We start from the raw sequence: 134,999 nt of genomic DNA on the forward strand, positions 1-134,999 counted from the left end.
ACAACTCAACAACAAAATAACAAATAGCCCAATCAAAAAATGGGCAGAGGATATGAACAGACGTTTTTCCAAAGAAGATCTATAGATGGCCAACAGGTCCATGAAAAGATGTTCAACATCACTAATGATTAGGGAAATGCAAATCAAAACTACAATGAGATATCACCTACATCAGTCAGAATGGATATAATTACTAAGACAAACAACAACAAATGTTGGAGGTGATGTGGAGAAAAGGGAACCCTCATGTATTGCTGATCGGAATGCAAGCTGTTGCAGCCACTATGGAACACAGTGTGGACATTTCTCAAAAAAATAAAAATAGAAACACCATATGACCCAGCTATCCCACTACTGGATATTTAGCCAAAGAACTTGAAATCAACAATTCAAAGAGACTTATGCACCCCTATGTTCATTGCAGCATTATTCACAATAGCCAAGATGTGGAAGCTACCCAAGTGCACATCAACAGATGAATGGATAAAGGAGACGTGATATATGTATACAATGGAATACTAATAAGCCATAAAAAAGACAAAGACAAAATTCTCTCATTTACAACAACAAGGATGGACCTTGAGGTTATCATGTTAAGTGAAATAAGCCAGACAGGGAAAGACAAACATCACACAATTTCACTTATATATGGAATATAAACAAACACATGGACAAAAAGAACAGATTATTGGTTAACAGAGGAGAAAGAGATTGGTGGAGGTGGGGGAGAGGAGAAAAAGAGCACATATTTTTAGGTGATACTTTCAGTTGGTAATGGGAATATTTTCCAGCTTCAGCAAGGAGTGCTTTCTCAGAATTTCTCCCACTAACATGGTGTCATGTATGGAAATTTAAAAAAGAAAGAAAATGTATATTCTCTTTTTTGGCCATAGGGGGCTTGTATCAAGCCTATTTATAGTCCTCAGATTTTCGCTATGTGTAAATTTGGTATTTAGATATTCTTTTCCCATGAAGAACGTGTGATTGAGTCAGATGGTCAAAACTTGGTGTATTACATAATCAGTCATAAATTTCCCATTGGCACCTGCCAGCTGATAAGCACTGACCCTGAAACCAGTGGGGACAGCAGGAGCACATTATTTAGAGCAAGAAAACAGGAAGCCCTTGTTCTGCCCATCAGTGCCTAATTCTACATCTATGGCAGTGGCGTTGGGGGTGCTTTGTCCCAGCCAGTGGAGGCCAGAGGTCTGGAAGTACCTACCATCTCCAAATACAAGTGGAGTGAAAGAATTGAAAGGGACTCTAACCTCCTGACTAAGAAAAAATGCTGGGGACCAAAGTTGGAAGAAATATTCTCCTCAGAGTTAAGATAAGCAGAGTCTCCAACACGGAAAATTACTCTGTTACAGAAACAGCAAATTGATATGGAAGCAAAACTTAATCAACAGTATTGCAGTAATTTGGGGCTGGAAATATTAAGTTCCTGCTTTAAGTAGTCTTCCCCATAAAGTATATGGAAGAGGGTTAAAATGGAGAAATATTAAATCATTAAATGTTGCAATAAGAAAGAGGGATTTTTAATTTTTTTAAAAAATATATAGATAATACTTATTCTTAATCCTTATTTGTAGCGTTCACTAATGAGCTAAGTTTGTCCATGCAAGGGCTCCCATAGTGTCTTAGAGAAAATGATAATTTGAATAAAGTTATCTTAGTTTCTATAATACAGAATTGCCTTTGTCTTCATAAAATTTACCCCACACCCACAAATGTATATTTCTACAAAGCAAATTAGTATTTCTTAAAGATGAGAAAATAAGTAGAACATGTCCAGATGATGTTAAAAATGCATGATTTGCTGAAAAAGTCTATTCAGAGGAATTATGGAAAATAAAATAAGACACATAAAAATCAATAAATAAGGAATTAGAACATTTTCTTGAGGTAATATCAGATCATTAAGACTGTTTCTTCTTCTAAGACATCCATGCAATCTGACTAGATCTGGGAAATGAAGAGTGTGTGAAATTATATTCCATGAAGATAATAAAGGAAACTCTGGTCTACCATGTAAAAATGTTTTTGGAAAAACACACCAAATTAATTGCAAACAGGAGTACTTAACCAGCAATGTAGATGTAAAGAGGGAAAGGAGCTATTCCCACAGGGAAGAAGTTACTATTTCCTCTGTAAAGGACACTTGCTCTTTAAAAAGCAAATTAGTGGCCAGTGCAGTGGCTTATTGTTTGGGTTCACATGCTCCACTTTGGAAGCCCACCGATCCTGGTTTGGGATGCTTGGCATGGACCTACACCTCACTCATAAAGCCATGCTGTGGCAGTGTGCCACATACAAAGTGGAGGAGGATTGGTAAAGATGTTAGCCCAAGGACAATCTTCCTCAAGCAAAAAGAGGAAGATTGACAACAGGTGTTAGCTCAGGGCCAGTCTTCTTCACAAAAAAAAAGCAAATTAAGTAATTTTTTAAAAATGGTGTAGATTCTAAATCATTTAATATTTGAAAATATAAAACATCATCGAGAAAGAAGTGACTTGAGCAAAATTGAAAAAGTTAAATATTGTCGACGAAAATAATCCATATCCAATCTATAAATGAAAATTTGGGTGAGTTTATTCTGAGCTTAAATCTGAGGATTATAACCCGGGAGAGTCTTTCCACAAAGGAACAGAGCACTCCAAAGAGGTGGGGGGGGGGGTATACAGGGTCGTTATATACCCTCAAAGAGGATGTTTCACATATGATTGGAATGTCCCTTATACAATAGTCGCGAGACTACTCTGTTGGCACAGCGATTGATGGAAATAGCAGGTAGGTCTTCTGTCTTGGTGAACACAGCAGGGTGGCAGTCTGTTGTCTCCAGCTGGGTGGTCACAGGTGAGCTGGGAGGTGAGTGCAGCAATCAGTTCCTAGCCTAAGGAAAAATGTTAATGTCGGGAAGTTGCATCTTTATCTCAAGGGCCTTTGTTCTGGCCATAGGAAATGTCTAAGCAGATATGCAATGCGTGCTCAATAGCCAGTCAGGCCCTTTTGGAGGAAAAAAAAAAAAGGCCGAATTAGGTTTATACCACATGGCTTCCTCATATACTCCTATATATCCTATTGCTTGCCATTTTTATTTGTCAATATGAACTATTGATATGTTGATATTCTGTTTCAATTCAAGATGATTTTTGAAATTTCAGGATGAAGATTCAATAAATAATATAAATTGGAATCTTAAGTATATGTTGGTTGAAAATGCATTCATTATTTAAGACAGCATCTGTATATTTCTGACTTTCTGAATTAAAAAATTAAATTAAATAATATGTTTGAAGTATTTAAAATATATACATTCCTAAGGTCTATTGTTAACAATTATAATAGTGCAAAAATTATTCATTTTAGGAGCTAACATATTAATAAAATATAATCAACAAATGATATATTACATTCAAATTAATTAAACATGTTTTGCTACATTGATAATAAAGTAAATGTTGCCTTTATAAATAAAAGAATTTCTATGAGAAGGACTATCCTTTTATTAGGGACTCTCGTTTTATTGGGGAAAAATGAAGCATTAATATCATCCAAATTGTAATTTCCTGGAAAAAATATGTGGTGCTACTTTTTGGCTCATATGCTGTTATTGTTTATACTGTCCAATCAAATCAGCTTATAAACATGGCAGGATTTGGACACAAAATCTGACTATATTTGCTAAAGTTTTTTAATGCTGATTTTACTTTTCCCTAGAAACATTTAGTTTGTGCTCAAAATAAAGCAATATGCCTGTAGGGGAGCAGAATTTGCCCGCTCAGGATATGTCTCCTTGTATGAAGATTATTTTGGGCTGTTTATTTTTCAAAAACTGCAGACACATGGGAGAAACTTTTAGAACCAAGTAGAAGTTACCCTTTGTAAGAGATATTTACATTTTTAAGGGAAATCTCCATTTGTAAAGGTGTCTGTTTCTCTGTGCTGGGAAGAAGGGGGTGACCTTATCTCTAGAAACTATCATCAATGAGGAAGTCAAGGTCTTAAATCTGCATGATAACTGATGCGGGGTCGGTGAGCCCAGGTGAGCCGAGGAGTGGAAAGAAAGATTTCTTAGACTCTCAAGATCTGGCAGTAGTGCTGTTTTATTTAGAGAATAGTGTGGAATAGCATGGGGACAGGACCCATGGGCAGTCAGAGCTTCTGCTGCCGCCGCTTCTGCTGCCCCCGCTGGCATGGGGACAGGACCCATGGGCAGGCAGAGCTGGTGTGTGGGGACAAGACCCACAGGCAGTCAGAGCTCCTGCTGCTGCCCCTGCTGGCATGGGGACAGGACCCATGGGCAGGCAGAGCTGGTGTGTGGGGACAAGACCTACGGGCAGTCAGAGCTCCTGCTGCTGCCGCATGGGGACAGGACCCATGGGCAGTCAGAGCTGGTGCGTGGGGACAGGACCCACGGGCAGTCAGAGCTCCTGCTGCTGCCGCATGGGGACAGGACCCACGGGCAGTCAGAGCTGGTGCGTGGGGACAGGACCCACGGGCAGTCAGAGCTCCTGCTGCTGCCGCATGGGGACGGGACCCATGGGCAGTCAGAGCTGGTGCGTGGGGACAGGACCCACGGGCAGTCAGAGCTCCTGCTGCTCCCCCAAGTTGAGGGTTAGGGCTAATTTTATAAGGCATGGGTACGTGACTTATTTTTACTGGAAAAAAAGAAAAGATGATGTAAAAAGTCATTAAATGATTTCAGTGCAGATGGGGTCTGGTTATTGTGCGGTCATATAACTTTAGATACAAATCTGGCCATATAGATCGGCATGTAGGTGAGGATGCCCTGGGCTTCGCTCCCTGGGGAGGTCCTAATTCATACCATAAAAAAAAGTCCACTGGGTCGTATAGTTTGGCATGTAGGCCAGGTCACCTTGGGCTTCTCTAGCTGGGGCAGCCTTAATCCACATCAATAACCTTACTCTTGTTAACTGTGCTTTTTCTGATAATCTCCTGTAACTGATTCCCTACACCTCCAACATGCTCCTTTGTCTTTAGCTGAAGATAGTATTTATGGTGAGGATCTTGGCCATTCTGGCAAGTTTCTCAGTTTTCCTGGGTTTCTGCCATGTATACATGTTATAAAGCTTTGTTTTATTTTCTTCTGTTATTCTGTCTCATGTCAATTTAATTCTTGAACCAGCCAGAAGGACCAAGAGGGTAGATGAATTGTCTTCCTCCCCTACAATGCCTAAATATTATTAGGATTAAAATAGCTAAATGCCAGAAGTTGTGTTTTTTAAGCAATAAAATACCTTTTAATCCAAGGAATTAGAATGAGAATTACTGGAACCTCACTACCCTGAAAATTAATGATTTGTCTTTTATTTTCTCATTGTATTTTTAATTAACCTCTCTCACTTCATAGAAAATAACCAATTCTAATAATTTCATGTTTTAATTTAATTCAGAATCATATACAGAGTAAAATATTAGGGGAGAGCCTTGTGCTATATTCTTTATAAAATGAATTATGGGATGTAATGCCAAGGGTAGAAAAGATATGCATGCAAATATTCAGCTGAACACTGTGTTAGGTCTTATAGGCCAGACATTATATTATTGACTAGATTGATAGGGAAAAAAATTCATGGAAGTTGGTCAATTGATAATTGAGTTGGGGTTTTGACTGGAATAGCTCATCTGTGTTCTCCCTTCTCACACTGTGAATGTTACTACTTACAAATGTATGTTCCTTACCCATCACACAAGAGGGGACAAATAAAAACTAGAACGCCAGCCTTATGGCAAGGAAAGCATTTTTGTTTCTGATGTTATCAGCTGGGAGATGAGAGTAAACCCTCAAATTTCTCTCATTTCATCTCATCTCCCTGAAAGTGTCAGAAAGCAATTAAGAAATTATAAAGGCCAAAGCTCATGTCCCAATCCAATTATAAAAGTGGAAAATGCAGCAAAAAAATGTGAGTCCACAGAGAGAAAGTAATTTGACAATTACAGAAACCAACTTCACTATAATGATGAAATTTGTTCTCTTGGGCTTTTCTGATATTCTCAAATTCAACTGGTTTCTTTTTGGGATGTTCTTAGTCATCTATATGATTATCCTATTGGGAAATGGCATCATAATTCTAGCAACAAGAGTAGAGTCTAGTCTTCAGACCCCCATGTATTTTTTCCTTAGCAATTTTTCTTTCCTAGAAATCTGTTTTCTATCTGTCACAATTCCCAGAATGCTCATGGACTTTTGTAACCAGAAAGGAGCTATTTCTATTTTTGCCTGTGCTACGCAAATGTTCTCCTTCCTTGTGCTGGGAATCACCATGTGTTTCCTTTTGGCCATGATGGCCTATGACCACTATGTGGCCATTTGTAACCCTTTGGACTATCCTCTAGTCATGAACTACAAGGTCTGTGTCTAGCTGGTGGGTGCCTCCTGGGTCAGTGGAATTCCAGTGCAGGTAGGGACAACATGCCAGATTTTCTCTCTAGCCTTTTGTAGTTCCAATCAAATCAACCACTTCTTCTGTGACATCCCACCATTACTGAAGCTGGTTTGTGGAGACATCTTTGTGAATGAGCTGGTGACCTACATATTTGCTGTATTGCTTGTCTCCATTCCTTTTATGTTGATACTTGGGTGCTATAGTAGAATTATCTCTACTAACTTGAAATTGCCATCAAGCACAGGACAGACCAAAACATTTTCAACCTGCTCTTCCCACCTCATTATTCTGTGGGTCAGGCACTATCACCTATTTAAAACCTAAATCCAATCACTGTGAAGAAACAGACAGACTGCTTTCTGTTTTCCATGCTGTTTTGATCCCTATGTTCAATCCTATGATATACGCTCTGTGGAACAAAGATGTCAAAGAGGCATTGAGAAAATTTCTTCTCAGATTTTCAGCATTGTGAGACATTTGAACTAATAAGTTACTGTTTTATATATTTAACTTGCATGCAGATTTAACTGAAATCTACTTTTCACTATGGTCCTAAATTTTTAAATAAGTTAGTGATGTAATTTCGTTTAGTAGGCCTTTATTTTCTGAGTTCTCAGAAACAATTGTGTTCATTTACTTAGCAGTTTTACTTTTAAAGATAAGTTTCCTCTTCACTGTAGACTAATAAATAGAGATGATGCAATATATAGTATGTTTTTATAATTGAAATCATATTTTTTATTCTTTTGATGATGGCTTTCTAGATATTATCTTCACATACTCTGTTAAAGAAACAAAAGGTCCTTAAAATATATATGCGTCCTGAAAGCAAACCTTTTAAGATTTTTATACCACCCAGAACATAATAGGTATCTTAGGTCATGTGTTAACTTGTTGGCCCTTGGTCAAGAATTCTACTAAGGCCCAGTGGCAGGCCAAGAGCTTGCTCTCAAGTAAAAGACTATTTATTCACAGAGAACGACAGGGCCATAGATATTTACTTATAGAGACCTGTCAAATGCTCTAAACAGCATCCCTATCTGCCACTGATACCTCAGGTATCATTGGATGTACTGGAACAAATGGCTCACGTGACAGGATAGCTTATACAGTTGCCTGGAGCTGTTGAAGAGTCTTCTCTTGTTCTGGACCCCACTCAAAACTAGAAGCTTTGGATCACTTGGCAAAGAGACCAGAGTAACACACCTAAATAAGGAATATGTTGCCTCCAAAATCTAAACAGGCCCACTAGGTATTGTGCCTCTTTCTTTTTTCTAGTAGATACTAGATGCAGAAGCTTATTTTCACTTCACTTTAGAAGATATATCTCAACATATCCCACATCAATGGACCTCTGGAAATTTCACTGAGATAGAAGGCCCTTGGAATTTAGTTGGATTTATTTTCCACCCTATGGTGGAGAAATATCATACCAACAACTAGAGTTGTTGCTATCTCTTTCTCACTATGTCCAATCAGCATGATGTCATCTATGTTATGGACAAGTATTAATCTTTTGTGGAAAGGAAAGGATCAAGAACTCTGCAAACTAAATTATGACACACAGTTAGAGAGTTATACACCCCCAAGGGGAGAGAGTGAAGGTGTATTCCTGGCCTTACCAGCTGAAAGCAAACTGCTTCTTGTGAGCCTTATGGGCAAGTTTGGAGATACAGATCAGTAGCTGCATAACAGGTACCAGGGCATGTGTTAGTTTGCTCAAGCAGTGAAACCACACCTGGAACATCAGGTGCAATTGAAGTCACCCCTAGGTTAAGTTTACAATAATCCACTGTCATTCTTTAACATCCATCTTCTGCACAAGTCAAATAGAAGAGTTGAATGTTAACATGGTTGGAATCATCACCTCTGTATCTGTTAAGTCCTTTTTGGTGGCACTAATCTCTGTAAGCTCTCCAGGAATGAGGTACTGCTTTTGATTTGCTATTTTTCTAAGTAAAGTAAGTTCTAATGGCTTCTATTTATACTTTCTCACCATAATAGCCCCAACTCCACAGGTCAGGGAACCAATCTAGGGATTCTGCCAACTGCTAAGTATATCTATTCAAATTATGCATTCTGGAACTAGAAGACTAACCACAGGATGGGTTTGGGGACACACGGGGCTCACTATGAGATGGACCTAAGCTAAAACTTTATTGAGCATTTGACCTCAATAAGGCTCTACTCTGACTAGAGGGCCACAGTGACATTTTGTGTCTCATGGAATTAGTGTCAGTTCACATCGTCCAGTAGTCTGGGAAAACTATGATCATTTCCTTTTCTCCTGTGCAGTTACCGTGGTATAAGTCCATTAGTCCCTTCAGGGAAGGCTGGGAGAAAGATTAACAGCATAAACTTTGGGTAGTGTTCTGGGTCCTTCCTTAAGGGGACCCAAGTCCCTTTCATTCAAGGAGTTCTGGGTCTGTAAACTCTCTCAAGTCTGGGAATTGACTGAGGGGCTGTGACTATCTTAATGATTTTAATTAGACTTTGGTTCACTTGATCTGAATCCTTTTTGCTTATACAGATCAAGTAAGAATTTAATGGACTTCCTATCTATTTCGCTTCTAGGAAAGCCATGATTAGCTAGTCAACACTAGAGGTCTGTGTAAAACATTAGACTATTCTGATTGCTGCTTTGATTCTGCTGTCCGTTACCACAATTGTGCCCACCTTGCCTTTGGTGATCGAATGCTACCAGTTGGCCCCTGACACCCCAGGATCAATTATTACCATTGCATTTATATTTCCCTATCCAGTGGCTACAGTTCTCATTGTAAGTTTTGGCCCATAGAGAAGACAAAAGAGGGAGTTCTTCTGGAATGCGGGATCTTCCCTGACAAATTTATTTCTTACATTGCTGGCAAAAGTTATGTCTTCTGGATCCTCTCAGTGTGGGTGAGTAGGTCTTAAATGACAGATCTACTCTAAACATCTAATCTTCTAAGACTTTGAATCCCTTTCCTTTCAATAAATCAAGTCAGACTGGTATTACCAACTTGCTCACTATGGGCCACCGTTTGCTCAGTGGTTCAGCTAACTATTCAAACAAACTCTTAGAGTCCTTTCTAACTCCCTAATCTGCCAAATGAAATGCAGAATCTCTGCTTAGTAGACCCATATTAATAAATTTGGCCTGATCCAACGTTATGTTTCTTCCATCATTATCCCACACCCTTTATCTACACATATTCTCCAAATTTCTGTCTGTATAAAGTAGAAAATTCAAGTACTTTTAGAATGTAGTGTACCTCCTCTTGGGTCACATTTCATACCTCACCTTTAGGGGCCTGTTGTGACTTGTGTATAATTATAGATCTAGATGCAAGGAGGGATGTTGGAGATGGGTCCAGATGAGAATTAGCATTATACTGCATGATAACTGCCCCAGGAGAAGCTATAACATTTTCCTTAGGCAATGTAAGATTAATCTGCTCAGATGAGAATGGTAAAGATACTTCTAATGGCCAAATAGAACCGTCAAAATTTAAGAGATCAATATCAACAGCTGTATTAGGGTCTTGTTGCAAGTTCATATTCCAATTTTCAGAATCTCATTTTTTCCCCCAACTAATGCCCTCACTTTAGCAGTAGACACTCTGCAAGGCTTAATAATTTTGGGTTGTGTTTCCAGCAATCTCAGCTCTGTACCTACAGGAGATAGGGGCAGACATAGAAACTTTAAAGTCATTTATGTGGCTCTCATGTTGGGAATTTGAAATTCTGAGCCTATGCTTTTCTTACCCCTCTTTGTCCAATGATATTAGGAACAACAAGCCAATCTTGTTATACTTGTTAGTTTTATAAAAATGTTTGAAAGTATAACTTAGTTGATCATCCAGACACTTGCTTCTCATAAACATTTTATTAGGAGTATACAATGGTAATATTTTGAATATCTCTATTGTCAGATCATACCACAGACTAACAGTATTCTCTTTACTGCTGGAAATAAAGTCATTAAGGTCTTTAAGTGACACTAATGCTTAGATAGCTAATTCCAGAAACTTCAGAACCAATAAGGAAAATTCGTCTTTAAAATTTTGATTCTCCAGAACCATTCTCAATACCAAAGTTTGCATCAGGCAGGGTTCTCCAGAGAAACAGAACCAATAAGTTATACACACACACATATATATATATATATATAAAAAGAGAGGGAGTGAGATTTATTATAAAGAATTTCCTTACAGAATTATGGAGGATGACAAACTCAAAATTTATAGGATGAGCTTGAAGGCTAGAGACCCAGGAGAGACAATGTTTCAGTTGGAGTCCAAAGCACTCTTCTGTAGAACCAGGAAGAGCTGATGTTACAGATGATGCCTGAAGTCAGTACCCTGGAAATTTCTCTCTTGCACAGGGGAGGCTGGTCCTTGTTTTATTCAGGCCTTCAGTTTATTGGATAAGGGTCACTCACATTGTGGAGGGCAATCTATTTCACACAAAGTATACCAATTTAAATTTTAATCTCGTCAAAAACACCATCACAGAAACACTCATAATAATAATGGACCAAATATTTGAGTACTCTATAGCCCACCCAATTTGACTTAAAAATTAACCATCACAGATGAAAGCGAAAAGCAAACCAACCAACAAAGAAAATGTGCTACACTCTTCAGAATCATTGATTTAAAAAAGCAAAGTAGAAACATATTAAGGAATTCAGGAAGAAATATGTATCATATACTGAAGGAATAACATCAATATTACTGCAGAGACCAGAAGAAATGAGACACACCAGGAGATCACGGAGGGATGTATTTAAAGTAGTGAAAAATAATAACTGTCACTTCAGAATTTCATACCCACTGAAATCTTTGAAATATCTTTCCAATATATAGGTAAAGACTTTGCAAGGAAAATAAAAATGCACAAACTCACACAAACACAGACGTGCAAGTGAACACTCACAGGCACACAAAATGAAATAATATAGCCAGCTAGCTCGTGCTTCAGCAATTTTCTATGCAGAAGGAGTAGAACAGAAGAAAACATGGGCCTAGACAAAGAAATAAAAAACATCAAAAACGTAAGAATGAAGGTAAATATAAAAATGATTGAGTTTGTAATTTTATTTGCTTCAAAAAATAAGTGACTGAAGCAAAACTATGCTGGTGAATTGTAAATTTAATACAGAAAAGTAAAATTTATGACAAAATAGAAGAAACATGGCTAATTTTGATTTGCCAGTGATTTGTTGAGAATTTTTACATCTGTATTCATAAGAGTTAACAGGTCATTTACCATTTTTTTCCCCTACACAAGTGTCTTTGTCTGGTTTTGGCATCAGCATCACAGAATGAGTTGATAAGTGTTTCCACTTCTGCTATTTCCAGAAGAAGTTATGAAATGAAAGATTGGTAGTGATTGTTCTTTAAATGGTGGAATTCAGCAGTGAAATCATCTACGCCTGGGCCCACTCCTCAGTCTCCTCAGTACCCACCCAAGATAATTGAAAGCATATGTTCACTTAAACACTTGTACAAAAAAGATCATAAGCGTTATGATTAACAGCCAAAGAGTGAAAACAACCCAAGTGTCCATCAACTGATGAATGGATAAACAAAAAAGATATAACCCCACAAAGGAATACTGTTGGGCAATAAAAGGAAGTCACATAATCATGGATATTACAACATGGAAGAACCTCAAAACCATATTTCTGGAGCTGACCCTGTGGCAGAGTGGTTAAGTTCATGCACTCTACTTCAGAGGCCCAGGGTTTCACCGGTTCGGGTCCTGGGCGTGGACATGGCACTGCTCATCAGGTCATGTTGAGGCCACATGTCACAACTAGAAGGACTCACAAGTAAATAAAATATACAACTATACTCTGTGGGGATTTGGGGAGAAAAAGCAGAAAAGAAAAAGATTGCCAACATTGTTAGCTCAGGTGCCTATCTTAAAAAAAAACAAAAAAGACCAAGCTATTAAAAAAATATATATATTTCTAAGTTAAGTAAATTAGATGTGAAAGACCACACAATGTATGATATGATTATGTTAAATGTCCAGAATAGGCAAACATATAGAGACAGAAAGTGTGTTAGTGGTTCCTACATTTGGGGGTGTATAAGAATGCAGAATGAATGACTGCTAGCCAGTGCAAGCTCTCATTTTGGAGTGATGAAAATGAACAACGCTTTAAACATACCAAAAATTATATCTTAATACTTAGATGTCTCTAAAAATCAGTTGCATTTGATAAGGAAAATATAAGATCATGTGAAACAAACAAACAAACACAAAGTGGATAGAACCCATAAAAACACAACAGTAAGAGAAACAGACGATAGGAGGAATAATATATAGACAAAGAAAATAGAACATGCATATGAATTGATCCTACAAACAAGAAAATTTAGCCAAAGCAACAGCAGAAATATCACAAGCTATGATTAAGACTTTTTCTGAATTGAAAGAAGATTTGAAACTTCCTATTGAAAGAGTAAATTATGTTCTATGTCAGCAAAGAATGATCAGTACTAAATTATATATATTAAAGTCAGTATTTCCTGTACAGAATCCAGATCAAAAAACTCTGCTGCTTTTAAGGACTAGGAAGCTAAGTTGATCATATATCTTTCAAAAGCCATACTTCGTGCCCACATAAAATGGAATCAAGAAAGCTAAAAAAAAACAACGAAAATGAATATAAGATTAAAGGCAGCAAAACCAAAATTTAACTGTTAATTACTAATGTCAATATTTCTGATAGTGGGAAACCAAGAGGCTGTATCTAAAAAAGAACAATGAGGATAATAGAAATGTGATTTTTAAATGTATTTTTATGTGTATGTATGACTGTGTATACATGCTTATATACACCTCTGTGTGTGTATGACACATTTTAATATGCACATTATGACAAAGCTAAGAGTAAATATATATTTAGCAATAATTAAAAATGCACCTAACATCCCTTAAAAAGGAAGACATTCCGTACAGTTCTTTAAATCCAAATATATTGTGAAATGTTTCAGAAAGGTAAAAATAAAATCTCAAGCAAAGACATAATTACGTAATACTCATGAAAAGAAAGCATTGGCTCTAATGTTAATATCAAGAAATACAGAATGTAGGAAATAGCATCAAAATACATTAAAAATGGATATGTTGTAATGATAGACTGTAATTCACAATGAAGACTTGGCATTGAGTGCTATTTATGCAAAAAATATTGTCACAACAAATATCTTAAATCAGGAAATTTCTCACGTGGGACATGCAAAGACAGACATGGAAGTATTTTAACATTAGGAAAACCTAATACACCTCTATTATATAGTTTTAGTCAACAAAACATTAATGACGACGTAACAGAATTACTACGAGGAAAGAAGATTGTTTTTATAGAAAAGTATGTATTAAATGCTGATCATAAGAAAAACGGATTCTCTTTCTTTTCAAGAATATGTTGCAACATTTGGGGAAAATGACAATATTTGCAAAAGATAAGGTCTAAATACAGAAAATAACATAAATTGCATTCTGTTTTGAAATAATTTTTTTTACAAAAAGTTCTCAAATTAGTCCATATAGCCATTGAAAAATAATTAAACCACTCCTAATCCATAGAGAAATAAGGAAAAAGTGAGAAATATCGATAATGAATGTGTGAGAGAGTAAAATGTGTGGGATGCCACTGACATGGTGTCACTGGGAAATCCACGTAAAAATCCTAAAGTTAGAAAAAAATAGCAAAATAGACCAATGGAAAGATAAGGAAAAATTTAAAAAGGAAAATCAACCAGGAATTCTAAAACATCCCAAGTATCTAAATGCAAAATGCTATCTCTGTTTCACCTACATCTCTAAGGTGAATTAAATAAACTGTTTTTGACAGTACACTATGTAAATTATTCACTCATTAAGGGAATATTTATTGAGCAGTAATATGTGTCAGACATGGTCCAGATTAAGGAAAATAGATTAGACAATTAATTAAATATAAATTAAATGCATACTATGTAAAATAATGATAAGCACAATGGGAAAATTTAAGGAAGATGGAATATGAGGAGATACAACGAGGATGAATTGCGATTATAATTAGTCAATGAGACTATAATTAGTCAATGAGATCCTTACTAACAAGAGACGTTTAAAGGAAACAATCATGGGAATAGCAGTGTGCAGAGAGTTCCAAACATGAGGAATGAAATGCAGAAATATTGTGGGGGGAATTTAATGTGGTAAGAGATACTTTGTATATGTAATGCTGAGGTGTTATTTAAACTTAATAATCCCATTTTAGGGAAGTATACTAAAGTTGCACTCTGTTTTCTGGGAGACTGTTCTGTTGATACTACATGGGTTTTTACAAAATATAAGAACAATAATAACAATGATGGTGAAAGAAAGTAAGGAAGAAAAGGACAGTACCACTTATAATAAACTTTAAAAAGACACTTCTTGCAATGCAAATAGGGTCTGTTGGAAACACTGCTGAACATGTGCATAGCAAAGACTCTCTTTTGTACCTTTTTCTTGGGTCTGGACTACGAGGGGTAGGTGGCATCTTCAAAGGCATCACAGAGGGGTAGGTGTCAAAAAAAAAAACAGAACCCAAGTTGAGTCAGGATCAGTCCTGTAGGAAAAGTCAATCTGCCAGCCAGTTGCACCTTATTCTCTGATGTGCTTGTCTTTTGTTTTCTTGATAAGTATAATCTTGCTAAATGCTAATGCTTAGTCTCTTATTCTACGAGGAAATAAAGAATGGGTCTAATGTTCATGCTGTGCATGAAATAATGAAATAATAAAAGGGGAAGAAATGCACACTCACAAACAACAAGGTAATGGACACCAGGAATTTAAACACATTCTCTGTTGTCCTTGAACCACAGGCTGGGGCTAGATTGCTGCCAATGCATAGATCTGAGGATGGAGCCCAGTGCTTTGAACTGGAATCAGATGCCAATGACCCCATAGAGAGTGGATTGGGATTATGTGAACTGTGGTTTTGGTATCGCGTAGGTGGTATTTGCTCAAGGTAGGCAGATGTAAAGTTATATATGATTGCATCTATGGGAGCATGTCCAATTTCAGTTACATGGAGATGAAAGATAATACCTATAATTTCATGTAAAGGTTAAATACATATACACCTGTGTGTGTGTGTAAATAAACCAGTATTTGTATGTTGGAATCTTAACCCCTAGTACCTCAGAATGTAACTGTACTTGAAGACCGAGTCTTTGAGGAGGTAATTATCTTAAAATTAGTGATTTACAGTGGGCCTTAATCCAATATGACTGTTGACCTTATAAAGAGGAGGACATCAGGATATGAACATTCAGAGAGAAAGGATCATGTGAAGACATAAGGAGAAGATGGTCATGTGAAAGGCAGAGAGAGAGAGGATTTGGAAGAAATCAACCCAGTGAACACCTTGATCTAAAAGTCTAGCATCCAGAAGAGTGAGAAAATAAATTTCTGTTCTTTTAGCAATCTAATCTTTGGTATTCTGTTATGGCAGCCCCAGCAAAATAGTACAACGTGCATCAGCATCTATAGGTAAATATGTGTGAACATACATTTGAGTGTATGTGGGGGACACATATATATATACATGTATATATATGTATATACAAACTTAGAAGCAAATGAATGGCAGTTTTCTGCATGTGTAAAGACTGCATAGATATAGGGTTGATTATGATCTTTATTTAAAAATGTCTGAGAAAAACAGAAATGAACTACAAAACTTAAAAAAAAACACCCAACACTGTAATCATGACTTTTTGATATGGAGACAATGAACAATGAACATTAATCTTAATTGGTATCAATTTAATGTTTACTGTGAAGAGTATATTTTATTGGTAAACCAGTGTTTTCCAAACACTCTTTTTACTGCCTCTTTTACATCTTTGTTCCTTAAACTGTAGATGATGGGATTCAGCATGGGAATGGCAATGCTGTAAAAAACTGACGCTATCATGTCCCGGTCCAAAGAGTAGCTGGAACTTGGTCTCACATACATGGAAAAGATCGTTCCATAATAAAGTGACACTCCTGTTAGGTGAGAGCCATATGTAGAAAAGACTTTTCGTCTCCCTTCAGCAGAATGCATCCTCAGAATGGCCAACAGAATGAAACCATAGGAGACCAGGACAATCAGGATAGTGACTATCTCAATAATGCCCGTAAAGTAGAAGACTAGGTGATAGTTTTTGGTCGTGTCAGAACAAGAAATGGCGAGGACAGGAGGGATGTCACAAAAAAAATGTCTAATTTCATTAGATGCGCAGAAAGACAGGGTAAATGCAGCCCCCGTGTGCACTGAAGCGTTCAAAATTCCACAAAGATAGGAGACAATCATGAGTGGCCCATAGACCCTGGGTGACATGTTAACTGAATACAGCAGAGGGTTGTAGATTGCTACATAGCGATCATATGCCATTGCAGCCAGGAGACAGCATTCTGTGGTCCCAAAAGTAACATAGAAAAACATCTGTGCTGCACATCCAAGAAATGAAATAGTTTTATTCTCTGACAGGAAATTGATCAACATTTTCGGGGTGACAACTGAAGAATAGCAGGCATCCAAGAATGATAACACACTCAGAAAATAGTACATAGGGTTGTGGAGTCGGGAATCCCCAATGACCAATACAACCAGTCCCAAATTTCCTATCAGAGTGAAAAGATAGATTGCTAGAAATAGGAAAAATAGGAAGAGTTGTACCTCAAAATCACCTATGAAGCCCAACAACACAAACACGGTAACTTCACTCACATTCTTCACTTGGATCGTGTATAAATCTACATATAATGGCAACCCTGGCATTCCGATTTTTATTTGTATGTCCTAAATGAAATATTTTTGGAAATATAACCCACCCAATTATATCCTTATGTTTCCTTCCGAGAAGGGCATATTGGAATCCTTGGCAGTGAAGGAATAGGCAGTGATGAATTAGTTGGGCCCAAGTGGGTGTGTTACACTGTATAAAGTAAAGAAATTATTCCATTCAGTTGTTTTGTAAATCTGTCATGTTAAAAAAAGACAATTTACTTGGTTTAAAATTTAATTTATTTTCTGATTAATTTCCTCCCTCCTGTCTTCATATTACATATCTTAAAATTCATAAAGAAAAATGAGTATACAAATTTTCAAGTCCAAAATTATTATTATAGAAAGTACTACACATATGAGTACTAATCCTAAATTCTCTACAGCGTGCATGAAATGCCTTTCCTTACTGTTTACAATTGTTAAATGGGAGCAAATACACTTACTTCATAAGATTGTGTTGTGATAAATTATAAACTCAATGTGAAAATTATTTAAATCTTAAAATAGTCCCAAAGGGATAGAAAATAAAATAAATTAGACTTACTTTTCCACTTGTTGTAGGAAGCAGCTTTTCTCAGCCAAAGCATTTGATATCTTTTCTATTTTCCCATTTCATTAGGGCTTCTATATCAGTGGGGAACAGAACAATAGATGTTATTCTGGAGGTAGATGCAACTTGTTTGCAAACAAAAGTAGAACATTGTTCTTTTGTTTTTCAGTTTTATTTCTTTGAAACACATAACACTAAGTTGTCATATTTTTCCTCCAAAATTTATTATACTATTAATATTTTTCAAATTTTAACCAAATACCAATATAAAATTATTCTCTTTATATATACTCCTTATCTGTGCAAAGTCCTTGGGTGTATTTTCAGGACATATTTCTGTCAAAATCATTCATGGCCATTCTTATAATATATTATTGTTTTTTAAGTTTTCTAAAATTCCTATAAAATAAATAGCACCTAATACTAGATAACATATTGTTTATAGAAGCTATTGCTAACAGAATAAAATCATCATATTTAAACCATAATATTGTATTTTATTTCTAGAATATTTCTTTATGCCGTCAGGCTGTTTCTCTTTAAGTAGAGTATAAAGAAATGAAAATGCATAATAAAAAAAGGTTAAAGAGTCACCTGTATCTGGACTGAAAGCCTCCATCACTGAAATATAGTTAAATATTGTGTCTCTTACATTTAGGAGCAAGATTTCAGCATGGTGACTTATGTGTTTCCTTCATCTTGTCATAGAACAAAATGTATTAAAAGGAGTGTAAAATCTTCCATGCACAGGATCTACACATGATTTATATTCCTAACATGAAACACACCACGTTGTTGTCATATTGAGATGACCATAAAGCAAGAAGAGAATAAGCAAACTATCATTATAAGGAAAGTAAGGCTGCATGTCTCAATTTCCCAGGAGGTCCTCCCAGTTTTATGTGACATTTTCATAACACACATAAAAATAGCTTTTTTAAGACTGGGATTATGAACAAAGACACTCATTTAATCCTTACAGAATTCTAGAGTAAAAAAATGTAGTTAAGCTAAATATTAGAATCTACGTTAATTCATATAACTCATTATTCATGGTAACTCACACACCTGACTGAATTATAATAAATTCTAGTTTAGTTTGAATGGTTATATTAATAAAATAACTTATAAATCTTCAATTAATAACATAAAAATATTGATGTATAGTTTAGGTATAACAAAAAATACATTTATGTTTACGGATTTCCTCATTTTCTCTCTTTATTCCCCCATCTCTCCCTCTCTCTCTTTGTCTATCTGTCCCTCTCTCTCTCTTTCAAAAATATATGGATTACATACAAAAATATTTATTAAATTGAGTCAGGCACCGAACAAAAACTGGGCAGACAGGAAGAAGGACAGCAAAAACACATAACATTATGCAAGCAAATTATAAAAGCGGCACCGATAGGTGGTCTACTAAAGGAATCCACTATAAAATACATGTTAACAGACGTACACAGGGAAATTTCAGCTACATTACTATTCAAACCTTAACTTATGTGCTCAAGACCAGACAATTGGGAAAGATTTCATTTTGACACTAAAACCCTGCAATAAATTCTCCGATTTAGCACCTATTGACAGGTGCTTGGAAAAGCAACTTTGTTCTTCCAAACCAAGCAATAACTAAGATCACCCAAATTTTCAAACATATCTTGGACACTACATATACATGGTGTGATTTCAGAGTGCTTATTTATGAGATGCATTGAAATATGTTTTACTAAATTAAAGTGTTGGTTCTATGTGAAGAGTGTATATAAATGAAATAACACATTCAAACTTTAACTACAAGAAAACAAATAGGGAGCTGAAAATCAATTTTTCATCTAAGCATAGAGCAGTGAACTGGCTCCAAACAGAAGCTAAGTATTTCTTAAGTTAGCCGTAGATATACTTGTTATATAGCACTTAATATATATTAAAATACAATTATCATAATATTAAGCCCAGTGAATCTCAATATTAAATGTTATCAGGTACTTTAAAAATGCATCTCTGTTATAATGTTCTGACTTTGGGTATGTCAGTGAAATAATAGTATGTTTTTGTAAGTTCCCCTGATAATTTGGTCCATAGTAAATTTTTCATAACCCTTGATGTCTCTGATCTTATCTGTAGGGCAAGAAGGTGGTTTATGAATGGAGACATATTTTATTTCCAATCCAATTATCCACTTCATTGTTAGAAATTGAGGAAGGGTAGAAAAAAAGTGTGAACTTTATTTACTTCATCTAAGGTGTTCTTCAAACCGGCATTTCTGTCAACTAATATTTTAGGAAATTGGAACTGATTCTGTTTACATTTAGCTGTTTTCACTTTAAGAGACAGAGGCTAGAAAGACCAAAATATAGATCCCAAATTTTTAACAAAACATGTTCATTCTTGGAAACTCAAGTCAGTTCCTCAACCCTGATGAGAACAGTACTACAGGCACTAAGCTTGAGAAGAATGAAAGCTAAAAGAGCAGCTACTGCATATTGTTAAGTGGCTACTAGAGGGTAGACATTCTGTGTACATTATCTCGTGGAATCTACACAGCAACCTGCAAGCTAAATCATTCAATGTCCATTTGTAGCTGAGAAAACCAAGGACAAGCAAGACCTTTAGGTTGACTAACTTCACACAATAAATCTTTAGTAGAGCCAGGATTCAACGCAGGGTTTCTCTGTTGCCACATTAGTCTATTTCTGCTTGATCATACTGCAGACTCATCATGACATACCACAATTCTGGAACTGTTATCGCCTAGAAATAATGCAAAAAACATTCTCCAGTATTTGAATTATTTTATAAAGTATCATCTTAAGTACCACGATATTAAAACAAAACAAAATAAAAACTTGAAGTAGTTTGTGGATCAATTAGGTAAATAATAAAATACATTTAAAATTCATTTATATCTTTCAATGAGAAAAAAAATTATGATCCCTCAATGGCATATACCCAATGGCTTGTTGATAGATAATTTTCTCCCCATTTAATATTTTTTTGTAAATTTTCAATATAGTCATTCATTTCTACTACCCTTTTTCTGACTATAATCTTCCATCAAAAAAATTAAAGGAAATTTCTAATTTAGAGCTCTATTGACCTAAATATTTTGGGAGTCTTTCCTTTTTGCTCTTTTATGTTCCCTGGAGTTCCCTGATTCAATTTTAATTCAATCCTGAGCTAACTAGAAATGTTTATCTCAGATTCCAATATTAAAACTTAGAATATTATTTATATTCAAAGTCATAGCTTTTAAAATATTTTTTAACTGATAAAAATAATTCCCTCTTACCTGTGGAAATGAACTGCTCACTCAGTTAAGGTGTGCTATGAATCTTAAGCATTTGGACTCTTCTAGAGGTTCTCAAGCTCTTCTTGAAGTTCACCGGGATGCTCCAAAGAGGAAATACACTAATTGTCTTCTGGGACAGAAAAGTAACAAGATGATTTCATTTCTTTTCCCATGGTAAACAAGTGACTGGTTCTGGAGCCATGAACTACATAATAAAAAACATTTACATGAATGCACTTTGGCCTCTGGTATGTAATGAACCCTCAGTGGAAAAGGAATATTCACAGGACTGGAAAAGACATCTAATGATACACGTCATAGTCCTAGCTCTGATACTAAATAGCCATGTGTCATTAGATTTATAACTTAAATTCTCTGAAATCCAGTCTCCTCTTGCTGGGAAAATAAACTGTTTACTTCTCTCAAAATCCTGTAAATATGTACATAATGAAATAGTATGAAAGCATAACCTATGACAGAATTCACAATCATTTAAGAAAGATTACTATAACATTTAAAGTACCACACTTCTAAGTGTTATAAAAGATACAACTAAGCTCATTGAGAGCATAATAGAGGAGATAAGATATGAATATATGAATAGGAAATATTGACAAGGTGAAGAAATAATATACAGATAACTGTAAAATTCAATGTAAAAGAACATTGGATATTAGCAATCTGGAGAAGATAAAAGTCAGGCTTTTCGAGTCATAGAGTGTTATCTTTTCTTGGGGATTCCACATACTAATCTATAGATTGGTATCAGGCAATGTACTTAAAGAATTTTTTAAAAAATTGTGAAAAATACATAGATGCCTGAGCCCTAAATGAAGAGATTCTAAATTAGTAGTTAGGGAATATTGGTCATGGAATATGAACAGTAAGAAAAATATAAAAAGGAAGAAGAAAGAACAAAAGGAAGGAAGAAAAGAAGGGAGGGAGGGAGGAAGGAAAGAAAGAAAAACATTCGTAGATAGCCCAATTGTGGAAAAAAGTATACAGCAATTAAATGCAATCTCAAATGATCTGTATATTCAAAGTAACCTTAATTAAAATTAAAGCATTTTTTCAGAAATTGATAAGGTTATTCTACAATTTCTATGAAAAGGCAAAAGGACTAAGGTAGTCAAAATAGTTATGAAAAAGAAGGATAATGTTGAAGGACACATATAATTTTATTTCAAGATTGGCCACCAACCTATAATAATCAAGAGAGTATAGCATTGATGAAAAGGTAGCCATCTAAACTTATGGAACAGAATACAGTTTTTAGAAATAAATTGACACAATATATGCAATGGATTTTTCACAAAGTTGCTAAGGGAAATGTATGGATAAAGGATAGTCTTTATTTTAAAAAAATGCTTTTGAATATATAGAATAGCCTTATGCCACAAAAAAAGAGACGTTGACTCATTCTTTGCACTATATATAATCCTTCTCTCAAAATGAATCTTAAACCTTATCACAAAACCTAATGCTATAACATTTCTAGAAATAACATAAGGCAACATTTGTGTGACCGTGTTTTACTCATAAATTTTCATATAAAACACAAAATGCATGAACCATAGAAGACAAATTGATAATATGTTATTTGTCACAATTAAATCTTCTGCTTTGTGAAAGACACTGCTGAGTGAATGAAGAAAATAGCCGCAGACTTTTACCAAATATTTGCTAAACAGCTATCCAATAAAGAACATGTGTCCAGAATATAGAAAGAACTCTAAAAACTCAATAATATGAAAACAAAAATAAAAGATAAACAATAAAATAATGCACATAAACTTGAACAGATACTTCATCAGAGAAGATACACAGATGGCAAGTCTGTGCGTGAAAAAACAGTTTAATACCATTTGAAATTAGGGAAATACCCTTTAAAACCATGCTGTGATGTCATGCATCTATTAGATTGACTAGAATTTTTAAAGTATGACAATAAACGAAAAAAGAAAGTGCTCACAAGGATCCAAAGCAACCGGAGATCTCATCCATTAGTGGTAGGCAACAAAATGTTCCAACCACTTTAGACAACAGTCTGACAGTTTCCTGTGAAGTGAAACAAACTCTGACCATATGACCCATCAATCTCACTCTCAGTTATTTACCAAAGATAGGAGAAAACATATGTTCATACAATTACCAATATGCCAGTGTTTGTAACAGCTTTTATCCCTATATTCGAAAACTGGAAATAATCCAAATGTCCATTAACTCGTGAATGGATAAACTAACTTTGAACATCCATCATCTTTACTCATTCGTGAGCCTGTTGTTTTATGATGGACTTTCTGATATATTCATGGTGGTTATGTTGCCAATAAGAAACTAATTCTTCATCAGATCTCATATTTAGCAGACTAGTCTACTGTCCCCAAAAATTCACTGGTGATTAGGGACTGCATTACTTAAAAATGAAGTATGTCTTGTTTAATAATTGATATCCCAAAACTATTTCCCTGAAAGTCATTATAAATATCCTTGTTCCTTTCTCACTTTATTTAACTAGCTTGGTATGTTCTTCTTTTCTTTTTCTGTTCAAAAAATCATCAGCTAATAAAGAGTAATGCATGGTAAGTCTTTGAAGAATAATTTCTGAATGCCTCTGCCTTATATTTTAAGAAATTTTATCCATTGATGCTGCCTCTTTCCGATTTAAAAATTAACCTTTGATTAATCTAAGGACAGATTAATAATAGAGCCTTCATAAAAAGATATTGCATGGGATTTGAGGTTTAGTAATGAATCTTTTAAGTGTTTCCACCCGCTAAAATTCTAAACTAGCAAAGGTAGATATAACCCTCAGGAGAAATTGGAACTAGTTATCTGAACACAGTCAGGATTGCTTTTGCATCTCTGCGTTCTACCTGTTATCTTGATTCTCTGTTTGTGGAAAAGGTTTGACTATGTGGCAGGATCAAAATAGTGACATCCCTAGAGTTTCATATGTTATTCTTTGCTAATGCAAATAATATGAACGCATCCTTGCTTTTTCAGAGAAATAATATAATGTGGATTTAACTATTTTTGCCTCAATATGGAATCACCTATTCCCCAAGATTTCTTGACTGAACTATTAATTCTTTTGGTGGAGAATATTAATAGAAATTAAAATCAAGATGCTTGGGACATTAATTGCATTATTTTGCCAAGTCTTCCTGGTTGACAATGATGACACTTGAAAAGAGAGAATTATTATAGTGCCTAAACAAACAGACAGCAGGAAGTTACCATTAAGAAAATCCAGGTTTTTTTTCCTTCAGATGGTTCCCATTAAAATAGTGGCAACTCATTTGAATCTATTTTCTATCAAATTGGATTGGTAAATGATTAATTAAACTTTTTGTTTTAAACCTATCTCTCCTTTAACAATACTTGTTAAAACTACTTATTTTTGGCATAGCCTTAATCTTTCCAGCTGGTTCTTTTATTGTCAAAGTAGATATCATGTCATCAGTAATATTATCTTAAAAAACATGTATACAAATGAATTAAGGTAATAATTTCAAAGCAGAGAATGTTAAATGAGGGTTACTGATGATCAGATTGTTATATATGGTGCCAATCTAGAGGAATAATGGAAAAAAAAATACGAAGAGAGTTGGCTTTGTAACAATTATGGAATGCATTTTTTCCAGTTTTCCATTGTGGCATAAAAAATTACTCCAGAACTTTTTAGCTTAGAATAACATGGCTTTATTGTATTTCATAAATATATGGGTCAGGAATTCAGACAAGACATAGCTGGGTGATTGCTCTGTTTCATGTGGCATTGACTGTGGTACTCTGGGGTATTCAGATGGTGACCAGCCTAAACTGGAATGTATAAAATGGTTTCACTTTTCTATATGATGTGATTACAATTACACATTAGAGAGACAACAGTCAAGTTTTGTGTAACTTTTGTTGTATTGGGGAAAATAGTTAAAATGAGAAAATATGTTAAGAATATTTAGTATAAAATAATGAAATAAATCAAATACAATCATGTGAATGAAATTGGATTTGCAATATTTGGGTGATGTTTAATTTAGTTTGAGTAATCAGAGATTAAAATATATTTTCCCATCATAACTGACACTAAGCGTACCTCATTTATCTCCCCGATAAGACTCTCACCTAGAGAACAGAATTTTACATATCATTAAGTGAAAAAAAAGAAGAGAGGTCAGCCTTGTGGTGTAGTGGTTAATCCGTGTGCTCTGCTTCAGCAGCCCAGGGTCCACAGGTTTGGATCCCAGGGGCAGACGGAGCACCTCTCGTCAAGCCACATCATGGTGGCATCCACATAAAATAGAGGAAGATTGGCAGAGATGTTAACTCAGTGACAATCTTCTTCATGCAAAAAGAGGAAGATTGGCAGCAGATGTAAGCTTAGGGCCAATCTTCCTCACAAAACAAAAGAAGAAAAATAAAATAAGTGCAGATCAAGAAGAGGAGAAAAAAAAGAGAGTAAAAATTCTACACTTATTGTTATTGACAGATGATATAAATGTATGCACATAGCGAAAATATTCAAGAATCTACAAAGAAATTAGTAAAGTTTATAAATAAGTTTAATATGTTTGCTGAATACAGAAGGTAAACAAAAATCAACTTATTTCTATGTAAAAGAAGCAAACACAAGTTGGTATTAAAAGTACTAACCCAACTATCGCCTGGCATAAATGGGCACACAAATTCTTATTTACATTAGGGTATTTTTTCTCAACATTGTATTTTATGGCATCAGAAGATTTCTTTATTTATGTGTAATACTACACTATGCCAATTATGAGGTTTTAGAAGTCCTTTTCAGTAAAGCTACTTCTTGGATGTGCATCCGCAGTAGCTCAGTCCTGGCTGGCCTGTCATTCCCTTGCTGTGCTCTGTCACATCTGGCTCCCATGTGAAGCTTCTCTCACCACCAGCTCCTCAGTGGCCTTCCATGTTTTCTGGCACATGGCTCCTGATACTTTGTAAGTAGCTTTCCTGATCACTCTCTGTTATCATGTTACTACAGGTGTTTTCACCCTTGGAAATATTTTCTCTTCATAATCATAAACCTTTAGAATTCACTATTTACCAAATAACAAGAAGTGAATCCTACTTTTGACGTGAGGAACTGGCTCCAAGTCAAGATTTTTAAACAATTTATATGTTGAAAATAATTGTCTTTCCCAGAATTGAAGTTTAGAAGACACATTATTTTCTTGGCATTTTTTCCACTACCTCAGTTGGTAAATTAAAGTATTTTATTTTATCCTACATGAAGTCTGGTAGTGTTTCCACTTAGTGGTTTCTCACTGGAAATGAATTTGAGGAAAGATTACAAAATGCTGCATTAATAAAATGAATTTTCCCTTTATTCATATTAATATCAGTTCAAAAATTAATTTTTAAACTAAGTATAAATCTACTGTAAAATCTGACAGCTAGCTCTCAGGTTGCTCTGGTGCCTGTGAAGAAATCAATAAAATCAAAGATTTATAGGTTAAAATATTGTTAGACATCTGGGCATTTATTACTGTTACGCAGGCACTACCTTGAATATGGATTCAAGAATTTATTAGAGAAGAACATAAGAAAAACCTGATCAGGACAGTGTGATGGGAGCTCAGTCTACTAGAAACAAAGGATCAGTATGGAGCGTTCACAACAGGGTATGAATTGTATGTGCATCAATTTTGGATCCTCTCAAATGACATTGCTCAGCACTCTATTCATGTCTGAGAAGATGTGCTATGCTCTCTATTCCGTGGAGAACCTGAAGAGAAGGTATTCTGGGAGTGAGAGCTATCTAGGAAAAATAAATTAAAACAAATCATAGAGTGCCAAAGTGACAACTTTAATTGGAAATTTAAATCTGTCTAGTTAAAAAGATCCTGTGAGGTAGAGATAACTATGTTTTACTTAAGGAACACTTTATTTTTGGAAACAAGAGAATATTTTAAAGATAAGTTAATGTCTTTGATGAAATAAGTCATTTTACCTAAAGTAATGTAAATATTTAAACCTTATTCAGAGAAAAAAAAATAAGCATCATCCCAAATAAGAATGGTAAATATGAATTATTTTATACTGTTATAAGGTTTAGTTCAACATTTTTTAATTTTAAAATTTAATATTTAATACATACTAGCAAACATCACAGTAAAGTAGCTCCTAAATAGTTTTGATTTAATCAAACACAATTTATATTTAATAATGCTATTAAATCACTTTGAATTACTGACAACTTAAATCTCTGATATATTTTTTGTAGGTAGGGTAAATAGTAATAGAGATAAACTTGATTTTGAGGCAAGACTAGATAACAAATAAGCCGTCTTTTTAAACTTTATTTTTGATGATATTTTAATAAGAGACAAAATCAAACAAACCAATTAATAAAATTACAACATTTGAGGAATCCAACGAATACTATTTTTAAAGAAAAAGAAATGTTTTAAAAATTAAAGAAATATAAAATAATGAAAGAATTTTCAGATTACTATCGTTTTTTAAATTAATTACAGGGTTGAAGTTACTAATTAACATAACAGAAGTAAGTAGAGTAGAGATGATGATATGATAAATATCCAACTGATTTAGAATATTGTCACGCACTTGCATTTTTCCACAGAACAGAGCCTTGAGTTTAAAAATAGCAATATTAGAACATTAAGTTGTATTTTCCTTGATTAACAAGTACTTAAACATTTAGAAGAAAGAAGAATGTAGATAATTCTGTGAGAGCACAGAGAGTAAATATTCACTCTTTCTACTTTGCTCCTTGTTGAGAATAATACACACAAATCTTTCATGTTTCATGTCATATATTGATAATTTCAGTGTCAAAAAGTTCAGTTTGTACAACTAGAAATTATATTTTATTTAGCACTGGAAGTCATTATATTCAAGTAACCAGAGTAAAATTACTTAAATGCTGCCATTCTTAAAAGAGATCATAAATATTGCTTGTTTTTGTTCTCTCTTGTATTAATTCTTTCCTCCCTTTTAAGAGTGATGATTTCATTTAAACAGTGTCTATGCTTTAGCTCACTGCAGAATCAAATACTGAGCACAATATTAGGTGTATGGCAATTTTGTTGGATCTACATTGATCCGGAGGGGGAATATATTTGCAGCCCTTACCTCTCAGATAATTTTGTGTTAGTAGACGAAAAGGCAAACAAAAGGAATTGGCCAAATTGCAACACTATTGCCTGAACAATGATGCATACTATAGGTAGTAGAGACCAGAGAGTAAAGATAATAGTACAAAAAACAATATTCGCAGAGAAATCATAGAAAATATGTAGCTTGAGAGTTGAAGAGCTTGAAAATTTTAACATTTAATAATTGCTTTAAAATCTCACTCTATTTTGATAATAATGTAATACAAAGAAAAAATTACAGAGTATCTTTTCAATATGTGTAGAACTCTGAGTAAAATTCAGAATATAACAATTTTTAATTATACCAATAGTAACTAGGACTTATATAGACTTATACAAATGCCAGGGCTTCTTCAAGTTGTTTTACATATATTAAAATATTTAATTTACATAAAACACTGAGGTTTTGGAGCACCAGCTGGCTCACTTTTAGCTGAGAGAATTGTGGTACTAGAGATTGAGTGGGACCACTCAACTAGCAGGTGGTGGGACAATAATTCTATTCCATCCATCTGGGGAGGATTGTGCTCCTTACCCATGACTTTAGACCAGTGCTAAACTTGGCGGACAATGTCTAATCTCACAATGATGGAGAGATGAAAGACAGGCTGGCACTGGTGGTCAGCCAAGAGATGCCTAGGGAGACATATATAGGAGGCACTCACACAAAGATCTGAACAAGAGCAGGATCAGCCCTGAGCAGGAGTGAGTGCCTCTTAAATTTTGCTCTCTAAGAGTCTCACTTTCCTCACTCCAGTCCTGGCCCTGATGAAAGAGGAGAAGGGAAAAAAGTGATTACTAACAAGGGGACTCAATAACTCTAGTAAATACTATTTTGCTAGGCAAGTGCTATACCCTGGAGAGTACAGACTAAGAACATAATTATAGTTATATAATCCTTACTAATAAGTAACCAGTTTAAATTTCCTAGGTGATAATGTTGTCAATATTATCTCATTCAATTCTCACAAATTAGGAAGTCAAATTAGTAGTTTATATAATTGCTTAATGTCACATGAATAATAAATCAAGGAATGTAATTTAAATCTTGGACAAAGAAAAAAGGCACTGGCTTGCAATCACAAACCCATGTGCAATCGCTCAAATTATCCACCTTGAGGGAGTCTTAATATCCTTATCTCTAAAGAACAGGGAGGTTAGAAACAGTTACTGAAAGTTAGTTTTGGAGGACCAAAGATAGTCGAGGTCCAAACAGCTCACAGGGTAAAACAAAACAGCCACACACTCCCTCTGCCCACACACCTGCACACAGGTAATGAACACACTCCAGTGTGTCCCTACTTTCCAGGATTAATCCCATTAAATGTTTCTATCTGAATCAATGTCCTCAAATTAATTCTTCTGAATAAAACCATCTTATGTTTTCTATTTAGTATCCTACCAAAAGATATCTCTTTAACTGTAATGCTAACTGATAATAACAGTTCTAACACTTTTTAACTGTTTAATAATATGAACTGAATAATAGAGACATTTATGCTCAAGATGAAATGATGAGACAAAAATGAAGGATTGAAATAGGTACTGGAAAATGTATGTGAAAACACTTTATGATAAAGTGCAAATGAATGAGAAAATGCATACAAAAGTACAATGGGATTGTCAAGAATTGCAGTTAATTAAATGAAAGATCCTATGACAAAGCTCTGGGTCTGTCTCCACAGCTGCCAATGTTCCAGAGCTTGCACTGAGTAGGGTGTACTTTGTTTATCCTGGGCTGCATTCAAAAAGTGTAATGGAATACACCCAAAGAAAATATCAGGGGAGTTTTTACATTGATAACCCATAGGATCTAAACAGGAAAACTAAGAAATACATAAACAACAACATTCTTAAATTAGAAACAATCAATATGGACATTCTGAGACAATTTGAAGAACAAGCAATGTCACATAAGTAAAGCAAAAAGCACATGCTGAATTTCCCTTTCCGTAGATGAGACACCAAGGAAAACCACCAGAAGAAATTCTAACTGAGTTGATGGAATTTGTTCTCTTGGACTTTGCTGATGTTCCCCATTTCCAGTGGTTTCTATCGGATAGTTGTTAGTCATTTAAATCATTATCCTGATGGCAATAGCACTGTAATTTAAATAACCAAGCTGAATACTGCTCTTCAGAGCCCCATGTAATTTTTCCTTGCCCATTTTTCCTTCTCGGAGATCTGCCATGTATCAATGATGTGCCCCAAATCTCGGAACCCAAATAGAACAGATTTTTTAGTCTAGTCAAATCTTTGAGTCTCTGGGATAGATTTACTAGGCATACTTTCAGAAATCATATAATCTATGAAATTCCTTCACCTTTGTCTTCATTAATTGAATAATCAATAGATTAAGAAACATTTATCAAACATCTACTTCACATTTTGAAAAGATAAATAAAAACCCTTGCATTATGATGTCTGATGACAATGAAGTTTATTTTATTCTGATAGATAAATGCACCGAAAATGGTTTCAAATATAACACATGCAAAAATAGTAAGAGCTATAGCTGTGTCATGTGAAAGGGAGGCATACCATGTACTTGTAAAACGTTTCGTGGAAGAACTAAGAAATTAGAAAAAAGTACCATTCAAAATTTGGTGGTGGTATACCACTGAGAAAATGTGATATAAATGTTTCTGCCTTAGGATTCTGTTTGTTAATATGAGGAGTCAAATGGACTAATTTTGCTCTGCACACAAACAAATGAAAAATAAAAAACATATAAACCTCAAACACATCAATTTCATTCAAATTCAAATCTAGTCTTAGATTGTTGATGTTTTTAGAATTTAGTATTTGTTCCCTATTAGACCACAGTTGTGTTCTTTAAGTCGAGGATATAAAATGCTGGAAATTAATGGAGAATAGAACTCTTATGTTGTAATTCCCCTAAATCCCTTTAGTCTATAGAATTACAAAACTGGCCAAAAAAGAAAAATGGTTAATTTCACTAGTTTCAAAGTGGAAAGATCAAAAAAAAAAAAAACCCAGCAGATATAAATCCCTCAATGGTAGAATGTGTTTGGGATTTTCTGATATTCCCAATCTCCAAGTGGTTCTTTCTGTGACATTTTTCTTTGTCTATATGATAATTCTGATGGGAAATGGCATCATTATTCTCACAACCGGGGTTGACCAGGCTCTACAGAATCTCATGTATTTTTTCCTCAGTCTTTCTTCTCCATGGAAGTCTGTTATGTATCTTTCACTCATCCTAGAATGCTTATACACTGTTGGGGCCAGAAAAAAAACCTTTCTTTGTTTGCCTGTGCAAAACAAATGAGTTTCGCCCTTATGCTTGGAAACAGAGTGCCTTCTTCTTACAGTGATGACCTATGACTGTTACATGGCCATTGTATCCCTCTGTCTTATCCTCTAGTCACAAACCACAAGGTCTGTGTCCCCCTGGTGGCTGCCTCATAGATCACTGGAATTCCAACCCAGATAGGGCAGACATGCCAGACTTTTTCTCTTTTTATAGATCCAATCAAATTAATCATGTCTCCTGTGACGTCCTACTAATACTCAAGCTGGCCTGGGGGGACAATTTTCTGAATGAGATGTTGGTCTTTACAGTTGCTGTGCTGTTTGTTATGATCCCTTTTCTACTAAGTTCCTACAAAGATCATCTCCACCATCCTGAAGTTGCCATTGGCAGCAGGACTGGCCAAAGCCTTCTCTACCTGTTCATCTCACATCATAGTTGTGTCTTTATTCTTTGGATCTGGAATAATTACATATTTATGACCCAAGAACAACCTTGAAGAACAGACAAGTTTCTCTCTCTCTCATTGTGACTCTAATGCCTAATCCTAAAACATACACTCTATGAAAGTAGAATGCCATGATGACTTTGAGAAAATTGTTTCCTTAATTTTTACCACATTAGCTGCTGATTTGAACTCATTGTTTGTTTTCGTATTTAATCCTGTCATTGTGTAATTGGAAATTAATGTTTGGTTTGCTTATCTACTTTACTATAAACTATCTTTACTCATTCCTGAGCTTATTGTTTTATTCTGGACTTTCTGCTATCAGAATTATACCCATAGGGTTGTCTTGCTGATAAGAAATTAAGTAGCCAGCCAATCTCATATTCAGTGTATTAGTCTATTTCTGCCACACATTTACAGGTGATTTGGGACGTTTTATGGGAAGATGCAGCATCTTTTATCTAGCAATTGATATTATATACTTTTTTCTGCCTATAGACAGTGTTTTTGATATTTTCCCCTTTATGTAACTGTCATTTGCTTCTTTCTTTTCATAAGTTTATTAGAATCTTACATATTATTAATTAAAAAATGATAAGTAGGGGTAGGATATGAAAAGAAGGATAGGAAACAGGAGAGGAAGTGTCCCTCCACTCACTATTTCATACAGGATACAGCACATGTAGGTGTCAATAAGGAAGAGAAGGGTGTTGTAATGTGGGCTGATAAACATAATTAAGTGAAAAAATATCTTTATCCAATTGAGGCCAAGAAAAGGATTCTCTCTTACAGTTTTTATTCAACATTAGAGTAATCTCTGCAATGAAAAATAAGAAAAAAATATAGGTATGAGAATTGGAAAGGTAGATATAAATGTAATTATTGGCAGATGACATATATGTATATAAAATAAATATTCCAGATTCTACAATGAAAGTATTAGAGTTAATAAATAAGTTCAATGTGTGTGTTGGATAGAGTTAATAAACAAAATCAGTTTATTTCCATATAAAAGATGCCCATGTAAGTGGACATTAAATATACCATGAAAATGGGATCAAATAGATCAAATACTTATGAGTAATTTTAATAAAAATGTATAAGCCCATCCAAAATATTTTGAAGAAAATTTAAGATAAGTAAACGAATTGCTATAACACGTTCATGTATCAGAACACTCAATGTTGAAAAAATATCAATTTTCCCCAACGTGAACCACAAGTTCAATGAAATAGAATAAAATTCCATATGTGTGTGTGGGGATGGCTGTGCATGTATGTGTAACTTAAGAGGCTGATTCTAAAATTGTTGTGGACATGATGACAGCCAATAAGGGCCAAGGCACTCTTGAAGAAGAATAAAGTGAAAGAGTCTACTCTATTGGACGCCATGACTTACTGTAATGCTGCAGAATTGAGACAGTGAGATATCATTCAGAAATCAATAGAGAGACCAGTGACACATAACAGAGATCCTGACACATATCTAGCGTGTGTACACACTAGAACATGTAAAAGATAGTATTGAAGAATATTGTAGAAAATATGATCTTTTCATAAATTGGACAAATGTAATTAGAAATATAGAAGTATAGAAAAGATTAGAAGACAGGAACTTGACTGTTACTTCACAACATTTAAAAAAGAATAATTCCACGTAGTTCCTAAACCTAAATGAGAAATGCAATATAAGCAAGGTTTAAAGGATAACGTGTATTTTCTTCATGGCTTTGAAATGGAAAAAAAATAATAAATTATTAGGCATACTGGAAAACATTGCTAGGTTGAACTGCATTGATTAGGATGTGTTCATCATCAAAGAAGCCATTCAGAGTAAAAATTTCTCAACATAAATTATTTATATATACTATATTTTAATATATGCTCCAAATAAAAAACACAGAAAACTTAGAAGAAAAATTGACAAAAAACACATGCAAGAATTTTGCAAATAAGATAATCCAAATGACCAGAAAACAGCAACAAACAAATAAGTCATTAGTAACCGGTAAAAATTTAAAGAGTAACCAAATGAGATCTGTGATACACACATAAAAATAATGAAAAGTTAAAAAAAACAAAGCTGACCATAGAAAGCATGTGGAAATTGTGGAGGTATGGGGACTCTCATTGCATGCTGTTATGCAAATTGTATCCCATTTTAGAAAACAGACTGCTCTCATGTAAAGAATTTTGCTTCTAGGTTCCTAAGTATGTACCCAACAGAATTACATGCCTGTGTATGCTAGGGGACACCTCCAAGAATATTCATCTAGCATCATTCATAACAGCAAACATTTATCTTATTAGAATGGTAAATGATTGTGATAATTTCCTATAAAGGAAAATAAAAGAATGATCAAAATGAATAAAACACAATTATATACAACATGAATGAAGCATACTCTTGAGCAAAATAAGCCATAAACATATTACACGTGCCCTTTAGATAAGATTAAAAGACAATATTTAGGGAAATCTGCTGATTTAATGACTCTTACTGGTTTTCTACAGCTGATTTGAGCATTGGTTACAGGGATGTTTGCTTTATAATGATTCGCATAGCTGACAATTCATAAATTTTTCTGTTGGGAGTAGGATTTAAATCAAACAAAATTATGCTTGGAAAATATGGAAAGAAATACATCGAAATGTTCACCCATGAGAGTTTTGTTGTTTTAGTTTTTCCTCTCTTGTCTAAATTTTATTTAGTAAATATTTCATGCTTATAATGCAACAAACACCTAATGCTCTTTATTCTTTTAATATCATGCATCTATTTTAGTCTGAAACCAAATCAGTCAAACCAATTGCTTTTTCCTCAAAACAAAGAATGTCAACCAAAATATCCATGATCCAACATGCGTGATACTACCAAACTGTTGTGGATAAATGAATGAAACCTTCTATAAACGGACATACTTAAAAAACAAGCTGCATCTAATTTCCAACATTTAAAACAACAAAGAAATAATTTCTGTTTCTGGTTGTGAGGTACCGGGTCACAACAAGTCACTTTTCCTGCTGAAACCACTACACGATTTTGGATAAATTATAAAGCTGCTATTTTTGGAGCCATCATATAGCTATGGAAGAAAAAAGAAGAGATGACAATATCAAAATTAAGGTTTATTAAGTCAGAGAGAGTCAGCCCACCTGATCATTCACATTTGGTGGGCTTATAATGTTTTGCAGGTGCAAACAATGCTGCCAAATGAAAAACTGCATAAATTCATATGTGTGCATGTTTCATTGTTTCAAGGAATAAATATAACTGTGATATTGGTCAATGCTTATTTCCTCTCCACAGGGCCTCTGCCACTTGCACTCTCACAATCAGTGTACAAAATGTGTTTTCCCAAGAGACTGCATAGAAAATGTCAGATTGTGTTTTGTAAATTAAATCTCTGTGCAGTTTAAATTTCATTCATTTTATCATGATCAAAGTTGAATATCTTCACATATGTTTAAAGGATTATTTCCCTGCCTTCTTGTGAAATCTTTATCTGTCCCATTTTTCTATTTTTAATAAAATTACAATCTTTAGGGAAACAAAGGGTCATTTACTAAAAGAAAAATACATATTTTGTAAAGTTAAAGACATAAAATAATGAAAGTGAGTTTCCAGTTCAATATTGTTTTTAGAATAAATTTCAGGGTTTAAGTAGCTAATTTATATTAACTGTACAAACATAGCTGAAGCTTAGGTCGAGAGGTCAATAGTGACTAACATCTAACTGATTTGGCATGTTGTTACAGGTTCTGTTAATCATTTGGATTTTCCTAGATAATTGTTAGTTGAATTTAAAATGGAACTATTAGATCATTAAGTATTATTTCCCTAGATTAATAAGTATTTAAACATTTAAAAGAAAGAAGAGTAATATAGATAATTTTGTGACAGCACAGAGTAAATATTTGCTCTTTCTACTTAGTTTTCTGGTTGAGAAAAAATATACAAATCTTATGGATTTCATGTTATACATTGATAATTTAATCAGCAGAAGTTGAATTTGTAGAATTGTAAATTACATTTTATTTAGCACTGGACATTATTTTATTTAATTGGGTGAATTTATTTATATTAAATAAGACATATTTCACCAATTTGGTAGGCTATCTTTATTAAATGATAAATTTGCATTTGTATTTGAGCCCTTTTCTGGAATTTCTATTGTATGACATCAGAAGATCTCTTTATACATGCACAATACATGCACAATTCTACACTGGGAAAATTATGAGGTTTTAGAACTCCTTTTCATCATAGCTTCATCTTTGATGTGCATCGCAGTAGGTCAGGCCTGTCTGACCTCCCACTCCCTTGCTGTACTCTGTCTCACCTGGTCCCCTGTCAAGCTTTTCTCACCACTGCCCCTCACTGGCCTTCCGTGATTTCTGGCACATGGCTTCTGGTACTTTGTAATTAACTTTTCCAATCACTGTCTGTTATCATAGTACTAGAGGAGTTCCCTCTCTTGTAAATATTTTCTATTCATAATTATAAAACATTTGACATCACTATTTACTCATTAATAGGCAGCAACATCTTATTTTTGTCATGAGAAATTGGCTCCAAGCCAAAATCCTTAAATCTAAGTGTTGAAAAAAATTGTCTTTCCCAGAATTGAAGCCTAGGATACACAGGCTATTTGCTTGGCATCTTTCACATTATGTCAGCTAGACTTATTGCAGATTCTCATTTTACTTTATTGTGAGTAAAGTTTGAGGGTATTCACACCTTAAACATGGAAAATAAAATTAGGAAAAGATGCTGATGTGATGCAAAAGAAAGGAAAATTTTCCCCTTATTAAAATTAATTTTGGGTTAATTTTTTAACATTTTGAACTATGTGTAATACATTCAAGAGCTAAATCTCAGGTGGCCATGAAGAAACCAAAAACACATTAGCTTTGTACATAAAAATATTTGCCATCAGTATACTTATTACAACTATTACACAGACCATCCTCTAATTAGGGATCAAGGGACCTGTTATAGAGGAGAGTATAAGAAAACCAAACTCAAGAGCTCAGCATAAAAGGAACAGAGGCTTCATATGGAGCATTCATAAGAGATAACGTAAGAATTGGATTGTGTCAATTTTAGATGGTCTCAAATAGTCTTTCTCAGCAAAATATCTGTACATGTCTAAGAAATAAACTGTGCTATCCATGGTAGAGTGAAAAATTATTCCCTAGATTTATTCAATTTTTTATTTGCTATCCATTATCAGCTAATATAACTGAGGCTGACTGGAAAGAATCTTATGACAGTTTATAAAAACAGTCATCTGCCTGTTCATATAATTCTTTGACTAGCCATATTGCCAGCTAGAGCTCCATACATTTTTTAAAGTGAAGACCAATAAATTATTCTCATGTTTCTTGCTATTTTCTGATTTTTACATTACTCCATTTTTCTGTGTAGAAACGTTTACTGACTTTTGGCCACCAAATATATGAAGGATCCAATATATGCCTCGGTGACCCATTTGCTAAAGATTTAGATTCTCTGTTATGTTGAAAAAAAGTGGCATCAATATGCACATCATCAAAAAATATACATTTAATGAGAAAGGCAACATGCACATTCCTGTCCAGCCTCATTTGGATGAGTGTCATTACATGTAGAAGATTGCCTCTGCACAGGGCAATTTACACACTGTTTCCTTAACAATAGTAACACTTTTGGCATAATGTCCCTCTAAAGATAACACTTTTGAAAACTAAGCATAGTTATCTATAATATGGAAAACATGTGGTAGTGATAATATTTCATAAAAACTTATTTTATCAAAGAACTTTATGACATATGAGAAACACGTGTCCTTAGAGGATATATAAAATATTTTAACAAAGTAACTTTAAGCCACAAAATAGTATGTGGCCTGTTAATAATTTATTGTATCTCAATTATATTGAGAAGAACCTGATAATTTGAGGCCAATTAACCAGGACAGGGTTCCACTGTTCCACAATCGAAGAGCCAGGGCCAGAGATTGTAAATTCGGTTTTAACGGGCTGGAACACTTTCCAATAAATATTGCCTTCCCAGAGATGGAAATGCATCAGAGATGGTGAAACTTAGGAAGAAAAATGGAGTAAATAATGTAATTATTTTCCAAAAACTCCATGTGTTAAATTCAATACAAGGTATTAGTTTAAAATTAATTTAAATTTTCACTGAGGGTATGTGGTGAAATAGGCAGATTTACTTATTTTGACACAGTAATAGAGAAAGTATGTTGTGGTGATTACAAACGTGGACCCTGGAGCCAGACTGCCTGGGTTTAAGTACAGCTCTGCAACTTAATACTTGTAGGACATTGGCAACAGCTCAGCAGCTCTATGGTTTCCTTTTCTGATATCTAAGTTGCATATTACAGGAACACTTGTATGCAAGGTAATGATGAGGATTAAATGAGCTATTACATGTAAAGTATTTTGAAGAGGGCTCTTCAAATAGCAAAAATCCAATAAATATTAGCTATTATTATTCAGCCATTGAGACAAGCTTGATCTTCACTAGACACTATTTATTATTTTTTTATCAACCAGGATTCACTTTTTGCTCTAAAGAAAGGGTTAATTGGAAAAAGAAAACATCATTGAGCTACTAGTCAACTCTTTGGAGCTCTCTTTTCCTGAAATACATGTGTCATCCTCCTTAGAAAATAGCAACTTTCATTGAGTTACAGTCCATCCATAGGTGTCTACAAACATGAGAGACAAGATTGTCAATTGAGCTAAGAGTGGAACAATGGCCACTGTTGTGAAGGTGAGGGGAAGATAAAGTTATATCCAGTGGTTAGCAAGGAAATGGTGGATGAAAATCTTTCTTTGTTGTGCCATCATCTCTTTTGGTAATTATGAAGAATGACTATTAAAAAATAAGCACCAAAGAAATAGGCTTATCTTTAGAGATGATGCTTAAATAGGCCTTGGGTCTGAGCCATGGGGAACAAACACGTCTTTGCTGAAGTTGTTTTCTGCTAACCCCCTTATTTCCAATCACAGAATGAAGAAATCAATATTTACCAGTAATGACCTTCCAAGGATGTTATATGCTTCTAGACTGAAAGAAATTTGCAGGATTCAAAACTGAAAAATGAAAGCCAAATGGAAGAATGAAAGGTGAAACGAATACAAGAAACAAAAAATTAAGAGAAGTCCAAAGAGAAGCTAAATAATCTGTTCTTCTATGCAACTGGCAGATGAGAATGAAAATGGAGATCTTCGATAGAGTTCAGCAAACTTATATATTCCCTCAGTAAGCTCTCTATATGGAGCCCTAGTCACTACTTTTGTAAATTTGTTTTCTATTCCCGTAAAGCCAACCCACTAATACCACTTCAGTCTTTTTATTTCTGTTGGTAACTGTTGATACCAAGGTATTAACATAGGATAAAACAAATAATATAATATACAAATTGAGTCAGCTTGAATTTACGTCTAAGACTACTCAACTTTTAGAAAGAAATAATAGATAAAGAGAATTGTGTTTATATTTAGATTCTGAATCAGAGTCCAGAAACGCTGAGGATTGTTTTAAGAATATCGTGTGTTATATGTGCTTTCTTGCTGTTGCTGTTGTTTTGGTTGGAAATACCTTGAGGACTTGAAAATCATTATCCTAGGTAAGATTTATTCTAAAAACATCAGTTTCTTATGTGAAAAATAAGTGAGTATAAGAAAATGATTATGTGAAATCCTATGCAGCTTTAATATCCTAGGATTATGTTAAGAACACTTACCAGATCAGTAACTTCTTTTCATTCAGTTTCTTGCTACACTGTCGTCAGCATCAGTTCATTTTTCACTGAAAAAATCAACTTTGGCAGTTAAAAGATTAAAAAATAGACCCATTGCAACATTTGCTATAATTCATTTGGGAAGACATTTTGTGTTCATAGAATAAATCTGTGCCTCCCTTATGAAGGCTATGGTTCCTTAGAACAATGCAAGACCTTTTATATTTTGCTTTGAGACTATTGAGATAAACTTTCCAATCTCAAGTCAGATCCTAAGAACACACACACTAATATCCAAATCCCAGTGGGAAAAGATATGTGAGCAATTAAACAGTTCTACTGAAGACTTGATTAAACAAAAAATGAAAGGATGCAATGTGTTTTTCTACATCCTGAGAATGTCTCGAAGAAAAATGTTTTTTGGTTCTCAAAATAGTAGATCATTTTATATAAGATTGGATTATGATATTTGCTATCAAATTTGACTTAACCAGCTCAAAGCAAGTTATCAAACAACTATCAAAATGTTCTATGTGACAGCATGATGGGGTAGAGTGGAAAGAAGCAAAAATGTGTCTATCTAGCTAAGGAGATTTAAAGGATATTGAAAGTAAACATGTAGATGGATGAATGAAGTTAATGACTCTGATATGTGCTATATGTGCATTTATGTTCAAAAGGAATTCTGGCCACCCAAGGCCAGAATCTTCATTCAATAAATACATTTATTCTATGAATATATTGTGCCAGGCAGTGTTCTAAGTACAAAGCAGAGAGAAGGAGGATAATCTTAACACGACATTAAGAATTTTGTCAATTATTGTGGCTGCCCCAATGGTGTAGGGGTTAAGTTTACGTGCTTTGCTTCAGCAGCCTGGGGTTCATGGGCTCAGATCCCAGGCATGGACCTACACAGAGCTCATCAATCCTTGCTGTGGCATTGTCCCACATACAAAATAGAGGAGGATTGGCACAAATGCTAGCTTAGCAACAATCTTCTACACCAAAAAAAGAGAAAAAAATTAATTTTGTCAATTATAGAATAGTGAGTGAGAGGCAGTGGAGGAAACATCATAAGCAATTATATGGAGGTTGGAAAGCCCATGGCATGACTGGAGACTTGGAAATGAGTTTTACAGAGAATGCATTGCCTACTAATGAAAGATAATACTCAAAAAATATATATCTTGGCAAACAGAGATATAAGCACTTTTGACCTTCTATCTCTGCCTAGAGGATTAACCTCAGCAGAAAGAAACTCTTTTTTCCAATAATTCCAGAAAATCTCATTAGGTCATTAGTTTAATGGTGTCCACCAAGAAACCAATCACGTGTCTTTTGATGACTGGTCATGAACACTTCCCCATAATCCCATTAGGTGCAAAGACAGAGACTCACTAAGAATAGGTAAGGTTGGATTCTCACCAGAAAATTGAGATGTCATTAGTAAGAGAATGAGAAAAAACATGTCAACCCCTATAGTTTAAAAGTAAGGGAGTGACCGGATTATATATATAAAACAAAACCCCTCAAATAAATACAGAAGAAACTTTTATGTGGCTGCTTTTCAGACATGTTTGAGGAGCACTCAGTGCAGTTCAATTATTCCCAGACAACTGGCAGCATTGCTTATGAAGTAACATCGGGAGGAAAAGAAAAGTCTGAAATTTCCAGATTTTGTGAAAGTGAATGTAAAGATGATGTCATTTTGCTAATAAAGTGAAACACTCTTTAGATAGGAAAAATGTGTCTATATCCTAGTAGGACATGGAGACTAATAGTTATCCATGCTAAAGTGAGAGTAAACTCTTTGTCTCTGAAGCCCTAAAATCCAAGGTCTCTGAAAGGGAGATTGTAGAATCTGGAGAGAGTTCAAATTATCAACTTGGTTAAAGGTGAGCACCTGGGTAGCTGAAAAGGCTTCTTAAACATGGAAAAGTTTGATGTTGAAGGTTCCTCTGAAGAGACTAGAGCTCTAGTATATTGATGATCTGTAGTTCAGTGACTCCCAACTCATGTGATTTTGCCCTCTATGGGAGATTTGAAAATGTCTAGAGACATTTTTTGCCTGTCACGAATGTGGGGAGGGGTGGTCCTGACATCTAATGGGTAGAGGTCAGGGATGCTGCTAAACATCCCATAATGCACACGAGAGAAATGCACAGCCTAGAATTGTCTGGCCCAAAATATTGACAGTGCTAAGGTTGGGGAACCCTGTTCTAGTTGGAGGACCAAAGTTGATGGATGTTTATCTTACCTTCATCTTAAAATGCAAAGTCTCATGGGTGATACAGGAAATCTCACTCCATTTAAAACATTTGAAAACAAATGGAGAACCATGTTTTAATCATAAGCACAGTATAACTCCATTAGTTTAGTATTTATTTATTTATTTAAATTAATGATGAGTAGCTGTCCTCCCCATGGGTACTAGGATATTTCTAAATGATCTTTACCCTCAAAGATTTATTTTTAAGAGACATTAATGAAAGTACATTTTATGGGACAGGTCCTTGCAGTTTTATTATTATGCTTAAGTCCAATGATAACTCTTTGAGGCTGGCAGTTTATTGCCAGTTTATATTTGAGAGACTTGAATTTAAGCAAGTTTAAGTATCTTCCTCAAAATCACTCATCTGGATCTGAACCTGGAACCAGAGTTTTAACCTCAAATCAAGTTTTCTTCCTGTTTCAAAAAGCAATAAGGACCTATATTACATTAGTGACTCCAGCAAAAAGATAAACAATGGCAAATATGAAATGGAATCTTAAGAAACTAAAAAAAAAAAAACAAATGAAGTGTTAATATTGTAGGAGCACAGGAAAGGTAAATTATGATTTGGCCTTTAAAAGATGGGTGTGTTAAGCTTGAGAATGGACACTTACATGGACCAGGTTCTAATGCCTGGAAATTGAAAATGTCAGCTTATTTGGAGAAAGGTTGCTTGCAAATGTGATACATTATCGAAAGCGATTGACACATGAAGCATGCTTGACTGTCCCCTGTGTAGAACATAACGTGAGGAAAAATAGATGTGTTTTAATACTCATAGGTGTAAGTATCCAAAACAGGAATATATAAGGCTTTAGAAAATAATTACTAGTTAATTTTACTTTATCAAAAATTATAAAACTTAATTGTGTTCATGTTCTGAAATATAACTAAAGATTACACATGTGATAATTATGAACTCAAGAAATTTAGGTGGTAGCATGTAATCAACTCCTCATGTAACATATATTAATCTCACTGATTTCATGCATTATACAAAGAAAGGTCTAGCAAAATGAAAAAATGTTTTTTGCCATCCTACAGTTACTAATAAAAAGTGAAGCATCTGAAATAACTTCTACAATTAGAGTGAATTTGTATAAAAATATGAGCATATATTGTTATATAAAGAAAGGATATTCTGTATACTTAATCATATCCATATTTAAAACACCAGTTTAGTACTTTAATGATCATTCCTATTTTTGACTCCATAGGTCAAATATCAAAGTAAATAATAATTTATGTTTTTTAATGAAGATATCTATTGAACTGCCTTTTTCTACAGGTGAGCACACAGAAACCTGAAAAAGCCATGACTTGCCCAATGACATATGGCTATTGGATCATCAACCTACTATTAGAACCCAGATTCTTAAATTCCCAGTCACGTACCCATATCTCTATGCTAGGCTTTGATATACACTACAAATTGAGATATTCACATTTTTATTTTGTAAGGATCATATTTTTACATGTTTTTGCTAATCTTTTGACCATTTTAAAGACAATCTTCGTACTATAAAACTATGGATACTAGTCCAATCAATGTGTTGAGGGCCATGGAGCTGTTCTGAGGATCTGCATCAAGATGAAATGTAGAGAATGACAGTTAGAGATACATCCTTGTTCAGGAATGAGTAAATTAAGTACCCTCAAACATTGAAAAAGACTCTGCCCTTTGCTAGACTCTTTTCTCTTCTTTCTGTAAGGTTGCTAGAGTATTCATTGTTTTCCCATTACCAGTCAAGAAAATAGATGAGAGGTAAGATGTCTCCACACTCTAAAGACCTTTGTGATAAAGGAGTTCTTACTACAGAGAGAATGGTGGGATTTACCAAACTGGTTATGAGGTAAAACCCTCAGTTAAATTTGAATCTCAAATAGGTAACAAGTATTCACTATAAGTATGTCTGAAATATTGCACAGATATACTCATCCTAAAAAGTTATTCATTGCTTATCTGAAGTTCAAATTAAATTTGGCATTATGTATTTTTGTGTGCTAAATCTTGCAACCCTATATCCAGAAGAACTCAGAATGCTATGGTGACGGACACATCCCAGTTTTCCTGGAACTTTCCTGTTTCTAATGCTGTAAATCAAGCATACGAGGAATTCCCTCAATTATAATTCTTTATAAAGATATGTTTTTCTCAGACTGTCATTTCTGGTAAGGTCATCTCTCTTTCTTCAACTCTAGAATTAGATGGCTCCAAATGTTGCAGCGCTAAGTCAGAGGCCCCATATAACATCAAAAATTCTCAATGGCCCTATGTGTTCAGATATCTAAGGGTTTAAAGATTAATCAGAGGCAGTGTTTTCCAGTCAGTTATCACTATCATAAAACTATTTATTAATTTCCATTTTCAAGGTTTCTCAGCCTTGTCACTACTGATATTTTGTCCTGGGATATTTTTTTTTTTTTATGGGGAGCTGGCCTCTGCATTGTACCATGTGTAGTAACACTTCTGGCTTCTATCCACTAGATGACAGTTTCACCCTCATCCCTAGTCCCTCCACTGTGATAATCCACAATGTTCCAGACATTGTCAAATGTTCCCTTGCAGGGGGAGGGGATATATAATCACCTATAATTGACAACTCTTGCCTTATCTCCTTGATCCTGGTAAATTTTCACATTTCTTCTCTTTGAATTCAACTTAAAACTAATGTGTGAATTAAATATCATGGTTCCTTGTCTCCCAAATGATGTTATTATATGGATTAAACAATTTATATTTTCTTTGAATCTGGGATGTGTGGTATTTAAAACCTTCTTCTTTATCATTTCTTCCCTTTTTTTTTCTTTTTTCCCTCATGAGTCAGTATACTTTTTGCATGCTCTAAATCTTATTTAGAGTAAGTCCTGTTTACTATATTTCTCCAGAAGTGTCATTTTATTCCTTTCAATTCAATTCTTTAAAAATACCTTCCTATTCTCCCTTGCAAAACTCTTCCAAAAAATCACAGAAACCCACTGACATATACTTGAAAACTCTCTAGGCCCTTCTAATTCTCCCACCCCCAGGAAACAGTTGTTCTAGACACTGCTATTACGGAACTCAGCTAAGTCAGGCCCTCTATACAAAACTCTTTAGAAAGAAGGCACTTCCTGTTTTAGATACTTAATGTTTAATTGTGGCTGAAAAGTTTCCCTAAATGATTTTTCCATGAAAAACTGACTGAACCTAAGGCAGCTTCTACATACTTTACATGAAAAAGAAATATCCATATTATCTCTGAGCTACAAACCAATCTGCTGGTGGACTAGGGAGCCTCTCTCCTGCCTCTGGAGAGCTGGTCTGAGAAAGATGCCAAGACTCATATCTATTCCCACTCCCTGTCCCACCAGGGCCCTAGAAAAAGTTGCTTGCCTTATTCTCCAGATGACTTAAAACAAGCAATTAAAATTACTGATTGTTTTCTGATGTAACTCTGGTTTCTTGGCAAATCTGAAGAAAAACAACAGCAGCTTTAGAAACATTTGATATAAAGGTTAACTGAAAGTTTAAATGACTTCTCATGCTCCGTGATCATTCTCGTAGTTTCCCCAAATTTTTGTATAACAAGCCATAGCAGAAGTTATCTTTTTTATTTACTTAATAAATATTTTTCTCTTTTGTAGTACATTATTTCATTATTTTTAAAATTTATTTTTGAGGTATAATTGACAAATAAAACCAACATGTATTTAAGGAATACAACCTGATGTTCTGATATACATATACATTGTGAAATAATCACCACATCAAGCTAATTAACATATCCATCACTTCAAATAACTATTTTCTTTCTTTCTTTTTTTGATGAGAATATCTAAGTTCTACCTCTTAGCAAGTTTCAAGTTGTTAAATTTAGTCACATTGCTGTACATTAGATCTTCAGAATTGATCCTGCTTGCATAACTGAAGCTTCATATCCCTTGACCAAGATCTCTCTATTTCGCCCTCTTCAGCCACTGACAACCTCCATTGTACTTTCTGCTTCTATGAGTTTGACTGTTTTAGATTGCACAATGTGAGATTATTCAGTATGTGTCTTTCAAGAAATATTTCTTATGTATCTACTATGTCCCTGATTTCTGTAAGGCTTAACTGCCCCAGGTTACACTAATCACACAGAGGGAGTGGGAAGAGCCTGTTGAGGTCCCTCAGCTACTTTGTTATGATCCTGCTATTGTGATTAGGAGCAGAGCATCAACTCATACATATTGTTGATAGGACTACAAATGGGAATTCAATATTTCATTTTCCCCAGAAGAAGCCACATCTGACTAAAACTAGTATATTAGGGTTTCTAAAGTTATTGTAAACATCCTGGATAACTGATAAACAAATATATATTGTTAACAGCATGCTATTATCTTTCTTCTAATTTATCATAAAACTTTAATCTAGAACTCTGCAGTCCCTTAAAATACCACATTTCCACAAAATTCTTGATTCTGTCCTCTCTATAAAACCGTTGGCATTTCTTTAGATCATATTTTTGGTACTTCACCCTTATACTTTTCAATAGCCTCCAAATTGGTCTTTAAGCCTATATATTCACCCTCATAGCTGTCTGCCACACTGCTGCTAAAATAACTCTTTTCAAAGGAAATCAATTAATATTTATATATTCGTCTGAACATCCATAAAATATGTCTGTAATTATGTTAGGCATTTTTCACCTTTTGGAGAGAAAGGAAGAAGTGCCTCATGGGAATATATCACTTATTCCAAAAATAAATACATTAAATAAGTGTGAAATAAATTAAGTGAAAGCTATAATGAGCAAATCGTTCCCCAGATTGTAAATCTGGGTGAATCATAGTCACTTATAAGTGCATCTTCAAGTGCCTAAAATTTCCCCCCTTGGTTTTCTCTACTAGACTTTTCCTTGTCAACTTTCTGTACAAATTTTTGTCTCCATAAACATCTCTATATATCACTCTCTATCTCTATCTATCATCTATCTTTTTACCTATCTATCTATCTATATGCTGTTTTGCATATCTGCACATTTATAGAATTTCTCATCAATCTAGATACCCTTAAGTTCCCACTTATCCCATTCATCCACAAAGCACTGCTGGGTCACGAACCTTTCCAGGAAACCTTTTCTAACTTCTCCAGACAAAAGTTAATATTCTTTAAAAGTCAATTTCTGTGAATCATCCTTTAATTATTGCTTGGGCCACAGTGTGATGTAGTTATCAGTCTCTATATTTACACTGCATTCTCTTCAGCTAAAGCGTGGGTTCCTGGATATCACAAACAATCTCTCTTTCACTTGTGTATCCTCCGCACATATTTCTATGTCTACCCAAGAGTAGATGCATACATATATAAGTAGTATTGAAGCAGAACCCTTGGCTTTATTTTCTTCATCTGAAATATTTGAGATAACTCTGATACTCTTCACATCAGGAGTAAGAATGTGTTCACCATTCAAGTCCATGTATTAATTGTTGCTGCCAAACCTGTATCTTAATTTTATCTTCTAGTCTTCTGATCCTTCTTCTATACTATACCTACCTTCAGCCTGTAGTGTAATGATCAAGTAGTCATAGAGTGGAAAACCTTGATTTAGCTATGAAAATTAAATTTAAAATATATGATGGAATATGGGCTCAATTGTTTCATTTTGTTTTGTTTTTCCTGCCAGAATTCTAGAGAAAATCATTGGTATTTGAATCCATACTATGTTCCATCTTTTGTAAAGATATATTTTCACTTATTAGCAACGTCTCTGAAGTTGGATGTGTCTTACAATTAATGGTAAAGAAATAATTGTCTCATAGTTGAATAAGTAAAGAGTCTTTCTTGGACATACATTTAGTGATGGTGAATTTTATAATACTTGGACTATGAAATGATAATGGACATAAAGAAGGAGCGCATGGTGAAACATTCCAGTGGTAGCATTCTTGAGAAACCTGGTAACAGTGTCCTAATTTATCCAATTGGCATAATCATGGATATGTTACAACTAATTTGAAATAAAATGTGATTTATTCCTGTCAAAGTCCTGTTTTTCAAAAATAAATGCTATGGATGAAATTGAGGCCACAGAATCCAGTGTATTTGTCTAAAAACTTAGATAGTGACATAGCAAAACATGCAGTAGGATAACATGTAGTGTTTTTGCTGTTATTTGTCTGTTTCTTTGTTTACTTTTCATATGCCTCTGCAAAATATCATTCCTTGGTGACCTAAAAACTAAAAAAGAAAAAACAAATAAGTGCTTATATTGATGTTGTTAACTTTAAAAGTGTAAAGCATGTTCTGCTGTATTCCAACAATATCCTGAACAAGCTCTAATTTCTATATTTTCAAAAATGATTCTACTTAGAATGCATATACCATCACAGTGATTTTAAAAGAATTAAACCAGTGGGTAGATTGGAAGAAAACTTCAGAATATGGGTCATTTTAACCTTTAAAATTGGCTCCCCAGCTCATAACTTGGTTATTTGCTGAAGAGTTTAACTCAATTTTTAAAAAATTTCTGAACATTACTTTTTGCTGGTTATTGATTATTCTTCACAAATCAATTTAATCTGGTAAGAGTAAATAGTCATATGATTGAGTTAATTTTCTTCTCAGAGTGTGAATATTAAATAAATCAACAGTTATATCAAAACATTTGCAAGAAATGCTGCAACTCCTTCCCCATTAAATGTGATGTTTAATTTTTGTTGTTGTTTATAAACATCCTCCCCTCGCTGAGGATTATTGTGTCCAGTTAGAGGCACAATGTAGTTGTGAACTGCTGCCGAGACCAGCTAGGCAGCCAGCTGAAGGGGCGGGCGGAATGAATATACAGAACACGTCTATATAATAGACACAACACACTCTATATTATTTAATGAGGCAGGGGACCATCAGCCTCTAGGACTGAGGTGACATCCCTCTGATCACCGAGTATTTATTTGCAAGCCAAGAAGTACAAGCATAGCAGTAATTCATGCCAGCAGGAATATGCAAGTCAAAGCTCAGCAGTTCTAATCTTGGCCCTTTCCATGTACCCCGGCCCTACACAAGGCCATTCTCTGAGGGAGTATCCTGGGAACAAAGTGGCAAGTTATGCAGATGGTGTTCCATTCCTGCAAGGGCCCAGCATTCTTAAGCCCCTTGCCTTCATGCTTGATAAGAGACTACCTTCTGGCCTTTGATTCCAAACCACAAACAATCTAACACAGTAATTTATGAGAATCAGCAAGTTGCATATTTCTCAGTCACCCATTTTGTAATTTGTTCTTGCTAAGCTTAAAGCCTTGCAATAATGTTGCTATGCTCTCCTGCAACAGTGAACGTGTATTAATATGGCATTGGCTAATAGAAGAGAGGTAGTATATGTTACAGTCTTGCATATTACCAATGGATGTTGCAGAGAAAATTTTGTATTTTGAATGCTAAAAAGCATTATAAAATAATATATCCTTTACTCTTTATGAAAGAAGATGGAGAAGGGACTGTGGGATACTATACAGGGTCTGGCAGAAAGATCAATGTTAAGAAGATAATTTATTAAATAAATTAATATATGTTAATGAGGAAGAAAAAGATTCTCAATAGATGGTACTATAAACATTACCATATAGTTTGGGAAGAGGAGCTGGACGATTACTTTGTAACCCTTCATTCATTCATTCAGCAAACATACACAAAATAAATAAAAACCAATACATTTAATACTCATTAGAATTTAAGTTAAAAACTCATTCAAATATGAGAGAAAATATAGAATGGAGTGGGATTTATTTTCACTGGATTAATTTTTAAGCTGCAAAAGTTGAATATAAGTACATTAAAAATGTAAACTACATATCAAAAAACATGCCTAATACATAAAAATAAGTGGCATCACCAATTTGTGATATTTGGCAATTACCCTCAGAAATTAATGTCTTTAATATATAAAATGTTTTGTAAATTATTATGAAAAACCTTAACACACAGTGGAAGCAAGAGCAAAGTGAACAAAAACCTCACAGAAAACAGTTTAAAAATCATTGACATTAAATGCTTCCATTTTTCAACTTCCTTGTGTTTTTTTCTCCTCTGTCCTTAATTTTTAGGTTGACACAGAAATAAAGTTACCTCTTGGATAAAATCAGCATTAGAATGTGTTCTAAGTCTTATTTTATATAAATATATATTATTATAGAGAAAATGTTTCTTTATATACTTGTCTTGCTGTTTTATGTCCTTTGATTACATCATTTTATTAGACCCAAGACGTAAAATAGAGAAGAGGTAGCAGCAAGACACCAGCTCCACACAGAGCTTCCAGGATATGGTGACCATGACAGCAGTGGGCTAGAGATGGCCACAAAAAGGTCATAAGCCATTACAGCTAGCAGGATGACCTCACTTACCAGACATGTGCAAAACAAGTAGAATTGCACAGCACATTCCAGGAAATAAATAGTTTTGTCTTCTTTTAATATGTTAACTAACATCATTGGCACAATGATGGTGGAGTAACAGAAATCCACAAAGAACAAGTGGCTGAGGAAAAAGTATTTGGGGGTGTTGAAGTCAAGAGTTGACCTAAATCAGTGCAATCATGCCCAATTTGCCCAAAACCACGACTTCATAGATGAGAAGAAACACTAGGAAGAGGAAAATCCTCAATTTCGGGGTATCTGCTAAGCCAAGGAGAATGAACTCTGCCACAGCAGTGCTGTTCCTCTTGCCCATGTCCCCATTTTATTGGTATTGGGGAAAAATATGAATAGTTATTCTCCATTATATTTAATCTTCACAACATCTAAAACACATAAATATTTTATTGTAATGATTTTTTTTAAGGCAATGTAAAAACTTGCCTGAATTCTCAGAAAACATAAGGTTTAAGGAGTGGAATGGGGAAGGAAGGTGTGATTTTTTAAATAAGGGAAGGATACATTCAAGGCCATTGACACATGGAATATACCCACAGCGGGTGAGAACACTCTCATTTAGCCTCTCTGTCCTGACCTTGGTAGATATATACGTGACTGTAGAGGCACTGATTGGTTATTCCAGGAGGAAAGCGCATCTGGACTAACACTCAACACAGTCGGGTATCTTCTTGCTTCTTCAAATTATTTCAAAGAGGCCAAGGATATGTGCATTAGGAAATCTCAGTTTGAAAACAAATAATTATTCAGATGATATGGTTCTCTCTTCAGCATCCAGTAAAAGTGAGTTATTTGTCTATTTATGAATTCAAAGGCGTACATAATTGTAAAAATCTTTTCCTGTTTTCTAGTCTAAAGATGAAAAATCAGGTTGTTGATCTCTTATAGAGCAGCGGTTCTTTTACAGGAGTTCTCGTGATCCTCATGGACATCAGGCAATGTCTGGAGACATTTTTGGTTGTCACAATAAGGAGGAGTACTACTGACATCTAGCGGGTAGATGGGATGCTGCTAAATACTCTATGATGCACATGACAGTCTCCCCTCCTTCAGGCACACACACATACCAATGGCACATGCAAACAATGAAATTTTATCTCGTCCAAAATGTGAAAAATATCAAGGTTGAGAAGCCTGCTATGGAGAGACATTTCAAAGTGTTTTGCACAAGGCCAAAATAATGCCTGTCCTTTATTCTTCAGATGTAGTTCCAATGTCTGTGCCCCCAAATGAGTAGTCCTGAGGGCCACTTACTGCCACTCTCAGCATCAGAGTGACTGTCAGGAGAATCTCCATGAAGTCTTTACCAGATTCCATGGATGCAATTAGTATGAGAGAGGAGGAAGAGAGAAAGAGAGAGAAATCAAGCATTCTTCCCAATTTGTTTATATTCTTCTTCCTCTTACACTAATACTGTTACCAGATACTTGGTTCTTCCGAATAAATTGTTCTCATTTCTCATTGAACTTGTTTTTCAATACAGAAAGGGACAATATTTTCATAAAGGAGTCCTCAAAACATGGCATTTCTTAAAACGCTCTTTAGTTAAGAGAAGGCTAAATACAGACTTAAAAATACGTCGAACGCAACTGCGCTCATTTATAATTCCTCCTTCTCTTACACAAGGCTATAATAAACTACCCTGCTAAGAAAAAAAAAAAAAAAACAAGCTTCCAGATCCCAGGAAATATCATTAATGTCCATTCCCAAAAACCAGAGTACAGTCCAACTAACCAACCTGTAGGATAAAAATTGCTTCCCCTGTTTTTGAAGATGCTATGATGGAAAATGACTTAGGCTTTATGTTTTGTGTGTGTGTGTATCTCAGGGGCCTATTCTCCTTAAGCTTCCCAAAATAATCACTGATCACTGTGGGACATCAACATGATGTCAAGAAAACAACACCAACTTGGGACTCAAACAATGACTTCTATCAGATATAAAGAGGGGGAAATGCTATCCCAACTTGGTACACATTATTATAATTCAACATGATTCCTTGCAGAGTTCATGATGAATTGCAGAGCACAGAATGCTGCATCCAAGCATTGCTCTGTGAGTCAGGGATCACATCGCCATTGTGAAATATGTGAATAGGTCTTATAAACTTTGCCTGTATTATACTCAAAAGCTCCTTCCTGGAGGGGATAAGGTCTGAAGCCACACCGGAGTTCTGCCAAATGCCAGAAGGAGGTGGGGATAATGAACTTCTTTTATGGAGAATAATAATAATTGCTCACATTTATTGACCACTTCCTGTAAGCAAGTTACTGTTCTGAAGACAACTATAAACACATTTCATCTTTATAAGAATAAATGAGATTGGTACAGTTATGTATCTTTATGAATGAGATGACTAAGGCACTGTCAGGTCGAACTTGCCCAAAGTCACACATAGAACCAGTCGTAGTATGAGACCATATGCTGCTTTTTTGGGTTGTACCACACATTTGACCCTGTGAGGAAGAGCAGAGCTACTGAATGATGCTGGGATGGCATAGCCCTTACCCAATGCCAGAGACCATGAAAAGAGATTGTCTCAAGGCTCTCTCTCAGCTCTGCTCCTTTTCTGACCATATATTGTATCCCTAAACCAACAGTGTTCAAACGAGTGTCTGTGGTTTGTGCCCTTTGATATACTAAACATCTCAAGAATTCCATGGATGTAATTAGTTACAGGTAATATCAATAAATATATGTTTTCCTAATATTGCCCCATCTGATAATTTTTTGTGTTTGAGGAGCGTTTCTGAGGCTCCTTTCCACTCAGCACTCTCATGATTTGATTTTGTCATTTTTCAAAAGTGAAGATTCCTCTTATCCATTCATTTATTACTATGTGAATTACCCCTATTAGAAAAACAAAAGCAAACTTCCAAAACCTAAAACATAAGAACAATTTGAAATATTGTTTTACATGCATCCTGAAGTTTTCTTTTATCAAGACACGTCAAATCCACGACTTTGGTGTGTAGTACATATTTCCTTTCATGCAAAATGGTGGCATTAGACATTTATTGCAGCCATTTCAACGATGTTTTGAAATGAGATATGTAGGAGATTGAAGACAATACGTCTTTTCAAGCTTTGGTACTTTGGTAGTTTTCAAAGAGGGAGCTCTCTTTCTTTCTCTCCTTTTTTTTTTTTTTAACATGGGCACCTGAGCTAACATCTGTTGCCAATCTTCATTTTTTTCCCCTTCTTCTTCTTCTCCACAAAGCCCCGCAGTACATAGCTGTATATTCTAGCTGTAGGTCCTTCTAGTTGTGCTATGTGCGATGCCACCTCAGCATGGCTTGATTAGTGGTGCTATGTCCACATCCAAGATCTGAACCAGCAAAACCCTGGGCCGCCATGGCGGAGGGCACGAACTTAACCCCTTGGTTAGGGGGCTGGCCCATCATAATATTTTTTTAATATCTATTCTTTTTGTTCTTAGTGCACCCTGAAACTACAGTCACAAAATGTATCCTCCTAAAGGGGAGAGTTTCATGACAGAAAAAAAAAATATTATCTAAAAAGAGTACCATTGTCAGTGATGTTTTATATCATCTAGGCATCCCACTTCAGGAAAGCTACTTGCTTATCTGTTTGTCCTAGAATTAATGACTTGGTGAGTGTTTTTAAAAACTAATTTAAATATAAATATTTTATTGAAATTTCATGGTCATTATCCATAAATTGAATAATATCAATATGAAGCTCTAAATTTTTGATGAAATGTATTTAAAACACATACAATAAATGAATGCATTAATAAAATATTGTATCTTTTGCAAGGTTCAATGAAATCAACAATGTGTTAAATTTTCTAAACTTTTAATTCCACTGTTTTAATCAAGGTGCATTTAAGAGGAAGAATAACAGATATGCTTAATTGTTGTATGGTACGACTTGGAAGGTGTTTGTGGTAACATTTTCAAAACTTAAGAAAGTGAGTGGTTCTAATGGTTGCATAACAAACCACTCCAAAATATGTTAGTTAAAAACAACAATTACTTATGGCCCTGGTCACTATTACATGAGTCAGTAAGTTAGTTCTGTAATCTGATCCTGACAAGGCTGATCCTGGCTTGTTTTGCTATATGTATGATATCAGCTTGGCAGGTTAGACCATCTAAGAGGCTTCATACTCAAGTCTGGTGGCCATGTTCCTCATTATCCAACACTCTAGTCTGTTCCTATGCACATAACAGCTTTTCAAAGAGTCTGAGAAAATTCCCAAAGATTGTGAAAAAGTCAAAAGACCTCTCAGAGGCTTAAAAGTGTCACAGTGTCATTTCAGCAATCTTCTATTAGACAAAGCTAGTAACAAGAGCAGCTTACATACCAGGAGTGGAGAGATTGATTCCACTATTTGATCAGAAAAGGGCCAAGAGTCATGGATATGGGAAGGACTAAAGAATTTGGACCATGTTTTCTACCGCACTCAGCAACAAATCCTTTTGAAAGATATGATTTCCAAAATTTTGGCCTTTGACAAAATTGGAGTCAATCCAATTTTGTTTAATACATTATTTAAAAAAGCTTTGATGAAAGATCATCATGAGAAATTGGCATGTAACTTCGATGGAGTTGAAAGAATTGAGTGATATTTTTGTTACAGCACTATTTCTGGTAGAATTTCCATTCCCATTTACCTTTAATATGAGCAAATAGTCTCAGCATTTTCATTTATTAAAAAGTAGAAATATAAATAATGCTGAAACCTCTTGCCTTTTAGCATTAAGTGATGTGTTTCCAAAGATAGGTTAATTAATTGTGATAGAAAATCCAAACAACTACTAATAATATTTCTAATACAAACAAATGTTCCAAAATATTTTTCAATTTTGATTAATTATATTTTATCCAAATTTTAAATGTAATTATATTTTTAATTAGTTGTGTAATTATTATTTTATCATTAAATGGTTGACAATGCAGAAAGAAAAACTTTTGATTTGCACATGACCAAAAAATATGAAGACTACTACTATGAGGCATGTTCTATATGGAAGTAACAGAATTTAGATAAAGAATATGAACTGTCATAACCAGAAAATAAAAAAAAATATGATGTTACCAGTGTTTACTGGAAAATGTGCTTCTGATGTGTCTGGTGCCTTCAATGATTTCATTAATTCTATCAACAATTGCTCTTATAATGTTGACCTGGTCACTTAAACATCATGGACCTTGGTTTCCTCAAAGTAAAAGCTAAATGCGTTGTGTTAGTTCTATCACAAAACGTGATCATCCTTGGTCCAAGAAGGACAGAAGTCAAATACAATCTCTATAAAGAGGCATTAACCATCATTGATACAATTTAAAATTAATATAAATGATTTCCTAATTTCAAAGAAAATTAGACATTGTATCTTTGCCAGATGTATAGTGAAAGATAAGTTTGTGAACATCTAGAGAAGCAGAAGTCAATAGGGGAGAAAAGCATTCCATAATCAGACATCTGATATGTAAAACACTGTTTCCTACATATTTTATATTTCAATATAAAATCGTTATTTAATTTATTCCTTATCACATAATGTTTATAAATGGACATTTTAAAAATGATCATACGTTTAAAATAACATGAACATTCCAAATAACTTTATTGAATCTATATAAAAATTTCCCCAAGCTTATTTTTTTCCTTATCAAAATACCTGGAAATATATTTCTCCCATTACATTAATGATTAGTTTGAAATTTTATCTAGATATATTGACTAAAGAGAAAGAGAAGGGTGGGCAAGTTATTCAAGCAAAAGTGAGTTATTAATGTTAGAGAGATGCAGTACTTTTTAATTTGCCAGATTAAATAGGTCTAAGGCTAATTACTGCCTGGTTTTCATTTTATTTTGAATAAGGTTATATAGGCAATTAGTTTTCAACACGTGAGGCAGCTCCAAACACGTTTTTTTTTCCCCTTTCTTAAGGTAGGTGTGCAGTTGAGAAGGATTGAGAGATTACGCTCACATTCAGAAAAAAAGAATCATAAAGAATTGATCGTGTTTTTGATGTCTTTATAGGAAGAATGATAGCATGAAATACAGGTCTGGTAGACACTCATCGTGATTACTTTTTACCTATAGGATGTTTTGAGATCCAATATACTATTTCTAAGCCTTTGGTGGACCCTATTACAGCTTATCATACTGCCACATGGGAACTCATTTGAAACACATTCAGAATAAGTATCATGTCTTATCAACTTTTCGTTCATGCCAAGAAACCTATATATACAATACAACAGAGATGCACACACACACACACAAACACACACAAATACATGTTATAAGTATTAGATCAATAAAAAATGTGCTGGATCATTGATTCAGTATTACATTCTGATCTCCTTGATTTTGCCATGCTTTCATCATCTGAATAAAACTCCTTGTTGAAATGGTTCTCCTAAAATTCTATCTGTTCTGTAATCCAAGGACAAGTTCCAGTAATACCTATTTCATGAAGGTGTTTCTCTAAAACGCCTAAATGCATTTGAACTTTTCTTTTTCTCAAATCCTCTATGATACTTACTATTTTCTACCTTATACCGTGACAACTTTTGCACTACGTTACTGTCAACACTGGAATGTGCCTTCCTTGAAAGACTAGCCTTATTTTATCTGCTATTTATATTTTTATAAGATAAACTCATATATTTATTGAAAGCCTAGTCTACTCCAGGTATGTTAGAAGACAGGAGATGAAATTGTTTATTGAGAATATACAAGCTTTTACGCATGATTTCTATACAGTCTTAATCTTCACAATCAGGTTAAGAGCTAGTTTATGTTATCTCAAATTTGTGGATGAAAAATTAAAGATGAGAGATAGCTGTCTTATTTTCCAGTAAGACACAGAGCCAAGTTTAGTTTCTTTGAACCCAAATCCATGACCTGTCCATTGTACAACATTAACTCTTCATAATGTTAAAGGTTTCTTTGAAATCAATGATTATGGACAAACTTTATTTACATGTCAGGGACAAATTCTACTAAAATAATATGCTCAATAAAAATGACTTTAGTGTCCATTACTTTGCTAAGAGTATCCTTGACTTCCTTATTTCTCAGACTATAGATCAGGGGATTCAACATGGGGATCACCACTGTGTAAAACACAGACACCACTTTGACTGTGTGCCTGGAGTTTTTGGAATTGTGCACATGGTAGAGAAAGAGGATGGTGCCATGAAAGATGGTGATGGTGGTCAGGTGTAAGGCACAGGTCAGGATGGCATTGGGGCACCCACTGGCTGAACACATCTTGAGGATGGTGACAATGATAAATACATACGACACGAGAATGATGAGTAATGTGCTGACCCCATTAAAGGTGGCAAAAATGAAAAGCAGCAACTGGTTAAAATAAGTATCAGAGTAAGAGAGGGACTGCAATGAGGAGAATTCACAGAAGAAATGATTAACTTTGTTCAAACTCAGAAATGATAATTTGATAGCAGAACATGTGAGTATCAAGGAACAAGCTACTCCCCATGCATATGATCTGACCACTAGCATGGCGCAAAATTTTTGGGACAAAGCAGCTGTGTAGAGCAGACGGTTACAAATGGCCACAAAGCAGTCTGTTTACTTTTATGCAAGATATGCTAAATGTCTAAATTTTTTTTCAGACATCTTCATTTCTGGCCTGCCGGTATGTGGAAATGATCTCTCACTGCAGTCTCTTTGTGTTTTTTTCTTTTTTTTTTTTCAGATTGGCACCTGAGCTAACAACTATTGCCAATCTTGCATTTTTTTTCTTCTCCCCAAAGCCCACAGTATATAGTTGTATATTCTAGGTGTGAGTGCCTCTGGTTCTGCTATGTGGGACACCTCCTCAGCATAGCCTGACGAGCAGCACCATGTCCTAGACCGGGATCTAAACAAGCGAAACCCCAGGACACTGAAGGGGAGCACGCGAACTTAACCACACGGCCAGGGGGTCGGACCCCTAAATGTCTAAAATTTTAAAGCATGATTTAACCCATTTAAAATTTTTCTTTAAGTAAAAACAATACAATTATTTATTTGTTTTTTTAGGTCTCAATTGTAATTTTTAATATTTACAATAAGAATAAGAATATGAATAGGAAGGATTGGTTATTTTAAATCAAATCCTCCCATAACACTTTCAAATTCCTTGAATATTTTAAGTTCATCAAAGATAAGCCTAGCATAATATGATGACTGATTATGTCAGCCCTATAATCAGTAAAAAAAATGAGAAATTTCTAAACAAATCAATTTTTGTATCATGTGTTCCCACTGTGACATTAAGAAGGAACATCCCTAACACTTTTCATTTGTGCCTTTGTTGTTACTTCCATATAGCACTTTAATCTTTGTTTTTCTCTCTTACCCAGAAAATCTGCTTTCAAAATTAATCCTAATTTTTTTCAGAGAGTATGCTCTTCAGCTCACGGAGTCCTAAATGTCAATCCTTCCTCATTGCTTGAGGACTAATAAAATTGGAAGTAATGATAAAGATAACCTAGTCTATCTCTTTATTCAGAGGTGACAAAACAACAGCTGGAGAATCTTGGCTTTCCTAATGATAAAAAATGTAAATAAGGACCCATCTACCCATCTGTGACTAGATCCCAGATCCCCAGACTCCCAGCCCTGGATCCATTTTATTAGCCAGACTCTGATCCATGTTTCTGTTTAGATACTAACATATTTCCTTTGTTAATCATCATACATTTAATTGAAAACTAGAGGCACTAAACCTGTGGGAAATAGTTTAGTGACAGAGTACATGCCACAGAGTTATACTGGAAAGCACTAGAAAGATTGTAAATTGGTGGTGGTACTACACTATAAAGACTTTTCTTGAGAAAATAGTAATAAAAATAATTATATTTCTCTAAATGAGAAATTATCTTTCTCTAAATTATATTTTTCTATATTTCTCTTAGAACTTGCCAACAGTTCTAAGAGCGTACCATTCTCAAAACCTCTTTCTCTATCATTTCTGGTAAGATTCTCTCTGGTCACACAACCAAGGAAATGGATTTCAGGTGGGTCATCATAAAAATGTCAGATCATATGCAAAATGGAGACACTCAAGGGCCCTCTGTCCCTACACTCATAAATTTGAGTATTAAAGACATCAAAAAGCAATCCATTGCAAAGCCAGACACTGTAATTATCAAACTTTTTCCCTGATACAATATTTAATTTGGCCAAGGCATTTAAGAATTCATTTTAAACTAACGTTATATTTAATATAATGGTTCCTGTGTCCCAAATGCTATATAGAAAATATAACAGCTAAAGTATTCTTTCCTATAATTGTTTTCTCCATTTTGTTTTAGTTTTTGCTCTCAGGGAACACATGTGGTTCCTGCTTTATAATCTCAATGAAAGTTAGTCCCTTTCAATTTTTATCACTAGAGAATCTATTCAATCTCTGCTTGTTTAATTTTATTTAAATATTTGTCTCTTCTACCTCGACTCCCCTTCAAAAAATTTATAGCATCAAGACAATGCACATTCCCCTAAAATCTCAGAGCTCTTCCCATCCCCACTACCCCAGTACCTGTTGTTCATAGGACGTCAGTGAGGAGCTCACCTGAGCCAGGCCCTCTAACACAAAGCTCTGTAAAGTAAATGCTCATCCTTTTCTTGCACTTTCAGATAAGTGACTTGCAGTGGCTAAATATTTCTCAAGAACTGTCTAAATTAAAAGGGTAAATTTCCCCTCACACTGTTTTCTACATACTCCACATTGAAATTAATATCAATCTGTCTTTGGAGTCCTAAAACAAACCTGCTGATGGCAAAGGGAGGACCTCTTCTGTTTGGAAGGGATGCATGCGTTCTTATAGCTATAGTCACCACCTTTGGGACATGAACCCTACAGACAACCTATTGTCTCATATTCTTGAGGTCATTAAATAACCAATTAACATTAATTACCTTTCTCTGATGCAATTCTTGTGTACTAGAAAACTGGAGCAGCGTTAGGGGAATTTCACCTGAAAATTTATATTTTAAGGTCACTTCTCTCAGCCTTCTGATCACTTGCGTACCTTCGTACAATTAACAAAATTATGTAATTATAAAAGTCATCATTATCAAATATTACTCAACTGACAACTATATGCTGAGCATAGCCCTCTTGCTTCTTACTATCCACTCTCACGATAATGGAGAAGTGTGAAGATCCATCTTTTAGGTCATCATAATCCATTGACAGTTAAAGCAGAAATATTTACAAAGTTAAACATTAAGTTGGGACAATGATCTAGTTCCTCTCAAATCTTTGTCCTATTTTATTACACTTTTTTTCCTCTGCTTTCTCCAGATAGTCTGACCTCTTTGCTTTTGTGCTTGCTTTTTGTTTCTCAAAAAATGCTGCACACTCCTTCTTTATGGTCTTTTTTCCCAGTATTTCCTCTTTGCTGGAATGCTTCCTCTTAAGTTTTTGCTCAAAGCACGTTTTCAGTGAAATCTTGCTTAAACATACTATTATAATGCAGGAGCTACTTCACTACCCAATTTAGTGTTGAAGTACTTTGCGTAGTTCAAATATATATTTTTAATCTTTATTCATTTCATTTATTATATATTGTTTGTTTCTCCTGCCAGAATAAACGTCCAGGAAAGCAGAGATTTTTCACTGCTTTGTTCACTGATATATTCCAACCTCCTAGATCAGCACAAAGTAAGTGTACCATCAATCTTTACTGAGTGATAAATATGGACTTTTAAGGAACTGGGAATAGAACCAAACTTATCAGAACTATGATAATATGTTATCATATTATCAGAACTATCATAATATGATAATATGAATGCAGAGAGGTTAGGTCACAGAAAACAATAAGGGTGTTTTTAGAAGTGATTATTGACACTGGGCAGTCAAAATAAAAGAAAAAAAAAATAAACCAAAAGAAATGTCCACTCTTCTGAATTTTCTATCTCTAGTTAGAAACCAGGAAAAGAAGGTTCAGTATGTAATGAGGATACATACTTGCTCATTTATTCATTCATTCAATAAATATTTATTACAGGTTTATCCTGAGCTAGGTATTGGGGAAAAAGAGAAAGAATATCCCTTTGTAAACAATTATATTTAATGGGAATACAAAAAACCAGATGAATATATAATCATTTTCCAGTAATTATAAATGCAAAAATATATAATTGAAGGCATCATTTTAAATAGGGAGGTCAAAAAAGCCCTTAGTGTGGTGCTATTTGAATATGGACCATTAGGAAGTGAGAGAGCAAATTATGGAAATACCTGGGGGAGGAGGGTTGAGTTTGGGCCAAGTGGAATAGCAAATACAGCCTGTTTTCAAGTAAACAGTCAGCTTTTTTTATGCATCTCAGTAATTCTGCAATTTGTTGTGATATTCCAAGCTTTCTAAACCTGTTTGCAAAAATATAACTTGGATATTTCAGAATAGCATTATTTATGGCAGAAAGAAAAAGAGGAAGCCTATATGGGTATATTTATGGGTTTCCTTTAAAGCTGTGTTTATGTCACTATGTTGGTATTTCTTAGCACAATAACGAAGTATGCGATGACATTAGTTGAATACTTTTGCAGTACATTTCATTAAGAAATTACTGTTAAATAAATTCAGATCTGCAGAAATAATCTGGATGATAAAACTAAAAAAGTTTATCTATATAATTTTAAAACTTTGTCTTTTGAAGATATTCAAGGAAACAAAAAATACTTCAATCAATGCTACAAGCCTCAAAACAAGGAACTATGAGAACTGCTACACTGATTTTTTTCTGCCCCAAATGTTTTTGGCCAAAAGTGCTGCATGTTGCTTGGAAAACAGGACCTTGTTTACTGTTCTTTGTCCTGAAGTGTCAAGACATTTTAGGGACACTGAGTCCCAGCCTGCCAACTCTATAAATTTGAGTCATTTAAAATATAATTCTACTTATAGGGTATTATATTTCTCAATCAATCTACTTGCTAAGAAAACTAGGTAAGTAATAGGAGTTTACAAAAAACGCAATCAATAATAAAATAAACATTTGATTAAACATTCATGCCAAAATTGCACCTAACAAAAATAATAACAGATTATTATATAATGTAATGCCAAACCTATGTTTAAATTTCCCCAATTGTCTCAAAGTTATATTTTCACAGTTAGTTTGAGCCAAGAATCAAACAAATTTGATTGGTATAATTAAATTGTCTTTACTATGTAACATTCTGCTCTGTGTATTATGTATACCTTCCTTTGTGTGTGTGTGTATGAGACTGTAGAAATATGTGTGATCAGGTAAGTTTTGGAAAAGCTGGAACATTTGTAGAATGCTGTATGTTCTGTATTTGGCTTATTGCTTCGTCGTCATTTGCCTTGTTCTGCACCAGCACTTTTGCACTGATACTCAGGAAGTTTTATCAGTTCAGGTTGAGTCTTTAGTTTCTTTTAGGCAAGACTTCTTCACAGGTGGTTCTGACTAAGGCCAGTAGCCTCAAATTGTGAGGTATAGGTTAACTAGTTGTCTGACCTTTAGTGCTGCTTAGTCTGATCTGTAGATCATGTAGCGTCAGAATCATTATTTCCTTTCAACATTTCCCATCAACTTTTCACTTAATGACTTTAATAGCTATTGGAATCATTGCCCTGATCCATTTTTTAATGTGTTCTAAAATTGTGAATTTCTAATTCTGCTCTTTTTTCTGCTTTTATTTCTTCTGAATTTCCCCTCATAAACTATTAGGTAACCCTGAAATATAATTCATAAAGGAAAGACAGAAAAAATGTTAATCTCCTTTATTTGCCAATTTTCAGCGTTATGAATTGATACCCCAGCAACCATTAAAAGCAACCAATAATTTATTTTTTCTTTTTTAGTATCTAGATTAAAATTTTTAGATTTAAACACATTTTATGCCTATAAATTAATTTCAGTCAATATTCAATTTATGTTAACTAAATCCTGTGTGAGCCCTTTGAAATTGCCTCCTATCTCTCTTTGAAATGATCCACTAGCGAACTAGCCATTCACAGCATTCTTGCTTTCTGGAAAATTAGGTTGTTCCAGGCTCATTACATTTTCTTCCTCAGACTTCAAATCAGCTATTTGTCTAGAAAACTCTGGTTCTGTTTAGAGAGCAAAGATTTCCTTTTAGAGAAAATTTTGGGAATAGGAATGTTCATTGCCACTGGGTTGTCATTATGAGTGGTACTTTTTTTGAGAAAAAAATTGTTTCAAACTAAATTTCGATTTCAAAATAAGATGAAAGTTTTGTACTTACCTTACCTTACTTTAGACCTGTAACTCTTCTATTATGCTGACAACCTTTGTTTCAATGATATTTCAATAATTATTTATTCACTTTATGCTAAAATAAATATTGCGCAATAGGAGGTAGACTCAAATTGCTTTGTTTAAAGTCTTTTATGGAAAATGTTTTACACTTTGTGGCTATGTGTAACCATTATAGCTAGACTCATTTGTTTTCAAATTTTAGAGATATTTTTGTTTACTTTTTGACATAAATATACGTTTTTTCAACTATGCACAATATTGCATTTCCAACAAATCAGGGCTATATTGTAATGTACATTCCTAAAAGATTTCTTTCATCTCCTCTTATCTTTATTAGTTTTCATTGTATTTTTCCTACTTCTCTCACAGAACTTATCTTACTATAAAAACTTTTCAGTGTGTTGTCTTTATTCAATTAAGAAAATTTTCTGGGGGGACATTCTACAACAATCTATGGAAACCTCCCTCTTTCCATTTTCACAGCTGTATACTTCTTTATTGTGACCCATAGCTTAATCAACCACCTTCATATTGGATTTTATCCAGTCTGTTGTTATTATCAATAATGCTTGTGATTATGTTATTTAGATATATTTTGTTTATCTTTGGAATAGCCTCCCAGAACAGTGAATGCTTAGAAAGAGGATAAATGCATACGTAATTCTTCTGTTATTTCAAGTCACATGTAACATGCTACCTTCCTGCTAATGTGTAAAAATGTCTGTTTCCCTGAAGATTCACTTACAGGATATGTCATTATACTTTTGGATTTCTCCCATTCTGATAGATGAGAAATATTAGCTCAGGGCAGTTTTCATTTGTATTTTTATTATTTATTATGAGTGAGGTTGAATAATTCTTCATATATTTATGGGCTATTTGCATTCTATTATATAGACTATTTTATTATATCATGTTTATTTTCTACAGTATTTTCATTTTCTTCTCTGCTATATTGGACATAAGTGGCGACTTTTTCTCAGCTTTTCATTTGCCATTTTAATTTCTTATCTGTTTTTTGGCCAAGAAGTTTCGTATATTCATGTAATCTAAGTTTTAAACTTGTTTTTAGAACTCTCTTTTGCTGTGTGAAATAAGGAAGAGATGTAATTTTATCTTTTTCTCATATGGTTATTTTCTCCAATATGACAATCGTTTAATAGAAGGAACTTTGTAATTTATTTTGAATTCTATAGAGTTAGCCTTCCTGTTATAATTTGCTTAAGTTTTTAGAGTGTTTGTTGCTAGACCTTTGTGCTCATTTAGGCATTCATATAAACATTGGTACAGAAGTTTTGAAACATGATTCCTCAATATTACCAGGTAAAATGCATATTACATTCATCTTGGTCCTAATGCATATGAACTAGACTAGACTAGAAAACACTTGTAGAGATTTCTAGACCTCATAGTACCTGGAATGCAGTCTTTTGAGTAATAATAGCCAAAATTAATCTAGGTATAGTGAAATGACTTGAGAGATTATCCTTTCTGAAGGACAAAACTAATCCTTGTGGTTTCTCAGATTCATAGCCTCAGAGGCACTACAGTGAAAGAGCACTAGATTTAGAGTCATCAGAGCTGAGTTCCTGTCTTAAATTAACCATTTTATTCATCTCTAGGCTAGTTTCTTCAACTTCTATGTCATCACCTAAACAATAGATGTAACTGTCCTTGCTGAAAGTACTTCTCAGCATAAGCTGACTGTAAGAAAGCATAAGACTGTGCTTTCAGAGAATTCACAGAACCCAAGGAATGAAGGTGTCAGAAAAGCATCACCCCCACTTTTATCACACAGCATATCTATCTATATCTCCCAACAAAGACACAATACTTAAGTGACATACAACACAAATAACTCCAAGGGATTTCAGTATACCAATTCACAATATATTAATGTCACAGTTACCGCTAAAAACCTCATGCAAATATATGCTATAGGTTTAGGGCTCTGTTTCCATTGTTTTTAAAATTAAAAACATCTTTTGAGATTGGTTCAGGAAAATAGGACTCTTGTTACCATTAATTTCTGGAAGGCATCCTTCACATCTTTATTCCTCAGGCTATAGATCAGAGGATTCAACATGGGGTTGACTACTGTGTAAAATACAGAGGCCACTTTGACAGTTTGCCGAGAGTTTTTGGAGTTGGGCACACAGTAAAGGGAAAGGATAGTCCCGTGGAAGATGGTGATGGCGGTGAGGTGGGAGGCACAGGTGGAGAAGGCTTTGTGACGCCCGCTGGCAGAAGGGATGTTGAGTACAGTCGCAAAAATAAATACGTATGAAGCAAGAATGATGAGTAAAGTACTCACTTCATTGAAGGTGGCAAAACCGAAGAGCAGTAGGTGTGCAATGTGTATATCAGAGCTTGAGACAGCAATGAGAGCAGTATATTCACAGAAAAAGTGGTTGATTATGTTATGTCCAGAAAAATCTAACTGGAGAGCATAGCAAAGGAGTACCAAGGGGCCAAACATACCCCAGAGGTATGACCCAGCCACCAGGAGGGCACAGAGCCTCTGTGACATGGTCACTGTATAAAGCAGAGGATTACAGATGGCCACAAAGCGGTCATAGGCCATCACTGCCAGCAAGAAGGACTCAGTCACCACAGCAGTGCAGGACAGGAAGTACTGCAACATGCAGCTGGAGTAGAAGATGCTTTTATCAGCCATGACCAGGTTCTCAAGCAGCTTGGGAGTAACAATGGAAGAGTAACAAAAATCAACAAAAGAAAGGTGGCTAAGGAAAAAGTACATGGGAGTGTGAAATTTTGGGTTAATCTTTATGATTATTATCATCCCAAGATTTCCTACTACAGTCATAACATACATGATCAGAAACACAAGGAAGAGAGGAACCTGAAGCTCTGGGTAATCTGTGAAACCCAAGAGAACAAAAGTTGTCTCCACACTTAGATTTCTTGCAACCATCATCACAATGCTGTTAAAGGAAGGGGGTGGAAGAAGAGAGTTGTTTCTGTCAAAGAGAAGATTTATGGACGTGAGTGACAAACAAGTCATGACTTTCTATGGTAGTGAAAAGAATATGAGAAGAGTTATTGGTGCTAGTTTTGTCCATATAGAACATGCCTCATGCAGATAACTGCTATGGATATACCAAACCAAGCTGAGTCTCTGAAACATCTTTGCATTTCCATTGCAATTTGTGTCTCCATAAGAAATTCTTATATTGTAGTGTGCACATCCACACATTGGCTAGTAGCATAGCATGCACCTAACTGATCGGAAATATTTGCACATAAATGCTTAAACTAGTTAAGGAGTCTGTAAAAAATGTGAACTGATTGCCTCAAAGAACAACATATATTGCTATTGTATTTTGCCTATACACACAAATCAACTAAAATCTTCAAGATAATATGCTTTTATTTTAGGAATAATTTAAAATGTTAGAGAAATCTAGGAAGAGAGGCTATCAATCCAATTTTAGCACCTTTTGTTCAGTAAAGGCTACACCTCTCATTGACTAGCTTAGCTGCTGAGGGTTGAGGAACATAGGAGAACCTTCCAACTTATCAGGGTAGTGTGAAGTTTATTAGGGTTTATAGTCTAAAGATTAGCTTCTGTTGCAGCCTAGATATTGTATAGATCTCTCTTAATGTTCTGAAGATTGATCAGGTAAGAATACTTTCAGAACTAAGTAATTCTCATTTTTGTGAAAGTTTGTATACCAATTTAAGATGCATATAAAGAGATATTTAAATATCCATTCCTAGGTGGAAAGTTTATTCTATTCCTCATGAAATGTTGGCCAATAGACTTGAAGCCAAATATTTCCATGAGCATTAACTTCTGTCTTTAATATTATTGCACTGAGAATTGGGTAACATTTACAGTGACTTACAAAAAAAAATAGAAGACCCCAGTTACCATATCAGGAAAATAATATTTTACCTGTCTCATAGAAAACTTGAATAAGCTTCCCTGCTGCAGAGAAACAGGCCACTACCCTCCTGTTTCTCTCTAAGCTGAGTATAACTGGGGCGCCAAGGCTCTTACATTCAACTAGATAGCCCTGGGGACTCAAACTCTGGAGAATCATTAGCAACATATTCCTCACAAGAATCAAAACAAGTAATTAAGGCAAATGCCAGTTACCTTGTACCATTTTTAATGACTGGAATTTCCTTGAAATTACATAGAAAAATTGCATCTTGAAATTGATTACCAGGCCTTGTTTGCACCTAATTAAAATGTCCTTTGGACATCAACCAAACTAAAATAGGCAGTATTTCTCAAATCATGCCTTATCTCCAACAAAATTCAGTTGGCTTCTTGATTTTGAGGGCAGCATATACTAGTTTAGGCAGGTTATTCCAACCCATTTATAAAGTTACCCAAAGGGTTGTCCATTTTGAATGAATCTCCAAACAAGAGAAAGTTCTAACAAGTCCAGTCTGTCATGCCAGCTGCTGTGCTAAATGGGTCATATTACTCAGCATATGTGATTGTTCTTCAAGTGTATTTGCAGATAAGTGTTGTTCAGAACTTTGTATAAACTTCTATAGTGAGTTACAGATCAGACTTTCAGGATTTTAAAGCAATAACTTCCTCTGCGGAAAACTAATCACCTTTTGGAAAACAGCTTCTGACTTTTTAATTGACCCTAATAGAGACTGAATGATTGACAATAGGCTACTAAGTTACTATGCAACCTACACGTTCCATCATGAACTGGCTGTTTTCTATCTCACCAATCCAGAATATTAGGCGTGCACAGCAGTCAACAATGCTCCTGTTACTGAGCAAGTGGTACAGATGACCATGGTCCACACTCTTGTTGTATTGCTTTCTGTTTCACAGCCTGAACTTGTAGCCTCATAAGGTATTCCCTACTACAAACTGAATATGGAAGGAAGAATCGGGGCCTTATTTTCAGATGATTCTACATGATATGCTGGCACCGCACAAAAAATGGACATTTGCAGCACTACAACCCTACACCACACAAACGTGGACATTTGCAGAACAATAATCCTGCCTTGGGATGTTCCTGAAAGACTGCTGTGAAAGAAAATTCATCTAGTATTCAGAAATTCAAGAAGTGTCACTGGAACATTGGAAGAAGATTTTTTAAACTCAGTTATAGGAAAAACTCCGTTGACAATACTTTAGAGAGATGAAATACTTGCTTCCAGAATGTGCTATATGCTCTAAATCTGAAACCAGTATATACTGCTGTTTTTCCAATAATTTATTGGACCCAGAATTTATGGGTTCAGGATGGAAATAGGAGTGGATCTATCCCCTATTATTCTTAATGACCACCAGCTAAATCTCTGCTTCCCATAAGTGGACCAATGAGCTCTACTAGTTTAGAGGAGTGATGCTTCCACTAGGGAATTCAGTGATGAACCCATTAAGCTGGAACTGTGACTTTGATAAAGAACATGTGGGGGTGATGTTAAATAGATTCTGGAGTAGAGGAACCAAGATGCCTTACAGCTTCCACTTCTAATCTCTTCAAACACTGTTCTGTGATCACCACACAAGGAAGCCAGTGTAATCTACCAGTGGATGAGAGATTCTGTGGGAGAATACTGAGGCACCCAAGCCAACAGCCAGCACCAAGACACCTAACAAAAGAATGATACCATTTTAGAAGTTGTAGCTCCAGTAGAGCTCCCAAATTATTGCAGCCACGAGATGAGCCCGGGTGAGACTGGCAGAAGAATCATGCATTCAGCCCCCAGAATGGTGAGAAGTAACAAATTGTTTTTAGCCACTAAGTCCTGGGGTGTTTTTTTTTCCTCAGCAAAAAGAAGTGAAATATGCTTCTAGCTACTTTCAACTTTAAAGCACTGAGAGACTGAGTTGAAACAAATGAACATTTACCTATTATTTTTTAGAACGTTACATTGCAGATTGGATTAAAGACTCTTTCATAACCTTGTGCCATTTCATTCCCTTCTCTCTTTCCTCAATGATAAGCAGCATATTTAATTTGGTGATTTTCATTTCCATGATATTATTTATTATTCGTGAATATCCATAACCAATATATAGAGTGCATTTTACTTTTGATCTATTTAAATGATATTAGGCAAGATTTCTGAGATTTACAGCCAACTGGTATATTTTTGAATGCAATCACTTTAACTTATACAGTGTTCAATTGTATGACTACAATCACTTTTTCTTCCTTTTTTTTTTTTTTTTTTTTTTTTGCTGAAGGAGTTTCACCCTGAGTTAACATCTGCTCCCAATCTTCCTCTTTTCTTTTGTATGTGAGCCACAATCACAGTATAGTCACTGACAGGTGAATGCTGTATGTGTGTGCCTTGGAAGCGAACCTGGACAGCCACATCATAGGATGTTGAACTTAACCAGTAGGCAACCTGGCTGGCCCTATATCACTCTTTTCATGCCTATTTAGACTATTTCCATTTCTGTCATTACAAACAATGTGCAGCTGCAGACTATTTTGTACAGCTCTTTTTTGGCATATGTGCTTGAGTTTCTCAAGAGCAATGGTTTGCCACAGTTTTTCATGCCATGATATACACAGAAAATAATATTTGGAGGATGCACAAGGGTGAACTGAAGATGATTTTTTCATATAATTTTTTAAAAAAAATTATCACCATTTATTTACTTTCTTTAATTTGTCATAGATATTTCTATATTTTAGATATTGATCGTTAGTCAGTTAAATATGTTGCAAAATTTTTCTCTTATTCTAAAGCTTCTCTTTTCAATGTTGACTTGTGTTTCAGGGGAATATGCTTTAATTTTAATGTGGTAACATTTATTTTGCTTTATGAATGTTGGCTTGCTCTGCATCATAAAGAAATTCTCATTTCTTTTTTCTTATTTTTCTTTTTTTTTATGGCAGTAACACTGGTTTAGGGGCCAGCCCAATGGCCGAGTGGTTAACTTCACATGCTCCACTTTGGCAGCCCAGGGTTTTGCCGGTTGGGACCCTGGGCACGGACGTGGCACCATTCCCCAGCCCATGCTAAGGCAGCCTCCCACGTAGCACACCAGAAGGACCTACAACTGGAGTGTACAACTATGTACTGGGGGGCTTTTGGGGAAAGAAGAAGAAAAGAAAAAGAAGATTGGCAACAGATGTTAGCTCAGGTACCATCTTTAAAAAATAAACAAACACCAGTTTATGACATTATATAAATTTCAGGTGTACAGTGTTATATATTTCAATTTCTCTGTAGATTTTTATCTTCTACTTATGAGTGAGATCATCGGTATTTGACTTTCTCCCTCTGACTTATTTCACTTAGTATAATACCCTAAAGGTGTATTTTGTCTTAAGAGAAGCCAACTTATATAAGAATTCTTAATAGAAACATTAATATAGCAGGCAAGTATATTTTGCTTACAGAGAGATTCCACTGATATTTTGTAGAGTATTTACATGTTTCAGATCCTTTTTCTTGTGAATTATGCGTGATTATTCCTGAAACCTAAGCATTTTTGAGATGCTATACTTCAAGATTAATGGTAGTGATACATTATTTCTATCTTTCCTATAGGCAAGAATTATCACTTGGCCAGTGCCCAAAAGCAACTTAGCCAGAAATAGATGGGATGATTCAGAAGTATTCTGACACTTAATTCAAACTTTAAAAAATTTCTCTCATCTTTGTGAACCAGGATCATTCTAATCGGGGGTTATTACTTATCAATTATATACAGAACCTTACACTTTTGAGTTTCTGAGTCTGGCAATCCAAATGAACCAAAATTTCCTGTCATATTAACTATAATACTGAATAAACTCTTGAATTTTTCTGTAATCTGAATTAAGCTCTGAAAGAGAAAGATGTCTAAATTGAACCTATCCAGTTAAAAAAAATTAAGCTCAAACCTAATTATGAGAGATACTGTTGATGATAAAGGCATCATTTTTGTGGTTCTGACAAGTGTAGGATAGTCAAGTGGTAATATAATATCCAACTAAAACTAAATACTTAAAATTAGACAAAGACATATTTTTCACAGTACAAGAATCTGCAGTAGAAGCATTCCTATAAACAAACAAGGTCACCTTTGATTATATTATTTCTGTTTTTTGGCCTTTAGAATCTCAAGTGGGGGCCATATTCATTGAAGGTTCATCACCCAAGGTCTTACGTCGGTAAACAGGGTGTAATACTAAATATTGTCAATTTAGTCTGAACTTCTTATTTCATTCCTTCTTTTATTCATCCAGTAAGTATTCATTGAAGACATGATGTGTTTCTAGGCACTTTTGTAGGCAATAGAGAAATAAGATACAAAAATAATACAAGAAATTTCTGTCCTCTTGGATTTTATGTTCTACTGGAATACGCAAATAACAGACAAATAAGTTATTGCATGTGTTTAAAATATCATCTATTGCTATGAAAAAATATGAACCAGGTTAAAGGGCTAAGAAGTGACTATCTCATTAGATTAGGTTTTCAGGGAAAGATTCTCTGAGAAGGTGACATTTGAATAAACACATAATTTCATAGAAATATATTTATTAAGATTAGATTGAGTACTAAAATATTTTACAGCCTATCTATTAACTTCTTCACAGCCTCTTTCATATTTTCATACCTCAAGCTATAAGTCAATGAGTTCAGCATGGGGATTAGCACAGCATAAAACACAGACCATACTTAAAAATTGCCCATGAGTTTTTGGAGTTGGGCCCAATGTAGAGAGAAAGGATGAGGGTGAGCTGGAAGGCAGATGTGGGGAGTATTCTGTGATGCCCACAGGTAGTAAGTATCTACAGGATAGTGATGAAAATGAAAGCTAGGAAGTGATGACTATGAGCATTCTTCATTTATTAAAGTTAGCTAAAGTAAAAAGAAAATTATCTGGAGGAAGTGAACAGCGTCTAAAACGGAAACAAAACACTCATAAAAAATATGTTAATTGTTGGACTCACAATAACCAATACAATGAGAGAATGAGCGTAAGGTTACAGATAGTGCCCAAATGTAGCATCCAGCCAGAAGGATGGAGTACCACTTCTGTGACATGGCAACCATGTGAAGCAGAAGCTTACAAACATCCAGGAAGTGGTTATAGACTAGCACTGCTAAGAATGAGATTTTCTTTTTGTTTTTTTGAAGAATTGCATGTGGTTTAAGAGGAAAGAGAGAACAGCAGTAATCATCACCTTTTGTACATTATATAGTCCCCTAACAGGTTTCCACTTTCTACCTCTCTCTTCTCTCAGGGTTTGTTCTCAGCATCAGCCAGAGTATTTCTTATAAAATTTAAATGAGATCATATCACTCTTCTAACACCCTGCAGTGTTTCCCTATTTCACTCAAAGTAAAAGCCAAAGTTCTTAAAATGTCCTATGAAGCCCTGACTGATAGTATTTCCTGCATTTCTGCCTTCTTGTCCTACTGTTGTCTCCCTGGCTCACTTTTGCAGAGAGTTTGCAAAGGTAAACTATTCAAAGAAACTGAAAATGAAGAGTATACCAGGACTACAAGGACTACGAAAATTTTATTTCTCTAACTTAAATGTTTCATATTTTTATAAAATTGTGCTTGTTGTAAAGTTTGTGTGATTATTAAAATTTCATAAATAATATTATTTTCATTATTATTCCAATTGTTGCCAATAGAAGAAAGGAGAAATAAGGAGTTCACATTACAGGCTCCCTAATGACTCCATACACAATTAGACATGATTCTACACCAGCTGAATTTTATCCAAAATAAAAATATGTTTGTTTAGACACTTGCAACTTAGATTCTGGTCCAATGGCCGGTAATAGAAACATCTCTTTTAAGTTTATTAGAACGTAGCCTCTTGGCCCCCACTGCACCCAAATCTTCATTTTATAGCACCCCTAGATGACTTGCAGGAAGAAAAACATTTGAAAATCTCTTGTTTTGATTACCTTAGGTTTGATGGATATTCTTGTGCTTTGACAAGATATTCCACTAAATTAAAAATAAATAAATGAACATACTCAAATATTTTTTTCTGCCTTTTTCTGTGTTGTCATCTTCTTTCCTCTTTTATTCAGAAATGCAAGGCCAAAGACAATTTACCCTTTCTCCATATACAGGCCACTGTACCACAAAGTATGTAATAAAAAAATTCGCTTTCAAGGGTAACAACTGACAATGCTTAATTTATTATAAGCCTGTTGGAAGGGGGAGTGTATATATTCTACACCACCACACACACACACACACACACGCACACACACAGAAAGAGAGAGAAACATTTAAGTCTCCCTGGTGGAATTGAAATGAAAAGGTTTCTATTTCATTTCCCAGTGTGAACAAACCTTGAGCAGGATTATATGGAAAATGTGCCTTACAGTGTATTGGCAATTGGTCAGAATATTATGATAAAATTACGTGGAATCTCTGTTTTATAGCTAAGGAAAAGTAAAAGTAAAGTATCTGTTTTTTTTATATTTTAAAATTGCCTATTTATTCTCACGTATAAGACAAGGTTTTGTGGTATACCCTTATAGTACAAGGTGAAGTTAGAAAGTTTTATTTGAGATGAACACACTTGCTCTTAAGATGCAATTACTATTTAATCACTAAAGTGACAGAGCAACAGCATTGGCGATCTGCACAGTGCGTATTCCGGGGAACCTTGTGTGATACAAACCATGATTAGCAAGAGATAAATAAAGATAACATTTTGATTTTCTCTAACAGAGTCAGTCACCGGGTTAATATTAACAAAAGAATAATAAATATAGAGGATTTTTCAATCAAAACAGTTGAAACCATGCCATATTTGTCTGCCAGATGAAGCTATGCCATGCAGGTGAAATGTGTAATTAACCAAAGATTAACATTTTAAAGCAAAACAAGGATTATACAAACTATTTTTAAAATGTATTATGATATTTATTGTTAGTAAAGAGAATTTACAGAATCAAGTTTGGCACATCAGATTGTGAGATATCTGAATTTAGTAACTATGAACTTTTCATTTTTGGTCCCCTTGGTAATCCTTCCAGAAATTCATATAAAAACAATATTTTTATATATTTGGAAGCATCATGTTTAACATCACTTCCTGTACTATAATACAAGTACAAGACACTCTTTGGGAAAAAGGAGTAAATAACTGTGCCAGATCTTAGAGATAGTGCCTCCAGATTCTCATTGCTAATTCTTCCATATTCACACTCCTAGTTAGCTACAGTGTCTCAAAATTCCACTGTAACTCTGACATTCTCATTGCTTAAATATAATGGAAGAATGGCTTAAAAATGATTTACCACACCAATATAGGATTCAACAGATTTAGATTTAATGGTCTGATATTTACTGTTAAATAAAATCCCCAGCATTGCTGCAGTAAACTAGCAAAAACTTGTTGGCTTGAACAATGGATATTTATTCCCTCACGGTTCTCAAGAGCAGAAGCCTGAAATGAATGTGCTGGCAGGACCATGCTCATTTTGAAAATGCTGGAGGAGAATCCTTTCTTGTGTCCTCTAGATTCTTCTGGATCCTGGAGCCCCCTTGTTGGTAGCAGCAAACATCAATCTCTGCCTCCATCTTCACAAAGGCTTCTTCCCTATGTGTCTCCATGTGTCATTTACTGTCTCTTATAAAGACTCACTCATAAGATTCAGGGCCCATCCTAATCCAGAATGATCTCACCTTGATCCTTACCTTTATTACATCTACAGAGACACTATTACTATATGTCATCACATTCTGAGCATCTTGGTGGACACGGATATTTTGGGGACACTTCCACCCACAACATTTATGTTACTTCACAGATATTTTACTAAACATTGAAGTGAATAGAAGTCAAATGATCAAATAACTAGTTTATTACAATAGATTTAAAAATCTGGTAAGTTGACTAGATAATTTAAATCATCATCTCTACTAGAAGCATTAAACAATCTCAATATATTCAATAAAATTCCTTTTGGAAATACAAATCTTCAACAAAATTGTATTGAGTAATTCATTAATTTCTTGACACTCTCCTTCACATCTTTGTTCCTGAGGCTATAGATCAGAGGATTCAGCATGGAAGTCACCACTGTATAAAATATAGAACCCAATTTGACTGTAAGCCATGAGTTTTTGGAATTGGGTACACAATAAAGGAACAGGATAGTCCCATAGAAAATGGCAATTGCAGTCAGGTGGGAGGCACAAGTGGAGAGGCCTTTTTGGCATCCACTAGCAGAAGATATTTTTATGACAGTAACAAAAATGAATATATAAGTAGTGAGGAAGATTACTAGGCTGCTCGCCTCATTGAATATAGTGATGATAAAACAAAGCACTTGGCTGATGTAAGGGTCAGAACAGGAGATAGAGACAATGGCTGAGTGGTCACAGAAAATATTATTTATTATGTTAGACCCACAAAAGGATAATGCCAGGAGAGAATATGTGAGTATCAGAGAAGAGATTATACCCCATGTGTAGGGCCCAGCCACCAATGATGCACAGAACTTTTGGGACATTACTACTGTGTAGAGCAGAGGGTTGCAAACTGCCACAAAGCGGTCATAGGCCATCACTGCCAACATGAATGTTTCTGCCACCCCAAATATACAAGCCAAGAAGAATTGTGTGATGCATCCTATGAAAGAGATAGTTCTGTCTTCCACAACCAAGTTCTCCAACAGTTTGGGTGTAACTGTAGTGGAATAACAAAAATCAACAAAGGACAATTGGCAGAGAAAAAAATACGTGTGGGTGTGGAGTTTAGGACTGATACTGATTATCATGATCATGCCCAGGTTCCCCACCACAGTGACCATGTAGACGGTCAAGAATACCAGGAACAGGGGTACCTGGAGGCCTGGATATTCTGAGAAGCCCAAGAGGGTGAATGTGGCTCCAGCACTCTGATTTCCTTCAGCTAGCAACATGATTGTTGTTGAAGAAAATCTGAAATAATGATAATAAAAATTGTAGTTGTGGTAGTATATTTATATAACACTTACCATGTGGCAGGGATTGTGCTAACACATTACAATATATTAATTTCGATCTTCAAATACCACCATGAATTGTAAAACAAGTAGCTCCATATTTTACACAAGGAAATTGAGGCATATATAAGTTAAGCAACTTGCTAGAGGTTACACAGCTTGTTAGTGATAAGTTGGGTTTTGAAGTTGACCTGAGTGCCAGAATTTGAATTAAGTGTAGGGTTAGACAGAATAGTATTCTACACTGTTGTAGAAAAATATGTGTCTTTCACACTTCTATCGTTCTGAAGATCTGTGTTTTTTTAATAACACTAATATAACAATGAAAATAAATTAAGCACAAAAATTTATAAGGGAGCAATCAGGAGAAGTAAAGCATTAGAGGCAATCATACTTCTAGAGTTATAATATTCAAATTGAGGATCATAGGAAAGGCAGCATTTATGAGTCACCACAAGAATTTTCAAGCTGTGAAAAAAATATATAGACGTCGAAGGAAGTATAGCCCTGTGTATCTTCAGGCTTTCCTTTGGTTTATCCTGATGCTACAGTAACGGCCTTAGTGTTCTAAAAACAATATAGAAACCTGATAAAATGTGGAAGTTGCATTTATGACATGCTCTTCCCTCACTCCTGTATTTTCTTTCTTACTAAAGTTTGTCTCACTTAATGTCACTGATGCTGTCAACGTGCTCATCTAGATTCCTTGATCGTTATCTTCTTTCTATTATTATTTTTTAATCTGTTATAATGTGTTTTGCTCAAGCCTTCTATATTCTCTAATATATATTTTCTATATTCTTGATAAATGATATGGTAATAAACACTAATGGTTACATAATCATCCTCCAAATTTCTGGTGGTACAAACATTGGTTTTGGTTAAAAGCTACATATGCGATTAGCCTGTTTTGAATCATGTAATCTTTGTTATATTTGTATATGTCATTTTGAGAAAACAAAAGCATCTGTATTCTCAAGTGGCTCATAAGCACACAATTATCTTTTTAAAATCATTTAAAATCATTTAAAAATATTTTTAAAATTTTAAAAATAAGGTTATAATAACAAGAAGCACATGTCTGAAATGTTTCAGTTAATAAAAGACTATTAGCAGGACTCCTATAGGTGAAGACACTATTTTAGTTTTGTCTGACTAGGTCAAGGTAGAAAGAAGCTATTAACTCATTTGTAGCTAAATGCTTGCTTTGTTTGTTTGTCTATGTTTGTTTTTAAGGAAGATTAACCCTGAGCTAACGTCTGCTGCCTATCCTCCTTTTTTGCTGAAGAAGATTGGCCCTGAGATAACATCTTCCTCTATTTTATATGTGGGACGCTTGCCACAGCATGGCTTAAAAAGCAGTGCATAGGTCCACACCTGGAATCTGAACCCTCGAATCCTGGGCCGCTGAAGTGGAAAGTGCGAACTTAACTGCTGCGCCACTGGGATGACCCTACTAAACGCTTTCTTGACACTCAAAAAAATGTATTTCCTACATGTAGAAAAGAGAATGGGCTGGAAAGTGGCAAAGAGCTAACGACACACCAGCATAATGAAAGAAGTATGGACTTGAAACATAGATTTAAATTCAATTCCAGGCATTGTCATTTACTGAGTTATCTTTGGTGAATTTCTTGAATTTTCTGAGCCTCAACTTCTTTATCAGTAATAAGGGCATAATACATGTTTCATAGATTTATAAGTATTAAATTATGAAATGATGTTAATATACTTAGCACAGAGTTTGACAATTGTGGAGTCTGGGAGATGTAGGTTTCTTCACCCTCCCCGTTTAACTCATAGTGCTATGACTAATTGGTACTTTCAAATCCTTATATTATTTTTAAAAATCTAAGAAATAGATCAAGGGCCAAGGCGGGCAGTAATGAACATGTGGGTACAATTTGGGACATCAAAGTGAAGCTCAGCTCCCTTTCTGGGATCTCCTCTTCACCCTGTTTGTCTTAATTCACCCCTTACTGTCCTTCAATAAATTGTCTGTTTTTCGCTTGCTTTCTCATTATTATATGATTCTTTTGTCCTCCCTTTCGAATCTAAGTTTGGTGCCTGTGGGAGACTTAGCAAACTGCAATCATTACTCAGGTGGATTATGGCAGCTGAGGCACAGCCAACTTCCCTGTAGTGCTGCTAGCTTGCACTGTGAGAACATCAGCTTCCTCTTCCCTTGACTTCTATGGTTATTATGATAGTCTTTGGCTCCAAAAACTTTGATTTCTCCCTATTAGCTAATTCTAAATGTGTCTACTCTGTTCTACCTAAAGCTGTACACTAGTTGATCCCTAGTCTCAATCTTTTTTAATCATGCTGATATTCTCAGCTTATAGTGAAGAACTTTTGCTCCTTTATTCCTTGGATTATTTGATTTTTCTCTTCTTTCACCTGGAACATCCTCTTTTTCTAGTATACTTATGTAGCACTTGCAATATATAAAGCTGTAAATGAAAATCACTATCACCAAGAAAAGTTCCTTTTTCATTCCAGCAATATTTTTCACATTCTTAGTTTACCTGCAGACATCACTATTAGGAAATCAAAATTTTCGTGATATATTGTGTTCACTATTTCTTTATACATATTATTGTTATCTCCTTTCTACAAGATTGTGAGAGTTTGAGGACATTCTCTGATCTTATAATACTCTTTTAAAAATTTTCAGTGTGACTTTACTATGCTAGGCACATGGTGAGTATCCTCAAAGCCAAAATCAAGATGATACCACAGGGAAGGGGGAAGAGATCAAAATTCAGTAACTTGAGCTTTTGGGAAGATGAACTCAGGAGACATTATGGCATTTAGACTAACAAAGAATGCTCCCATCCTCAAAGGCTGCAGGACCTCAATGTCCCCCATATAAGGGAAAGGTAACACAAGATGGATCACCCAACCTGAAACCAACTCACCTGAAGGTTCCGTTTCTATTATTAAGGGTCTCTAATGAAGTCCTTACTCAAACTTGAAACATTATTAAAATATTGAGAAGTTTGTAAGTGTATCAGGAGTCCACAATAAATTTTAATTAAAGTGATGAGAGTATCTTTATTAATATCCAGAACAAATCAGAGAGAGAAAGAAAGAGGAGGGAGAGAGAGACAGAGATTTGGAAGCTGAATCTGACTCCTAGGAGCAAACTGTTAGGCTTATGTACTCCTCCATGACCTCAGGGATGTAGACCCTAGAGAATTCTTATTGAGCTGTTTCTTTTTATATCACAAACTCAGAAATTAGATTGAATGCTCTCCTATATGACATTTTACAAGAATGTAATTTCTTCTAAATTGTTGGAGATAATTCTTCATGAAGCCAACTCATGAATTTCTTTTAAAATATGAATTGTAGAAAATATACAAATTGACTTAGAAAACGTGATTACTAAAGTAAATGGCAAAGGGAAAGATAAATCAGCTGAAATGAAACCATTCAGAGAGAACCTCTGTTAATATTTGCTGCATGATTTTTCTGTCCTTTTCTATGAATTATGTGTGTGTCTTGAAATACATAAACAACGTAACTTGGATTTTGTCTTTTGCATTTAATATAAAGTAATCATTATTGTCCCTGGAAACATTGATTCACGTCACTGGAACTAATTTGCATTTTGTTACAAATATGGGCAATCTGCTCTTGTAAGCTTATGTTAGTACAGTTGAATAATATAATCCTTTTGTGTCCATACCTTCTTAAAAATGACAAATGTATTTTGGAAGCACGTTTAACTCCGAAATCAGAACGTCAGACAATCCATTGGTTCCACCACACCCAAATATCACCCAGTTAGTTGCACTTATGCATTCCCTGGGCCCCTGGCAACTTTACTAACACATGACAGGCTCTACCAGGAACCCCTAACACAACAGAGGCTATTTATCACAAGGCATAGGATTATTTATTGTAGATGACATGGCCTTGCTCCAGAATCTGAGGGATCTGCATTGTTATTTTCCCATTGGGATTGGTGTGAGTTCCACACTGTATCTGCTTCTCACCACTGACCTCTGCACCTTGGACTAGCTCTGCAGCCAATTTCTGCCCCAGTGTCATTCAAAGCTAGCAACCTTCTGTGTCACCTGGTATATGAGTTTTCTATGCTCCATAATAAATTACCACCTACTCAGTGACTTAAAATAATGCATATTTTTATATCACAGTTTCTAGAGGACACAGTCTAGTTACCACCTATCTGCGTTTTCTGGACTCTCCAGGGTGTCATCAGGCTACAATTCAGGCATCAGTCAGAGCTGTGGTTTCATAGGAGGCTCAAGAGGGGAAAAGTCCCCTTCCAAGCCCCTCAAGTTTGGGGCATATTTAATTTCCTTGCGTACATAGGACGGAGGTACCCATTTTCTTGCTGGCCGTTGGTCAGCCACTACTCTCAGATCCGAGAAGCCACCTGCAGTTCCTTGTTACATGGTCTTCTTTGTAGGCCCTCTCACAACATATCTTACTTCTTCAAAGCTAGAAAAGAAGAATCTTTCTAACCTCAGGGAGGTCCCAGTTTTTCTTTCAAGGGCTTTTGCTAATTAAAGTAAGGCCACCCAGGATAAACTCCCATTTAACTAACTAGAAAAGAACAGATTTTGGACTTTAGTTATACATGCAGGAGTATTCATTTTGCTATATAACAGAAACTAACCAAGGAGATGACATCCCCTTACCTTTTCCATATGGTATTGGATAGAAGCAAGTCACAGGTCTCATGTGCACACAATTGGAGGAGACTACACAAAGGTAGATACACCAGAAAGTTGTAATCAATTATCTTAAGGGTTGTTTATCAGACTTGGTAAAACAGTTAGAGCAGTATTCCTAGGTGTGGAATGTGTTGCCTCTAAAAACTTAAAAGAGGTCTTCCAAGAGTTGTGCTTTCTCACTTCTGGTAGGGGACAGACGATGCAATAATTTGTCTTTTATTTTGGAAAGGATTCCCTGGAATGTTTCTGACTACTTCACCCCTAAATACATCATTGAAGTGGCAGGTCCCTGAATTTCATCTTTCCTTCGTTTCGTACTAAAGCCTTCATCATACAAGCCACTTCCTTGTTTATCTTGTTGGTTAGTATGATGCTATCAATGTAATGGACTGGTGTGATGTTCTGCAGCATGTTCAGGTTGCAGAGATTTCTTCAAACCATATCGTGACAGAGAGCTGGAGAATTCACACTGCCCTGAGCAAAACTTTCAAGAAATACTTTTATCCATCCCATGGTAATGTGAATTGTTTATGATTTTCATTTACAATTAAAAAGGAAAATAATACATTTGCCAAGTCAATGATTGCATACCATATCCCATAAGCCACATTCATCTGCTCAGGGGGAACTAGTTGGTTGAGTTTTCCATAGTATATGGTCATTTTCCAAGATCCATCTGGTTTCCTTCTACTTGAAGAACTATTGTTATGATTTCCTTTACTGTAAATCCACTGAAGACCTTCCTTTAGCTTTTTGACCTGAAAAGACTTTGCACTATCTATATTTTTAAAGAATAATTCTTAGACACAAGATCATAGTTCTGAAGTTATTTTCTTCACCAATGTAACAATGTCACTCATTGTCTTCTACCTTCCATTCTTCATTGGAGAATCAGTCATGGTCTTCTGCTTCAAGTAGGAGAGCGAAGATCATTGCAGATCAACATTTCCCCTGAAACAACATTTTTAAAAAGGCAAATTGCAAAAAAAATGTTTGAATGAAAAATTAAAACAATTAGGACTGGATAATTAAAATTTCAAAATGGAAAGAGACCCTCCTTGGTGAGCTGGCAGTCATCAGCTGTTTCCTTCACTGTACACATTTTCTGATTTGGGGAAAAGGCTAAGTTCCAGGTTTGGTGTTTTCAGAGGGGGACTACTGAGAAAACAAAGAATCCAGTAATGCTTTGTGGACACACAAGAATTTATTGAAAATTGAAAACTTAAGAGACCTCAAGGTAATGATGAATTCTTCCCACAGGGCATTTTTTATATTCTGCATGGAGGGCTGGGGATCTGAACCAGAAAGGCAGATTGAAAGTACTACACAAACGTCATGGTGCTTAGGAGAACAAATCTGACAAGAGAATTGAGACCTTCCACAAAATCTTGATTATTTTCCCCTCACAATATTTGTCTGCCTGTTAAGCTGCATTGGGTAGCAGGAGAGACGGCTAAACTCAAACTTCAGAGAGTAGAGCTCAGTCATTATCAGCTTTTCTTATCTGAAGGAGACGCACACTTGTCAGGTCTCAATCAATACTCCAGCCAACTCAAGGAGCAGGAAGGACAATAGAATGGCTGACTCTTGAGAAAACTTTTTTTTTCCCTCCAGCTTGCTCACTTTGATGGGCTTGTTTACTTATCTCTGGGATATCTCTTTTCCCCTTATACCCCATCAATCGTTCCAGTGATCCTTCCAGTACGTTTAAGACAAATCACTCTTCTAATTTCTCTCTCTTTAAAAACCAAGAACAGCTGTTTTCTTGTCCTGATCAGATGTTGACTCGTATCAGCAGGGTCTGGTTTTTTTCTCAGAAATAATAGCAATTTGAAAACTATTATTCTATGTACAAACTAAACTCTCACCTTGAACCTCAAAAGGACGATTACGTGAGGAGATAGTTATACCTTATCAGTACATTCTCAAAGGCTTGGTAACATAGATATAATGAGGTCATCAAAATTGTAATGCAGGAGAAGAATTACATATATTAACAAGTATATGTATACTGTATCATAATTTATTTAGTTATATATAAATTTATATATGTGTGTGAGTGCACATATAATAAATATCTCTCTACGTTAAGAGACAAGATCTTTCCATATCTCTTCTGCCATTTCCTGTTTACCCTTCATAGGTCTATGGAAACAGCTATTCATGGACAAAAATCCACCTTTTCTAGGAAAATCACTTTTTAAAAGACAAAGTCAAAAACAGTTCATAGAAGGACAAAAATATCCATAAACGATACTCTCCTTGCTATTTTCCTTTTTGAGTATTATGGCATATACCATAGAGAACCATTTTCTCCCAAGTTAAAATATTGGATTTCATTTCTCATGAGTGAATACCTAGCAAAGGAATTGTTGAGCTGTGTGGCAAGTGTTTGCAGAACTTCCTAAGATACTATAAACTGTTTCTAAAGTCGTTTTACCTTTTAGTCCCATCTGAAATGTATGAGTATTCTACTTGCTCCACATTTTCACCAATACTTGGCATTTCAGTCTTATTCACTTTAGCCATTCTAACTAGTATTCAGTGGTGTCACATTGTGGATTTAATAATAATTTCATTGATGACTGATGATGTTTAGCATTTTTTCATGTGTTTATAGATGATTTGTATATCTTGTTTTGTCAAGTGCTAAAATATTTCGCCAATACTTGAAGTAAATTTTTTGTCTTCTTGTTTTGAGTATAAAGAGTTCTCTATATGTTCCACATACGAATCCTCTGTCAAAAATATATTGCAAATACTTACTCATACTCTGTGGCTTACAGTTTTATTTTCTTAATGGCGTCTTTCAACATTAGGAAAATTTTACCAAAAGTTTTTAATGTAGATGAAGTTTCTTTCATCAATGTTTTTGATGATCCATCCTTTCTGCGTTTGATCTAAAAAAATTCCTGCCACAAATTTAAGAAGATTTTTCTGTGATTTGTACTAAAATATTTTAGTTTTAATTTTTATGTTTATATCTATGATCCATTTCATTTAATTCAAGTTATTAGTTAGGTATAATGTGAGGTAAAAGTTACATCTCACTTATTCATATGAATATCCAGTTACCTCAGAATTATTTGTTGACAATCATCTCTCCATTGAATTATAATAGCGTGTTTGTTGAAATTTAAATCACCTCATATGCTTGAGCCAATTTTGAGACTCTATTACCCTAATAACCTTCCGCCTTTATTGCTAAATTTTTTTAAATAAACTAGGATATGAATTTAGGGAAAGCAGAACAATAATTTATTCAATTTTGTTTGTTCGTCAGCAAGCTATAATTTTCATGAATAAAAGTCAACTTTTGCTATTCAATACAATAAATAGCAAAAGGTTGGTTGCTGTACAAGATACAGTAAGTTTAAGCATTTATTAAAGCCATCTCTGAAGTATGAGCTTCCCGATTATAATTCTAAGGAACTATTCTAGATCTGCACATATTTGATGAACTGAGAATTGGTTTTAGTTTGGAAACACACACTATATAATTACACTATATGATAAAGCATTTAAAAATAATTTACAAATATTGCAAAATATGGACCAAGAGTTTTATTTTTAAAATTTTGGTTTCCATGTTATTTAGATCTATTTCACAAAAAAGTATGCAAAAATACAAACTCATAAAGCGTACTGCCACAGATATGTTAACTAACAGCCTATTGATTAAATGATTGGAATTATCTATTGGGCTACAAGAGGTGAATAATCCGTATCATAGCAAATCAATTTTTTCAGAAATAAAATAATGAATCTAACAATATTATGTTGAGTAAAAACGCAATTTTGCGACACTAATTTTCTGCATATGTCTTTCACATCTTTGTTCCTAAGGCTGTAGATCAAAGGATTCACTATGGAAATCACTACTGTGCGAAACACAGAAGCCACTTTAACTACGAACCAAGAAGTTTTAGGATTAGGGATACAGTAAAGGAAAAGAATGGTTCCATGGAAGATGGTGATGGCAGTCAAGTGGGAGGCACAGGTGGAGAAAGTGTTCTGGTGCCCACTTGCAGAAGGCATCCTCATAACAGTGATAAAAATGAATATATAGGACAGCAGAATAATCATCAGGCTGCTGCCCTTAGTGAATATGTTAATAATAAAACACAGCATCTGGCTGATATATGGGTGTGGGCAGGAGACAGAAACAATTACACAGTGGTCACAGAAAAAATTATTTATGATACTAGACTTACAATAGGATAATGCAAGAAGAAAATATGTGAGTGTCAGGGCACACACTATACTCCATGAGTAGGACCCAGCCACCAGCAGCACACAAAGCTTCTGAGACTTAGTAGTGGTATAAAGCAAGGAGGTACAAACTGCCACAAGATGGTCATAGGCCATTGCTGCTAACATGAAAGTTTCTGTTACAGCAAATATCCAAGCAAAACAAAATTGTAGAATGCAACCAGAGAAAAAGATGGCTCTGTCTTCCACAATTGAGTTCTAGAATGGTTTAAGTGTAACTATAGTGGAACAACAGAAGCCTACAAAGGACAATTGGCTGAGAAAAAAGTACATACTTGTGTGGTTTTGGATTGATCTTGATGATTATTATCATGTCCAAATTCCCCACTGCAGTGACTGTGTAGGTAGACAAGAAAGCTCAGGAAGAGTGGAATCAGGAGTTCTGGATATTCTGAAAAACCCAGGAGGTATGATACTTTGATTTCCTTCAAAAAACATGATTCCGGTTGAATAAAAAACCAAAAGTTATTCCTGGAAAATACAAGTGAATAGAAAGGAGAAACAGAGAGAAGAAAGAGGCTTCCTTTACCTCTGTGAAGTTGATACAGAACAGTGATTCTCAAAATCTGGTTCCCAATCAGCAGAAGCAGGAGCACCTGAGAATTTGTTAGGGCTACAGATTTTCCAGCTGCATCACCATCTTGCTGAATCAAAAACTCTGTTACCGGGTCCACAATATGAGATTTAACCAGCCCTCCAGGGGACTTTGATGCATGCTAAATTATGAGAACAACTGGTATAGAAGATATATAGTAATTATTCTGTTGTTTAAAATTCAGCTCTTGTTAGTATTATTAATATAGAATTGAAACACAAATTTAGAGAATGAAAACATTGTAAAAAAAACAGACGTAACAGAGTCAGAACAGAAGCACAGAGCACTTTGTTAGGGGTCTAAGAATCACAGCAAAGATTGAGGGGATCACTTGGCGATGCACATGTTGCCACACAAACCTTAATATTAATTATTTTTATATTTTTGACATTTTTTAGACATAACACAGAATTAAATACCCATAGAATTTATGAGTTGTAATAAATCTTAAAATGTATCTAGTTCATGCCTTCCATCTAATGCATGGGAATTCAATACAGAATTTTATCCATGACATGACCATGTAGACGCCATCAAAACGTCCCAGTAATAATTTTGTGTTTTTTATTGACATTTCTTTAACATTTCTAATCTTATTAACTAAAGTTAGTAAATTAAATTTTCATTCACTATTGATTAATATGCTTTTAGGTCATCCATTCTGATACATATATATTAAAAATTATGCATATATATATCTAAATATATAAATTGTGTATATATGTATAACTTTTTTTGAAAACAGCACAAAAGTGTCTTATATTCATCAACAATAGTTACATAAAAAATATGTTGTATGAGCCAATGAAAATTACACATTTTCTTAACCAACGAGAAGTGAGCCCTGTTTTATGAGGAGGCAAACTGGAGAAGATAAGGAAATGAGAGCAGTGAGAGCTTAAAATGAAGGGCCCCAAGTTATAAACATGACACTATGGTAGAATTAGATGAACGATCCTTTCCATCTTCTTAGCTTTGCCTGTAGCAATTGTCAGTCTCCAGACTCAGCTCTGTGAGCGCCTACCTTTACATGTGCTACAAGCAACCTTGGACATAAAGCATCTATCATCAGCATATTCTTTCCAATAGCAAGTGGCAGTTTTCAGATACATTGTAAATATCCATTACTGGTCAGTCTATATTAATAAGTGAGATCTGAATGTATTACCAAAACCCTGGCATATTAGGGAGATTACAATTCCTGCTCTGGCTTATTGGCGCGCTTGCTAGGTCAATAACAAAAAGATACTCAGGAAAACACTTGGTACTCAAGTTCTAACAATTTCAAATAATTTTGGTGAAAATCAATGGATTTGTTTAGGTTTGTACTCAAATTGAAACTAGGATTATAAGATTTCAAAAATCAACATATATCCCATAAATTTTCTGTGACTTGCTCATTGCTCATTATTGCCAGTTTCTGTAATACAAAATGCAATAGTCAGAAACACTTCATGCCCTGTTAATGACAATTAAAATGTCTCTGATCATGGGGTCAACCCAGTGTCAGAGTGATTAGGTTTGTGTGCTCCACTTCAGGAGCCTGGGATTTGTGGGTTTGGATCCTGGGTGCGGACCTACACACCACTCATCAAGCCAGGCTGTGGTGGCATCCCACATACAAAATTGAGGAAGATTGGCACACATGTTAGCTCAGTGACAATCTCCCTCAAGCCAAAAGAGGAAGACGGGCAATAGATGTTAGCTCAGGGCCAATCTTCCTCACACACACACACAAAAACTCTCCGATCATAAAGAGGGTCATTTATAATTTTTGGAATGATCTACATGAGCTGTATCTCCATGTTTTCCACCTAAAGTGAAAGAAACCAAAAAAGAAATGAAACAACTGGAAACCAGAACATTTTGATTAATTTACTGAGGATTCCCTTTGATGATTAATGAACCTCAACCATTTTTCTTCTCAGTAATCAAGCATTCTTGAAGATAGCAACAGGCTAGAAGTTTGTAACAAAAATGGCAGTATATTTCAAGGGATATGCCAGTAAAATGGCATTGTAACTACAAGACATAAGAAATCACAGAGAATACACAGAAAATGCTAAAGGCTGAAACCATAGTCTAAACTCTGCCAAAATCTGCGTCTTATATCTGCCTCTATGACAATGGAGATACAGACTACAGAGAATTATAATTGAAGTAGTACTCAGTGGGCCATGAGCCATACAATTAGCAGAAACACTGTTTCTTGTATCATTATGGTAGATGCATTTTCTTCTAAATCATTACAGATAATTACATCACCGCATCTATTCCATTAATTGCTTATAGATATCAAATTATTGAAATAATACATATTGATTAAACTGTATATGGCTGAGTTTTAAATAAGAAAAAAAAGACAATCCAGAAATAGCTGTTATTGACTCAACTGCGTTTTAAACTCCACATTCAAGTTTAGAGAGCAGAAATTTGGCCAATGCTACCCTAAACAAACGATGACTATGACCGCCATCAGTGAAAAAATGGGAATATCATTTATCTCCTGATATGATGTGATGAGAAAGACTTCGTCTCTGTGATGTTCTTCCCCCAAAATCCATAATCCCAGCTTAATTTGAGAAAATCATCAGGTAAACCCGTATTTAGAAGTCTTCTACAGGCTAACTAGCCAGTACACATTAGGACTGTCAAAGTCAAGAAAAACAAGAGTGAGAAATTGTCACACACCAAAGGAAGCTGGGGAGACCTGACAACTAAATGAAATGTGGTACCCTGGATATTATCCCAGGAAAGAATAAGGGCATTAGTGAAAAAAACTGATGGAGTCCAAATAAAGTTTGAATTTTAGTGATCATATTGTACTAATGTTTCCTTTTAAAATTTTATTTTATTGTGGTAAGAACACTTAACATGAGTTCTATCCTCTTAATAGATTTTTTTTTGAGGAAGATTAGCTCTGAGTTAACTACTGCCAGTCCTCCTCTTTTTTTGCTGAGGAAGCCTGGCCCTGAGCTAACATCCGTGCCCATCTTCCTCTACTTTATACATGGGACACCTACCACAGAATGGCATGCCAAACGGTGCCATGTCTGCACCCGAGATCTGAACCGGGAAACCTCGGGCTGCCGGGAGAGGACGTGTGCACTTAACCATTGCACCACGGGGCCGGCCCCTATTCTCTTAGTAGACTTTTAACTGTACAGTGCAATATTGTTGACTACAGACACAATTTTGTACAGCAAATCTCTAGAGTTTATTAATCTTGCTTAACTGAAATTTTATGCCCATTGATTTGTAACACTCTTACTCTCCCAGCCCCTGGCCACTATCATTTCACTCATTGATTTTATGAATTTGATTATTTTAGATACTTCACGTAAGTGGAGGCATTCAGTATTTGTGTTTCTGTGACTTGATTATTTCACTTAGCATAATGTCCTTAAGTTTCATCCATGTGGTCACATTTTTCAGAATTTCCTTAATTTTTAAGGCTAACTTTTATTCTATTGTATGTATATACCACATTTTCTTTATCCATTTATTTATCCATGGACACTTAGGTTGTTTCCACATCTTGACTATTGTGAATAGTTCTTCAATGAACATGGGAATGCCAATACCTTTTTAAAAGCTACATTTCAATACTTTTTCACACACATCCAAAAGTAGGATTACTGGATCATATGAAGAGCCTCCATATTTTTTTCCATAGCAGCTGCACTATTTTTCATTTCCACCAACAATGCACAAGTGTTCCAGTTTCTCTGTATCCTAGACAGCACTTGTCTATTGTTTATTTGATAGTAGCCATCCTGATCCTTGTGAGATGATGTCTCATTGTGATTTTGAATTGCAATTCCTGGATGATTAGTGTGACGTCATACATTTTTTTCATATACCTTTGGCACATCTTCTTAGAAGAAATGTCTAAATCATGTCCTTAGTCAACTTTTTAGTAGGCATTTTCTTTTGCTATTGAGCTGTATTTGTTGCTTATATACATATTGAATATTAATCTTTTATCAGATGTGTAATTTGCAAATGTTTTCTCCTATGCTGTTTGTTGCCTTTTCAATACTGAGAAGATTTTCAGTGAAAAAAATAATTGCTAAGCCAATGACAAAGATAATAATGTTAATATTTCAAATTTTATTTTGTCAATTTTTTAACCATATACGTCTATCAATAAATTTATAGGTGTACTTATAGATCCATCATAAATCTATGAAGTGATAAAGACTTTTTACTCAATATATCAAAATCTTTGTTGCCTCTCCCCTCCATCATAAACCTGATCAAAAGGAGCAATGATAATGAAGGAATAAATCAAATAACAACGTCACTCTAATAAAGACAATGGCAAAATAAACACCAGCTGATATGATTTTCCCATAATTTCAGAAACATGTAAAGAGAATGGGGAAGTATAGACTAATGAAGTGGAAAAGGCATAGCTACAGTTAAGAATGATTTAAGGTGCACATCTAAAGAGTAAGTATAGTTTTTAGAGCCCAGAAGTCTCAGACTTCAAAGGTATGTAGTAAATGAACAAAATAAATCCTGAAGTTTGTTTGAAAATGTAAAAGGCCAAGGACAACCAGTATCCACCCATGGAGAAGTGAAAGATGAAAAAAGTTCTCTAAGGGATATCAAGATTTCTTTCAAACTATAATAATTAAGAATATGTAGTAATGGAAAATACTTCAATGGAATGCAATAGAGACTCAAGAAGCTGACTGAATTAGATTGAATAATTGGGTTCAATTATTCACCATCTCCTTGCATTCATAAATTCTACATACTTTATTAATGATGGAATCTATTTCTTCACCTTCGGATTATGAGTCCAGTCCTGTAACATGTTTAATGATCTGCTGGCAGAAAAGCAAGTATGGCAGTTCTTAGCCTAGGCTTTAATAGACCTTGAGTATTTTCATCTGGTTTACAGCTTTTCTGACATTTCCATAATGCAAGTAGCCAAATAGTCTAAAGATGATAAAGGACATGTGGAGCAATCAGTACTCACAGAACTGTGTGTGAAGCAAAATGTTCTATCTCACAGCCTAGGGCAGAACTACCTCAGATGACCTCCTGATCTTTGAAAATAGTTGTTCTTTTAAAGCATTGATTGTTTGATGGATTTTTCAAGAGATATTGTGGCAACAGCTGACAATTATACTGATAAACACACATATGGACTCTTCATTTATGACAAGATTAGTATTAAAGAGCAGCAAGGAGAGAATGGATTTTTTTCAGTAAACAGCCTGTGACAATGATATATTCATCTAGTTAAAAATGAGAGAAGTACTATGATTGTTGGTGATTGACTACACTATGTGTTTGGCTAAGTTTGGCTCAGTTCCCTTGTTTTCTCATTCCAGGACCAGGCTGAAGGAACACTCTATTTGTAGTATGCTCTTCTCCAAGTTGAATGCACAAGCTCAAGGAAGAAAGATTCAAACCATGTAGGGGTATTTAAGGATTCTTCTATGATGTAACTTATGATACATTCACTCACTTTCCATTGTCTCAAACAAGCCACATGGGAATTGCTCTCTCTCTGCCTACAGAGAAGCATGACAAAGATGAGGATAGAACAAATAATATTGAACCAGTAAAACAATCTATCATAGACTGAAACCTCATACAATCCACAAAAAAATGAATTTTAGGTGACTCATAGAGCAAAATATGAAGAACAACAAACATTCTTGAATATAACATATGTAAATGTCTTATTGACCTCAAGGGTAGATAAATATAATCTTCAACAATTACAAAAACATTAAAAAAGTAATGCATTTGACTAAGTTAAAATTCAAACTTACTCTTTATTTGAGGAAATTGAGTGAAAAGTAAAGTCAAAATGCAAAAATACTTTCAAGACGTAACAGTAGAAGAGATTATATTCATAATGTAAAATAAATTTTTGAATAAATAAGAAAAATGACATACTAATTTAAATGAAGACTGGTAAATGTCCTAAGAAATCACTTTAAAAAGAAAAAAATCCATAAACACATTAAAATGTGCCTAACCTCAATAATCATAAATACTCTAATTAAAACTACAAATGAAATATTCTAAATCAAATAAATGGGTAAAAATCATCATAATATCTAATAATACTGAACACTGGTAGGGAAGTAAATTATAATTTTAGAACTTTCAAACATTGCTTTAAGAGTCTAAACTGATAAAATCACTTTGAAATATTAAGAACTAAATAAATGCATACTACTTCTAGGCATAAAACTCATTCTAATGAGTACTTATGTGACGTGTAATGGTATACTTGCCCCCAAATTGAAACATCCCAACTATCCATCATAGTAGACTGGAATAAAGAAAAATCCTGTAATATTTAGAATATAAAATATATAATAGAAGCAAATCGAATAAGCTATAAATATTTGCAACATGAATGATTTGTAAAATGTAATATTCATTTATAAAAGTCAGATATATGATATACATAATAAATTATTTCCTTCCCATAAAGTTGCAAAGAAGGAATATGAATTTATATTTTTTGAGAGGCATAGTTAGATATCGAATCTATATAGAAAAGTAACTGCATCATTTTGATAAAAATCATCCTTTTGAGTCTTGCTGAGAGTAGGAAGAAAGGGCCAGTAACTGCTCTATGTATGGATCTACTTGAGAGTTATACTGGTGTTTGTTTAAAAAATATGTTTCAGTACGTTTTAAATTTAAAATGACGAAGTCAGAGTATTAAGCAGATGCTACATTTTGCAGGGATAGATTATCATCATAAATGTAATAAAAACTATTGCACAATGTGAGGCTAGGGAGTAAAATACATTGACTTTATATTTTTCAAAAGTGACTATGGATGATCTGAGATTCATGCCTTATGTAAGGATAAAAAATATGGGAAGTATACTAATTTGGTACTAACTGCTAAAAACCCACTTAATGAGAATGATGACTCAGAAAGCAGAGACATGAAATCATTGTTCTATTTTGGAGACAAAACATGACTGACAGACGTTTGAGAGAGGCTACAGAATAATAAAATAAATAATGTCTTCTCCTTTGCTTGTTTAAGAACTGAGTAGCTGTGGAAGGCATTTACTGATATAAAAAAATTGGTAGATGGGAAACGCTTACTGTTGAGAATGGATGATCAAAAAGTGTACTTTATTAATCTCAGTCTTTTTATCAATGCATAATGGATATAAATTTTATTATGGGAAGAATGTTGATCCCTTGGAAAATGGTGATGGCAGTCAGCTGGGAAGCACAGGTAGAGAGCTCTTTTTGGAGTCCATCAGTAGAAGGCATCTGGATGATTGTGACAACTATGACAAGATAGGAGGAGAGGATAATCAGGAGGCTACAAGCCTCACTGAATATAGAAATGACTAAACATGTCAACCGACTGAAATAGGGGTCAGAGCAGGATAAAGAGAGGATGGCGGAATACTCACAGCCAAAGAGATTTATGGTATTAGAACCACAGAAGGATAGTTCCGAAAGAGAATATGATATTGTCAAGGAACATATTCCATCACATATGTAGGTTCCAGCTATGAGGAGGGTGCAGAGTTCATGAGACATAGCAACTGTGTAGAGAATAGGATTAGTAACAGCCATCAACCGGTCATAGCCCATACCAACATGAACATTTCTGTAATCACAAATGCACAGTCAAAAAAAATTGTACCATGCATCCTTTGAAGGAAATAGTTCTGTATTCCATGACTAAGATTTCTAGCAGTTTGGGTGTAAATAAACTGGAATAGCAAATATCCAGAAAGGATAAATGGTTGAGAAAAAAAGTACATGGATGTGTGGAGTTTGGGATTGATCTTTATGACCACAATTATGCCCAACTTCCCCACCAGAGTGACCATGTAGATCGTCAAGAAAACCAGGAAGAAGAGTACCTGAAGGTGTGAGTATTCTGAGAAGCCCAGGAGGATGAACATGGTCACGGAGCTCTGATTTCCCTCACTCAGTATCATGGTTATTGATTTAAAAAAAAGAAGAAGGAGAAATAAAGGAAAGAAAAATAGAAACTGTGCAGCAGAACTTGAGAAAGTGAGGCAAGAGGAATTCAGGACAGCTCAATGTAAACCATTGAAGACAATGTGGTCAGTGCGCACTCTTGAGTGTTCTGTTCCACTTTGAAGTCTCACTTGAAAACTTACTGACTTTTTGATTATGAACAATTACCTTTGTCCTTCAGTACTTTAGTTTCCTCATCTGGAAAACAAGAAAAAAATAGTACATATCAATGGTATTATTTTATATAAGTGATCTATAAATGTGTGTGATATTTAGAGCATTGAATACCCTACGATAATATATAATTATATGAGAACAAAGCAGACATAGAGCGAAATCAGAAAAACATTGAGTAGATAATAGTAGTCATGTGATCATGGCAAAAGTGGTCTTGGGAAATTACATACTTTTAGCACATCAAAAAAAAGTAAATTTCTTTGGGGAAAAATGTATAATCATACATTCATAATTCTGTATCAATATTTTGAATGTTTGTGTTTTCCAGGCATGTTCCATTATCAAGGGTTCATAGAATATCTACTTAAAAAGATCTTTAAGTAATTTGGAGAAAAATTCCACTGATAACTATGTTCTTTCAATTACACATGACCATATGTTCATATAAAGGCTCAAAATGCTCAATGATTTATAACTATCTTCTGAGGAAATGTTTTGGAGATGTTCTTGAAAGATTCATATTGACATTCTTTTGCTGGTTATGAAGTATATTTGTAGTGCATATTGTATTAAAAAGGAAAAAAATATGCTTGTCAGTGATTATAAAACACAGAAACAAATAGTACTAAAAAAAGAAATATCTCTTACAACAATAACCAAAACCCTTCTTCTGGTGTGGCGAACTCAGGTGTGGTGGCTATGAGGAATGAAAAAAATGTGTAAGAATCAAAAAAATAAGTATTTTATTTTTGTAAACCAACAGGCATTTGAATATCAGGAATTTCATATGATTGAACCTGAGAAAAACTGACTCTAGAAATGAATGTGGGGATGTAATGAGTAAGGCACTGCTATCTTGAACCCATCTGTGATTTGGCACCATTTTTGGCTTTGTTTGCAACAAGCAACAGTCTGTCATCAACCTGCTATTAAACCCATCAGCTGAGCAACCACATTTCCATTACATGGATGACTGGGTTGACATTTTGTGAACTGAGTGTATTTAATCACATGTGTTGATGAAAACATCTTCTCTAAATTCAGTAACTTAGATTGCTTTCAGTGGATTGCATCCATGCAGGTTAAGAATTTTAAGATAATTAACTTAACTAAAGTTTTCTATAAAATGGGGTTGAATAAAAGCTGAACAATCTACTTCTTAGAACTGTGGGAATCACTACGTAAAATTTTTTATAGAACCACTTATATAATATGTTACAAATTTTAGTTGTCGTTATGTTTTCAGGCAATAACAACAAAACATGGCCTATGTTGAATCTGCTTCATGTTCAGGACAACTTTTCATCAGCTGTCTTCTGGTTTATTAATACTATGCTGATAGTTATTAGCAAAAAACAGAAGCTTTTCATTGATATTGGAAAAAAATAAAAGCTTTGTACAACAACAACAAAAAGATACAATCTGCTACTAGAAAATAGAAAAGAAAGAAAGCTAGATGAATCTGTTATATGAGTAAAGCTTCTAGAACTTGGATTGGGAAAGAACCGCTGGAATTGTTAGATCATGCTCTACCTAATAGAAACTAAGTAGATCTTTGTGAAAGATTCCTAACCAAGATTAAGACAAGACTTGACACAGTTAAAAAGCAGATAATTCCTGAATATTCTCATATACCCTGTGTTCAGTCTTCATTAGCAATAATTCTACTGCTCCTCCTTACTTTAAGGCTCCTGTCCTCACAGCTAATGATCCCCCTTCAAACTCTTTCAGTGAAACTTACCAAAGCAGTAACTATCATAGTCAATTCTATGTTTGAAAACTTCTGTTAACTAGTATTCTTCCAAATATATTTTCTGGCACTTTCAAGGTCCAATTGGATCTAAATCTATCTCTGTAGTTCACAGAAATTAAATCTAACACCCTTTTACGTTATAGACCTTCAAATATTTGAAGGCATTTAAAATGCTTCTCTTGCTCTTTCTCTTTAGGTAAATATTTTTAGTGTTAGTTTCATGTATGTGTGTGTTTTCCATTTTTTCCTCACACTGGTTTCTAAATATTCCAGAGGATCTACTCAATGCTCTGGGTATACCATTGACCTCTGTGAGCTGATACTGAAACTAGAACTAAACATACCTGCTCAGGAATTTCCTGCCAGGCCAAGAGGCAGCAAACTCGGTAATCTGGTCTTATTTACTCCATTTCTAATAGTAGTGCCTAATTGAGCACTTGAGGTCAAGTATTTGAATGGTGTTAGGTCAATCTACTCCCTTGCCAACGTTTTTCCATGATTTACAAGTAAGTAACAAATCCTATGCATATGCACGTGAAGTTTTGAGACAAAGTTCAGGATTGTGCATTTATTATTAAATCTCATGCATTGTTTGGTTCTTTTATTCTCCTCTTGCTGCTTGCGTGATCTTCCATTCTGATTGGCTTTACTGTCGACCACACTGCTTCTTGTTTATACTTAGGCCACTCTGTCTACCTGAAATGTCTTCGTCGTTTCTTCAGCTTCCTTCAATATTGCCAATTATCAGTGCACAATCCATTCCCCTTGCAATTTGGGCTATTTGTTAAATTTTTGACAAACATTCTTTCACCTTCACTTTTGAAGAGTACACGTGTTCTGTTCAACATATTGTGCCCGATACAAACTTTAAGTCAAATAATCACAGGAAGTCTTAACAATCTACAAGAGCTAAAGATCAATGACAACGAATGTAACACTTCCTCCCCCATCTGACAATCATTTGAGGGCCAGGCTCCTGTTGTATATTTATTAGTTTACAAATAAAACAGGTACTTAAAATGCATGAAGAAGACAGTAATTGTTAAGATAACATTATGGTGATAATTTTATCAATGTCATTGTGATATTCTGTTTAATTAAATTAGCTTGGTACCTGACAGTATAACTGAGGTTGAATGAATAACTACTTCTTTGTTCACAGTACAGAAAAAAGAAAATAAACATCCCATTTATTTTTTCTTATCAGAAACTTTTTTTATACAACTCTAACATCGACTGTTTATTTTTTTTTCCTCATTCAGAGATGAGATTTGAATGGAGGGAGAAAAGGCACCATCGCATCATGCCATTTCATAAAGAACGTGGACTTAAGGAAGCAGATCCCGCTAGTTCGGATTCACCCTTTGTCATTTATTACATATGTAGCTTTAGCTAATTCTTTAATATTATGAATCTTAGTTTTATCACCTTGAAATGTGGATTAAAAACCTAGGTCATTTAATATTTAGTGTGAACATCTTGAGTGAGATTTGACTTTAACATATCTGAGAGTAATTCCTATGCTTAGCTAAAGCCTCCACAACTATGAGCTCCCTTCCATCTTGACTCTAATGCTGCTGATCTCCAAGAATGTAACATCAGTACCAAGTCTAGAAAATATTTGCAGGGCAAATTTTGGGAGCTATTTTAAAAAAGGGTCTTATATCCTGGACTCCTTTTAAGTTCAGATTTTTCACTCAGTCTTGGATTCACAATGGTATCCATTTCTAATCCACTTATATAGAATCTTCAATACCCCTTACTTTCCTAACCACATCTGGATCTTTCTGACCCTTTTCTTGCCATCTCATCTCTATGATTGTGGACAAGGCAATAAGGGGAAAATGAAAAAAGAGAAATAGTCAAAATATGCCTCCCCCTTCATTTCCACTATTATCAACTCTCCACTCACCTGAATATATGATTTCCAACTGCTTCCAAACTACAGTCCAATCTGTAAGATTACTTTTTGCTTACTCTCATTTAGCCTAGAATGCAATAGTGTCAAGGTTTGGGAAGGCATTTCATACTAAATGCATCAAATTGAAACTCATTAGCTTGGATTTCTATAATATTCCAGGAACTATATAATCACATCCTTTTTTTCACTACAATGCTACTTCATTTACAAGAATATTTTAAATCTTTATTGTACAAAAATAGGGCATTGATATTTTATAATCTTCCACTGTTTATGCCTCTAAAATTGCACCTCTACCTTTGTTCTTTTACACGGTGTCATTATTTCACCAGTTACTAGATAACTCTTCTAAGAAAACATTGCTCGTTAATCTAAGTGTCTTTTCTCTCACTCTGTTTTCTTTTCACTCATATCTTCACAGTATTTATACAACACCCTTTATATTTTGCTATGTTTATTGATATGTGTCTGTGTGCGTGTGTGTGTGTTAGCTTTTTCCCCTGAAGAATATAATTTCTTTAGAATAAGACTTACATTTAACATTTCTCTTATGACCCCTAATGTGCTTAACATAGAATATTTTCAAGGTCAGGACAATGGTCCTGGGAATAATGAAAGTAGAATTTAACCTGTTGATTATAACCATGAATGAAGTAGATATTGCTGTTAGTCAGCTCATGTAGGTTTTTCCTTTCAAAAATTCGTTAGGTTCCAATATCCTTCACTTCAGAATGAAAGGATGATCCTAGGTAGAATCAAGTCATCAAAAGCCAGATATTCCTAATGTATTTATCATTGAAGCCTTCCTTGTTAGTATTAATAAACTGCATACATATTCTGTCTCAAAATTGAAATTTTTGTTTAATTTTTTCAAATCTTTTAGGCAGACAGCTGATGATTCTTGCTAAAAATAACTTAATGAAGATACCAAAATTTCATTTTTGCAACTGTCAAGAAATTGTGGAGGAAGCACAGAGATGTCCTTGGGATGTATACAGAGCAGGAAATTATATTCCATGATCATATTGTTTGTTTTATGCCTAACTACTTGACCATGGGGACACAGGCCTTGGAGAATTCTGACAAAGTTTGTTGTCGTGAGCTACAAACACAATAATTAGAGGAAATTTCCTCTTCTGCAACTTAGAATATAATTTCATCGAAATGATTAACATGTAGATCTTTATGTCTTAAAAAACTACCTCTGCAAAGAGACTATAATTCTTAAAATCATGAAAAAATATAGTCACAACCATCCAACGTCTTCGACATAATTATTGTTGATATGATATGCTTTTTTCATCTATTTTGCTTAAGTGTTGGCACAAGTATTTATATAGAAACACATCTAACGTTATACTGTAGATATTTTGACATTCAATAATTTATTGTTTGTTATATCCTGAATATGCAATTCCTTCGGCTGGCAGTTGAGAGAGGATATGCTATTTACCTGCCTCTTGGCTATAGATCCAGCTGTATTGTTCAGTTCAGTCATAGGGATCATCGTGTTGATATTTTAAATCCCTCTCTGTGATTCCTACACCAACTCCTCTGAGACACAGATCAGGAAAGAAAGAAAGTGGTGTTAAATATTGACCTCTCCCAACACAGGCCTTCCAGGAAAAACAGTCACATTTATACCTACAATATCTAAAATTTTAAAAGAAGTGTAGCATATACATTAATTGGTAGAAAAAAATTAACCTGTAACCATCACTTAATACAACCATTAGTGAACTAACATATAATCTAACATACATTTAGCTCCATAGTTAAAATATTTACTTTCAGGCTGAAAGTATAACCTGAGATTTTTGAAAAAAATTTTGTATTATATTAGTGTAAATTGACTGCTTTTTCAAGAGTCTTTACCAAAATAAACAACATCCTGTTCTAAAAGGATTTTGCAGCTATTCAGTCTTTTTTGCTTTTGTTTTACCTTCCACTAAAAGACAGAAAGCTAGAGTATGAAAATTACAAGTTACATGACTCCAAAATCAATAATTAAGAATAATATATTCTATTTTTTAGCCTAGAAACCTTAATGAATATACTAAATGCTCCATGATGCATGCTCAAAATTCCTAAATTCTTTTTGTATTCTTAAAATCTTTATTGAGCTACAAACACTCAAAGATTTTTATAGTACCTGATAGGAACAGTTAGTATGTCACCTGGTTGATAAACAATTAAAAATTAATGTGAGGCTGGCCTGGTGCTGCAGTGGTTAAGTTCACACATTCTGCTGTGGCAGCCCTGGGTTCACTGGTTTGTATCCCGGGTGCGGACCTATGCACTGCTTGTCAAGCCATGCTGTTGCAGCCATGCCACATATAAAGTAGATGAAGATGTGCATGGATGTTAGCTCAGGGCCAGTCTTCCTCAGCAGAAAGAGGAGGATCGGCAGTGTGTGTTAGCTCAGGGCTAATCTTCCTCAAAAAAAAAAAAATTAAAGTAAACCTTTTGTAACTATCGTGATACACTGAGTATTGAGAATGTTGTTGTATACCCCTAAAAAGTAAGTTACATAAGACACAGGATTTGACGCAAAGCATTCTAGTAAAGAGTGTTTAATTTATGGATATAAAACTCTAAATCATGGGAAGAAATAAGTAACATTTAATAGACTAAATTAGAACCACAACACATGCATATGGTTCTATTCTCTGCTTGTAAACCTTAATCATGATTAGTAAGACACACTTAGAAAAGGAAAGTTCTTATATTTATTCTCAAGCAGTAATTTGCTTAGAGCAACTCAATGACCCATCAATTATTAGAAAATTTTGTAAAACCTGTCCCAGACTTGAGTTATCTGTTATCTGCCATAGAGTTATCTGGCATTATCAAGAAATAATGTGTTTCTTGAGGTAAATGTTTTAATCAATCTTTGGTAGAGTTTCAACCAAACTTTACATTTCTCCCTATACCCCTGATCATTGACTTGTAATTTTGCAGTCCTATAAGAGGTAGATAATTTTCTCATACTTTGACTTTGGGCTTAACCACGTATTTTGCTTTGATTCATAAAATACTAGCAGGTGAGACCCTAATATGGGCTTGAAATACGCTTTTGTTGTTGGGCACACTTTACTGTGACTTAGCATTCAGTGTAGACCATTGGCTAAATGGTCCAACAGAGAAGATATCCAAACAGGTCTTTAGATTGAAGTTCATCTAGTTAGCTCAGTCTTGACAGGTGACCCAGCTGGTATCAGCTGAGCTAGCTCAGTCAAATCACTGATTGAAAAGGATTGTTACTGTTGCATCTCACTGGAGTTCATGACTGATTGTTTCCTTTTTTCAATAAATCCCTGATGCTTGAATAAGATCTATGTATTGTATTATCAATATCGTGGTTGCTGCATTGTACTATCGCAGTGGAAACTGGGTAAAAGACATTGAGATCTCTCTGTATTATTTCTTACAAAAAATAAATCTAAAATCATATCAATAAAATTTCCAATAAATAAATAAATAATATACAACTACTTTGACATGCATGGAAAAACCAGAGTCATGGGCACGTACATCCAAAATGTGTACCATCTTGTGCCAGTTTATAGAAAGAAAATATTGTATATTTTGTCATTCTACCGATTATAATTCAACTACACCATATTCTGGAGTATCCAGAACTTAACCACTAAGCCACGGGGCTGGCCCCTGAACTTTTTAAGGAAGATATATTTTGTATTTATTTTTGGTTGTCTGTGATCTTCCAATGCTAAGATGGTTCTTATGGAACTAAATATATAATTTTTTAGATATTTAGGGGTTTTATGTTGAATAACTCTTAATGTACTACTTTTATTTTAAGACGTAAACTTCCTCATTGTAAACTATAGCACTTCAGATCATCTCAAAAATTCAAGATGACTTAAATTGAACTGAAATTTGTCCGGAGCAATCACACAGTCATGTATGTTAACATAGAGACTTTTATATTCCAATTTATGAATCAAAAACTTAATTTAGGTAGTCTTACCTTTTATCCCTAACATTATTTGCAATGTTAAAATTATTTTACTTATTATAGTGAATAGATATCGGACTGTCAATTACAAGGTTACCAGAGATTCATGTACTGCTTTGCTATTAAACAACGCTTAACCAGTACTCTCAAAAAGAAATAATGAATACTTCAATGTTTACATTTCATCACAGAACAATTTATTATTGATTAACTTGTTGACTTTATATTTCACATCTTTATTCCAGAGGATGCAGATCAGTGGGTTCATCATGGGAATGACTACTGTGTAGAAGATGGAGGCAACCGTGACCATGAGCCATGATCTTTTGGAGTTAGGAACACAGTAGAGAAAAAGGATGCTCCCATGGAAAATGGTAATGGTGGTTAGGTGGGAGGCACATGTGGAGACGGCTTTGTGGTGTCCCCTACATGAAGACATCTTCATGACAGTGATAAAAATGAAAACATAGCGAGTAATAATGATTATCAGGCTGCTTATTTCATTGAATGTGGCAGAGACTAAAACGATTGTCTGGTTAATGTATGGATCAAAGCAGGAAACAGTAACAATGGCGTTATGCTCACAGCCAAAGTTACTTATGAAGTTATTCCCACAAAAGGATAAGGTCAACAAAAAGCATGTGAGTATTAAAGAACAGACTATACCCCAAGAGTATGATGCAGCCACTGACAAGGAATAAAGCTTCTGAGATGCTACAACTGTGTAGAGAAGAGGGTTACAAAAAGCCACAAATCAATCATATGCCATCACCTCCAATATGAATGTTTCTTTCACCACAAATATGCATGCAAAGAAGAATTGCATGATGCATCCTGTAAAGGAAATGGTTCTGTCTTCCACAACCACATTTTCTAATAGTTTGTGAGTAACTACTGTACAGTAACAGAAATCAACAAAGGATAAGCAGCTGAGAAAGAAGTACATGGGGGTGTGGAGTTTGGGATTGATCTTGCTAATCACTATCATGCCCAGTTTCCCCAACACAGTGGCTGTGTAAATGATCAGGAATCCCAGGAACAGGGGCATCTGGGGTCCTGGATATCCTGAGAAGCCCAAAAGAACGAAGTTGACTCCACCACTCTGGTTTTCTTGGTTCCTGTGGAAAAAACATGAAAGTTTATCCACAGAATTAAGAACCAAAACTTGAAATATGTAAAAAAATTGGAATAAATGTTGAGAGGCTCAATGGGTCTCTATTAAGAGTATTGCTGAAAATGCTAGACCTCCACTGTTACATTATTTCAAGTTATTCTTCACTTATGTGATGATTATACAGTGAATAATAATTTTTGTGTGAGTGGAATAATCAAAAGCAAAGTTAAGACAGGAAGAATGGAAAACAGATTAGATCCCACTATATTTCAAATAATGAAACTCAGCTTCATCATGGGCAGCTAATGTCATGAGAAGGGTGGATCTAACTCTCCTGAATCTGAGCTAGTAAAAATAATTGTATTGGAAGAAATACATATCATGAGTTTCTACAGTTTCTTCCCTGTCTTACCTCTTAAGCTGTGGGATAATTAACTTGTATATATTGAAAGTATTTAAATGATAACATTCCTACAAAATGATCAATTTAATAGCTTCTTGGTTGTTCTATGTTTTTTTCAGTGCCCTTCTGACTCCTGGTAGCATAATAGTCTCAACACATTCTGGTGCTGTGCTGTATACGTATTCTAATCTTTTCAATTATGTTGAAATAATTTTGAAAATATTCAAATGTTGTGGATAGAATATTACATTATTCATCAGGAGTTGTTCATAATGAAATATGTACTGTGTCTGCAGTGATATTAGTTGAAACAATACTGAACTAAAAGCTCTTCATTTTCCAATGGGGCAAATTTTGTAAGTTGGGTAAGTGACAAAAGAGAACTATGAAGTACTGGGAAATGCATATAAATTTCAGGCTGAAGGAAAAAAATAAGTTTAAAGCTTTTCCAAGGACCAGTGTCAGGAGAGAGAACTAGTCAAACAGGCACGATGGTATTTCTTGAATATTACTTCGTGTCACTAGGTAGTTCCTCAACAGCAAAATGAGCACAGTAATAATATAAAATTTAAGTCAGTAGAAAGAAAGTAGGTACTTTTATATTGAATTTATAAGCTATAAGACATGATGTGATGCACAGTAGATATCAGCTTTCTTATTTATTGCATTTATGCATAATTTGTATGATATCAAAAACTATATTTTGTTATGAAAATCAGGCCAAAGCATGGGCAACTGTCAACAGGTGGGGACATTTGGGAATAAAATGTAGAAATTCCGTCCTACAGAACTAACACAACAGAAATACCATAGGATTTCTTTGGACACTCCGTCTAAGATGTATAATAAATTTTCCCCATTCTCCTATAGGTTTTTTCATCACAATATAATTTTCTCTGATCCCCACATTCTTATGCCTGTGGGAAAGACATCCTCCAAAAACGAATCCCATGACAGATCCTTCCTTTGTAAAAATCGTTCATAAGTTCTTTACACTGCAAAGATAGATTATGGCAATTTTTTCCAGCCAGATTCCTTCATTTTAGTATATTCTATGCCTCATTGAAGGGACAATTTTCCATGATTAACATAAATTCCAATGACTTTTAAGATTCCAAATACTTTATATTACTTAATACATGAAATTTACATGGTTCAGCCTGGCTTTTCCAAAAATTCTTGTGTCTATAAATTCAATCTCATTACCTCTTAATGCATTCTTATTTAATCATGATGAATGTATCAAGCTCTGTTATATAACACGTGCTCACTTGCTTATAGTTTATTTTCCCATTTTATTCTCAGTCCTATAGTGCTTTATTTTACCACCTACTATTATTGGCATTGCTCATGGTTCCTTCTCTTTTTTATACATATAAACTGAATATTTATAACTCACAATTACCATATAGTATATCGTATCATTTACAAACATGATGGTTATTGTCACTTTCTTCCTCAGTGATCATAGGAAGTGTGAAGACAAGGCCTGTTTTTTATTATTCCACATTTGCCAAAATATTTATTTCATTGCAGGCTACATTGTTACCACCCAATGAGAAAATTAGGATGAATATCATTTGACAGAAAGGAATCAGAATATAATACTGTAAGCCCTCTCTTAGTCAAACTAAGTGGATTTGTGGGCACTTTATTCTACACATGTGTTTGTGTACTGCAAATATCACTAGTTCTCCATATATTCCTTTTAAAGGAAAACAAAAGACTGAATCAATTCACTGAAATACAAAAGCACTTGAATGAGTCTTTTACTGAAGAATTATTTGCTACAATTAATGAACTCCAGTAGTTCTCCTGCTTGGTATTTAATTAATAGACACAGATTTGAAAACAGTAGTAGGGGTCCAGAGAATATTTCATTAAATGTTTCCCATAAGTTACTTTTTTCCAACCTATTAGGAATACTCAGAGATACCAGAGATAAGATCACATCTGAAAACTAAATTCTAGCACCAAATTGTGTTATGAATATATGAATCAAGACCTTAGGGACACGGAGACTAGAGATTATCACGGAAGTATTGCTTTGAAGACTGCAATTCAAGTAATTAGATGTAACAGTGTCCCATGTGATGTCTTCATTTTAAATTGTTTTCCTAAAGCCCTCCTGGGGCATTTGTATTATCAACCTCAATTAATCTTATGAAAAATAAATAACAGTGAATATATCTTAACTTTGCATGGATGTAAAAATAAAGAAATATGCAAAAGAAAAAAGCATCTATAAGACAATAGCTCTAGGGTGATTATTAATTCATGTTGATTTATTTTTCTATTTTCTCATGAAGGTATATTTATGTTCCTATGATTCTAAATATAGAGCTGCCTAAACAATATCACATTGTTTACTTTTCCATTGTTAATTAGTAATATATGGTAAACCATTTTTTATTTAAATCCTTGGTGTTATTAATAGAAAGCGATTTACATTGACCTTTTAAGTACAGAGGCCTCAGTTGTTCATATTTACTTTTTCATCTCAAAAACAATTTTGGATTATATGTTTCCTAAAAATACCAGTCTATGGAAAGGAAAATATATTCATGAATTATAGTAACTCTATCCATTATGCCTTTAAAGACACAAATTAAGTTTACCAGTGGCTCGACGTAGTGGTGGATTATTCCTTACTAGAACAAGGCCACAAATCCATTCGTGAACATCTACAGCTCTGTTTCTTATATTATTAAAGGGGCTCATGTTTCTTCCATCTTGTGGCTCACCATCAGTATGGTGCCTCTGAGGTTACGGTGCTCTTTTGTAAGTGAAGAACTGACAATCATGGAACAACTCTGTAAGTACATCTTTAGCAAAGCTCCATCTCATGAAGCTGACCTCACACGCTACAGAGGAAAATCAAAGTAAAGAGCAGTCTCGGAACAGTACACCTGAGGAAGTAAAGATAAAAAGTGATATTGGGGCCAGCGCAGTGGCATACTCCACTTCAGCAGTCTGGGACTCGCTGGATCGGATCCTAGGCATGGACATAGACATCACTTATCACGCCATGCTGTGGCAGGCATCCTACATATAAAATAGAGGGAGATGGGCATGGATGTTAGCTCGGGGCTAATCTTCCTCAAAAAAAACAAAAGTGATATGGAACTATGCTCATCGAGGATATTGGCCTGTAATTTTCTTGTGGTATTTTTGTCTAGCTTTGGTATTCAGGTAATGCTGGGCTCATAAAACAAATTTGGAAGATTTCCCTCTACTTTTTGGACGAGTTTAAGAAGGATTGATGTTAACGCTTCCTTAACCTTTGGTAGAATCCTCAACAAAAGAGTAGCAAATTGAAGCCAACAACATATTAAAAGGATTATATAACATGACCTAGTGAGAATTTTCCAGGAATACATGTCTGGTTCAACATAAGACAAGAAATAATTGCAATATACAACATTAATAGAATGGAGGAATAAAACCACATGATCATCTCAATTGACATAGAAAAAGTATTTGAAAAATTCAAACACACTTTCATGATAAAAACACTCAGAAAACTAGGACTAGTAGGGAAATTTCTCAGTCTAATAAAGGCCATTATGAAACTAATAAAGGCACTTATGAAAAATCCACCGGTAGCATAACAATGGTTAAAGATTGAAACTTTTATATTAAGATGAAGAAGAGGAAAAGAACTCAGATTTCATCACTGCTGGCCATATTGTACTGGAAGTTCTAGCAAGTGTAATTAGATTTAAAAAAGGAATAAAAGGCATCCAAGTTGGAAAGAAGTTAAACTATCTCTTTTCATGGGATATATCTGTATCTATACCTACATTTTCCAAAGAATTAACAATAATATTAACAACAAAAAGCTACTAGCACTAATAAACAAATTCAGCAAAGTTGCATGGCATGAAATAAACAAAAATCATTTGTGCTTCTCTATGACAGAGATGAGCAAGCTTTAAAGGAAATTAAGAAAACTATTCCATTTACGTAGCATCTAACAGAATGAAATACCTAGAGACAGATTTAAGAGGGAGGTGAAAGACTTGTACACTGAAAACTGCAAAATATTGCTCACAAAAATGAAAGAACGTTTAAGTAAATGAAAAGACACTGTGTGGTCATAGAGAAGGAAACTGGAATTTGTTATCTTAAAAGATGGCCTTTAACATAAAAATTATTTTGAGGTGAAGCCCAGCAGGAAGCAGGAAATGCAGGAAAAGGTCTCTCTACTCTCTATCTTTCTGCCAAAAAGCAGGATATAAGTTCTTCTTTTACTGGAGACATACTCTTACCAGCTCAATGGCAACATAGAAATCTGCAAACAAACCTTACTCCATTGGTTTTCGTCCATATATTTACCTTCTCACATTTTGCCACCCTGCAAAGCCTAAAACTGCTTTCCTTTGTCCTGTCATTTATCTCTAAATTTACTCTTCTTTGTTGAAGATGCTGCCTAAGCCACAGTTCTAAGGTATCCTTTTGAGTTTCTCTATGTCGAGGTTTCTCCCCTGTGATGTGCAATGAGCTTGGAAATCTGCATCATTCCATATACAACAATTAACTCAAAACTCAACTGACAAGTAATTTTCAACTATTGAGATATATGGGGTAACTATTCTGGTTAAAACTGATTCAGGATGAACTCTAGAAGCCTTACTCATGGCCTATTAAGCATACGTTGTACATCTGCTTTAATAATTAAAGCAAAACAATGCACTCTTTGAAGATACAAATGCATATTTCTCTTCCTACAACACTAATATGGGTAACGCCTGTATCAGTATTCCTGAGGATGTGTTCCCTTTCCTGGACATCAGGGTCATGTTGTCATGCTAATTTGTAACTGAATACCTCTTTGAAACTTTGATGAATATGTATCCTGGGCATGTTTAATGGATGTTCTTTGTTCTCAAAAGGTATAAAACTGTACTGAAAACCATTCTTCTCTGGAATAATTTCCTGATTTGTGGAGACTGCCCTCCTGGGTTATAATCCTCAGCTTGGCTCAAATAAATATTCAATTTATCTCTTCTATCAATAGAATGGCTATTGGTAAGTTACATTGACAGAACAAATACCTAAATATAAGAGTAAAATCTATAAAACTCTTACAAGAAAAACAGGGGTAAATTTTCATGGCCTGGCCTGAGATTAGGCAATGGCTTCTTAGATATGAAAACAAAACTATAAGCACCAGGGGGCCGGCCCAGTGGCATAGTGGTTGAGTTCACACTCTCCACTTCGGCAGCCTGGGTTCCATGGGTTCAGATACCGGGTGCAGACCTATACACCACTTATCAAGCCATGCTGTGTTGGTGTCCCACATGCAAAATAGAGGAAGATTGGCAAAGATGTTAGCTCTGGGCCAATCTTCCTCACCAAAATATAAAGTATAAGGAAGAATAGAAAAAATAGACAAATTGAATTTCACAGAATGTAAAACGTTTGTGCGTCAAAAAACATTATCAACGAGGTAAATAAAAAGTCTAAAGAATAGGAGAAAAGATTTACAAATCATATATCTGATACAGGTCTAGTATCCAGGATATATATAGGACTCTTACAACCCCAAAATAAAAAGGGAAACAAGACATATATCAAGGTTTACAAATGTCTTAAAAGCCCATGAAAAGATGTTCAACATCTTTAGATTTTAGGAAAATGCAAATAAATACCATAATGAGATATCTCTTCACACCCAGTGGGATCACTCTAATTAAAAACATGTATATATATCATAGCAAGTGTTGGCAAAGTTTTGAAGCAACTGGAAATGTCATACATTATTAGTGGTAATCCAAAATGACTCAGACACTCTAGAAATCAGTTTGGTGCTTCCTCATATAGATAAACAGAAGTACTATCAGACCCAATGCATAGTAGAAAATTTTGCCTTGCACAAAGAGAAGTTGGCCTTTGCCCTCAGTTTCTGGGATATAATCTACATCTTACCTGATAGTAGTGTCTGTTTAGGGAGTGTGGATAGCCACACCTCATATCAAGATGGGGCTGACCATATTTGACAATCTTAAGGCAGGGATTGCCCATGACTGAAAGATTAACCATGTGATTTAGGGTACAGGCTTTTAGATTTGGAGTATCAGTTAGCCTGGAGGCTGAGATCAACCATTTGGACAATCAATCAATCAATCAATCAATCAATCAAGCCTGTGTAATAGAGTCCTAGTAAAAAACGGAACACTGGGGCTTGTGTGAATTTCCCTGGTTGGGAATAATTCATGTGTATTGTACAATGGTAATTCTGTGATCATAACATGTCCTGAAGACAATGGAAGTTTCTCTTTTGGATGCCTCCTAGACACTGTCCAATATGTCTCTACTTTTGAGCTATTGATCTGTATCCTTATCCTGTGATAAACCATAACTGTGAGTATAGTTTTTACTGAGTTATTTGAAATTTCTAGGAAAGTAACATACCTAAGTGGGGTTTTGGGAATTTCTCATACTTGCAATTTGTTTCAGAAGTAAGTGCAGGATTAGGTGTTGTGACTTCAAACCTCACAGTCTGGCTAATGCCAGGTACCCAGAAATTCTATCCCTAGGTATAAACAAAACCGAATTGATAATGGGGACTCAAGCAAATACTCACTATGAATGTTCTTCTTCAGCACTATTCACAATAGCCAAATTTCCTAAATGATGGATACACTAAATGTGGGAGAGATATATATATATATTTATACACACATACACACACACACATATATATATAGATACATATATACATATATATGTACACAATATTATTTAAGGATAAAAAGGAATGAAGCACTGATACATCTTATAATGTGGATGAACCTTGAACACAGCGTGCTTAATGAAAGAAGTCGGGCACAAATGTCTCCTACTGCATGGTTCCCTTTTTACGACATGTCTAGTATGGATAAATGCATAGAGACAGAAAGCAGGTTTCTCATCATTAGGATCTTGGAGGAGGCAGAAATGGGGAAAAAAACTACTTAATGGATGTGACTTTCTTTTGAAATGATGAAAATATTTTGGAACTAGGTAGATGTGTGATTGCACAATACGGTGAAAGTTTTAGTGTCACTGAATTTTTTAATTTAAGAAGGTTAATATTATGAGAATTTCAATTCAATAAAAAAGAATGCACCTATGAAAAGGAAATGAAGTTTTATCCTATTTTTTATCCCAGCCTCAGTCTCTGCAGTAGTTGATTCAAATTTGTCAAAGGTAAAAAGTTTGTTCTCCTCCTAGCTAACATTCTATGGCTTTAGCCTTCCATACTGTTGATAATTCATTATCCAGAAAGAAGGAAATGAGTTTCTTTGTGTTCATTATCTGTCTTTCTCTTCTCTTCCTGTTTTTCTGAGAATTTTTATCATGACTAGTTGCTTAATATTATTAGCTGTTCTTCACATCTGTTGAAGTGACTATACGTTCTTCTACTTTATTTGTTAAGGTGATGAATCACCTTGATGGACTAGAAAGGATATACCAAACTTGTATTCCTGGGTTAAATCCCTCTTGAGTATGATTTGTTATCTATTTTATATATCAGTGAATTGGTTTACTATTTTAAATACTTGTCCACATATATTTACGATATATTGTTCTGTAACTTGGCTGTCTAGTGATGCAGGCATCGTAAAATGAACTGGGAAATGCTCCCTGCTTATTCTATTGTTGCTGTAAGTCTATGTCAGATTGGAATTGCGTCTTCTCTAAAGTGCCATCTACTTTAGGGATAAGGCTTCAATTTTTTATAAGGCTTTCCTGAAATTTTGATGATAGCAGTAGGGAAATAAACACCAAATATAGCTAGAAAATCACTCCTACATGTTGCTTCTCTCAGATCCACAAGCTCAGAACTATGTTCATACAATTACTGGATTTTATCCTTGTGCTTAGAATGCAACTTTTTACATCAACAAGACAGTCTTTGAGCTTGCATGAACTACGTATCTAAGCAGAAATATTCAGGAAAGAAAGAGCCTTGATGTAGGAGCGCTACAATCCCTTTCCCTAACTGCCCATCTCAATTTCCTTTTTCTCTCTCAGGGTCAATCTTTTTCTAAGATGATGAATAGTAAGGAGGATCAGTCATACAGTAAAAATGTCACCTACCACCCCTGGAATACTCATATCATAATAGAATTGTCCAGCATTGCACATTTCCTGAAGTTGTATTGTTAAACATTATATGGAAATTAATATTTACATAATATGGTCTACATACAACTTGCAACATTTTCTCTAGTAAGTGACTATTAATTCTGTACATTCTTCCCTTAATTTTGTGAATACCTTCACCAAAAGTCTTGACACAGCTTCTGAGAAATGAAACAAAGGAACTGCACCTATCCAAACCACTACTAAAAATATAAAGAAGAGTATAATTCATACATAAAAGCAAAGAACCCATCAGTAGCAGTTTGTAGAACTTTCAATGAAATCACTTATATCAACAAACATACACTCATTTCATCATTTAAAATATGTACATTCATATTAAAATTCTAATTTTGAAATTCTTGGAGAATATCTACATTATATTTGTGTCAATAAATATTTGTTGAAAAGCATTTTCCAGATTAACTAAAAGTGTATTCTAACGGAGTGTACACCTATTCAGAGATTTTCTTCATTACATTTTGTTTTGTTTTCTCCTTGGGATCTTAAATCCAAGGAGCTATGGCAGATGTCACACATGGTTCACTCTAGACTGTGTTCACATCCTCTACACACATTTTTTTGTCATTAAAATATTTTTATTAACATACACACAGCCTATTAAAGTACTTTTTGACTAGAAAGCTGAGTGTGTATGGCATCTGGTTGACAGAGAATTAAAAGTTAAATAAATCACATAACTCTATAAAACATATCCCAAATTATTGAACATATCGTTACATATTGCTAAACAATCAAATAAATAGGTTAAGTTTCAAAGTTTGATAGCAATCTTCATTATAATGGAAATTAGGATTCTTTATTTGGAGATAAAAAGCTCATGATTTCGGTGAAGGCAATCACATAATTCATAGTCGGCTGTTGGACTGAAACCACGATACTTGGAAATTTACCCAAACTTTGCCAATCTTGTGAGAGTTCAACCACGATCATCAAGCAAAAACCAGCAATGACAGTCATTTAGTAAAGCTAATCAAATGGCCCATTGATTTACACAAAAGTCTGTCAAACTAGATCAGTTATTTTTACTTTTAAATTTTTTATTGTTTTACAGGGAATGACTCACTCTGAGCTAACATCTGTTGCTAATGTTCCTCATTTTTCATCCTCCCCCCCACAAAGCCCCAGTACACAGTTGTATATTCTACTTGTATATCCTTTTGGTTCTTCTACCTTAGCCACCACCATAGCATGGCTACTGACAGACAGGTGGTGTGGTTCCATGCTGAGAACTGAACCTGGGCCACCGAAGTTGAACAGTTATTTTTATCTGAAATATACAAGAAGAACATTTTCCATTAAGTAAAATTGACCATAAACTTTAGATATATTGAAATATTGAGCCTAAATCTTCATTGTATTCTGTATCCATGCTCATTGTCACGTAGTTTTTCAGTTCCGCAAAAGGCAGATACACTTTCTCAACCATTGACTTTGTGCTCAGCTATATGATTTGCATTGGCTAATAGAATGTTAACAGACATAACACAAATAGGAGCTTGCCCTAGGTTTTGTTATAGCACATTTTGTCTTATGACTTAATCATGGACAATACAGGAAGATACTCTAACTAGCCCAATGGTACACAGAGCAGAGCTATCCAATCACCATGAAGATCTATAGACTAGAGGTGACTTTGCTAGTTAGGCAAGACTACATCAGGTTAAACAAGATTCTCTAGCTGATTATAGCAGAGCTTCTCCAATAAATCCCCCAATAAAGAAATCAAAATTGCCTAATGTTTCATATCACTGAATTTTATGTTCGTTCTTATGCATCAACAGTTATATTACACACAACTCAAGATCAGCATGAATGACAATTTTAGATTGAACCGTAGCTACTTCTGAAGAGTACGATTTTTTAATTTTTATTTTTTATATTTTGTATACAAAGAGAAAATTAATTTTATATTAACAATCATAATTTAACCACACAATATTCTGGGCTTTGTTGGGGCAGAGGTATGCCTTCTTTGCACTTATAATGTACCAATGCTTCCTGTGTGGAATTAAATAAATATTTCTTTTAAATTTAGAGTCTGAGTGCTGAATAACTCCTAGTTTGCTGTATTGCATTTGATGCATCCTCCCTGATAATAAGCTATAAATATTTACGGTAACTCTATAAACCTATTCTCTGATGACTAAAAAAGAATGAAAGATTTACTGGGCAGTCATATGGTAATGTGTGCTAACTCAGATATCTTTACATGACAAATTCTGTGTGCCAAAACTTCATTTAAGTGGTCTGAACTTTAATTACTGTGTTATTTATTATTTTATAGCTAATTTACTAAAGTTAAAATTTAACATATGTTAAATAGTATGTCAACTGGGGACTTACATTAAACACTGCTCTGCTTTAGTAAAATAAGGAATTCCAAGTATTAAAAATGCTAAAAGACTAGGACAATTCTCCACAATACTCTTGAAAACAAAAACGTAAATCTTACCATCTTACATTAATGACATAATAATTTGGTACTGATTGACTTCCTGAGGGTCTCCTTCACGTCTTTGTTCCTGAAGCTGTAGATCAGTGGGTTCAGTATGGGCATGACCACTGTGTAAAAGACAGAGGCTACCTTGACCATGAGCCATGAACTTTTGGAGTTAGGAACACAGTAGAGAAATAGGATGGTCCCGTGGAAAATGGTAATGGCTGTCAGGTGGGAGGCACATGTGGAGAAGGCTTTGTGGCGCCCCTCGGTGGAAGGCACTTTCCTGACAGTGATAAAGATAAAAACATAGGAAGTAAGAATGATCAATAGACTGCTTATTTTATTGAATGTTGCAGATACTAAAATGGTCTCCTGGCTTACGTAGGGGTCAGAGCAAGACACAGAGATAATGGCGGCATGCTGACAGACAAAGTTATTTATAATATTCTTTCCTATGAAGGATAATTCCAATAGAAAGTAGGTAAGGGTCAGGGAACAGACTGTACCCCAAAAGTATGGTGCTGCCACCAGTAAGGAACAAAGCTTCTGCGACATTACAACTGTGTAGAGAAGAGGGTTACAAACTGCCACAAATCTGTCATACGCCATGACCACCAACATGAATGTTTCTGTCACCACAAATATGCATGCAAAGAAGAATTGCATGATGCATCCTGTGAAAGAGATGGTTCTGTCTTCCACAACCAAATTTTCTAGTAGTTTGGGTGTAACTACAGTAGAATACCAGAAATCAACAAAGGATAAGTAGCTGAGAAAAAAGTACATGGGGGTGTGGAGTTTGGGATTGATCTTGATAATCACAATCATGCCCAGGTTCCCCAGCACAGTCACTGTGTAGATGGTTAAGAATAACAGGAACAGAGGCACCTGGAGTCCTGGATATTCTGAGAAGCCCAAGAGAATGAAAGTGACTTCAGCACTCTGGTTTTCTTGGTTCCTGTGGACAAAATAGGAAAGCTGATTCAGAGAAACGAGAAGCAAATTTTGGAGAAGGCAGGTTAACATGAGGAAATGTTGAGAGACTGTGATTATCTATAAATAGTGTTGTGGAAAGCTTTTAGTTTCAACCATTACATTATTTAAAAGCTAGAATTTACTAGTGTCAAAATTTTACAGTGAGTATGAAGTCTATGCAAATGGAATAAAAAAAGAAGGCAGTTGAGTGAGGAAGGACAAAAACAGAGTTGGCCTTGTTATATTTCAAGTGATCAGACTCAGTATCCTCAGAGTCTATTATCATCATGAGAAAGACCAGTCTGGCTTTTTACATAAATCTGAGTTTAGTTAAAATGCTCGTCTTGTAAAAAAATATATATCATACGTTTCTACAGTTTCTTCTCTAACTTGTTTAACTATGAGAACATAGAATTCAAAAGAAAATTAATGACCCAACAAAATGGTCGAGTACAATTTTCTTTTTACTATTTTTGCTGTAACTATTTCTAAATAATTTACTTCTCCAGTGACCTCCTTACACTGAGTCAGACATTTCTTTTCCCGTATTTTAAATATTTTCTTCAGAAGAATAATGCACTTGATCAACTACATTTACCTAATTATTGCAAATTATAAAAATCTGTTACCCTTCCTTGGTGTATTGTAATATCAAGTAGTTAGAGAGATTTATGGTAGAAGTAAACTGAAGTATAATATGTCCAGACCATTTTTATTATGCTGGAGACCTCTCTACATCATTATCAGATGGTCATTTTAGTGTACCTCAAAACCTCCAAAAGTCAAAATACACTAATACTCATCTTGAGTCTTACAAAACAAGTAGCTGTAGCGAAAACCCATGGGATCTAAGTATCATGAATTAGCATAAAATGAGGATATTTATCGGGGGCAAATACACTAAATTCTTTGTAAAAATTGTCCTGTGTTCCTCCAAAATGGCTCAATTGCCTTTTTCTGCCATTATAATCAATTAATCTCAAAGCCACTTTTCCTGATTGCCGCTGAAACCTAAAATGGCACTATGCATAAAAGTAAAGCAATTCTACATAGAATTCTGTAAAAATTCTATGTCCTATTAGGAGGTGAAATTAACAGGTTATAGTTTTCCTTTGATTGTTATGACTTTATCCTCCAAGACCGTATGCAGCACTTAAAGGTTCCCTGCATATATGTAAAGATATCATATCCTGCTCTTTTTCTTCTTCAATTGCTCCTTAAGATGCTTTGATTTGATACTTGTGATTTAATCTTCCACCACATTTATTACTACTTCCTGAAAGTATTTTTCAAATAACATAAAACTCATTGAGTGCAAATTCCATAACAGAACATATTCTTTTCAAAATCTATACTCGTCTCCCATGGCTGTTGTAACAAAGTCTCAGCAGCTCAGGATTGATAGGGAATGCATAGCCATGAAAGAGAAAGAAAGTTTTGATATATCTTCAGCTCATTCTTACCCACACATCTTTTCCACACATGTAGCTTTTCATTCCACCTTCTGCACTCTGTGTTTGTACCAACAAACTTGGGGCAAAGTTCACAGTCCCCCATTTAGCCCCATGAATTGTCAACAATGTTGAGGTGACTGAGAGCATAAGGTGCTGGGCACACTCTTTCCCTCCTTTCTGATGCCATCCATCATGACTGTCTCACTGCATATCCACTGTGTACCCAGAAGTATAATAGGCATTTTAGAAACCACAATATTGTAAAATATGGTCCTTATCCTCAATTTTTTTCCTATGAGTGCTATTCTGGGGAAAAATGCATATAATTACAAATGATACATTGCTACATATAATTCTTGTTTGTTATTAAAGATAAAGTTTGTGTGTATAAAGAGAAGGAAAAGAATACTGTGATCAAGAATGACTGAAGACACTTCTTAGTGATGTAAGTCAGTGAATAATAATACACGTGGTGAAAGATACGGTATCAGATACTTCTAGTTGGCTGAACTAAGCAGGTATAACGGCAGTTAGAGATTCACAGGTGTTTGTCTCCTGCAAAGATTATTGGAATATATTATTTTACCTTTAAAGTTAAACAAACTAAGGATGGAATCAACTCACCTGAGTGCAGAACAATTTAACTTATTCATTTGATGAAGCTTATTTGCTAAGATTAATGGACTGAAGGCGACTTCCTGCTGAGATTTCAGCTATTTTTTTTAATGTAGTAACAAACCAGAAAAAGTAATAGCAGGATTCTACAATATATTGTAATGAATATTTCAGGGAAATGAGTTTTTTCCTGTAATCTGTCAAAAATAAATTCATAGATGACAGAGAGAAAAGGAGACCAAAGCTAAATCCTAACATGAAGCTGTGTCACACATATATGCCACCAATACCTTAGGGATGTTAACTCTGGAGAACGTCACTGAAGTCTTTCCTTGGTGGCTACAAATAGAACAATTAGATGAAGTAATGCCCCATGTGATATTTTGTTCGCATATAATTTCTTCTAAAGATTGGGGAGTGATTTCACCATGAACTTGTATCCACTAATCTTTTAAAAATGTTGAACCAGACACTATATTGTTGTCGTTAAATACTTGTAAAATATATAAATGTAGAAAAAAATCAGTTATTTGGCAACAATCCAGACAGAACTAATCTTAATCTTTGTTGTATCTTTGATTTTCCTTCCCTATATAGATATACATTAATCAGTGCTAATATGGACATAAAATTTATACAAAAAATATTATATTATAGTTATGCTGTTTATTCTCCTTTCTTTAATTTTATATAGTATTATCAGATTCATTTTCTATGAAAACCATTGATTTTCTTAAAATTATGCAGACTGTATTGCTCTTCCAAATATGAGCACGTTATTCAATTCTTAAATTTAGTATTGAAATTGAAAAAAGCTCATACTCTATTTTTTCAATTTATAATTTGTTATATGTTATATAAATTATATAAATAATATGATGTATTTATTATTTAAGAAACTGCCATATCTTAACAAATATGCATCTTAATCTCAGTGACTTGATTTAAAAGAACAGGTTTCAGCAAACTTCCTATGAAGGACAATATAGTAAATATTTTAGTCTTTGTGAGTTATATTGTTTCAATCCCAACTATTCAATTCTGCGTGTTGTAGCATGGATGCAGCCATATAATCAATGCATAAATCAACAGGCCTGGCTTTGTTCAAGTAAAATTTTATTTATAAAAATATAGTGGACCAGGTTCGGTTTGTGGGACGTAATTTGTCAACACTTGCAATAGAAATTTATTTCTTCGTTGTGAAAGGTGCAAAGTTATTTCCAGATCAGTAGGCAGATGTCCTCTGAGTAATGATACATGAGGCTAGCCTCCTTCCAAATTGTGGCTTATAATAATCTGATTATTATAGTGAAATTATCATACAGTCAGAGAAGCAACAATTTACTTTAAAGGATACTGAGCTTTTCTGCATTATCACTATGCATAAAGTTTTTTGCTTTGTTTAATTTTTACTTTGTGATATCTTGAGCATATTAGGGGTACTCTTCAGAAGTTGAGATAATTGAATAATGTCCAGGATTTTTTCTGATTGGTACAATCATAAAAAGATTTTGAACTGTGGGCTGAACTATAATGTTAACATAGGATTGCAGGGACAGGAAAGAAAAAGAAAAGATTCTTTAAGCAGAGAAGACAGTCTGAGCCAAGGCAGGAATTTGGATGTTCATGTTCCTATCAATTAGAAGTAGAGTTTATGCAGGTAGCAAAAAGAGGTCAAGTTGGAGGATTAGAGGAACACAATTGTGTACAGAATGCAATTGGGATCTGTGTAAGTTGTTGAACACTGTAATAGGGTTTAATGCCAACAGAACAAAGATGGAATAATGAGGAGGTGGTGGTTGTAAAAAGATATAGACGTTGGGAATGAAGTTGATTCAGTTCTAATATTATAGCCATGGCATTCAATTTGGCTGCATTGCTAGATTATGTAGACAGAGAGAAGTAACTCCCATTTTCATTTTGGTTTGGAAGGGAGCATTATGTTCTTGACAGCATGTCATCGCAGGTAAGCCAATAGTTCCCCATAACTATTCATAATTTTATAGGTACCCTGTGATGTCAAGTAATTAATAGTGAGACGTATATATTGGAACTAGAGCATCTAATAAACCAGTAAACAGCCTGAAGATGCCTGGAATACAGAAGAAAAATACAAGGAGACTCTGACCAATATCTTTAAATATTTCAAGGTTAAAATGGGAACAAAAGGCTGTTCTTGTTTTCTGTATGTTCAAGAGACAAAATTAATTCCATTAATTCAAAAACCACAGGAAAAGCACTTTCAGAACCAAAACCAGAAAGATTTTCTTTCCATACTGTCCAAAAACAGAATAGTATAAGTAACTCTCAGTGTCCCTGAGTTGCTGCACTCACTAATAGGATATAAGAAGGGACTATAAAGATATAAACATTAATGTGAGTAAAAAGAATAGCTTGGCTCTTGAGGATGAATGCCGACAAAACAATAAGACTCCACAAGGTGTCTCTACTTTTTGAATATTATGTGACTAATACTTACATTTGTAGGGAGGTCTCACCAGATCATTCACATTTGGGGTTCTCAAAATACTCTATTGTTTTCAAATTATTTTTATGCTTGTCAAATCTTGGAACTTACACATATCTAAGAAGTTAGTTTCACTGCCCATGCAATAAAAGTAACTAATAATAATTAAATAGCATATTCTAACCTTCCTAACCAATAAGATTCTTGTTGAATGCAAGATTTATTAGTTCTTGCCTGGAAATGAGCAGAGCAGTCTTGCAAGTATATGTAAATATCACGTACTATAAGAAATAAGAAATTCAATTCAAAATAGACTCCCAAATATAGTATGATATGTAGATATATAGTTATAAATAGATATATTAGATATCAGTATAGATATAGGCATATATAGACATATATATATATAGTTATAGATACAGATACCTTTGAGAATGAAAAGTGTACGGTATAAGCCCATGGCTAGCACTCTGTGTCTAAGATAACTCAATTAATGTGACTACAGGCAATTTTCTTCACCTTTCTCTGATCTAAGCTGGGTCTCTAGTATGGCATATGGTTCAGAAAAGATCAAAGAACTAAGGTGAACTTTGTAATGGATCGCTTAAATCTCAGTCCAGTATTATTTCATCTTTTATTACACCAGAAGCAATGTGTCTTTTTTTTATTAGAATTTATCCCAGCTTGACATAATGAGAATAAACAATTGGTTTGCTTTACCCCAACATTGCCAATTCGACTGCCATCTATTTGTGGTCTCATTCTCAACCAAATTACATAGTAATTGGTAGAATTTTTTCATAAGGTCCACTAGTACAAAATCCTTCTGCAAATAGTAGGAGAGGGTATCATTTCTTTCCCTTACAAATGATACAAACAGAATATCCACTAGATGGCAGGGTGATACGATAAATTAAATGAAGACAAAAATTTCAGTATATTAATTGCTTTAAGAGAGTAACAGAAAGAAATAAAAAAACTAAGAAGTTCATGGTGTGAATAGGCCTTGAAGATCATTAATTCCACACTCCCTTTCTTTCAGGGATAATGGAACACGTGTTCAAAGATGGTAAATTACTTGACCACATTCCAGCAACAACTCACCTTTTATTTTAATTTTGTTTTACCACTAATTAATTTTGAATTACGAGTAATGTGTTGGCTCTTGGTCACTTACACAGTCACATAGTTTCAGGAATAAGGAGCATTAATAGCTCATTTCAATTCATTTATAATAAGTAAATACAAAAATAAAAACAGGATAACTACTATATACAGATATTAGTATAAAGACAAAAATCCTTACCAAAATGCAAATCTTCCTGTAAGCAAAGAGCAGATAAAACAAATTAAATGATAAAAAACAATTTATCTATTTATACACACATACATAAGTATCATATATCCATATACATATGGATGCATGTATATGATGTAAAGTATCATGTATATGACATAAAATATTACAGAACAAATACAGAACACATTGATTATATTAATAGATTTAATGACAACGTTAGATCCAACACTGTGCTATATGCATGAGATACTCAAAATCATTCAGTAAAGTTAAAATTAAAGAATAAGTTAGTGATTTCTAAATTAATTTCACTGTTGTCACAGAAAATATTATGAATAATTTGAGTCCCTTGATATTTGTTGTGGCTTGATTTATGATCCAGCACATGATCAACCATTGCAAATTTTGTATGTGCACTGAAAAACATGTGTATGTTGTTTTTGTTGGGAATCATATTCTATAAAAGTTAGTTAGGTTAAATGTGTTATGTCATTTGGAACTTCTATGTCCTTAGATAGTGTATTGCTTGTTTATTCATCAGTTTAAAAAGTAAGTTAAAGTCTCCAACCATGATAAAGGACTCATCTATTTCTTTTTATACCTCTGGACTTCTTCTTTACCAATTTGGAAGATCTGTCATTGAGCATATGGCCATTTGAATTGTAATATCTTCTTAGTAGGTAGACCTATAAATAATTGTGAAATAATCCTCTTTATCTTTAGTAATTTTATTTTAATTAAAACCTACTATGTTTCATACTATTAAAGCTGCATGAGACTTCTTTAGAGGGACTTTGCTTTGCATATATTTTACAATTATCCAAAGTAGATGAACATATGCATAACTTACTACCCAGATGTTTACCCAGGTCTCTACCCCACAGAAATATTTATTTATGTTCACTAAGTAATATAACAAGATTCTTTGTAATGCCACTATTCACAATACCTAAAAAGTAAAAAACAAAACCAAAAAACGTAGATAGTCATCTACATCTTGTTGTGTAAAATTTGGGATATATTCATACAATGAAGACTATACAGCAAAGAGAATAAAGAAATTTGTAAACAAGATGAATATATGTTATAAATATAATGCTGATCAAAAGAAGCCAGATACAAAGAAAAGTGTATTCTGTATAGTTTTATTTATATAAAGTTATAAATAGGTAAAATATTGGTGTTACAAATGTAAAGGTACTTTTGTTTGAAAGAGAGAAAGTGAATAAATAAAAAAGGGACAAAATGTGCTTCTGTGTTTTGTTAACGTCCTGCTTGATTCCTATGCTGATTACAGAGGTGTGCTTATTTTGTTAAAACTTATAGTGATAGGCATGCACTTTTCTGTATGCATATTAAAACCAAAAATATATATATTAAAAATTCAACAAAGATATTAGACAATGGTAAGTGCAAATAAATAAGATGCCAAAATCATGATATGTGACAAAGGAGAATGCAGACAATAAAGCTTCAAATGTATTTTTAAAAAATAAACACTATATTACAGAAAGCCAGATCCCACAATGAAGTTATATATCCAAAGACAAAGCAACACTTTTCATAAACCAGAAACTATAGGAGATTAGAGGAGAAATAAACAGAAACTCTCAATTGAAGACAAAAGAAAAACAGCAAACATTTAGTAATGAAGGCTATACTCCCAAACAACACAATCACATATACATCACAGAAGTCCAGTAATAAGAAACACAATTTTTTCAATTGCATGTTAGTTGTCATAAAAATTAATTATATTTTAACTCATGAGTTAACCCAAAATAAATCCATCAAAAATGATGAAAATGTAAATAGTATTCCCTGAACGTTAATAAATATAAGCATAAATTAATAATGTTTATCGAACAATAAGGCATTCCACTTGAAAAGGTTAAAGCATGTCATTAGAAAATACCAAAGAATGCTATAGACCACAACTGCTAAATTACTATATGAGATACATTTAAGGCAATTATCAGAAGATATGTTATGTTATTGCATATTGATATCATAAAATGAGAAGAAATAAAAATTCAACTCCAAAGGCCTAGAAGAAGGCCTTAAGATAATAACAACATGTAGAATTTAATCTTCCTATCCATCCTCCCAAGAGCCATTCAGACCATGAAAAGCAAACAAATTACCCATACTTTTTGCATCACTGTGAGAAAGATATTCCTATGAAGTAGAAGTTGCCTGTAAGTAGAGAAATATTTATCAAAAGTAAAGAGAAGTATCACTGGATCTCAAAGTCTCATAATTCTATGTATGTACAGTGAAGAAGTCTAAAGAAGCAGTTTAGAAAAATGAAAAGGGAAGTGGTGATCCTATTAGTGGGATAATACAAACAAAATCAATAATAAAGGTCCACTTATGTAACCGGTAATTGAGAACAAGTCCAAAGCTGACAGAAAGCAGCATTGATTACAAGAAAAAGAATAGGAATTATTTGGGATTTGAGGCGAAAAACTCAGAAAAATTATTTCTAAGGGAATGGAGGGAAGGAAAAAGAGGATAGTACCCTTTCAACTTGTGAAAGTTAACAGAAAGAGGAAGTAAGATCAGTAAATAGTTAACGAGCTTCTAAAAGTAAGATAGAAGAAACACACACAAACACTACATCAAAACTTCCTAATAACCACAAATTTTATATATAGAGAGATTTATATACAAATATAGATATATACACCTATATATGTATGTATATCTACATACACACACATAGTTTGTTTCACTATATTGTCAGAAGAAAGCAATAAAGCAATTTTATCTAGAAATCTTGTAAGTCATACAAAACCCTCAACTTAGTTCATAAAGTTAACAAGAAAGTCTCTATCCACACAACTCTACCATAAGTGGGATGGGGGACATAAAATAAGAGTCGAAGCATTCCAAATAATGAAAGTGTCTCCAACATAACATAACCCAACAATAAGCGTAAGGAAACAACACCATAACATTTTAAACTGAACTAAATATCCTTAAATAGTAATTTGGAAATATTAAAATTATGCCTTGAATAAAAGTCCCAAAATGCATAAAAATAAAAAAATGGTTATACTAAAAAAGAGTTGATTAGGTGCAATAAAGAAATTGAAGAAAAAGTAGACAAAATAATAATGAAATCAAACTTATTTCTTTGAATAGATCCATACAATTGGTAATGCCTAGTGTAATGTATGAAGAGAACAAAAAGAAAATATTACCAATGTCAATATTTAACAAGGATATCTTATAGATATGAAAAAATTATCAAATATTATAAATAATTTTGTCTTTGTTTTCAAGTCATATACCTCATATTTATCCTTCTGCCATGAATAAAAAAAAATCTCATATCAGGTTTCTTATTTCTTCTTGTGCGTATATTGACATATTAAAATAGCAGAGACTGCATCCCAAGCTCTCTGCCTCTCAACAGAAATATCAAAAAAATTGCAGATACTATCAGAACCAAATTTGTCAGAAAACTGAAAAACAGTCAAAAGATTTAAAGTAACCAAAGTAATGCTAATATAAGAAAAAGGTAATTGAAAAGTGGTAGGAACGTTTTGTGCATTTTTACTTGCCCTTGGCCACTCCTCCCTTGCTGTGGTGGCAGTCTTGACATGGTGCCCTGCATTCCAGTGTGGGATTCTGAACTCTAGTTTTGGAGGGAACAGAAACAATCATATTCGCAAGTTCTTGTGTATGTCTATTCTAATCTGTCCGGCGGCTACATAAAAGACTGACGCAAAGTTCACATCTCTCTTCTATCTAACACAGAAATCTCAGGTATGAAGAACAGTGTGCATTGTTTGAAAACACTGCAAGATGAATAATGACTCACTGATTCCTAAGGTCAAGGACAAAAAACAGAGCAGATTTTAATTGGGAAATTAGGACACGCAAACACATCTCTGTATATGGGGGAATTAGGAAGGTATGGTCATGCTCAGGGCAAGATGCATGCTTAGAAAGAACTCAAGAAGACCCTAGGCTTTCATCTTGGGGAGATCACTAGGCTTGGTATAAGCCTGGCTGAATGTTGAAAGAGTGTCCCAGCATTTAACCAATCTGCGATTTTGTCATATCCCAAAATAATTTTATTGGAATTTTGATTGGAGTTATAATCACAAATTAATTTGGTAGGAATAGACATCTTTATAATATTCAATTCTCCCATCCAAGAGCATGCAGTGACTCTATTTATTGGATTCTTCTTGTATAGCTTACAGTAAAATCTTGTCGTTCATTCAAATAACTCTTATATTTCTTGTTAAGTTATTCCTAGGTATTTCATCACTTTTGTTGCTATTGGGAGAGCAATATTTTTTTCAGTATGTTTTCTCATGCTCACTAGTCATAGTGTATAGAAAATCCAGTAATTTTCAGATAGTTGTCTTTATATATGTGGGTATATCTCCTATATTAAGTCATTCCTGGCATTAATAGGAGTGTAAAGTCACATCTCAAGTACTTTGAGTTCTAAACTCAATACACAAGATGAGCACTGAGTGTGGTTAAAATTATCCAATATCATACAGCTATTAAATGATATGGATGGGATTCAAGCATCCATTCCTGAGATATAATTGTGTTATTAGAGGTGCCTAATAGCTGAAACACACCTAAGAAAGAGAAAAAATAACGTCTCACATCTTATGCAAAAGCCCACATTGGTGCCGTGTTGGACAGGGCCGAATCTCCCATACTATTTATTTCCCCTTTAACTTCGTTACCCACTATTTTTCCCAAGATATATAGTTGGGTTCTTCAAGTCCAATATGCCTCTGACATGACTCTATTGTCCTGTTTGATAAGTCACGGAGGCTGGACTCTGGCTAGTTTAATTGGTTTGACGTTAACTATATACGACCAGGGAGTAAACCACCACTGGCTTGGCTACCAAAAGGAAGAACATATAAATCCCGCAAAATTAGCTATTTTTTCAAAGTAAAAGATTTTCCACTTACTATTTAAATCCAAGTTTAAAATAATCCTAAAATAATATTTGACAGAAAATATAGAGCAGCTTTAGCGATGGAATTCTCTGAGTTACACTTTCTCATGAGAGGAAACTGAGATTTAACTATTGAAAAAGCATTTTTTAACAAAGATAATGATTATAATAACATATTTATCGAGTTTCTTCAACACTGATGATCACAACTTTCATGCATAAATTATAAATTTCTTTTTTTAGCTAATGCAATTAATTTTTTGCATTAGATATTTTCCAATAGCTGAACTGTATACATTTTTAAGGAGTAGTAACTAAGAAACATGGAGTTCTTCTTGGAGATCTCCTTCCATACTTGTTACTGGCTTTGATGAGCAGCTTGCTTCATTATCACCAAAGTTTTATCTTATAACTTTTTTATCTTCTTCTTTTTCTCTTCTGAAACTAGTTTGTTCCCTTGCAAACCAAAGAACTACCCCACTTCTGGGTATAGGAAATACGTTCTTCCCCAGATTTTTCCTTTGTGCTTATTTTATTATGTCCCTTTTTCATTCAAGCTTCCTGGGGGAATCTTTGAATTTTTCTGTGAAGAAGCCAGAACTTCTTTAACATATAATGGAGTTCCTCTCTTGCCCTGACGAAGTGTAATAGCATTTTGCATGACCAGCTACAGCATACAAGTAAAGATGACTGAGAGCCAGTGTTCTGTACACATGCACACCACGCTGGTGAGACCCCAAAAACAAAAACTTGGCAGTGTGTGCAAGGCAGATCAGCAGCATTCCTGGAGTTTGGGGGATCTTCTACATTTAGACACTTCTAAATTTGGACAAAGCATGAAGCTGTGGGATGTGAGGTCATCAGTCTGAGAGCCCTTGAAAGAGTAAAACTACACAAACCAGAAATCCATTGGAGTTATCCCTGTGGGGTGAATATTGAGCAAAAAACCTCAAGAGGCAGGAAAGATAAAGGCAGTATTATTCTAATACTTCCTTTGAATGGTTTCAGTGTGCAGTACTTTTATTTCCTGTCATTTGAGACCCAATCAAAAGGCTACGTTTGCGGCAAATCAACAAAACAAAAACACCACCCAGTAACTGGGAGAAAATATTTGCAAATCATGTATCCAACAAGGGGTTAATCTCCATAATATATGAAGAACTCATGCAACACAATAACAAAAGAAATGAACAACCCAATCAAAAAATGGGCAGAGGATATAAAGACATGTCTCCAAAGAACATATACAGATGGCCAATAGGCATATGAAATGATGTTCAACATCACTGATTATTAGGGAAATGAAAATCAAAACCAGGAGTTGTCACCCCATGCCCATCACCATGACTATAATTAACAAGGCAGGAAATAACAAGCATTGAAGGGGATGTGAGGAAAAGGGAACCCTCATACACTGCTGGTGGGAATGCAGACAAGTGTAGGCAATATGGAAAACAGTATGGATGATTTCTCAAAAAATTAAATAGAAATGCCGTATGACCCAGCAAATCCACTAATGGGTATTTATCCAAAGAACTTGATATCAATAATTCAAAAATATATATGCACCTGTATGTTCACTGCAATATTATTCACAATAGCCAAGACTTGGAAGCAACCCAAGTGTCCATCAATGGATGAATGGATAAAGAATATGTAATACACACACATACACACACAATGGAATACTAATCAGCCATAAAAAAGACAAAATTATGCCATTTGTGACAACATAGATGGATCTTGAGGATTTGATGATATACAAAATAAGTCAGACAGAGAAAAACAAATACCATTTGATTTCGCTCATAGGTGGAAGATAAAGAAACACATAGATGAGGAGAACAGATTAGTGGTTACCAGAGGAGAAGGCGGTGGAGGAAGGATGAAAGTGGTAAAGGGACACATGTATGGTTAATGGTGAATATTCTCTTTCTAAGATTGGAACATCAAGACAAGGATGTCCACTCACCATTTCTGTTCTGCACTGTACCCTAGGTTCTAGTCACTAAAATAAAATAAAGAAAAGATTAAAAAGACACAGATTAGAAAGGAAGAAGAAAACTTCTAAAAATATACTTATGTACAGATGGCATAATAATATAGGTAGAAAATATTGAATTTTCTACAAAAAATGGAATCGACCATATCTTTAATTTAGCATAGTCACAGGATACAATTTTGAAACAAAAAATAATCAAATGTTTATGTATAATTGCAACAATTAAATATTGAAATTAGAAACAAAATACTATGTAAATTACTATTTTAAAACATAAAATTTGGGGGATAAATTTTATAAGTATATTCAACTCCTGTACACATATGAAAACTAGAAAACCTAGATGATAGAAAGTAAATACTTAAATGAAGAGATATACCATAGTGATGGATTAAATTACTTAATATCATTTTGCGTTTTCAATGCATGTGCAATAAAAATCCCAACAGGATTTTTAGAGAAATCACAATCCAGTTCTGAATTTTGTATAGAAATATACAGAATTAAAGGAACTTTGAATAGCAAATCACTCTCCCTAAAATAAAAATAGTTGGAGTACTTACTCTACCTGCATTCAAGACTCACTTTAAAGCTCTCATAATCAACACTGTGTGGCAGTGACAAAGATAAACATATTAATCACTGAAATACAATAGAATGTTTAGAAATAGTTCTAAATATATGATTTTTTTTAGAAATATGTCAAGGTATTTCAATGGGGAAATAATAGACTTTTCAACAAATCGTGCTGAGTCAATTACATATACATATGAGAAGAAAAATAAACTTAACCACTGTTTCACAGAATGTTCAAACATTAACTTAAAATGAGTGAGGCCTCCATGTTAAAGCTAGATCTATAGAAACTATAGAAGAAATCTTTTTGACCTTGGGGTAGACACTGGGATCATTAGATATGACTCAATAAATGTGACCCATAATAAAATATGAAAAATTAGACCATGTCAAAACTTTAAATCTTCTGTTTATCAGGTGACAGCATTCGAGAAAATCAAAAGGCAATCCAAATACTAGGAGAAAATTTTACATATATACATAATGCAACACATAGCATATATGTATTACAAAAACCTGTGTCAGAAATATGTAAAGAACACTTACAACATAGTAATAAAAGCAGAATCCTATTTTCACTTTTATTTTATTGTTTTTTGTGAGGAAAATTACCCCTGAGCTAACATCTGTTGCTGATGTTCATCCTTTGCCTGAGGTAGATTGTCATTGAGCTAAGACCTTTGCCAATTTTCCTCCATTTTATATGTGGGACACTGCTGCAGTATAGTTTGATGAATGGTATGTAGGTCCATGTCCAGGATCTGAACACAGGAACCCCAGGCCGCTGAAGTAGAGGGAAAAACTTAACCACCACATCATCCAGTTGGCCCCAGAACTCTATTTTTAAATCATGCAAAGAACTTGATCAGAAGCTTTACAAGAAAAGATAAATAAATGGTCAATAATAACATGAAAAAATACTCATCATCAGTTATTAGAAAAGCAAATTAAAACCACAGTTATTTACCTCTATACACCTCCTAGAATGACTCAAAGGAAAACAACTAATGGTATATGCGACAGAGATGTGGAACAGTTGAAGTCTGTTGTGTTTTAGATATCTCCCTACATTTTAATTCTGCCTGTTACTCCATACTGACCGTCACATGAGTGCCAGAGATAACTAATCAGAAGCATTTTAGAGTTTCTGGCTACTTAGATGGAAGGATTTACAATTATAAAAATACTTTTTAAACAGCTGTTTATTTAATATTGAACTATCTGGAAAGTCTCATTCTGAGGATGTCTTATCCCTCGTATTGAAAGAGGACTTATTACAAAAGGAGGTCAATTTGAATACGGGAATGTTTTGAACAACTCTAAATATCATTAGGATCATCTAACACTATAATGTAAGTTTTTAAATAGTGCTGTTACTTATTAAAGATTGTTAATTATATAGTAAGCATATGAATCAAAACTTTACAAATATAGTAATAGAGCATTTCTTCCTCACCCATTCTGTAAAAGGTACTTAGTAAATGTCAGTAACCTAATTTGACAGCTGAAAAATTTGAGGCTTATAGAGATTAAGATAGTAGGACCCAACTCTCTGATACCAGCCACCATGTTTTTGCCATGAGACATCTCCTTTAGTAATCAAAACTAATCATGAGAATGAAAATGAAATTTACATATACTTCTCAAAAGATATTACATAAATAAGAAATTTGAATGGGATTATTCATCAGCTGTTTAGTCCGGGCACAAACGTGGAGAATCCTTCTTGGGATCAACTGCTATAGACAATATGAGTCTCTGTGGCTTCTCTAAAAATGAAATTAGAAATGATGCTTGCTGAGCTTACTTGTGCTAAAATATTTCTATTATTGCTCTAATTGTCAGTTCTTCTTATCTCCTAAGCACATGCACAGTCACAAAAGTAGATGAAAGTCTTACGTGTGTCTACATCACTATGGAAAATATTTCATATATGTTGCCTTAATTAATTCTCATAAAAACTCATGAAGTGGAAATTATTATTCTTGCTTTGTAGATTAGGAAACAAGAATGTAAGGTGCCAAAAAAATGTACCCCAGATAAAAGAAGTTGTAAGTGGAAGAATTAGGATTCTGGTCTGTCCTCTCTGATTCTTAATCTAAAACATTTAACCACTGTGGTAATCATTTTCAATATTTTGCAGAGGACTCTGGGGGACTATGACTGCAGGGGCGTTGAAAAAGTGCGAACTGTATATGAGGGAGAAGTCAAGATGAAAATGTTTTCAGCAAACGCACTGCCACATTTTACTTGATATTTGGAAGATCAAATATGTCACTGCGTGTGCGTGTGTGTGTGTGTGTGCCTGTGTATGTTTGTGTATCTGCTGCTAAAAGTGCTTCTCTCCTACTTGCCCCTGAAGTAATAGTAATTATAATTACTTGAATGATACAAAAATGAGATAAATAGTTGAATATTGTTAATTATAGTATAGAGAATGGATTTGGAATTTGAAGGGAAAACAAGTGTGCAAAAAGCACTGCTTGTGTCGTGTACATAGCGATCAATCATTAAAAAGTGTATATTTTAGCTATCATAAAGTTATTAGATTTAGTCAACAAGCATATGAATTCCTTTATAGTAGCTCCTGTATACTTTCTTTACATTCCCATCATCAATGTCCTGTTATTGCTCATGTCAACTATTATAAATAATCTTCTAACTGGGGTTCCTGTTTCTGTTGGGCATCCCCTCCTGAACCTCAGCCCACTTCATCCAAGACACACAAAGTTTTTTTTTTATTGAGTTAATGATAGGTTACAATCTTGTGTGATTTCAATTGTACATTAATGTTTGTCATTCATGTTGTAGGTGCCCCACTTAACCCTTTGCGCCCACCCCCCACCCCACCTTTCCCCTGGTAGTCACTAATCTGTTCTCTTTGTCCACATTTTTAAATTCCTCATATGAGTGGAGTCATACAGAGATTATCCTTCTCTAACTGGCTTATTTCACTTAACGTAATTCCCTCAAGGTCCATCCATGTTGCAAATGGGATGATTTTGTTCTGTTTTGCAGCTGAGTAGTATTCCACTGTATATATATACCACAACTTCTTTATCCATTCATCTGTTGATGGGCGCTTAGGTTGCTTCCATGTCTTGGCTATTGTAAATAATGCTGCAATGAACATTGCGGTGCATAGGACTTTTGGAATTGTTGACTTCAAGCTCTTTGGATAGATACCCAGTAGTGGAATGGCTGGATTGTATGGTAGTTCTATTTTTAATTTTTTGAGGAATCTCCATACTGTTTTCCATAGTGGCTGCACTAGTTTGCATTCCCACCAGCGGTGTATGAGGGTTCCATTCTCTCCACAACCTCTCCAACATTTGTTACTATTAGATTTAGATATTTTTGTCATTCTAACTGGTGTAAGGTGATATCTTAGTGTAGTTCTGATTTGCACTTCCCTGATTATCAGCTATGATGAGCATCTTTTCTTGTGCCTATTGGCCATCTGTATATCTTCTTTGGAGAAATGTCTGTTCATGTCTCCAGCCCATTGTTTGATTTTTTGTTGTTGAATTGTGAGAGTTCTTTATATACTATGGATATTAAGCCTTTGTCAGATATATGACTTGCAAATATTTTTTCCCAGTTAGTGTGTTGTTTTTTTTGTTTCAATCCTGTTTTCATTTGCCTTGAAGAAGACCTTTAGTCTGATGAAGTCCCATTTGCTTATTCTTTCTATTGTTTCCCTTCTCTGAGAAGACACGGTGTCTGAAAAGGTCCTTTTAATACTGATTTCAAAGAATGTACTGCCTACATTTTCTTCTAGAAGCCCTGTGGTTTCAGGTCTCACCTTTAGGTCTTTGATCCATTTTGAGTTTATTTTGGTGAATGGTGAAAAAGAATGGTCAATTTTCATTCTTTTACATATGGCTTTCCAGTTTTCCCTGTACCATTTTTTGAAAAGACTTTCTTTTCTCCATTGTGTGCTCTCAACTCCTTTGTCGAAGATAAGCTGTCCATAGATGTGTGGTTTTATTTCTGGGGTTTCAATTCTGTTCCATTGATCTGTGCACCTGTTTTTGTACCAGTACCATGCTGTTTTGATTACTGTAGCTTTGTAGTAAGTTTTGAAGTCAGGGAGTGTGATACCTCCCGTTTTGTTCTTTTTTTCTGAGGATTGCTTTAGAAATTCTGGGTCTTTTCTTGCCCCATATAAATTTTAGGATTCTTTGCTCTAATTCTGTAAAGAATGTCATTGGGATTCTGATTGGGATAGCGTTGAATCTGTAGATTGCTTTAAGTAGAGTGGACATTTTAACTATGTTTATTCTTCCAATCCATGTACATGGAATGTCTTTCCATCTCCTTATGTCGTCATCCAATTCCCTCAGAAAGGCCTTGTAATTTTCATTATATAGCTCCTTCACTTCCTTAGTTAAATTTACGCCGACGTATTTTATTCTTTTTGTTGTGATTGTGAATGGTATTGTATTCTTGAGTTCTTTTTCTGTTAGTTTGTTATTAGAATATAGAAATGCTACTGATTTATGCAAATTGATTTTATACCCTGCAACTTTGTTCAGTTGTTGATTACTTCTAAGAGTTTTCCAATGGATTCTTTGGGGTTTTCTATATATAAGATCATATCATCTGCAAAGAGCAAGAGTTTCTTCTTCTACTTCTTCCCTCCCTATTTGGATTCCTTTTATTCCTTTTTCTTGCCTGATTACTCTGGCCAGGACCTCCAGTACTATGTTAAATAAGAGTGGTGATAGAGGGCATCCTTGTCTCATTCCTGTTTTCAGGAGGATGGCACTCAGTTTTTGCCCATTGAGTACGATGTTGGTTGTGGGTTTGTCATATATGGCCTTTATTATGTTGAGGTAGTTCCCTTCTATGCCCATTTTGTTCAGAGTTTTTATCATAAGTGGCTGTTGGATCTTGTTAAATTCTTTCTCTGGATCTATTAAGATGATCATGTGGTTTTTATTCCTCAGTTTGTCGATGTGGTGTATCACGTTGATTGATTTGCGGATGCTGAACCATCCCTGTGTCCCTGGTATGAATCCCACTTGATCATGATGTATGATCCTTTTGATGAATTGCTGAAATATGGTGGCCAAAACTTTGTTTACAATCTTTGCATCTATGTTCATCAGTGACATTGGCCTGCAGTTCTCTTTTTTCGTGGTGTCCTTGTCAGGCTTTGGTATCAGTGTGATGTTGGCCTCATAGAATGTGTTAGGAAGTGTTCCATCCTCCCTAATTTTTTGGAATAGCTTGAAAAGGATAGGTATTAAATCCTCTCTCAAAGTTTGGTAGAATTCCCCAGGGAAGCCATCTGGTCCTGGGATTTTATTCTTTGGGATATTTTTGATTGAATCTCTTTCCTTGTGATTGGTGTGTTCAAATCGTCTGCTTCTTCTTGAGTGAGCTTTGGGGGATTGTAGGAGTCCTAGGATTTATCCATTTCCTCTAGGTTATCCATTCTGTTAGCATAGAGTTTTTCGTAGTATTCTCTTACAATCCACTGTATTTCTGCAGAGTTTGTTGTTATTTCTCCTTTCATTTCTGATTTTGTTTATTTGAGCCTTCTCTCTTTTTTTCTTTGTAAGTCTGTCTCGGGGTTTGTCAGTTTTATCTATCTTCTCAAAGAACGAGCTCTTCGTTTCATTGATCCTTTCTACTGCCTTTTTCATTTCAATAGTATTTATTTCTGCTCTGATTTTTATTATTTCACTCCTTCTGCTGACTTTGGGCTTTATTTGTTCTTATTTCTCTAGTTCAGTTAGGTGTAGTTTAAGATTGCTTACTTGGGATTTTTCCTGTTTGTTAAGATGTGCCTGTATCACAATGAATTTTCCTCTTAATACAGCTTTTGCTGTATCCCATATAAATTGGTATGACATGTTATCATTTTCATTTATTTCCAGGTATTTTTTTTTATTCTTTAATTTCTTCAATGATCCATTGCTTGTTCAGTGGTGTATTGTTTAGTCTCCACATCTTTGTGCCTTTCTCAGCTTTTTTCTTATAATTAATTTCTAGCCTTATAGCATTATGATCAGAGAGGATGCTTGTTATTATTTCAATCTTTTAAAATTTGTAGAGGCTTGCCTTGTTTCCCAACATATGGTCTATCCTTGAGAATGTTCCATGTGCACTTGAGAAGAATGGGTATTCTGCTTTTTTAGGATGAAGTGATCTATATAGGTCTATTAAGTCCAATTGTTTTAGTTTTTTGTTTAGCTCTGCTATTTCTTTGTTGATTTTCTGTCTGGATGATCTGTCCATTGATGTGAGTGGGGTGTTGAGGTCCCCTACTATGATTGTGTTGTTTTTAACATCTTCCTTTAGGTCTGTTAATAGTTGCTTTATGAACCTTGGTGCTCCTATGTTGGGTGCCTAGATATTTATAAGCATTATTTCTTCTTGATGAAGTGTCCCTTTGATCATTATATATTGTCCCTGTGTGTCTCTCTTTACCTGTCTTATTTTGAAATCCACTTGGTCTGATATAAGAATTGCAACACCTGCTTTTTTTTCCCTTGCTATTAGCTTGAAGTATTGTCCTCCACCTCTTCACTCTGAGCCTGTGTTTGTCCTTGGGGCTGAGGTGTGTTTCCTGGAGGAAACAAATTGTTGGATCTTGTTCTTTAATCCATTTTGCCA

The 134,999-nt window shown here is 34.5% G+C and overlaps 5 protein-coding genes and 5 pseudogenes across 5 annotated transcripts; 2 read left to right on the forward strand and 8 right to left on the reverse strand.

The window, feature by feature from the left end:
- The first annotated feature begins 5,912 nt into the window (after window positions 1-5,912).
- Window positions 5,913-6,882, forward strand: LOC124228366 (olfactory receptor 10AG1-like; annotated as a pseudogene).
- A 9,336-nt stretch (window positions 6,883-16,218) lies between these two features.
- LOC124229178 (olfactory receptor 5T1-like) lies at window positions 16,219-17,211 on the reverse strand. The gene has a single exon (XM_046644260.1). The coding sequence runs from the start codon at window positions 17,209-17,211 to the stop codon at window positions 16,219-16,221; it is 993 nt and encodes a 330-aa protein (XP_046500216.1).
- A 14,188-nt stretch (window positions 17,212-31,399) lies between these two features.
- Window positions 31,400-31,963, forward strand: LOC124228528 (olfactory receptor 10AG1-like; annotated as a pseudogene).
- A 25,343-nt stretch (window positions 31,964-57,306) lies between these two features.
- On the reverse strand, window positions 57,307-60,532 carry LOC124228529 (olfactory receptor 5D18-like). The gene is made up of 2 exons (XM_046643086.1): window positions 60,472-60,532; window positions 57,307-57,920 (listed from the first exon to the last, which is right to left on the reverse strand). The coding sequence occupies exons 1-2, from the start codon at window positions 60,530-60,532 to the stop codon at window positions 57,307-57,309; spliced, it is 675 nt and encodes a 224-aa protein (XP_046499042.1).
- A 5,058-nt stretch (window positions 60,533-65,590) lies between these two features.
- On the reverse strand, window positions 65,591-66,824 carry LOC124229308 (olfactory receptor 5D14). The gene is made up of 2 exons (XM_046644459.1): window positions 66,808-66,824; window positions 65,591-66,518 (listed from the first exon to the last, which is right to left on the reverse strand). Exons 1-2 carry the CDS (start codon window positions 66,822-66,824, stop codon window positions 65,591-65,593), a joined length of 945 nt encoding a protein of 314 aa, XP_046500415.1.
- Window positions 66,825-75,512: 8,688 nt separating this feature from the next.
- Window positions 75,513-76,457, reverse strand: LOC124229396 (olfactory receptor 5D13-like). Its single transcript, XM_046644595.1, has one exon. The coding sequence runs from the start codon at window positions 76,455-76,457 to the stop codon at window positions 75,513-75,515; it is 945 nt and encodes a 314-aa protein (XP_046500551.1).
- An 8,468-nt stretch (window positions 76,458-84,925) lies between these two features.
- LOC124228530 (olfactory receptor 5D13-like) lies at window positions 84,926-85,939 on the reverse strand (annotated as a pseudogene).
- A 5,653-nt stretch (window positions 85,940-91,592) lies between these two features.
- LOC124228531 (olfactory receptor 5D13-like) lies at window positions 91,593-99,455 on the reverse strand (annotated as a pseudogene).
- A 2,647-nt stretch (window positions 99,456-102,102) lies between these two features.
- Window positions 102,103-104,796, reverse strand: LOC124228532 (olfactory receptor 5D13-like; annotated as a pseudogene).
- A 9,266-nt stretch (window positions 104,797-114,062) lies between these two features.
- LOC124228533 (olfactory receptor 5D13-like) lies at window positions 114,063-115,067 on the reverse strand. Its single transcript, XM_046643087.1, has one exon. The coding sequence runs from the start codon at window positions 115,065-115,067 to the stop codon at window positions 114,063-114,065; it is 1,005 nt and encodes a 334-aa protein (XP_046499043.1).
- Window positions 115,068-134,999: the final 19,932 nt, after the last annotated feature.

Source organism: Equus quagga, chromosome 17 (genome assembly GCF_021613505.1).
Source record: "Equus quagga isolate Etosha38 chromosome 17, UCLA_HA_Equagga_1.0, whole genome shotgun sequence".
In the NCBI taxonomy this organism is placed as follows: domain Eukaryota; kingdom Metazoa; phylum Chordata; class Mammalia; order Perissodactyla; family Equidae; genus Equus; species Equus quagga.

Coding starts and splice junctions, on each gene's coding strand:
- LOC124229178 (XM_046644260.1), bottom strand. CDS start 17,211: ATGCCAGGGTTGCCATTATATGTAGATTTATACACGATCCAAGTGAAG.
- LOC124228529 (XM_046643086.1), bottom strand. CDS start 60,532: ATGGATTATGATGACCTAAAAGATGGATCTTCACACTTCTCCATTATC. Junction 57,921..60,471: donor CATTATCGTGAGAGTGGATA/GTAAGAAGCAAG, acceptor AAAAGTAAACAG/ACTGCTTTGTGGCCATTTGT.
- LOC124229396 (XM_046644595.1), bottom strand. CDS start 76,457: ATGTTGCTAGCTGAAGGAAATCAGAGTGCTGGAGCCACATTCACCCTC.
- LOC124228533 (XM_046643087.1), bottom strand. CDS start 115,067: ATGTTAACCTGCCTTCTCCAAAATTTGCTTCTCGTTTCTCTGAATCAG.